The 121,896-nt window shown below is 52.4% G+C and overlaps 2 protein-coding genes across 13 annotated transcripts; both read left to right on the plus strand.

The window, feature by feature from the left end:
• Positions 1-30,843: 30,843 nt before the first annotated feature.
• OPN4 (opsin 4) lies at positions 30,844-40,885 on the plus strand (the record flags this gene model as incomplete). 2 transcript variants are annotated; one of them, XM_081158158.1, is made up of 10 exons in its annotated part: positions 30,844-30,987; positions 32,146-32,313; positions 33,584-33,734; positions 34,087-34,290; positions 34,937-35,108; positions 35,448-35,612; positions 36,468-36,575; positions 37,493-37,673; positions 38,769-38,912; positions 40,779-40,885. In XM_081158158.1, 10 exons carry the CDS (start codon positions 30,844-30,846, stop codon positions 40,815-40,817), a joined length of 1,476 nt encoding a protein of 491 aa, XP_081014284.1. In that variant the 3' UTR covers positions 40,818-40,885. The 2 variants fall into 2 exon arrangements, with proteins under 2 accessions (XP_081014284.1, XP_081014285.1); XM_081158159.1 differs by having other exon boundaries at positions 32,146-32,291; positions 33,601-33,734.
• Positions 40,886-43,594: 2,709 nt separating this feature from the next.
• On the plus strand, positions 43,595-107,836 carry LDB3 (LIM domain binding 3). 11 transcript variants are annotated; one of them, XM_081158496.1, is made up of 17 exons: positions 43,820-43,898; positions 43,995-44,110; positions 53,332-53,483; positions 54,004-54,079; positions 55,394-55,474; positions 59,303-59,325; positions 60,382-60,585; positions 62,648-62,662; positions 65,317-65,486; positions 65,932-65,968; positions 77,677-77,859; positions 82,052-82,200; positions 88,674-89,235; positions 90,322-90,502; positions 91,029-91,149; positions 99,641-99,756; positions 104,542-107,836. In XM_081158496.1, the coding sequence occupies exons 2-17, from the start codon at positions 44,018-44,020 to the stop codon at positions 104,629-104,631; spliced, it is 2,253 nt and encodes a 750-aa protein (XP_081014622.1). In that variant the 5' UTR covers positions 43,820-43,898; positions 43,995-44,017; the 3' UTR covers positions 104,632-107,836. The 11 variants fall into 11 exon arrangements, with proteins under 11 accessions (XP_081014632.1, XP_081014624.1, XP_081014626.1 ...); XM_081158499.1 differs by lacking the exon at positions 62,648-62,662; XM_081158501.1 differs by lacking the exon at positions 55,394-55,474.
• Positions 107,837-121,896: the final 14,060 nt, after the last annotated feature.

The raw sequence follows: 121,896 nt of genomic DNA on the forward strand, positions 1-121,896 counted from the left end.
CTACAACAAAGCCATTGGTCACAAAGGCCAAGAACTTCTCTCAGACAGTATGATGCTCTTACCACATCCTTGCTTTAGTGCAGCCATGGTGGGTGGTTCCTTCAAGTTACCAGAATCCCATTTATGTGCTGAGGTTTCTCTCTGCTTTTCTACCTTAGAGCTTACAGTCAGTGGAGAATCTGCTGGTGGGCTCATTCTCCCAGCCCATGACCTCACAGTTTGATAGCTTTTTTTGTTTTCATTGTCTCTTCCTGATATCATCTCTTAAGCACTTTCTCAGATCCTAATCTTACAGGAACCCAAAGTAAGAGTATTGTTCTATTTGGTTTAACCCATCTGTTGGTTAATTACTTAGATGTGTATTTTTTAACTTCTAACACATATAAAAATTTTATTTATATTTTTGTTATTGAGCATTCAGTTTTCTGATCAAAGAACATAGTCTATTATTTCAATCCTTCAAAATCTGTCAATGTTTGTTTTATGGCCCAGCATGTAGTCAATTTTTATAAAAGTTTCTTGTGTCCTTGAAAAGAATTTTGCAACTATTTTTTTTTTTTTAAATATGATTTTATTGATTTCAGAGAGAGGAAGGGAGAGGGAGAGCTGGGGATCAAGTCCACAATCCAGGCATGTGCCTTGACCAGGAATCGAACCATGATCTCCTGGACCACAGGTCGATGCTCAACTGCTGAGCCACGCTGGCCAGGCAGAATTTTGCAACCATTGAGTGCAATGTTTTATTTATACATGTTTGTGTTATTCAAATCTATATCTTTACCAATTTTTTCTGATCATCAATTAGAGAGATATGTATTTAAATCTGCCACTGAGTTTGTGAATTTATGTATTTTTTTCCTTACAGTTCTCTTAATTTTGCTTTATACATTTTAAGGCTGTTTCTATTAGGTACATGTAAACTTATCTTTTCTGTTTTGATTATCTATTGTTATATAACAAATCACCCCCAAAGTTAGTGGCTTATAACAATATGACATATATTTTGCTCAGAAAACTACAATTTGGGCAGGACTCAGTGGGGACAGTTGATCTCTGCTCCACTTGGTATCAGCTGGGGTGACTCAAAGGCTGAGGGCTGGAATCATCTGAAGGTTCATTTACTCACATGTCTGGTTGTTGATTCTGGTTGTGGGCTAGAATCGTAGCTGAGGCTGTTGGCTACAACACCTACATATGGCTCTTTTTGTAGCCTAGGCTTTCTCAAACCATGCTGGCTCAGTTCCAAGGATGTTCATCCCAAGAGAGAGCCAAGAAGAAGCTTATTATTGCCTTTTATGACCTAGCCTCCAAAGCCAAGCAGTGCTTCTTCCAGTACATTCTGTTCAAGGCAGTCACAAAGGCCTGCCTAGGTTCAAGGGCAGGGAAGATAGGCTCTAATTCTTAATTCTTAATACAGGAGTGGAAAAGTTCTGGAAAAGCATGTGGGATCAGAAATATTTCTTTGGCTATTTTTGGAAAAATACAATCTCCCACACATGGCTATCTCAGTTTTCTTTTGATTGATATTAGTGTGGAATATCTTTGTCCACTCTTTTACTTTCAAGTTTCTGTTTCCTTATTTTTCCTCCTTATGTTTTAGATGTGTCTCATAAAAACAGGATATATTTGGGTTTTTCTTTTTTATTCATTTTTGGCTATCTTTGTCTTCTAGCTAGTACATATAGGCCATTTACATTTAATGTAATTATTGATGTATTTGGGTTTAACTCTACCATCTAATCATATGATTTCTATTTGTTCTGTCTTCTTAGTATTCCTTATTTAAAAAAAAAAAATCTTTATTGATTTCAGAGGGACAAAAGGAGAGGGAGAGAAAGAATTGAAACATCAATGATGAAAGAGAGTCATTATCAGCTGCCTCCTGCAGGCCCCCAAGTAGGGATGGAGCCCACAACCAGGGCATGTGCCCTAACCACATGCCCTGAGGAATCGAACTGCAACCTTCTGGATCCTAGGTTGATGTTCAACCGCTGAACCACGCCCGGCTGGGCCTAGCATTTCTTTTTTAAACCTTTTCTTTCCTCCTTTTAGGTTGAGTTCTTACTGATTTAGTAGGACATCTGTGCTCATCTTGGACACTACGGTGCGTGTGACTCGCGATGGCCTAATGTCAGCTGGGGCTTCATCTTCCTCCGAGGGATGCAAGGTCATCACTCTCTTAACTCCACTTACCACCCCACATATATTTTGTGCTATTATTATCATATGTTTTATTATCATGCATTTTAGTTCTACGTATTTTTTAACCCCACAAGATAGTATTGTTGTTTTACATAGTCAATGTTCATTAGAATTATCCAGATATTTACCATCTCATTGTCTCTAATCCCTTCTGGAATCACTTTCCTTCTGTTTGAAGAGCTCTGCTTAGCTTTTCCTTCAGTGTGGTCTTCCTTTTATAAAAATTTTTTTAATATATTTTTATTGATTTCAAAGAGAGGAAGGAAGAGGGAGAGAGAGATAGAAACATCAATGATGAGAGAGAGTCATTGATCGGCTGCCTCCTGCATGCCCCCTACTGAGGATCAAGCACAAAACCCAGGCATGTGTCCTGACCAGGAATCAAACCGTGATCTCCTGGTTCATGGCTCCACGCTCAACCACTGACGCATGCTGGCCAGGCCAGTGTGGTCTTCTGAAAGCATGTCCTAAACGGGCTGTTCCTTCAGGGTAGTCCTGGAACGAGAAGATACATGAGTGGAGCCACCATCACTAACTTGCAGACACCAACATGCAATGTGAATGAGAAATGTGTATTATTGTAAATCACTGAGATTAGGAGTTGTTACCATAGAAAAGTTAACTAATACATTATTTCTTCAAAGATGCAACAGCACCTCTTAACTGACCTCCACATAACTGACCTCCACATTGATACGCATTCTCCTCCCTCCTCAAGAACATCAGCAGTGCCAGTGGAACACTGAGTGCTCAAAGCTGGAGGCCACTTTCCGGCATGACTCACTTCTGCTTGATGAGCTGACCAACTACAGGTCCTGATCCAAATCAAGACAGATGAGAGGGCTGTGATATAAACTATTTGGAGTTTCTGAGGTGGCTGGCTGCAACTCAGAGTCCCACGGTTATTAAGGGAGAAAGCTCTGGAATGAAGCTGCCAAAGACCAAATCCCAGCTCTACTGTTCAGTAAACATGTGACCTCAGTTCAGCTGCTAACACAGACACCAATATTGAGAGTTATTGTTTTCAAAGGCTCTTTCAGAGAAGAGGGAATAATAATATAGTCCTTAAAAGTGTCAGTTTTATTGCCCAATGTAAGCTCAATAAAATCAACAAAAAAGTTTTAAAAAGTGTCTCATATTTTAGGATATTCTCTGAGTTTGAAAGACAAAGTTTTGCAAATATTTGTTTTGTTTGTTTTATTTTAAAATGTTTTTATTGATTTTAGAGAGAAGAAGGGAGAGGGAGAAAGAAAGAGACACATCTATGTGAGAGACGAACACGGGATTGAGCCTGCAACCTGAGCATGTGCCCTGACTGGAATCGAACCAGCAAACTGTTGGTGCATGGAATGATGCAAAACCAACTGAGACACACTAGCTGGGCTATTTGTTTCATTTTTAATATGGAGGCAGTCATATGAAAAGTAGAGAGAATCATATAATCATATAATAATCCCACAACTACACATCACTCAGCTTGACCAATGATCAGCTGTGGCCAGTCTTGTCTCCTCTGTATTATTCCCTCCAATACACACTCACTGTCTCCTCCCCAACCCCTACTGCTGGACTATTTTAAAGTAAATTATATTTATTTATTTATTTATTTATTTATTTATTATTTTTTAAAATTTATCTTTATTGTTGAAAGTATTACAGGTGTCCCATTTTTTCCCCCCAATTGACCCCATCCACCTCGCTCCCACTCCCTCCCCAGGCCTTCACCCCATTATTGTCTGTCCATGGGTTATGCATATATGCATATAACTTCTTTGGTTAAACTCTTCCCCTCCTCCACTTCCCTTCCCTCTTCCCTCTGAAATATGATCGTCTATTGCATGCTGCAATATCTCTGGGTCTATTTAGTTTGTCAGATTCTTTTGTTCATTAGCTTCCTCTTAAAGAAGACCCTTCAACATTTCATGCAATACTGGTTTGGCGATGATGAACTCCTTTAGCTTTTCCTTGTCTAAGAAGCTCTTTATCTGACCTTCAGTTCTAAATGATAGCTTTGCTGGGTACAATAATCTTGGTTGTAGGTTCTTGCTTTTCATCACTTGGAATATTTCTTGCCACTCCCTTCTGGCCTGCAAGGTTTCTGTTGAGAAATCAGCTGACTGTCTTATGGGTGCTCCCTTGTAGGTAACTAACTGCTTTTCTCTTGCTGCTTTTAAGGTTCTCTCTCTGTCTTTAACCTTTGGCATTTTAATTGTGATATTTCTTGGTGTGGGCCTTTTTGGGTTCCTCTTGTTTGGGACTCTCTGTGCTTCCTGGACTTGTAAGTCTATTTCTTTCCCCAGGTAGGGGAAGTTTTCTGTCATTATTTTTTCAAATAGGTTTTCAACTTCTTGCTCTTTCTTCCCCTTCTGACTCCCAACAATGTGAATGTTGGGCCGCTTGAAGTTGTCCCAGAGACTCCTTACACTATCTTTATATTTCTGGATTTTTCTTTCTTTTTGCTCTTCTGGTTGGGTGTTTTTTGTTTCCTCATATTCCAAATTGCTGATGTGATTCTCAGCATCCTCTACTCTACTGTTGATTCCCTGTAAATTATTCTTCATTTCAGTTCATGTAGCCTTCATTTCTGATAGGTATTTTATTAGGTCATCGATGGTCTCACTTGTTTTTGTAATAGTCTAACTAAGATCCTTGAATTTACAACCAAAATTCTGAACTCTGTATCTAGTAGCTTGCTTAGGTCTGTTTTACTTAGCTCCTTTTCTGGAGATTTCTTCTGTTCTTTCCTTTGTGACGTGTTTCTTTGCCTCCACATTTTGGCTGCTTCCAGGTGTTTGTTTCTATGTATTAGGTAGAGCTGCTATGTCTCCTGGAATTTATAGAGTGGCTTTGTGTAGTAGGTGTCCTGTAGAGCCCAGTGGCTCAGCCTCCCCAGTCACCTGAGCTGGGCCTTCTAGGTGCTCCCCTGCGTGGGCTGTGTGTACTGTCCTGTTGTAGTTGAGCCTTGGTTGCTGTTGGCGTCCCTGGGAGGAACTGACCCCCAGGCCAATTGGCTGTGAGGACCAGCTGCAACTACAGCCAAAGAGCTGCTGTACTGAAGACACCCCTATGGAGCAGGATTTACTTCAGTGGGGCTTTGGTGTTCACCAAGTGTGCCCCTTGAGTGTGTCACTCATGTATGTGGTAGGGTTGTAATCCAGTGTGGTCAAGTCTGATCACCAGGTGCACTGTCTCTGGGGCCTCCCGGGAGGTGCAAAGTCAGCCTGTGCCAGTGCCTTGCCCAGGGCCACCCAGCATGAGCTACACAGCAAACCATAGTTGGCTGCTACTTGTGCTGGGCTTGGTGGCGTCCAGGAGAGGCCAAGCCATGAACCAATGCAGGCTGCCGCTAGTGCCAGGCCTGGGGCCACTTATCAAGCCGTATGGGGCAGCTGCTGCTTGTTTGAGAGATTTTAGGAAAGTCCTAAGCATGAGGCTCCAGAGGCCACTTGCACAGAAAAGCCCCTGGAACTGGCCTGGATGAGCTGCAGGTGGGGGGGGCGCGGCCTCCGGGAATCACGGGGCGGGGCCAAAGGCGTGAGTCAGGTGCTGGCGACTCAAACATGGCGCCTGCCTGCCGGCTGTGCGGGGAGGACTCGCCAAAGGAGCAAAGGCCTCCGCCAGCCCTTCTGCCTGGGAGGAAGCCGCCCTCCGCCTCTTGCCCGGATCTCAGGCAGGTTAGTTCCTCCCCGAGTGTCCCGGGTCCTTTCAGGCTGCTCCCGGCGCTGGGCTCAGAGGGAGCGTCCGAGTGAGTCGGTGCCGGGCCCTTTAGAGGAGCTGCTGGGGCTCCCGCAGCCTCCGCGACCCTCAGCCACAGTCCCCGCTGGGTTCACAGCCCGGAGCTGTGGGGACGTCTCTTCCCGGCCCTGGAGCCCTGGGCTGGGGCCTGCTGTGGGGCTGGGACCCCTCCCTCCTCCGGGAAACTTCCATTGCCGAGATTCCCTCCAGGGTTTAAACCGCGGCACCGGGTGTGGGCCCGCGGCCGCGTCTCCAGGATCCAGCCCCGATCTGCCCGTGTCTCCGCCCCTCCTACCGTCTCGGTACTTCTTCAGCTCCCTGGTTGTGGGGCTTCTGTTCAGCCAGGTCTCAGGAGGCTCTGGGTGACGGTGGTTCTGTGTTTTAGTTTCACTTTTGATGTGGTTGCGGGAGGTGGCGGGGGCAGCTGTTACCTACACTGCCAGCTTGTTTCCCCTGTTAAAGCAAATTCTAAACGCTATATATCTGTAAGAAAAGGACTCTTTTAACACAAACACCATACCATTATCTTATTTTATTTTATTATTCTTTTCAATTGGCCTTGGATAAACCTCATTGGCTACGATATTACATTCTGCAAAGCTACCAATATCTCATTTTAAAAATAAACAATCATTAAAAAAGAGCATCTAATATCCGGTCAGAGGTCAAATTTCCTTGATTGTCTCCAAATATTGGTTTGAGTCACACACACATTGCATTCTGTTGACATGACACATTTCTTTTAACCTATGAAATCCTTTTTTCTAGCTTAAGCAGTGCTTTTAGATTCTTTGTAACCTAATCTGCTGTGACCATGTCACAAGTCAGTCACATGGTCATTAGCTTTTGCCACCCTTTGGTAGACAGTACTTGGGTATTCCCTCTGTGTCACACGAGCCTCACACCTCCAGAGTGGCCAAGTGTGTCCCCATTTCCACCTACAAGAAGTGTAGCATCTGAAAAGTTATTTCCTTGAGACCTTTTTAATGGTAGGCAGGGAATTGAAATTTTCAGGGCTTTTTGGTTGTGTTGTTGTCAAAGAAATGAGTTTTTTAAAAAAATCTTGTTGGATGACTCAACAGGAAGCTCCAGGGGTGATCAAGACACTTGGGGTTGTTTCACAAAATGTAGAATGGAAAAAAAGAAACATTTATAGATTGAAATATTGCTTTATAAAATATGTAGTTTAAAATATGAGCAACTAAATAAAATAGATGAACACAGACGTAACTATTTCTTCTACATCTCAAAAGATTTATATATTCACAATGGACAAAAGTTGGAAAAAATGAGATATTTTGATAAGGCATTGTCATCCATTGGTTATATAAAGTGCTTTTCTAGTTACAGAAGGATAGGCTCATTTACTGAGAAGACTCTGCCTCCTCTTGTCCTTCTAGATTTTTTTTCTTGACCTTGTGAAGTCACTCCTACTTGCCCTTGACTAGGTCTCTCACTTCCTCCACACAGAAAAACTCTGTATATGCTCTGGATTTGGTCCTTGGTGATTGGCCATCCCTGGGTACCACCAGCGGCCTCCTTTCATCCAAGTCAATGCTGGCTTCTCACTAACAGACTTCCTGGGGCTGTACACACCCTAATGCTAGGTGGGGGCACTTGCTCCAGTGCACGAGACAAGGCAAGCACCCACTTCCACAACCTCAAACCTTAGGAGTCAAGGAGTTAGCTTCCTTTTCATTTTCTCCCTTGGCCAGGAGGGCGCTCCAGGAGCTTCCGCCTGGTGTTTTCTACTGCAGTTCTTAGGGTAGACTTTCTCTCTAAGTCAGGGGGCAGCTGCATGACAGGCCATCTGCTCCATCTATACGTGAAACTGGGGATTGACCCTGATGATTGCTGCTTCATAGAGTGTTGCTTACTTTGGTTAAAACTTAGTTATCACCTGAGGCGCTTCCCCCCCCCCCCCACCTGATGCTCTTAAGGTCCTGATTGTGGACCAAGTTGGTAGTCTGAGTATTAAGAGATTGGTTTTATCTCAGAGCCTGGGTCAATTGCAATTGACAATTTAGGAGTTCCCCCTTTACCTGGCAAAATCACCACAAGTTCCTAGGTGGAAGACTAGCAGAAATGTTCCCAGTGAGCACTTGTGCTGTTAAGTCATGGGCCTTAAGTCTGGAAATGGGCTTACGAGGTGCTACAACTCTATTAAAGTTGGGCCTCTATTCACCAGACCAAAATATATTTGATTATATAAATTCATATGCAGTTGGATTATGCTCTTGACCTTCAGGGAACCTGGCTGTTTCCTGGACACTTGTGGTTGGGTAGGGAACTACATGACGATCAGTTTTGAGCGGAGGATGTGTGTCCCATCCGAGCGGAACATCTAATTGCCAATATGTCACTCTCTACAACACCACCTCTACTTTCAGTCTGGCACGACTGCTCCATCAGCCTAAATCCTAGAGTGAGAAGGTGTGAAGTGCAGGCACTCCAGCAACTGGCAACACACATACAGCATAAGCAAGAAATAAACTTTATTTTATGTCATTAAGATTTTGACAGAATCTAGCATATCTTGATTGATATAGAAATTGATGTTGAGAGATAGACTGTGTCTTAATAAAAACCTGAGTTTTGTGACATTGACTTAAGGGTCATAGGACAAGAAAAGTGATTTACGCTGGTACATTTGTCAAAACCTAAGTTACTTGTAACTTAGAAGGTAGATCATAAACCTAGTAAGCTTGCAGCTCCAGGAGAAGAGACTAGAAAACAAAGTGTTAAAGGCATGTGTTTGTCAAGGTGACATGTGTTGGTCAAGGTTGGTTGCATATGACAAGATACTCTAAGCAAGAGGAGTGCTCAGGAAATAGTGGACTAATTCATTACAAGCAGGAACGGAGGGAGTAGGAAGAGCACAGACGTTCAAGAAGTTGCAGGGCTGGGAGTGGCAAGTGCTTCTCATCCTCAACAGGGAAGCTATAAAACCAAGAAGCCTTTAAACAGAAACACAATTGGAACTAGGCCTTTAGGCAAGGAACAAATCAGAAGTATTCCTGTCACATCCATCACGAAAATCTGAACGGATTTAGGTGTCACCAGTAAATCCTTTCAATTGGATGAAACTGCTCAGAAAGAAGGAATAAAGGTGTTTCTCTCTGATTTAGTTTTCTAGGCCTACCTTGACAAAGTACCATAGACGGGGCGGTTTAAACAGCAAACATTAATTTTCTCTCAGTTCTAGAGGCTACAAGTCCAAGATCAAGGTTTCGGTGGCGGTGGTTTCATTCTGAGGCCTCTCTCCTTGGCGTTTGGATGGACTTGTTGTGGAACCGGACACGGTCACCTTATGGAAAGACCAAGTGGCACTCGGGGGCTTGGGGTTCAGGAGGTTTATTTTACACCGGGGGGCCCAGAGGAGTCCAAGTCCTAAGTCTGAGCCCCGAGCTCCATTGGGCAAGGAGTTGTACACCATCCATGCTTCCGCCCACGTGGCAGCTCTACCTTGCTTAGGGCGGGAAAAGGCCCTTTCTGTTTCAGCGAGCGTGGGAACATAGCAGGATGGCAGCAGGGGAAGGGGGGGGTCGGCCATTTCAGACCCAGCTTTCCCTTATCAGACTCTCTCCTCCCTGTGTCTTCACGTGGTCTTTCCTCGCCTGTGTTTGTCTCAATCTCCTCTTATTATAAGGACACCAGCCCTGTTGGATTGCAGTCCACCCCAACGACCTCATTTAACCTTAATCACCTCTTTCAAGACCCTTTCTCCAAATAGGGTCACATTCTGAGGTCCTGGGGATTAAAACTGGAACATATGGACTTGGTGGAAGGACACAATTCAGTTCATAACACTCTCCCACCACACTGGATGGGTTCAAGGTACCTAGAATTAAGTAGATAGAGGGATGAAGGTGGGAAGAAAGAACTGTGAGTATGCTATTGCAAATAAAGTTGACTGGAATAGATTAGGAAAATGCTAGTGAAATGCCCCTCTTTATCTCATATTGCTCCTTGCCTTAAAGTACAATTTGTCGATGATAGTATAGCCATATAGGATTCCAGCTGTAGTGTACTCTCTTTTTAAATTACACTTTACATTCAATACTATTTTGTATTAGTTTCAGGTTCATGACATATCGGTTTTTTACGTGCAAGCAACAGACACTTGTGTTGCTTTATTACCCAACCTGATCATCTCTACCTTTGAATGTTTTCCCCAGTTTCACTGAGATATAACTGAAATATAACATTGTATTAGTTTAAGGTGTACAGAATAGTGGTTCGATGTATGTATATATTGCACAATGATCACCACAATAAGTTTAGTTAACATCTATCACTTCACAGTCATAAATGTTTCTTCTTGCAATGACAGCTTTTAAGATTCACTCTCCTATCAGCTTTCAAATATATAATACAATATTGTTAATGATAGCCACCATCTCCAGAACTTATTAACCTAATAACTGGAAGTTTGTGTCTTTTGACCACCTTCACTCATTTTCACCACCTCCCATTCTCTGTCTGCTTTTTAATTTACTTTAGTAATTTTTATTTATATGGTTGGATTTAATTATTTCATCTTGCTATTTTTTTAAAAAAATCCTCACCTGAGGATATGTTTTTTATTGATTTTTACAGAGAGAGAGATTGATGTGAGAGAGAAACATTGATTAGTTGCCTTCCAAACCAACTCCTCACCCACACCCCCGACAGGGGATCAAACCTGAAACCTAGGTATGTACCCTGACCAGGATTCAAACAGGTCATCTTTTGATGTAGGGGATGACACTCCAACCAACTGAGCCACCTGGCCAGGGCCTGTTTGTTTTTCATTTGTCCTATTTATTCTTTGTCTCACCTCTCTTGGTTTCTTTTGGGTCAATTGAGCATTTTTTTAGTATTGTATTTCATCTCAATTATTGGCATTTTACCTAGAGCTTTTTGCACTACATTTTTAATAGTTTCTCTAAAGGTTATAATATACAACCTTGATTTATCAAGTTAGTGAAATTCTGTTCCTTTTTTTCTGATATACTTTCTCTTTCTTCAGTTTGGATATTTTTATTGCCTGTCTTCATGTTCATTGATCCTCTCTTCTTCAGTGTCCAATTTACTTTTAGTCTCCTTCAATAAATTTTTGATTTCAGATATTGTTTATGTTTAGTTTTAGAATTTGCACTTGGTTTATTTTTTAGAATTTTCATATCTCTCCTGAAATTTCCATCTCCTCATTTTTTTTTAAAAAAAATATCTTTATTGATTTCAGAGAGAGGAAAGGAGAGGGGGAGAGAGAGATAGAAACATCAATCATGAGAGAGTCACTGATCGGCTGCCTCCTGCAGGCCCTCAAGTGGGGATCGAGCCCGCAACCCAGGCATGTGCCCTGACCGGGAATCGAACTGTGATCTCCTGGATCCTAGGCCGACACTCAACCGCTGAGCCACACCTGGCCGGGCTTGGGTGAGGATTTTTTTAAAAAAGAATTATCTTTACCAAAAAAATCAGATTCTAAATTCTGTTATCTTCCACTTATGAATGTCAGTTTTTGTTCTTGGAAGAAGTTAAATCGTAGGCAGATAGTTTGACTTTATGAAGCCTTTGTTTTAGACTTTTTGGAGCAGGTCTGTTTCAATTTTGCCCTTAGTCCTAGGGTATAGTCCTTAGTCCCAGGAAGTGGCTTTTCTGGAGTTTCAATTGGACAGCCAGAGTGTTTTCCAAGCTCTTCTAATTTGATGGGTTTGAACTCCAAACTCTTGTTTCTCCAGCATTAGAGAGCTGTTGAAATTTCCATTCAGCTCTTGCTTTCCTCTGGATTCCTTGAAGTCTTTCTTATACACATACAGTTTAGGAGTCAATCTGCCAAGGATTTGAGAGGAGTTTAAACATGGATTTTGGGGTTTCCCCTTGGTTGCTCCCTTTTTTCTGGGATTCACCCCCCCCCCCCCAATTTCAGCTGCTCTGAAGCCCTGACCTCTGATTCCTCAGCCCAATATGTTAGCCTCTTTCTGAGATCTGTTCCCATCCCCACTCCACCTACAGCTACTCTACCCCAGTCCTACTCTGCAGAGTCTGAGGAGTGACCTCAGGGAGAAAAGCTACGTAAACGGGATCTCGCCCCATGTTCTTCCCGTCTTTCAAGGACCATATCCCCTTTAATTCTCAAATGCCTTCAAACAGTTGCTTTTAAAAATATTTTGTCCAGAATTTATAATTGTTATTAGGAGGACAGTTAGTTTAACACAAGTCATGATTACTAGAAACAAAAACTACTGAAGAGCTTTAAGCCTGCTCATTGTTTTATGTTTTTTAAAAAAAACCCACATTTTTATTGATTTTTAGAGAGAGAGGGAGAGAGAGATAGAAACATTGATGAGAGAGAAACATCAACATCGATTGGCTGCCTCCTGAACACCCCCTGCTGGGGATGGAACCTGCAACTCGGGCATGTGCCCTGACCCAGAATTGAACTGGTGACCTCTTGGTACATGAGTTGACACTCAACCACTGAGCCATACCAGCTGGGCTGCTCATTGTTTTTTTAGTGTGCATTTCTTTTTTTATGATGAGGCTTAGTGTTTTTTGTATCCTTATTGGCCATTTGTATTTTTATATTTTTTTGGTAAGATTTTTTATTGTTTATTAGAGAGAGAAGAAGGGAGAGGGAGAGAGAGAGAGAAACACTGATGTAAGAGCAAAACACTACCAGGGATTGATTCAAAACCCCAGCATGTGCCCTAACCAGGAATCAAACCAGCAACCTTTTAGTGCATGGGGTGATGCCCAACCAACTGAGCCACACAGGCCATGACTCTGTTTCTTTTGTGAACTGGCTGCTTTGTGTCTTTTGTCCAGATACCAGATACCTATTGGGATCTTCATTTGTTTTCATTAAAATTAAACATTAGCTTTCTTGTCTGTTATACCTGTCATCAATCCTTTTCTCTGGGCTTTTAATTTGCCTGTTTACTGCATTTTTCAATAGATAAAATTTACATTTTTGAGTAGACAAATTTGTCAGTATTTTTCTATGTGGCTTTGTTTCTCCTGAAATGCTTGGGAAACGTCTGTAAGATTATGAAAATATGTTGCTATAGTTTCTTGTTTAGTTGGTTTGTTTTGTTTTGTATTGCTTTTGCTGTTTTATTATGACTGATTTCTAAAAACTATTATGGGAAGCTGCAGAAGGAAATCTCCTAAGATGCTGGAATGTTCTATAACTTGATCTGGGAGTTGTGTATTAATATGGAGAAGGCGATTTTTTGATTTGTACACTTAAGGTTAGTGTGCTTTTCAATATAATTGTATATTGTCTTTCAATAAAAATTTATTGTGTTAAAAAATAAAAACTATTAAATTTTTGCTGTGAAAGTGATATCTCCTTTTTAAAAATGGATCAAAATCACCTATTTAAATGTTTAACAGCATCATTTATTGAATAACCTATCCTTTACCCAGAGTATAAAAGTGTGTGGCCTGTCGCATACAAACGAGTGGGTGTGCAGTCTGTTTCTGGTCTCTGTTCTGTTGATCTGTTTGTTCATCTCTCTGTCAGTCCCACATTGTTTTATTACAGTAATTTTATGGTGTATACTTTTTTTATATTTGGCAAGACATGGGCCTCTCCTTGTTCTTTTTTCTCAAAAATTTCTCCACTCTTTACATGTATTTCTTCCTGTAGATGTCATTTTACAATCAATTCCTTGGGTTATAAAAGCTATGTTTGAGTATTTCTCCAGCATTCAATGTATGGGCTTTCTGGAGGAGTATCAGAGCTATGGCAGGTTTGGATTTTAGGTTGGGGGGGGGGGATGGACCAGGGCAAGACTCCAGGGTGTTCTCCTGATACTGAGGCTGGCTTCCGGCACTTGCCAGTGCCTTGTGCGCTCTCTGCTCCCTGGGGGCTACTTGGGCAGGAGGGTTCTGCAGGCAGGGGCTTCGGGCAGTATAAGGGCTTATTCATGCCAAGCCAGGATCTCTGAGCTCCGGGTGCTGTGGATATCAGCCCTGCCAACTGGCACCCACTTGAAAGGGGCAGGGGCAAAAGCCATGGTCCCCTGAGCCCAGGCCAGTCCCAACGCAGGTCCCAAGGCCTGGGGCACCCAGAGCTCCAGCTGCAGAGACACTGGAAGGCAGAGGGTTGTCAACATGTGTACTGATCTGCTGGGCCAGCCTACAGAGCTGTGGGCTGCAGGAGGGTAGGTGGGAGTGTGGCTGGCTTTTGCGTACTGGCTAGCTTACCCCACAGGCAATGGCCAATGTCAAAGATGTGCCAGCATGACCTTGGGGTTCAACTCTTCCGGTGCCTGCTGGGCCTGGGGTGGGGGAAAGTACCACACACAAGTGCATGCGGGGTGGAGAGGCCCCTAGGGAGGCCACTCAGTAAACACAGCAATGGGGAGATGCGAGTTGCTGGGTCAGTTCTTTCCCCTTCCTTCCCCAAGGCAGACTTCTTGGCATCATGATGGCCATGTCACCCCTCTGGAGACATCTTACATGGCCGAGTAACCACAGCTTATTGCCACGCTGTGGCCAGCACTGTCAGGCCCTCCCTGGTGCTTCCCTGCCTCTCTGCCTACCTCACCCCTGCTTCCCTGGGACTTAGTCCCCCCCAAAGTGTTAACACCTCAGCTTTTGCCTCAGACTGTTTTCTAGGGAATCCAGATGAAGACAAAACTCATCCTTCACAGTTTGTTTTACAAAGTCGCCCTGTGACATCAGTTCTGCCCAATGCAGTCTCTTAGCACCTCTGTCTGTTGCCAGGCACAAGGGGAGACCTCGGGATGCAGAGTGAGCTCAGGGCATCAGGCCATTGCCCCCAGATCCCTCAGGGATGCAGAGGCACTAAGGAAGGACAATGTCCCACTAAGTAGAGAGCAAGAAAGGCAAGTTCTAGAAGCCTCAGGACTTTACGTCCATTGCTGGTGTGGGAGATAGAAACTCTCCCCCACCTTCAAGTTTCTCTTAGCTGGTCTAATAACCAAATAGACATGAGCCAGATTAGTGAGAGAAAATGACTAAATTTATTTATATACACATATGTATGGGAACCCCACATACACGAGAGTCAGAGACAGGAAGGGAGATTGAGGCATATGTGACATTTTGAGCTAGGGGTGAGGTGAGACACCTTGGGCTTCAGAAGATCACCGCAGGGAGAGCACATGCTCAGTAACTAGTTTGCCCTCCTTTTGACAGGTCAAAAGTCACTCCTGCTGATAACTCTTATCATGTGCCAGTCCCTTGATTTAAATCCTTCTAGATAGTTGGGGGGAGGGTGGCAGAAATTTATCTTGAGCCCACAGGGTCTGCACACTGCTGAGGCAACACCTTGGGTGGCTGGTTCTGAACCCGGAGCGCGGAGAAAGGGAGCAGTGGCTACATTCACAAGAAATGCTTCAGGCCAGATAATCTCCTTCCTGAATCTCCTAGAGTGAATGGCAGCAGATGTCATATGAGAAGCTATTGGCCAAAGGCTCTTCTAGCAGCTTGTGGGTCAGCTGGTGGGTGAGACAGGAACTCTGGTGAGCTAGAGGGAAGACGACTAACTTGGAATGTTAAACCTCTGCAGGGGAGGGTGGAGCAGAAGCTGGGAGTCTCCCTAGAACGACTGTTGACCTTCCTTCTCATTGTGGAATTCTGTGCCTCGCTGAGCATCACTCAACTTTTGGAGAATTTCATTCCAAATACTTGCTAAATGCAGTAGGCATTTTTGGTGCTCTGCCCAGGTCCTGTAGCACCCATTCATCAGGACTGTGCACCCAGCTTCTTCTCAGGCCTGGAACCTGAGAGTTCCTTACACCTTCGGCTCTGGTGATGTTTATGTTCCTCCATGGTAGCCTGTAGCCACTGATCACTGTGAGCGAAGAAAAGCTCAGCTCCCTGCTTTGAGTCTGGATCAACTCCCGTGGGTAATTTACACCCCAGAGTCCCCAGCAGCATAAGGCAGAGGCTGGGACTTTGCCTGACATTGTTACTGGACATAATCTGGGCCCAGAGCAAGTCTGCCCCAGGTCCATGGCTTGTGCATGCGTTATGGACTTTGTGCAGGAAAGACTTCACCATACGAGTCCAGGTGATTTTGAGAGTATGTTTATTAAAGCTGGGGACAGTGACACAAAGGAAGAAGGCAAGAAGCAACAGGAGAGACAAAGTCAGAGAAAAGGGGGCCTTGGAGACAGGTTCAGGGGGTTAGCCCTGTCGAGCTGCCACTGCCCACTGCTCCCCTGGTTGCAAGTCTCATGGAGTCCCTTAGAGTTTAGGAGAAAAACAGCAAAGATACAAGGCATGGGGTGCTTCTGCGAGGTCGTGCAGCAGCTCCTTTGTCTTGAGAATTTTTATCTCTCTGGCTGAAAGAATCCTAGGGGAGGTCTCAGGGGAGGGTCTTAACAGGATATTCATTAGCTTTTCAAGTGTGCCCTTCAATATCTTGATTCATCAAAACGTGCATATAGAGGGGTCAGGGGTTATTTTCTGATTAGTTTCATTAAACATTAAAAAAAAATTTTTTTTTTTATTGATTTCAGAGAGAAGAGGGAGAGGGACATAGAGAGAAACATCAATAATGAGAGTCATTAATCGGCTGCCTCCTGCACGCCACTCACTGGGGATTGAGCCTGAAATCAGGGCATGTGCCCTGACCAGGAATTGAACCGTGACCTCCTGGTTCATAGGTTGGTGCTCAACCACTGAGGCACGCCGGCTGGGCTGATTAGTTTCATTTTTAAAGAACATCATCAAGAAGTCATTGAAGAGGGACCGAGACTATCTGGAATGTGTAAAGCATTTGCCTCTGAGTGTCCTGAGTTAGGGAAGCTAAAACCTGTGATGCATTAGCTGACTAAGTTGCTCAAGTCGTTCAGCCTCATTTAATTATTTTGTCTCAGTTTCTCCTATTCCACGTGTCACAGAATTTCCCTAGCTTCGTACTGTCCCGCCTCATGCCACCTTTGGCTGCCTTTCCTCTTTCCCACTCTGCCCTCCCCACTCTGAGGCCTGGCTGGCCCTTCCACCCTGACATTTCAGTGTTCTTAAACTTGAAGTCTCAGGAACTCTGAATCAACAGTGGCAAGAGTGTCACCTAGGTGGGCCCTCGAGAGCTGGCCAGGAGTGCCCCTGCTCCTGGGGCTCTCTGCAGGTGCACAGGTGGGCAGCTGGAGGGGTGGGGTGAGGCCTGCCCAGCACCAGCCACAGTCCCTCCCCTAGTAAAGCTGCAGCGGCATCGGCAGAAAGCCCTAGGGAGCCTTTCCTGGGCCTCGCCCTGGTCAGCCCCTCCCAAACCCAGCACCCGCCAGAGCCAGCTCTGAGGACAGCACCAGGGCAGAGGGGGAGGCAGAAGGGTGGGGAGCGGGGCAGATCCTCAGTGGGACCAGTTCTTACTTCTGTGGCCCTCAGTGAGGCACATGCGTGTTTACTTCTCAGTGTGCCTGGGCCTGGCTCTGGAGAGAGGCTCTGTCATTCTGATGCCAGTTTCCTTTTTCAAGCCTTGCCCTGTTCCTGGCTCCTGCAGATGTCTCTGTTTTTGTCCTCAGCAGGTGCTGGGCCAGGATGGAGCCTTGTCCCCATTGTAGGGCTCAGAGGTGCCCAAGCCCTCACACCCAGCCCCACCAGATTCTAGCCTCTCCAGGAGGTTGAAAACAAAATAGCCTGGGATCCCCAGACTTGGCTTCTTTCTCACTGGGAAACATCGCTCTGTGTAACAAGTCTAAAGATGAGAAATCCGAATCCAGGGAACTCCAGCTCAGGCTGGGCTGCTGGGGAGGGAGAGGGCTATGAAACGTGTTGTGTTTGTCAACTAGGTCTGGGGTTTGGGGATTGGGGAGTGGTGAGGTGCTTAAAAAACTTCGAGGTTTTTAGGCTCAGGATTCTTTAAAATCAAATAATGTTTTTGTTTTAAGTCTCAAATTAAGGCAGTTTGTTCTAATTTGTGCTTTCCCATTTGGTGCAGTCTAGTCCAAGTGCTGCTGCACAGTGGCTGCCCTGTACGGAGGAGCCACACTGTGGAGGGGCAGCCAGGGGGTGGCAGAGGTCCAGACCCCTGAGCGGACCCACATCCCAGAGCCCATGTTGGACACTTCGGGTAAATAAGCCTCTAGGACCAAGTTGATGCTCAAAGATGATTATGAGAGACTTTCACATCATGGTTAATCAGATCTTCTGCAGATATTCTCTCTCCCAGTAACTAACAAAATGAGCTAGAAAATAAAGAGTAAGAACCCCAGCTTATTTGGCCCTTGGACTGAAGGGTCCCAGGTTCAATTCCAGCCAAGGGCATGTACCTGAGTTGCAGGCTCAATCTCCTACCGGGGCGCGTGCGGGAGGCAACCAATCAATGCGTCTCTCTCACATCGATGTTTCTCTCTCTCTCTCTGCCCCCCCTTCCACCCTCTCTGAAAAGCAATGGAAAAAATATCCTTGGTGAGGATTAAAAGAAAAAGAACCCAGTCTATTGATGAATTAATTAACCATTTTTAGGAGAGAGCAGAATACAGATGTCCTAACAGAGATTGGCAGTGCCTCGGCCCAGCACTCCTGTGCCTTCTTGTCCACACCCCACCCCATCCTCTCAGCCGCCAGGGAAGGGAAACATAAAACACACAGCCTAGTATTGTATCTCAGGGCAAAAGCAAAACTGGGGCTTCCGGGTAAAGATGGCAGATGGAGCACATCTAATTTTGCTCTCTCCAAAACTTCCATTGAAATCATAGTAAATGAATATTATAAAGGCATAAACTCCCAAAGATGGGGAGAACGGCAGTGGAAACAAAGAAAAACCTGGAATCTAGAAGGAGGTGGATGGGTGGAAGCTGACTCAGTAGCCCCGAGAAAGTCAAGTCCTAAACTGGCAGTGGAACAAGCCCAGGACCTGCCACGGGCTTCACTAGGCGCTGCACAGGCCGCAGGGAGGCCCACAAAGAGGACGGCAGGACGCCGCCTGGAGCCCGCGGCACCCCTCTGCACGCCGTCTCCCGGCATAGGCTGGAGGCTCTCCTCTGGGGCGGGTAAGTCAGGGTCTCTGCCCTGGGGCAGCAGGCAGAGGTGAGCCTGGGGGCTGAGCTGACCAGGAGGCTAAGGGAATGCTGAGGTGCCTCTTTCCCTCACAGCCCTCTTCACTCAGCCCATCTGGGAAAACTGATTCAGGGTCCTCCCAACAAGTAGCCTAGCCAGATATGCCTGTGAAGAAGTGGGGGTGGGGGTTCACCCAGCCTCTGGCTCCAGGGCAGGAAAAACACCAGTGCACGTCCTGAAAACACTGGGGCCGGCCAAGGAGGGGAGTTCTGCAGGGCCAGCAGGCTCCTCCGAGGCGGCCGAGGGCTGCCAGGCAGCTCTGTGATGTTCTTTCTAGGACGGCGGAGGGGGCAGCCTCTTGACTTCTGCTTTGAGTTTTAACCAACAACAGGAAAATCTCTTTCCATATCTTTCTAAAGAAGATTCAATAGTGTAAGCCTTTTATTTATAAATATGAAGACAACTAGCAGAAGAAATACTGAAGAGTTGAACACTGTGGACTCTAGGAAGTGGAACTGCAAGGAGGAGGAATGGGACGGGACACTATTTTTCATAATAAACTTTTCTGTATAATTTCATTTTTAAAGGATGTGCTGGTATCAATTAGATCACAAAAATAAAAACTACAAAACAAACCCAGAATCCTCTTGCCTGGGCCCACTCTCCGGGCTTTGTGGGGCGGGGGAGTGCTCGCTCTTCAGTCCCATCTCGGGTACTCACCCTGCTGCTGCTGCAGACACAGCTCAGAGCCCCAGGGGGGGCAGGGACTGCAGAAGCAGCTGCTCCACACTGGCGTGAGGTTGTAGGCTTCCTGGTCCTCGGCCCTAGGGGAGAAGCTGTGAGGTTTCTGCTCTCGGAATTAGGATTCCGAGAAGCTTTTAGATGATCGAGGAAAGGCCAAGGCTCCTAGTACAGACCACAGCCTCTCAAAGTGAAAAGAGCTGAGGGGCCGGCCAGCTAGGGGGTCCACTGTTTGGGGCACCAGTCCAGGCCTCCATTCCCTTTGAAGTGGCAGGGGCGGGGAAGGGGGGAGCCCAGGAACTGGCAGTCAGCCCTTCACCGGGCTCCCAGGTCTTGGTCTCTGTCCAGCCCTGCCGGAGGCCCAGCAGCTTCCTGGGCCTGGCCTGCAGCAGAGGCCGCCCCTGTCTTCCCGGCAAGGGCTGTGGGAGCCTGCTCACCTATCTTGGGGCAGCTCCCACACTCTGAGGTCCCCTGGTCTCTGAGGAGACTCTCCACCCTCACAGTGTTGGTCAGCTCAGTTGGCTGCAAGGAATCACAGTTTATCTGAGGAAACGTGAAGGCAGGACTGGCATCCAGGTGCTGGGGCTCCGGGGCTCTGGGTTGGGATGCAGGGCGGGGCCTCAAGGCCAGACAGTTCTTGTCAGACCCGCTGGCTCCACCGAGAGGGTGGGGGTGGGGGTGGGACACACCCAGGCAAAGCTGAACCACCAGGCTCAAGAGCAGCCCCTGCCGACACAGGGAGGCTCCCTCCTCCTGGTCTCTGAACACCCCCTGCCTCACCTTCTGCTCCCAGCTCCGACCTTTCTGTCAGGGATCCCTTTGGGTTCTGGTGGAGCATATAGAGTATTGTTAATGCATAAGAGAAAACAGAGTATTACAAAGGAAACAGATTACAGTGCAGTAGTGCTACTAAAATATTAGGTAATAAATCTGTGATGGAGTAACACCATGATGTGTCATTAATGAATCGGCCACAAGATCTGGTAGCAGGGCCGAAATTCTGAAGTATAAGGAACAAAACCAATGCTGTGCCACCATCTGCAACAACTCTACCCTCCTATAAAAGGAGCAGTGATTTCTTTTGGCGATGAAGTCACAGGTAAGACTACTGTGGAGTTTTGTCTGAGTTTACAAGGAAAGGAAATATTAAATTTCAGCTAGAGGTTAGTGTAAACAACAAGGTCACTCACCTGAGTTCATGGATGCCCTGAATTCTACCTGCAGACTCCAGGCTAAGAACCCTGCTCCCTCTGCCTGGCCCCATACCTCATAGCTTCTGCTTGAATAGCCCCTGCCACCGGGCTCCTCTCTTGTGTCCCTCTGCCCTCTGCCCATAATCAACAAGTATCCAAACTCCCCATCACCACCTTTCCTCCCCACTTTTCAGGGGCTCAGATAGGCCTGTTTGGGACCTGAATTAAGCCCTGAGCAGCTACAGGTCAGAGAAGGCAGGAGAGTTTGCTCCCAGGTCCAGGCTGCAAAGCAGCAGCAACATGCAGAGCAGACAGTCTGGAGCCAAGGGGACCTAAAGTGAGTGGGAGGGGCTCACCTTTGAGTCCAGGTGTGTACGTGGACAGCAGTGCCATAAAGATGCAGGGTGGATGCCTAATTTTGTTACCCAGCATTTAAAAAATCCCAGCGCCTAGGTTATACCCCAGGCCAACTACGTGCAGTCTCTGGGGGTGGGCTTTAGGTATCATAATTTGTTAAACTCCCCTGCGATTCCAATGTTCCTTGGGGGCGTGATGTGAAAGCGTGGGACAGAGTGGTGGGCAAGAAGAGGGAGAGAGGAGAGAGGTGCCAGAGGGCTCACAGAGGTACATCTGTGTGCAGACTAGGAGCTCAGCCCAGAGCCTCAACTGGCCTGAGCGGGGAAGGGAAGACAGAGAACGTTGGAGTCCCTGAAGTTCTCTGCTAAGTTTGAGAGCTCACTTTGGAGGATGCCAGCCATCACCTGTCCCCGATTCTGGCTGCCTGAATCTGCCATCAGCTCCTGGAGTTAGGCAGTCTTCCAAGAGCATAGAATGAGCACTTTCCCTACCAACCCGCTGCCCTGCAACTACCCCCCCCCACCATGTCTCCTGAAGGCAGGAAAGCTGGGGGGCTGGCTGTGCTCTCTGGGAAAGGGGCTGTGACCCCTGCACCTGTCCTGCCTCCCTCTGCCCTCCCGCCTGAGAGGGCTTAGGGAGGAGCCCCCTTCTGCCACAAAGTGGGCCTGAGCCTGAGCCTGAGCCTGAGCCTGAGCCTGAGCCTGAGCCTGAGGAAAGTGCCTTGGCTCCAGAGGGAGGAGGAAAGCCCCGTTGTCCATCTCAAGGCCTCAGCAACCGGGTAGGAGAGAAGCCTGCTGTGTTCAGGCATCATGCGGGGTGATTCTTGTCTCTTGTCAAATTAAAGCATTGCATCCAAAGACTTTGGCTTTGCTATCTCTATTCTATAGATAAGGAAGGAGGGAGGCTCAGAGGGCAAGGCGGAGTCGCCCAAGGTTGCACAGCTCTGCAAGGTGGTGCAGGCCTGGCTGAACCCAGTGTCGGGGGGATGGTGCAGGCATTTGTGCTGTACAAATACTACAGCTCCCTGTGAGGCCAGGATGGCCCCTCTCCTGCTTCAGCAGCCCCTGCAGGCTTGAGCACCTTACACATTTTCCCTTGAATGAAGCAGGTGTTAATACCCTCCTTCTACCAAGGAAAGGAGGAAACTGAATCCCAGAGATGCATGGCTTCTGTCACTCCCAGATTCTTACGGCAGATGGGGAAAGCTGGAGTGCCAGCCGAGGCCCCTTGACCTGCTAGGCTACCATAAGGAATCATACAATATTTACAGCTTTGGGATCCTGCCTGCAAGGCTGACACACCTGCAGTCACATCAAGAGACAAAGCAATTCAGATGCAGGGCTTTCATCCAGAAAGCATCCCGTGCCACTCCTGCAGCCTGCGGGGGTCAGGGGGCAGACCCAGACACACTGCTGCCAGCATCCCTCTTCCTCACTAAGAACATCTGTGTCCCTGCAGATTTCCATCCTGCTGCTTGTCCCATACCTGGCCTCTCTGAGTACTCAGAAACTGCTCTAGACCGAGATAAAGCAAGGTGGGTCCCATCTTCCCTCCCTTCTCCCTTAGAAAACTTTGTAGGGAACTGCTCAGGAATGTGGCTGTGATCAACTAAAGCATTTTGAGCAAGCAAGTTGCTTCTTCTGCGCTTCGAGCATGCTACCGAAACGTAACAAAAGCACATAATTCTTGAGGTAGATGGAGCCTCTCTGTGCCCCAATTACAGGGCTCTGTGTGCCAACTAGGAAATGTAGAAAGTCTAAGGATACATTTTGTGAGTTTTTAAAAACTGAGATATAGGCCCTGGCAGGGTAGCTCATTTGGTTAGAGCGTTGACCCCATACGCCAAGGTTTTGGATTCAATCCTCAGTCAGGCACATACAAGAATCAACCAATGGCCATGGCCAGTGCAGCTCAGCTGGAGCAGCGTCCTGAACACCAAGAGATGGTGGGTTTCATTCTTGCTCAGGGCACATACCCAGGTTGTGGGTTTGATCCCCTGTCAGGGCACATGCGTGGAGGCAGCTGATCCCTGTTTCTCTCACATGATGTTTCTTTCTCTCTCTCCCTTTCTCTCTAAAATCAATTTTAAAACATCAGCCAATGAATGCACAAATAAGTGGAACAACAAATCAATGTTTCTCTTTCTCCCTCCCTTCCTCTCCCTCTAAAAAATAAAATAAAAATTGAGATATAATTCTCAGTGTGGACAAGAAGGGGCCACATACTAAAACCTGACATGCAGGGGAAGCCTGCATGGGGACTTACAAACTCAGAGACCTAAAGTAACAACAAAGGATGGCCTGAAATTAAAACTTTCTAACTAAAAGCAGTTCATGCCTGTAGTCATGTCCTAGGCTGGTATTTTTCCCTAACAAAGGTTAATTTTCACCTTAACGAAGCCTGAGGTTGTCTTTCTGCACCTGAGGTAACATACCTGATTAAGAGGCCTTTGCAAAACAGAGTAATTTCCCCTTTTTCCAGGCCCTCAATGCACCTGGGCAGAGACCACGAATCCTCTTATTGTTATTGTCATCCTGTTAACTGTTGACTGTTAACTAGCTATACCCACCTATGCAAAAGAAGTGTGTGTCTATCATTTTACTTCCTACCCAATCCCAGAGGTTTCCCCTCTTTGCTTTCTCCCGCCTCCCTAATCTATCACTAACAGACTTCATGTAACCCACTTATGTCTCCCCCTTTGACTGTAATCTATAAAGCGAGGTGCAAAACTGCCGTTCTCCAGAGCATTATCTCAACCTGTTGAGCTTCCCAGAAACTGGCTCAAACAAACTCACAAAAATTCTTCACAGGTTTGAATGTTTCTTACGTTAACAACATATTATATTACTTTCAGGTGTACAACATAATAATTTGATCTTTGTATATATTGGAAAATGATCACCACAGTAAATCTAGTTATCATCCATCACCATACATAGTTACAAAATGTTTTTCTTGTGGCGAGAACTTTTAAGATTTACTCTCTTAGCATCTTTCAAATATACAATGCAGTATTATTAACTAAAGTCACCATGCTGTGCATTAAAGCCCAGGACTTATTTTATAGCCGGAAGTTTGTATCTTTTTATCCCCTTCATCCATTTTGTCCACCCTGAATTTCATTTTTTTTTTTTTAATATATCTTTATTGATTTCAGAGAAAGGAGAGGAGAGGGAGAGAGAGAGATAGAAACATCAGTGATGAGAGAGTCATTGATCGGGTGCAGCCCGCAACCCAGGCATGTGCCCTGACCGGGAATCGAACCCTGATCTCCTGGATCCTAGGTCGACACTTAACCACTGAGCCACGCCCGGCTGGGCTGAATTTCATTTTTTAAATCCAGTAGTAAGGTCTTGCTTTTGAAGGGCTGCTATGTGTGTGAAATACAGGGCTGCCCATTTGATGGTTGTTTTTACACCCACGTGTCCCTCTAGGGTGTATAATCAGTTTTCAAGTTAAAAGCTTGTTCTTTTGGCCTCACTCGTGTTCTCCTTGACTTTCTGTTCCCTAATTCCTCCCCCATACCTGCTAACTGGCCCTAACCACCTTGACAGAAGCCTTCAGCTAAGGGAAGAGGTGTGTTCTGGGGGAGACTGTTGTTTCCCTCCTGATTACAGAGCAGGCTCACCCAGGGCAGCTGCTGTGACTGATGCCAGCCAAGGCATGGCATGCTGCTGCAGTTTGATGAATGCATGGCACTTGGATGGGTATGAAGTTGGAGACCCCAGACTGGACTCACTGAGAAAACACATGGGTCAGGCAGGAGTGACATAGAGATGGCTCTAAAATGCTGTGACAGGAATGTGGGCACTAGGAGGTGCCAAGCCCAGGAGCACCACTGGGGCTCCTGCGGGGACAGGAAACAGTTCCACAGTGCTATGTAGACGTGGCCCATGGCTCTCCCCTGCCTGCCCCACTGCCAGCATAGGCTGTGCTGGACCATTCAGTGGTAGCACCTTGCAGTGGGGAGTAAGGGTGAGAGAAGCCACAGAGAGGTGGGCCACAGGGGCCAAAGGAGCCTTGGATGCCGCTGGGAACATTAGCAGGGCCACTGGGCCACTTGGTTGACTTCCAAAGAGCAGGTGTGCAATGGTGGGGGGCATGGATAGCACTTCTAGGCCCAGGGCAGATAAGAGGGCAGCAGAAACGCTAGGGTTTTCTGAGTTTCTGCACTTAATGGCCTTCCCTCAGGCCATGGGAAGGGGCCGCCCTGTCCGGACAGGGTTTGCCCAAAAGTGAGCAAGTTGCTGGTGAGGAAGCTCCGGGTGAGCTCCTTGTCAGGTGCTTACAGGAATATGCTTGTTGAGACACTTAATATTCCCTGGGCAACAGCTCCTAAGAGCTTTCCAGGAGTCTCCAGGTAACCATATATCCCTTGCCAGCCCCAGGAGAGGAAACTGATCCCCAGCAGTGGCAGGATGGCAATGGCAAGGGAGTGGCCGGCATCGCAGTGCTGCCTGCTGGGCCAGGCTGGGGGCAGAGACATGCCTCCAGGACCCTGGGCGATGCAGCTGGGCTGGCGAGAATACAGAACCGCAGGGGCAGGGGCTGGGCCTTTGGGCTTTTACAACAGCTTGTCTCACAAGGGCTCTCAGGACTCTACCAAGGACAGGACTCTGGGGCTCAGAAAGCCTGTGGGTGAAGTCAGCAGGGCCTGGGGACAGTGCTCAGGACGCTGGCTGACTTGTCCAGCAGCAAGTGGAGTTCCCTGTGTGCTAAGGGCCACTGCTGAGCAGCTAAACTCCTGCTGGATCTAACATGAAATGTCAGGAACCAGCCTGACAGACGAACAGACCTGAGGTCGAGCGCTGGGAATGAAAGAGACAAACAGTTACGGGATCGGGAGGCTGCCCTCCGATGAGGTGCAGCCCCCAATGGCTCCAACGCCTTTATTATAGAGTGAGTAACAAACAACCGGTAAGGAAGCGAGGGTGATACAGAGGAGTTCTTCCCAGGCCGCACAGACACACTTTCAGCCTCGACACCCTGCCTCCTGCACCAGCTCAGACCTTTGTAACCATCTTCATTTCGGCTCCCACAGGAACCTGCGGGGAGGGTTGGCCCTGGCCCCAGGCCCTCAGGCTACGTGGACCATGGCCAGCGCGCAGCGGGCTCTCCGTACCCAGGGTCATTGTGGGGAGGGTCGAGCCCCTCACTCCAGACCCTCAGGTGGCGTGGACTATGACCAGACGCATCACCGGCTCCCAGCAATGAAACATCCCACTACTGCCCTCCCTCAGCTGTGCAGATGCCAGGCCTCGGTGCACCTCAGGGCAGCGCATTTCCCACCGGCACTGCCTTGAGGGGGTGGCCTGGAAAGCTTTTCTCACCTCCAGCTGTGCCAGTGAGGTGTGAAGAGCGGAGGCCCCAGGCACCAGGAAAGCACACTCACCCTCTCAGACCTCCCTGCGTCACAGTGGGCACCCACGGTGGTGGGTGGGCGTGGTGCTGGTGGCTGTGGCAGTGGGTGGGAGCAGCGGCGGGGGAGGAGTGAGTGGGATCTCCCGCTGACTCCCAGGACAGGTGGGCAGAAGGAGGGCTCAGGCTGGCCCAGGGGAAACACAGAGACTGGCCAGTCAGAGAGCTGCCACCATGGCCCACCCAGGGCTCAGCCATCCCTCCTTGAGCACCCCCGCGTGGGGTGAGGAAATCAGGATCAAAAGCACCCCCAGGTGAACTGGGAGGGCTGTCCTGCTGGCTGGTGGAGGGGCACCCACACTGCCTACTGACTACAGTGGCAGGTGGGGGTGGGGTGGAGGGATGACATGTGTCTGCTCCATCACCCTTCTCTGCCCTGCCCTGTCCCAAAGAGTCACATCTCTCAAGACCCTCTGCCTCTGGCTTCCAGGCACGTGTGGCCACGGGGAGGCACCTGTGGAAGACAGGAGACCAGAGGGAAGAGGAGTTGGAATCCACGCCGCCTCTGCCAGCAGCCATGTCCCGCCGAGGCTCCAGCTCCCCTCACGAGCACCGCCCTCCCCTGGAGTGCCAGCAGCCCCCCCTGCTGTTGTGTGTTCACCGTGGCCTGGCAATGCATCCTGCTGCTACTAATCTCCGGCTGCCTCAGTGTCCCCTCAGGCCAGCTTCCACCACCTGACACCAGCCCCTAAATCCTCTGTCCCCCTGAGCGTTTGACTGGGTCTGGAGCATTTCTAACAAGCCCCAGGTGGCATGAATGCATCTGTCCCAGTACCACACTCTGGGAAGCAAGGACCAGGAAGATTTTTATTTCCCTGAAACAACAAGTCACAGAGGTCAAACAAGTAGATCTGTTTATGGCCCAGAGAGGGAGACAGACACAACCAGATGGCAGTCACTATCAATGACACCCTTGGTGAAGGCTCCAGAGGATGGTCAGGAGGCTGTGTGAACAGCTAGGTCTTCAGGACAACCTCCTTGCACCTGGTAGAGGTGGTATTTGAGCTGAGGCCCAGAGAAGGGCTGGGGAAGGTTTCGCAGCAGTGCGTGAGTGGAGGCTAGTGACACAGGGACAGTGTGGACTCTGTTCTGAGAGGAAGCCAGCCTGGCTAGAGCACAGTGAGGACTCCCAGTGATTGGGCCCAAAGCTCAGGTCCCCCAGGTACCAAACTGGCTCCTCATCCCAGCAAGAGGGGCTGCAGCTGAACTGACTTCCCAAGTGCAGGCATCCAGGTGCCGGCAGCTGGTGTTTGCAGACTCCTCTCTGCTCAGCTGGCAGCCACACCCAGACTGCCTGGCGCCGGAGTTTGGCTGCTCTTGCATTAGAAAGGGGCAGGAGCAGGGGCAGGTCACTGCGCTGGCCCACAGCCCCCTGGCGAGCCGGCAGCCTGGCCCACGCACACAGACGCCCAGGGCACAGCATGCCTCTGCTCACTGACCTTTGATGTTTCAGTTTCCCCAACAAAACCCAGTTCTTAACCCCATACACTAGTGACATTGCAGTATTTTCCTCCATCTGCTTCGCCACATTAGGGCTTTCCTGTCTTAAGAGCAGTGGAAGCGGCCTAAGGGTTAAGTGGGGGATTAGTGTTTCCAAACAGCTCTGAGGGGCCCTAAGGAGGGGGGAGGGGAGAGCTCGGAGAGAGGAGCTGTGAGTGGCAGCTTGTTATCAGCTCAGGGTCCCTGGGGCCAAGGATGGAGCCAGGGGCTGGCTCTGGCCCAAGTCAGCCTGCCCTCAGCCACCGGTGCAGGGAGAGGAAGGTGAGGACACCAGGCCTGTGTCTGAGGGAGTGAGCACCAGTTCGTGGGGGGGACTCTGAAGATTTGAGGACCCCTGACCTGGGATTCTTGGATGGAGTGGGGCTCATAGGACTGTTCTTTTTTTTTCTTTTTTCTTTTTTAATTTTTGTAAGAGTTTATTTGAGCCAAACTGACAACATGAGGGAAGCAAGATCTCAAATGCTTCCTTTCATGGGACTGTTGCTGGGGAGTCAGGAGGAGGGGCAGAGTGGACAGCAGAAGTGGAATTCAGGGGAGAACATAGCTGGGAACCTGGGAAGACAGGGGTCAACTACTCTGAGGAGAACAAAGTAAAGCCAGGGACTCCCTGGCCTCACGGCTGCAGCCTCCGGCATGGGCAGCTTGGGCAGTGGTGGCCCCAGACGAGACGATAGCTCACTCCATCCCTGGAGGCCGAGGCTGTCCATGCAGGCCTCCCTGCGTAGCCTCCACGTCAGGCCCCGTAGGTGTGGGGTCAGCGGTGAGGATCGGGGGGCTCCTGGTGGGCCCTCCCCAGAGCGGCCGCAGCACCAAGGAGGTGGACAAGATGGTGTGGATCAGGCAGCATCGGCCCTGAGGGTGGCTGTGTGTCGTCGCGGAGAAGAGACCCTGTGACAGATGCAGGCTCCCCACGGTCCAGGCTGAGGGTTCCGTTCTTTGACCTTTAGGCGCTGCTTTAAGGCCTGTGGCACTCGGGGCTCGCAGTCCCCGCTCCCCACCCCCGGGCTGTCCACCTGCCCAGCACGTCAGCCTGGTGTGAGCAGCTTCACCTGCATCCTCTCCTGAGAGTCAGGCTGGAAAGCGGGGTGGGTGTGAGACGGGACTTGGTGTTGGTTCAGAATCACTCCTGGCTGAGATTAGTAGTTCAGGGCTCATGTTTGAAAGCCAGCAGTCGCAATCCACACTGGGCTTAAAGGAGGGAAAGCAAGGGGAACCTCTGTGAGTCCAAGACCTGCCCAGAAGGGAAAGCATGTCTGAGCCGAAACCTGCACTGTGGGTCAGCTACCCCAAGCCCAAATCTGCGGCTCTGGGAAAACTGAAGACTGAGGGGACCCCTGTAAGAGGAGATGGCATATCTCTCTACTCCACGGCTCCACAGAGCTTGGCACTGTACCTTAGGACATGGCTCCCAAGTAGAACGTTTCTGGAAGCAGCAGACACCCGGAAATTGTGCGCAGTTCCCCCCTCTCCAGCTCTGGGGGTCCACTCCTGCTGCCTCCTCCAAGAGGGGGCAAAATGCAGACCTGGAGTCCCCTTCACTTTGGACATTCACTTACTTGGGGCCAGGACTACAGGCCTGGGTGAACTCCCAGGTCTCTACCAACTTTGCCTTTTTGTTTGTTTTTTAACATTTGTACTTCAATAAAAAAGTCCATTATCAAAAAACAATAAGCAGAAATGCTTCATGGTCATCTTACCCTGACAGTCAGGTCTCTTTCTCTCTCTATATCCTGGCCCATTCTCGTAGCTCCTTCATCTGTGAAATGGGTGACCAGTCTTGGTTCCGTGCGGGTGGTTGTGAAGATGTGATGGGCTCATGTGGGCTGGATGTGAGGGTAGGGCACCCCGTGCGGAGGGCGAGGCTGGGCTCACAGGTTCACTTGCCCACTGGACGGCCCTGGGGCTTGGGGGCGGCAGAGGCTATTCTTTTTGTTGTTGTTTATCCTCACCTGAGGATATTTTTTGCATTGATTTTTTCAGAGAGAGTGGAAGGGAGGGTTAGAGAGAGAGAGAAACATCGATGTGAGAGAGACAAATGGATTCGTTGCCTCTTGCACCCGCCCTGACCAGGGCCAGGGATCAAGCCTGCAACCAAGGTACGTGCCCTTGACCTAGAATCGAACCTGGGACCCTTCAGTCCTCGGGCCGACGCGTCAACCCCTGAGCCAGCCACCAGGGCCAAAGGCTCTTCTCCATGAACTCAGGGAAGAAAGGAGGCTGGCCAGAGGGGATGACGAAGGCTCTGCCCAATGCCCAGGAGCCTGTGCCTGGCAATCTGCCCTGAAGCACATGCACACGCACACGCATGCATGGACATGCGCGGACACACATGGACACGTTGACACGTGCACACACACACACACGCTCACACACATTTACACACAGTGACACTGACACACACGCACTTGCTGTCATCGTCAGGGACCCGCGTCTGAGGGGCATTTTTGCCCAGCAACTGCGCATGTGCACTCCCAGCTCTGCTACTTAAAGGGGGGACAGACCCTGTGACTGTGCGTCATTATAACTGTGACACTCTCTTCTCCTTTGCGCTTCGCTGGACACAGCCACTGCCAGCCCTGAGCTGGGTCCACGCTGGTTGCAGAAGCGGGTGGCTGGCAGACTGGGCAGGGTTGCTGGGGGAAACACTGGGAGGCTGGGCACAGCTAACATCCTGAGCGCCCCATGCTCTTGACTTCTCTGTGGGCTCAAGAAAAGACTGTCTCACCTCAGGATGAACCCTCCTTCAGGGCCAAGAGCACCACTGGACCCCACCCAGGAACCTGGCTGCATGGGCACCCCAGTCTCATCCAGCAGGTGGGACAGCTCTGGGAGCAGCACCTCCAGCCCGGACCCACCTCTGCCCCTCAGTCCCACGGTAAGCCTGGGGTGAGCGCCTGTAGGCGCACAGCCTTCCCTCCTCTAATCTGATCCCCTCCTGGGGACACTCAGGGGCTTAGATAGGGAGATCGAAGAGGCCTGTGCCTTGCTGTGAGACCTTGGGCATGTTGCTGAACACCTCTGAGCCTGCCCTACACGGAGAGGCCTCCAGAGGAGGCTGTGGCAACAATTTTCCTCCAGGAGAGCGTCTGAGGAATAGAAAGGCTAAGCCTGAAGGACAAGGGCTGGAAGGTCCCAGGCCTGCCCTTGGCGGCTTCCCCTCCTTCCTGAAGATGGCTGGACGCCCCATGGAGCCTTCCAGAGAAGCAGGCACACTCTGGGCTTCAGGATTTGTCCAGCCTGGAATGAGGAGTTCGGTGTGCTCTGCTGCCTCCATCATTCTAGCCCCAGGGCCATACCCACCAACCCCACCTTAACTGGGGGGGCTCAGGTCCCTGGGATGCTGACCTGGGTCCTGGGCAGGATGGGATGGCTCCTGTGGTATAGGGGCCTGGGCAGGGTAGGGACTAACCCTGTCCCGGAAGGAAGGAATGTGTCTTTAAATATCTGTACTGGCCTCATAGTGTCATGATCTACCTGCAGTGACCCTGGGAGGCCTAAGCTTTCTTTCTAAAGGGAAAGTCTTCCCCTCCGTCTTGTCCGTCTTACCCAGTTGTGCTCTGGGGGAACACAGCCTTTTCTCTGAGGCTTAGGAGAGGGTGGCATTCCAGAGGAGAGGGGCTCTGCCCCACTCCACCATCGCTGACTGTCTTGAGCACTTGGAACAGGTCCCATATAGAGGAGAGAAACCACCTAAGAGTTGGCTCTGCCTTCTCCCCAAGGAAAGGTAGAGTCATCCTAGCCATGCCCCATTCGCGAGGCATGTGTCAGTCTGTCTTTCCAGCCTCCCCCAGGTGATCTGAGCCAGCTCCTGGAAGCTTTATGCCTCTGTGCAGTGGTATAGGAGCTTGGGCTCGACCTTAGGGAGACCTGCATTCCCTTTCAGCTCAGCTACTTGCTAGCTGTGTGGGTGAAGGACTCTAGCACTGTGAGCTTCAGTTTCCCTCTCTGCCCTTCTGGGAACCCTAATCCTTTCTCTCAGGGCTATTTGAAGGTGACAGGATAACTTGATGCCCTAGTTTCTCTCTTTCCACAGGCAGCTGGGGCTCAGGCTGCTGCCTGGGTCTCCTTCCCCACCGTCAATGTTCCGGACTATGCCCACTACACTCTGGGCACAGTGATCCTGCTGGTGGGCCTCACGGGGATGCTGGGCAATCTGACAGTCATCTATACCTTCTGCAGGTGCCTGGTTGGTGAGGCTGGGGTCTGGGCGGAGGGTAGCAGCCATGCAGAAAGGGGGCAGACCACAAGACAGCACTGCTGTGCTAACTCTGCAGGGCACTGTTGAACCTGGGCAGTGAGGCCAGGGCTAAACCCTCAATCGTCTCAGGCCCAGGCCTCAATCTTTAAGCTCAGGAAAGGGGCCCCAAGTAGTCCAGGAAAGTAGTCCAGGCAGTTCAAGTGGCACTGGCCAATTGGGCCCCAGGCACACTCTCTGCATAGGGTGATTGTCCCTAGGACACTCGGTCCCTGCCCATTCTGCCCTGCTGTCAGCTCACCTCCACCATCACTTTCCCCAGTGGGCATCCTCTTTCTGCCTCAAAGAGCAGCTCTGGCACCAGGGCCCTTCCTTCCACACCTGCCCTATTTGCAGGCTGAATGGCTGAGCCAGACAGGTAGAGAAGGGAAGCCCAAGCCCTATGACTGCTTAGCTAAAATGACTGGGGGCAAGTCATTTCTCCTCTGTAAGCCCACATATCTTGTCTGCAAAATGGAGTTGTGCTTTTCTCCACAGAGCCAATGTAATGATTAAGTTTGTATATGTGCGGGGCCCAGCAAGTCTGTTGGAATCCTGGCTGTGCCACTTGCTGACTGATTTTTGTGACCTGGAGTGAACCACATCACAAGTGGGAGCCTCAGTGTTCTCACCTGGAAAATGGGGGTGGGGAGACAAGGTCTGTGAAAGGACCTGCCTATGGAGCAAGGCATCAACGCCATTGCCCTTGGCCACCCGAGGGTGTGGAACGCAGACACAGCCACGCTGAGCAGGGCCCAGACCCTGAGGCAGGAAGAAGGGGGTTGAGGCGGGTGCCTGAGGAAGAGGCCCAGTTTGGGCACGCGGGAAGTGGAGTCTTGTGGGAGACACTCGGAGAACTTGGTCTGGAGGGCTCAGAGAGGTGCGGAGTGTGTGCAAGGAGAGCTTGGGGGTCATGCACAGGAAGTGCAGAGGGTGAGCAATAGTGGATGACACCACACACCAACTTCTGCTGGCTGAGCAGCCGCTCCGGGAGAGGCGCTCCTTGGCTCCGCTCCTTGCTGAGTGAGCCCTCAGAGGACAGGGTCTGTCTTCCCAGCCCGCACTGCCGGGCACCAGTGCTGTTTGGCTGATACTTGCTGGGCAGTAGGGTGGCCCAGAGGCTGGTGTCTGTGTGAGTGTACATGTGTGTGAGTGCACATGTGTGTGTGTGCATGTGCGTGTGCATGTGTGAACCAGTAGTGGAAGGAAGCTACCCAGCAGAAGCACCTTCTGACAGTTTCTGACCCCTCACAGGAGCAGAGGCCTCAGGACACCAGCCAACATGTTCATTATCAACCTTGCCATCAGCGACTTCCTCATGTCCTTCACCCAGGCCCCGGTCGTCTTCGCCAGCAGCATCTATAAGCGGTGGCTCTTTGGGGAGGCAGGTAGACATTCGGGCTCCTTTTGCTGGTGGGGGAGGAAGTTTGTGGTGGGGTTCCCACTGTGCAGGGTGGCCCAGGAGAGGAGGTGATCTTCTCTTCCTTGGCAGAGAGTGGGTTGCTGCCTTCATCCCATGAGTTAGCAACATGGCAGACTCAGGTTCAAGTCCTGAGGCCTCCGCCAGCCTCTGCCAGCTGCAGCAAGTAGGCAGGTGGAGAGGGGTTCAGCTGCACTGCTTGAGAGGTGAGGGAAGGAGCCAAGCAGATGCTGTCCCCAGACCCTAATCTCCCCTGGAGTTCTGATGGGCTTCCTCCCCTGGGGTTCTGATGGACTGAGGTCAGGAAGCTGTGTCCACAGGCTGTGAGTTCTATGCCTTCTGTGGGGCTCTCTTTGGCATCACCTCCATGATTACCCTGACGGCCATCGCCCTGGACCGATACCTGGTGATCACGCGCCCACTGACCACCATTGGGGTGGTGTCCAAGAGGCGGGCGGCGCTTGTCCTGCTGGGCGTCTGGCTCTACGCCCTGGCCTGGAGTCTCCCACCCTTCTTTGGCTGGAGTAAGTGGGCTATGGGAATTGGGCGAGAGGAAGATAACCTGGGAGGGGCATATTCCATGGCAGGTGGGTAGAGTTGGGTTGGCCAGCTGGCAGGAAGGAGCCAGGGAACTGCCTGAGACTCAAGGCAAATGGACATTCAGGGGCATGACTAACAGCAGGGAAAACTGAGGCTGCATCTTCAGCTATCAGAGGATGACCTGGGCTCCCATCCCTCAGCACAGAGGGGAAGACCACGTGGCTCCCGGGTGGTAGGAGGTGACAGGTACACCTGATGCTGAGTTTGCAGTGAGTCAGACAGGCGGGGGTGAGGTGTGAGGTCTGGCAGGCAGGAGGGCTAGCAGTAAAGGCACCGGCCCTTCTGGGGCAGAGCCAGAAAGCTGGCTGAAGCCCGAGGGAGTGTACCCTGGGGCCCTGGTGAGGGCTCTGCTCCACACTGGCAGGAATGGGCGGCAGTGGGCTTTACCAGCTGTCTCCCAGAATAGGCTTGGGAAGCTCCCCTGCATGTGCCCGGCTTCCTCATTACTCGGGCTGCTGTGGCTGTGGCCAGGGATCCGGGACTCCAGGCCCACATCCAAAGCCCCTGCTCGATGAGCTGCCCAGGCAGCACTGCCCCCACGCTGAGAAGCTGCCTGCCTCTGACCTCCAGGTGCCTACGTGCCCGAGGGGCTGCTGACCTCCTGCTCCTGGGACTACATGAGCTTCACGCCGTCGGTCCGAGCCTACACCATGCTGCTCTTCTGCTTTGTGTTCTTCCTGCCCCTGCTTGTCATCATCTACTGCTACGTCTTCATCTTCAGAGCCATTCGGGAGACAGGCCAGTAAGAGCTGGGCGAGGAGGAGGGGCTAGACGGGAGGGGCCCCTTGCCAGAGGCTGATGTCTGCACCCATCCCTGGGGCACCCCCAGCTTCAGATGGGCCCCTGTGCTTATGGGGTAGGTGCCCAGAGAAGTCTCAGGAGACGGGCTCTTCTCAAGGGGGGCTTCAAGGTGTGTCAGTGGGTCTGGGGGGCAGAGGAGACACCCCAGGCAGAGCTCAAGGAGGCAGCTTAGCTGGGTGTGATGGAGAACTTCCCAGGTGTTAGGGCTACCTGCACTGGCCATGACCCTGGCGCCCACTGCAATCCAACAGGGTCAGACCCAGATCTGCACCCTTCCTAGGGCTCTCCAGACTTTCGGAGCCTGTGAGGGCCGCAGCGAATTACCCCGGCAGCGGCAGCGGCTGCAGAGCGAGTGGAAAATGGCCAAGATCGTGCTGCTGGTCATCCTTCTCTTCGTGCTCTCCTGGGCCCCCTACTCCACGGTGGCCCTGATGGCCTTTGCTGGGTGAGCAATGCCGAGGGGCTTGGGGCGTGAAGGGGTGGGGCGGGCTCAGGGGGCTCAGGGCCGCCTCCTCCGCCCTGGCCCCCGCCTCCGCCCGCTGTGCCTTGCCCCTGAGCCTGGCCTCACGGCCGCCTTGCCCCTGCCTGGCTGCCTGCCTGTTCTTGGAAGCACTGGGACACATGCTGAGGAGCGCCAGGCCACCCCGGATTGGCCTGAGTTCCTGTGAGGGCTACGGTCCCGCTAGACCTTTTGGGAATACACGGCTCTCTCTGAGGTCCCAGCTCCCTCTTCACCTGGGCGCACAGCCAGAGGGAGTCCGGTCACCTCCTGCCCTTCATGGTGAGAGTCTGGGGACTTTGACTTTGGCAGCAGCATGGATGCAGCCAGACTTCAGAAGCACTTTTGAGGCAGAGAGAGCTACCAAGCCTTGGCAGTGTTTGGTGTGAGGTCTTCTTCTTGCCCAGAAATGATTTCCTCTGGGGCCTCCTGTGAAGTCACTCTCAGAGCCAGGGCAGCTGTGGGAAGAGCTGAGCAGAGTACCCGGGTCTTTGAGGGTAAAGAAGGTTTATTGCTTGCAGCACAGGCTCCAAGGGACAGTGAACCCCCCCAACCTGGCCCATCTGCCTCCTAGACCCCTTCTCAACTGCTCTCCGGGTTCCCACTCACCTCAGATCAGAATTCTCCCTGGCATTGCAGTCCCTCCCATGGGACTGACTTGGACCAGCTGGTTTGGGCCAGGCTGGGCTGTGCCCCTGGCAGGGCCTGGCCTAAAGGAAGGAGAGTCCCAAAGAGGGCAAATGGGCTGTGGAGTCTCTGGGGGCACCAGCTGGCAGGGTGACCACAGCTTCTCTGTCCTAGGTATGCACACGTCCTGACACCCTACATGAACTCCGTGCCGGCCGTCATTGCCAAAGCCTCTGCTGTCCACAACCCCATCATTTACGCCATCACCCACCCCAAGTACAGGTGCAGCCCTGCTCCAGACCCCAGCCTCAGGGCCCCAGGCCACCCTCGTGGGCATGGAGGGCCTGGGCCTGACAATGGGGCAGAGGTTACTGTCTTTCCTGTCTCTTGTGTATGCATTGGGTGGGGGCCTCTAGCAGCTGGGACCAGCCGGTGACAGTGGGTGGGGTCTAGAGCCGAAGTGACCCTTCTGCTGCTCTACCTTCCCAGGAGGCTCAGCTTGGAGGGACATCAGGGCTCCCTGGGCAGTGTCCAATCCTTTTTGGAGCCAAGGCCAGAGGCCAGGACTGCTGATCAGCAGCACTGCCCCTAGAGGGAGAAGTCCCCAGGCAGCAATATCCTGGAGAGACCACAGCAGGGAGAGCAGGGTACTGGGGGTGGTCTGGCCCAGAGCTCTCTCTGCTGATAGAATCCCAGTATGCTGGCCTCTTCTACAAGAGGGCCTTCAGTGCTTCCTTTTGCCTGGTGGTGTCAGTAACTCACCACCCTGCTGGGGCCAGCAGCAGGCTTTAGCCTACTCAGCTCAGAGGTCCCATTCCCAGAGATGTGACTGAAGCCAGACACTTGAGGGCTGGAACTAAGCACCTGGCTGAGTCTGCTACCCTAAGGCTCTTCCTCCATGCCCATGGCCCCAGCATCTGTCTGTCCATCCCTAATCCTGTGAATCTGTCGGTCTCCTTCAACTCAGCATCTGTCTGTCCTTCATCATCACTTTTCATGACTTCGTTTCTTCCTGTCCATTCCCATTACCTCAATATCTCTCTGTCTGTCCTTATAGGCCCAATGTCTGAACCTCCCCATTTCCCCAGTGGTTCTCTGCCCACTCCCACTGGCCTTGTATCAGTTTGTCCATCCATCCCCATCTACTTGTGTCTGTCTGTCCATCCCTTCTGCCTTAACCAGATGTGCCATCCTTGCAGAATGGCCATAGCCCAGCACCTGCCCTGCCTAGGCGTGCTGCTGGGTATATCAGGGCAGCGTGCTGGCTCATACACCAGCTACCGTTCAACCCACCGCTCCACACTGAGCAGCCAGGCCTCGGATCTCAGCTGGATCTCTAGACGGAAGCGCCAGGCGTCTCTGGGCTCTGAAAGTGAGATGGTAAGGATGCTGGGCCCTCAATGACTGGCCATCCCTTCCTCAACCAGGCAGCCTCAGGCCTCTGGGCAGGGCTGCCTCTGAGATTCAAAAACCTCAGGACCCTGGGAGGCTGACAGGAAGAGCCCCTCTCAACCTCCTCCACAGCCTTTTCATGCATCATCCTGCCAGATAGGTAGGGGCACTGGGGCCAGAGAGGCAACTGGCTGGCCCAAGGTCACCCAGCAGCAAGGCCAGGACAGAACATGGGTCTTCCAACTCCAGGCCATCCCTTAGAGGCACAGATCGAAAAGACTAGCAATTCTGGTCCCAGATGAGCCTCCAGAGAGAGAGCGACAGGAGCTAGCTCAGGGGCCCCTGTTCTCAGCATTAAGCCCCATCTTCCTAGGAGCCTGAAGAGCCCACAGGGTAGAGAGGAAGGAGCACTGGCCCTGGATTCAAGCCTCAGCTCTATCATGTCCGACTGTGTGAGCATGGGTCACCCTCTCTGGCCCTCTGTGTCCTCCTCTAAAACAGTCGCCTCTACATGCAAGACTGTGGACACAGACCCCATAGCTGTTGTCAGTGCCGGGAGTTGTCAGCCTGCCAACCCCTCCTTGGACCTGGAGCTATGATGCTCCCTGATGTCCCCAGAGAGCTCCCTGCACCATGGGCTTCTGTCTCCAGCCACACGTGGGCTCCTCCATGTTGTGCCTACAGGGTCCAGTATGGGCCTCACCAGTAGCCCCCACTCACCCCCTCCTCCTGACCCCGCCCCCAGAGTCTCAGTGAGGGGCTGAGGGAGGAGCTGTCAGAGGTCCCTTCCAGGATCCACTGCAGTGAAAGACGTCAAGGAGTGAATCTAATTTGTTCACAGAAGTCTAGACCCTCATGAAGATACAACATCCCACATGCTTTAGAAGGTGTGCATGTGCATGCGCACACACATCCAGGCACGCTCGCACACACACACACACCCTGGCATGCCCACTCAGCAACCCTACAAACAGTGCCGTGGGCCTCACCCAAGTGAATATTGTGGGGAAGATGGAGAATGGCCTGGTGGGAGACTGCACACTGTCTTGTTCTCACCTCACAGTGACTCTCCCACCCTCCCAGGGCTGGACAGACATGGAGGCAGCAGCTACATGGGGGGCTGCCCAGCAAGCGAGTGGCCGGTCCCCCTGCAGTCAGGGCCTGGAGGATGTGGAAGCCAAGGTCCCTCCCAAGCCCCAGGGACATGAAGCAGAGGATCCCAGGAAGGTGATTGGAGTCTTTGGGCAAAGAGCCCAGAGAGTGGCCAGGAAAGGGGGGCTTGTTCTCATGGGCAGGCCCAATGCCCTCTGAGAATCACCCCGTCTCCATCCCTCCCTGGCTTTTCCTTGCCCACCAGGAGGGCCCTGGGTCTGACTGCCAGATGCTTAGAGCAGCCTGAGTGTGGTCTGAGACGACCTGAGAATGTCTGTGTGACTGTGACCCACTGCACTAGGTAGGAGGTGGTGTGGCCGTGCTGTGACATATGCATGTGCACTAGTGTGCGTGACCATGTGCTAGGCACGTGCTCTCTGTCACTGTGACACCACAGGGAGTGGAGCTGAGTGTTCCCTAAGGTGTCTGCTCTAAGCTGTGCGTGTGACCAAGTGTGGTAGTGTGCACCTCTGTGTGACTGGAGGCTGCACATACCTGGGTGGGGTGCTGCGAGCAGTGGATGTGCTCCCTACAAATGCCCTGAGATTAGGACGCCACCCAGAACACTTGTGGCTATTTAAAGAAAGCCAGCTGTCAGCCCAAGTGCCTCTGGGGCCGAGTGTCGATGGCGATTAGAGAAGGCCTTGTTCTGGAACATGGGAAATGCCACGCACAGGCCCTGAGGCTGCCCCTCCCCTCACTGACAGCAACCCCCACCGATATAACACCCCCAGCTCCTGGGCTCTCTTGGGCTTCCCTAGCAAGGCCAAGACCACAGGCACTTTTCTGTCTTCCTTCTCCAAGGCTGCTCCCTTGCATGTCCCAGAAAGGGCGAGTCCTGGGCTGCTCCCTACACTTGGAGCCTCTGCCTCCTCCAGCTTCGGTGTCTCAGGGAGCACCGCTCCCCGATGCTCCAGCCCCAGGAGGACTCACTCCCCAGCCCTGAGCCGGGCACTGTGCACGACCACAGAAGCCAGAACAGAGGCATGGCTGTGCTCCCAAGGCTGGTGGGGCAACGAAAAAAAGCGCAAAGCCTGTCCTGGGGGGCACACTGGGCTGGGGGAGGGTGCTGGGCCGAGAGGGATGGCTCATCAACAGTCAGCTATCCTGATAAGACTGCCATTGAGGTGTCAGTACATAGGGTGCTGAAGGCAGAGGCAAGTCCCCCAGGGCTCCCCATGGAAAGAGGGGGTGGAGTGGGGATTGCCAGGCAGAGTGGGGGTGGGTCTAGGCTGAGGAACAACCCGTGAGATGCAGAGGGGCCCAGGGGAACTCAGTGTCCTGGAACAGAATATTGCTCTGTGACCTCCAAAGCAGCCAAAGGGACCCTGGGAGCTGGTGGTGGGGATGTGGGAGAAAGGAGAGGGGCAGGAGGTGGTAGGAGCCTTGGGAAGTCCCACTTAAGTGCTGGCCATTCAAGTGCTGGCCAGAGGGGTCTCTGGGCATGGTGCTGGGGGAGGGAGCCTTTGGAGGACTGTGCAGCGTAGCCGGGCCCCTCTGCCGTGGCTGGGGAAGGACAGGTTGAATGCAGTGAGCTGCAGGCAGAAGACCAGAGGAAGCCGATGCTGTAGGACAGGCAAGAAATGAGGTGTTGAAGGCAGCAGGGGACAGAAGATGCCACAGCACAGGCATGTGGAAGGGGGATGGAGGGAAGTGGAGAAACGGACAGTGGAGTGAAGAGACCCCAGGAGCCCAAAAGCCTGGGGGACACCCTGCAGGCAGCCTTAGATGCTCTGTCTGTCTCTCAGGCCACATTGCCCACAGTGTCAGAGAAGGGCCATTCCCAACCCAGGACACAGCTGGGCCCTTCATGCACCCCCCTCACTGCGGGGGCCACTGGGAGACTCCTCCATGCACCCCCCTCACTGCGGGGGCCACCAGGAGACTGCTCCTATGGGGACATTTCTGGAACTAAACAGATGTGTGCTGTTTGTTTTTCAGACCAAGGGGCTGCTCCCTAGCCTGGACGCCAGGATGTAGGGCACAGTTGGCTCTCCTTTTCTTCTGGGACACATCCAGCCCCCCTGTGGCTCCTAGCATACACAGACCCAGGATTACCCCATGAACCTGTGGGCTTTGGAGTGGCTCTGTCACCCACAGTGTCCTGGATTCACATCCTAAAACACAAAACTCTTGCTACGCAGCAGCCCAGGCTCAGCTTGAGGAGCTGAGCCCAGGTCCGCCTGCTCCCAGATTAGGCCCCCTCCTCTCCTCCAGTGCTGTGTGCTGTGACTGTCCCAGTGACAACAATGGCGAGGGCTCCAGGGGGCACACCAGCCCTCTGTGAGCCAACTCGCCTTGGGCTGGGCATGTCACAGGCAGGAGAAAGCCAGCACTGCGCCCCCCCCCCCCCCCCCCCCCCCCCGTCACAACCGAGCACAGACCTCCATGCTGGAAACTCACTCACCCCTGCCTTCTCCCCACGGTGCACTGTCCGCTGGGCTCCCCTCTTCTGTGTGCACATTCATTGGCAGGCACGCTCCGCATGTATATATTTGCATGCACACTAAGCACAGTTGTACACACACTGTGCCTGTGATTTCTTTCAAATCAGTGGTCTAACTTTTTCCCAGAGCTGTGTGGCTCAGACAGGGTATCAGAAAATAAAAAGCAAGAAGGTCTCAGACAAGCTTGGTCTCTCTCTGTGGATGCCGCAGCAGGAGAGAAACTGCAGGCCTGCCCTCTGATGCCCACAGCAGTTTCTCTTCCTCCCTTTCCTCTCTTCCCCACCTTGTGACTCTCTTTTCTGAAGCTCCCATCTCAAACTGTGGGGGGCAGAGTGGAGGAGGGACAAAGACCAGGCTTGCCCTCATCCCACTACCCAGTGAGCTGCTGTTACCAGAAGCAGCTCCCACCCAGCCTGTGGGCACCAGCTGCTCGCTGGCTCTTAGGTCTCCCAGGGGAGGCAGATGGGGGGTGGCTGGCCTTCACCTTTAAGCGCATCTTTCCTATACCCCCCCCCCCTTTCCCTGAGACAGCATCAAGCATCAGGCAGGTGCCCAGGTCCAGAGAAAGAGCCTGCGTCTCCAGGTACAGCCTAGCCTGGGGCTCCTCTCCTCCCCTTCCTTCCTCGTTCACACTGTTCACGCTGCTGGATCCTTTCCAGCTTGGAAGAACAGGTATCGATAGGGCTGGAGTTGGGGATGGATGGGATGGGGCCTGGGGGAAGGCAGGGAATGGTATGGAGGAGGGATGGGGTGTTACGAGATGCTGGCCTCCGGGGCCAGGCCCCAGCAGGGAGGCTAGGCTGTGCTACATGACACAGGACAGAGGAGGGGGTAATGTGAAGAAAAGAACAAAGGTCCCTCCTTGACTTCTTCCACTTGACAGTTTTGCGATCTTAGGCAAGTTACCAAACGCTTCTGTGATGTAGGGACTACTTTTACCCTGCACGTTGTATGTATCAGGCCCAAGGCATGAGGCAGGATTGCTGACCGCTGGGAAATTACTCACACCCAGGTCTGCACTTAGTCCTCTGGGCCCAGCTCAGGTCAGAGCCCCATGGGAGGGCCAGAGAGCAGCTAACCCAGTTGCCTTCCCCAAGCCTCAGTTTCCCCAACCAGGAGCCAGGAGCCAGGAGCCAGGCTGAGCTTTGTCTATCTCCAGACAACCCAGGGCCTAAGGTCTCTTCTGGGGTAAGGCTTCTGAAGGTATCCTGGCCCAAGACCATACTGGCAGGAGTCCTGAGGGTCCTGGGCCCCCTCCCAGAACACGCTGTTTCAGGGTTTTGGGCTGAACACACTGAGCACACTGCCCCTCCCTGTTCCTCTGTCCCCATGTCCCAGCAGCTGAGCAAATGGCATCTTCTCTCCTCCCTGCCCCCTGCCATTCCAGCGCAAAGGGCACAGGAGCCTGGCGGGCTGGCTGGCAGCTGGAGTTTTCCATACTGCTGTCAGGTTTTCCAGAGCACAGATGAGCCAGGAGAGCCAGGAATAGGCCCTGGGCCCCCAGAGGGTCTGCAGGGTGTGAGCCTGGCCCAGACCGGCTTTCAGACCCTGAGTCTGGGCATTGGGAGGCACCTGTGGCCACTGGGAGCCCATTATCTGGCATGAGTCTCGTGGGAATTAGCCCAGGTTCCAATGTGGCCTGAGTCCACTCCCTGTGTGACCTTGGGAAAGTCACTTAACCTCTCGGAACCTTGGTACCTGCTGAGGCGGCAGCCTCTCACCATCTGGGGGATGATGTCGTGAGGGGCCTGGAGCTGGGCTCAGCCGTGCCCAGAGCTGCTGCTATTATGATGATCCTTTTTGTTGTTGTTGATCCTCAGCGAACGGTATTTTTTCCATTGATTTTTTTTAGAGAAAGTGGAAGGGGGCGAGGGAGAAAGAGGGAAAGAGAGACACACATTGATGTGACAGACACACATTGATCAGCTGCCTCCTGAATGGGCCCTGATGGGGCCAGTGATTGAACCTGCAACTGAGGCACATGTCCTTGACGGGGAAGAGAACCCTCCGCCCTTTGCTGTGTGGGCTGACCCCTAACCACTGAGCCACGCCAGCCAGAGCATGATGATCATTTTCACGGCTGCACAATCTTGGGCCAGCTACTGGTCTCCTGAGTTGAAGCTCTGTCCAGGCCAGCTGGAAGCTCAGCTTGTTCCTAAGGACCATTAGGGCTCCACACTGGATAAGGTACATTTCCTTAAGGGCAGCAATAACCCAAGTCCCAAAGTCCCTGCCCAAGGGAGCTCAGCTATGGTCTTCTGGGCAAGGGGGTGGGTGCAGCTGGGGAGTGAGTGTGCATCCTGGCTCTTCAGAGGGCAGAGGGAGCAAGGAGAGGAGAGCAGGAGGGCCAGAGCATTATCACTGACCCGGCCAGTCCCCAGTCCTGCCCCGGGGGTGCTGGGTGCTGGACACCCCTCCCCAGGGGCTATATTAGCTGTGTGAGTCACGGTGGACCGCCTGGGAGGCCTGGGCGGGCGGGCACAGTGTAGGGTTACAGTCCATTTATGGGCGAAGCAGAGGGCAGATATCAGTGTCGATGGCATTTGTTCCCAGCTATTCTTAGGAGCCTCTCAGGAGTGCCACACAGCCCGGCCGACAGCAAGGGACAGAGCAGGCAAGGCTGGGGGCCGGGGGCAGAGGCAGAGGCCTGGGCTGGGGACACAGGGTGTGTGAGGGCCCTCTCACTCCACTCCTCTCTTCTTGTCCACAGAGGCCGCCCCTGTCAGCACCAGCATGTCTTACAGCGTGACCCTGACTGGGCCTGGGCCCTGGGGCTTCCGTCTGCAGGGGGGCAAGGACTTCAACATGCCCCTCACTATCTCCCGGGTGAGTGCAATGCCTGTGGCCTGGTGCCATAGGGGTTTGCATGTCAGAGGAGGGTGTGTATGTCCATCTGTCTGTTTCCTCAAGGCTCTTGAAAAGCAGAGCACACCCCATCCCCATTTGGAGGCTGGGATTGGACCCAACTGGTTGTTGCCGGCCACAGGCCCCTGGTCTCGGCCATAGCTGTTTGCCCAGCCGAACTGGCCGGCCTGTGAAATGTGAAATGTCATTGGAAGTGGTGGGTGTTTAAAGTTGAGAAGGAAATGTCAAGTTTTCAGGGCTGGTGGCAAGGGAACAGAGTGTAGAGCTTTCTCAGCCCTTCCTCGGCACAGTGGGCTCAGGGTGTCCCCAAGCCTGGAGGATCTCCTTGGAAGTAGGCAACTGTTTTGGGGAGAGAGCACTCCTAGCACTGAGAGGGCAGGTAACAGGAGGGTGGATAGGTAGATGGACCGACTGCTGACATGGGCTGTCAGGGCTCAGAGCTGGATTCGGCCCGTTACTGGGCTCCAGCACCTGCTCCGTCCCAGATCCAAGATAATAGTCCCTTCTCCTGCCTTCCTGGGCCTGCCAGGGACCTTACACTGGCTGGCTTCATGCTGCTGGGCCTTCCTCCCTCACTTGCCTGAGCCCCAGCCAATTCACCGGGGCTGCTTTACCTGCCAGGCTCACAGCTTATTCCCATGCTTGCCTGGGAAAATGACCATGCCCTGCGGTGTCTGCGACCAGGGAGCAGCACTGTCCGATGGGATGTCACAGAATACCGGAGACTGAGTAACACTACTGACTGCTGGGGACACTGAAACCCAGAGGGCAGAGACGCTAGATCTGCTGAGAGAACTTTGTTTTAACCACTGCCATGGCCTGGAACCCACACCAGGGCCTAGAACACGGTAGGTGCTCAGGCAGCATTTGTCAAGTAAAGGGACTATCTGACAAATCGGGCAGAGCTGGGGCTGAAGGGCCGAGGCCCGGGGGACTGCGAGGTGTGTGAGAGCATAAGCCAGCCCTGCCTGACAGGCCAAGGCTGAGGCAGCCCCGGCAGTGCTGCTGTGCGCTCGAGGGGCAGGCTGAGGCCCAGGCTGTCACTGGGGGGTGATGGGTGGGCAGGAACATCTTGGTTGCTGCCCGGAGAAGATCGTTTTTTCTCTGGGTAGCAGAGACTTGCCCGGGGGCTGGACGGGGGCAGGGAAGCACTGAAGTGAATATCCAGAAAAGGCCTGAAAGTTGCTTGGCAGAGGTGGCAGGAAGCCAGTACCCACACTGGAGGTGCAGTCCTGGCTGTGGAACCTGATGTGGGCACTTGGAGGGACCCCAAGGAGAAGCCCCACTGGGGTGCTATGGTAACAGCCACAGAGGCTGCATTTCTCTAGATGGGGTGCTGGCCTGGCTCCAGCGCAGAGAGGAGGCTGCAGCCCTCTGTCTTCCTGGAGAGCTGGCCACTCCAACCTGAGCCTGCACCCTCCAGACCCACGGGCCTGGGGATCACAGGCTGCTGTACTAAAAGGGCAGAGACTTGCACACCCTACCTCATTATATGATGACACACGGGCATCTGAGCCCAAGTGGAAACCCCCAGGACCCTGCACACTCCCCACCCCCCTGGTTGCAGTTCTATGTGAGGTGGCTGTCCACTCTCACTCTCACAGGTCCACTGGCCACCCACACCCGGTACTGAGCCCAGCTCTGCCCCCGCTCCACAATCCTCAAGGCCTCCCTCTGGTGCTCCCTGTCCCATTCCTGTGGGTGGAAATTATCCTGACACCCAGGATAGCCAATGACCTCACCCAGGACCTATGTGCCACCCGGCCTGGCCAGCCCAGGGCTTAATTGAAGCACAGAGACCTTAAGCTAGATAGCAGGAAGAGTGTCCTCACTGGAGGGAGGGGGTATACTGGGAAGTACTGGAGCCAATGACTAGGGGGATTTTTAAAAATAGAACCTGCAGCTCAGGCAAGGCATCAGGGAGTGGGCACATGGCCTCTTTGCTTCCTACAGGGACGCACCCCAATCACTGCAGCCATGGAGCAAGCTGGGCACTGGGGACTCCCCAGGGCTTGAAGTCTCTTGGTGAACTGCTCTGGTGGCCGCTGATAGCCTAGAGTGGGCAGACTGTGGCGTCCCAGGCTCCATGTTGCAGGCCAGGCCTGAGACCCTGAGCCCTGACCCCACAACCAGGGCTGTGGCTTCTCCAGGCCCTGTGATACCAGGAATTTCTCTCCCAAAGGGATGCAGGACCAGAGACCCTACTCCCACTCCAGCCGTGGTTCACTTCTCACAGGGGCAGTAGGTGCCTGGCAACTAGCAGCACATTGCAGAGAGAGGATTCGCAGAGGCAGGGCTGCCCATTCTCAGCAGGGTCTGGCACCACCCCTCCCCTGAGATCACCTGCACTGCAATCCAGAGGAGTGGTCAGCCAGGCAGGGCTTCAGAGCCAGGCAAACAGGCTTGAGTTTGCACAGGAGCTCCCGTGGCAGTCCCTAGCCCCCTAGCCTACCCCTTCACCCCTCTGACTAGGGGCCAGTAGAGAAGTATTGGGTGGGGCCTGTCACCTGTCAGAGTCAGGAGCCGGCTGCAGCTCCTCCTATAAAAGGTAGCCGCCAGCCACCTGCAAGCTGAGTGATAACTCTGTCTCCACCCCATCCTGCCCACAGGCCCCACAGCAGCTCCCTTGGGGCAGCAGCCCCTCAAGGCCTCCTTTCCACGGGTCTCAGCCTGAGGACGCACAGAGAGGGTGTTCAGGAGGGAGACTCAGAGGGTGGAGGGGAAATGCCTTTATTTATCCTGGACAGGTGCGGCGGGGCCTGCAACGTGAGCCGCCCGCTCCTCCACCCCCCCCCAGCCAGTTCTCCAGGACCTGGGGAGGGGGAGGAGCAGCGACAAAGGCCCACCCCACCCCAGGCCTTGCAGCCGCTGCGCGTCAGGGGCCCTCAGCTTTACCGAAGCGGCGTGCGCTTTTGTTAGGCTCTGCTGCTCACAGCTGTGTCACCTCAGAAAAGTCAGCTCACCCGCTCAGCCTCAGTTTTCCCATCTGTAAAATAAAGCTAGTGCCTCTGGGAGAGGCTGTTTAACCTGCACTTGTGAAAGTCCTGGTACCTGCTGCTTCTCAGGGATTGGTTGTGAGGATGGGTGGGGGCTTAGCCTGGGGGGCGGGGGCTGTCTCTGCTTCACTCACCAGCGGGAAGGCTGGCGGGGGACCAGCCCTGAGGACCAGTTCCTTCAAGTTTTCAGTTCCGGTATTTGTCAGACTCTCCCAGCTAAAACGGGGACCCAGAGGACAGAGAGTCCCCAGGGAGGGGAAAGCCAAGACTATTCTGGGGCAACTGTGTCTGCAATTCCTGGAATTCAGGGGCTGCTGGAGATATTTCTTGGGCAGCACCTCAAAGTGCTGACAGGTCATGCTGTTTATAGCCACTAAGGTCAGCCAGCCTCTGGAGGGCTCCTGGGGGGCTGCCAGGCCGCCACTCCCAACACAGAACGAATGGGAGAGCAAGCTGACAGGCCCACAGCTGGGAACGTGTTCTTAGAGGTCTCCCAGCCAGGCCCTCCCCTGGCAGGCGTCCCTTCCCTGCTGTTCAGAGCTGTCCCTGACCCTGGGATGGCCCTGAAGGAAGTGGGCATGAGGCTGGCTGGGTCCCAGGGACAGAACCTCTAAGGCCCTGGGCGAAGACACAGGACAGGGGCCGCTTCCTGGGGTGCCCCCAGGCTCCTAGGATGAAAGGTGTGTGGGACACCAGGATGGAGGAGGCTCCTGAGTAAGGTCCCCTGGGCCCTGCTGGACAGCCCTTCAGCCTGGGAGATGTCTCCCCAGTTCCCTGAGGCTCTGTCCCTCTACAGTCCCCTCTCATCCAGGGTGGTCTACCATTGAAAAGGCCCCTTGGAACCGGCTCCACCTTTACCCAGGAACCATCTTAAGAGGCATGAAGGGACTTTGCCATGTCCCAGTGCTCCCTAGGGCCCACCAGGAGTGATGTTCCCACAGGAGCATTCTACAGGTGACATCCAGGACATGGCCAGAACTGTGGTCCTGGACAAGAGGAGGAGAGACTTGGAAGGCCAGGGAATGGTATGGGTGTGGTCAGTTGGAAAGGAAACCAGTGACCCCTGGCTTTGGGCACAGGGAGGTCATTGTTGTGTGTGCAGTGGTAGGGGCCAGAGCCAGAGTGCTGGGTGTGGGAGGGATGGGAGACAGCAGAGGTGAGACCTGCTGGGCACTTCTCGAAGAAGCCAGAGGTGAAGAAGGGGAGGGGACATAACAGGAGCCGCTGGAGCAGGTACAGCCAGGGAAGGAGAGTCTCTTTTTTTAAGACTTTTCTTAGAGCAGTTTTAGGTTCACAGCAATGTTGAGGGGAAGATACAGAGATTTTCAATATGCTCCCTGCCCCTCTGTATGCGCAGCCTCCCCCACTATCAAATCCCCGTCAGATGGTGCATCTGTTAAACTGATGGACCTACACTCACACATCATTGTCACTCAGAGCCCAGAGCTGACATTAGGGTCGCTTTTTTTTTTTTTTTTTTAAGAGGGGTTTTATTTTATTTTATATTTTTATTTTTTAAAGGAAGAGAGAGGGAGAGAGAGAGAGAGAACCACCAATGATGTGAGAGTCATTGATCAGCTGCCTCTTGCTGGGGACCGAGCCCACAACTGATCAAGCCAGCAACCAGTGCATGTGCCCTGACTGGGAACTGAACCTCAATCTCCTGGATCCTAGGTCGATGCTCAACCGCTGAGCACACCAGCCAGGCAGGCTCACTCTTGTTGTACATTCTGTGGGTTTGGACAAACGTATAATGACATGTATCCACCATTATAATATCACAGTGTTTCCCCTGCCCTAGCAATGCTCTGTGCAAGGAGAGCCTTTTTGAGCACAGATAAGACTCTGCCTTGCTTATTGGCCAGGGTGGGGTTGGAAGTGGGGCCACAGAGAGACAGAAGTTTCCAGTGAGAGGGTGGGGATGGAGCAAAGCCCCGGGGGAGTCCAGATGGGACTCCAGCAGAGCTTGGCAGGGCAGTAATTTAATCGCACAATGGTAAATGCACTTAGGGCTCCACGGGAAATCCCCTGGGGTGGTCCGCCTGGAAGGGTGGGGAGGAGATGCTGGAAGTTACACCATCCACAGCATCCACTAACTGCCCTTGTCCCCCATCACCCACCCGCCTTACTTGGACAAATCTAGAGGGGAAGGCGGTCATCTGGTTTTGAGCACTGGGAGAGATGGCTGGGAACTTCTGTAGGGAGCCCAGCTGCCCTCCCGGCTGCCAGCCCCCTGGGAACTGGGGAAACAGGAACCAATGGCATGAATGCACCTGAGCCCTGGCCTGCATCTTGCTGCCCCAGGACCTGGACAGAACTTCTCGGGATCCCCTCCAGCTGATGCTGAGGCCCCTCTGGGGACAGCATGCTGGCTCATGCACCCTACCCTGCCAGCTCTGGGTCTTGTTTCCCTTGGAGCCAGAACTGTAGCCTCCCAGCCTCAGCCCCTCTGGCATCTCCAAGGGGAAGGAGCTGGGGCAGCACCTGTGCCTCCTCAGTGGGGAGCTTCCTTGAAACTTTCTCAGCACTGTGCCCTCCTTTCACAATATCCTCTTTAATAGTGTGATACTCGCAGCAATCGTGGGAGAAAGGTGTTTCTTTCCACACAGACAGAGCATGGAGGCTGGCACGGCAACCTCAGGTCTGCCTCCAACCAAAGTCCATGCTCTTCCCTTTGCTTCCTCCCCGACAGGCACCTGCAGGTGGCCGGGCCACAGCTGCTCCCTGGCACCTATTATCCCTGTGCCCCTCTGGGGTGCCTTAAGACCATGGCTCAGCCAGGTAAAAGGACTCCTGGTGGCAATGTTGGACCCCAGATACTTTGAGCCCATCCTAGGGAACCTTTGAGATGAGACCTTGGGCTTAGAGCTCTGCCCAGGGCTGGTTTTCCAGCCGACAAGTGGCTGGTGACTAGAGAAGGCTGAGAGTGAAGTGGGAATGAAACAACTACTACAGAGTCCTTCAAATGCCTAAAAGGGGAAAGACTAAAGAAAAAACCTCCAAGGATTTAGCTGCTTTAGGCCTTTCCTTGAATGAGGAAAGCAGACATGGATAGAGTCCGGCAAGAGATCCATGGGTGCGTTATGCTTGGACCGCACCCTTCACACGCAGGGCTTGTGCAGGGCCAACCTCTCCTATAGTGGGGGGGAGAGGATATGGTGACCCCTGGGCCCAGTTGCAGATCCCTGCCTCCATCCTGCCGCCTCTAAGGAAAGCTGGACAGAGCTAGAAGAGCACCTCCCTGCAAGACGACGGCAGCCCAGGGTTCTTGGATCCTGCTCAGGGTGGCCAAAGGCCAAGCCAGCTGTGCCCTGATGGGCATTCACAGGTGCAGGGATAGAGGCACCAGGGCAGGCAGGCAGGAGCCAGCTCTGTGTTTCCCTCAGAGAAGTCTGGCAACTGACCAGACCTCAGTGAGGCTGAACTCTACCCTGGGAGCAAGGATCACCCCAGTGGGTACCTGAGGACAAGGGGGAGCAAGGCAGGGCCAGGCAAGGGGAAGGTAGGAGACACAGCAGGCAAGTGTGGTGTGAGCTAGCCTGTGCCTAGAGGCAGCTCCAAATGCAGGACGTTCCAGATTCCCCAACCCCTAACCCCCTGCCCCCCTGCCGGAGCTGACCTGGCCCAGCTTCTTTTGGGTGTCGTCCAGTGTCCTTGACTACACTGACATCCATGATATCTGGACATGACTCTGGTCTTGCCTGGCAATTATCACTTCTGTGAGCAGCAGGCCTGCCATGCTGTGTGAGGTTTGTGCTGATAGTCCCCACCGCTCACCTGGGAGCTCCCTGCTGCAGGGGACGGCCCCTTCTCTGTAGTTCATTAGAAGCATCTGGGGAGCCCTGATGTGGGGGAGCCCTGGTGTGGGAAACCTTGGTGTGGGGAGCCCTGGTGTGGGGGAGCACTGGCGTGGGGGCTCTGGTGTGGGAGTCGGCTGGGGGAGCCCTGTGGGCAGCCCCCCAGGAGGGCTGCGGCACCCTCCGCATCCGGAATGGAAGCACACTGGGTCTGCTCCTTCCTCTGAGGTGCTTCGAAACGAAGCTGATTGCTGGATGGAGGGGGATGGCCACGGGCGCAGCTCGTGGATGGAATGTCGCCGTAGAACCCCGGTGGTGGGTATTTGGGTGTTCAGTGTAAAATTCTTTCCACTTTGTGTACATCTGACGATGTCTATAATAAAACGCTGGGGAGAGCACAAGCAGGAAGGGAAAGGCAGGTGTAGGGAAAGGATAGGCCCGGAGGCAGCCCACTTGCCCTCAGGAGCCCCTTCTTAGCCTACAAAGTGTTTTGTCTTTCTTAGTTGTTGCTTTTCACCCACTGCTGAACCCCTTAAATCGAAGAAAACAATATTCTCCTGTCGTTAGTAGAGGGTCCCTGTGGCCTTGGAACTGGGGAGAAGGGTGATGCACGTTTTGAGAAGGCTGAGTAGTTAGTCCTCAGACGCCTGGTGGGAGCTGGGGGAGAGGCTGGACTCTGCAAACAGGCGATGTGTGGCTACCTGGCAAACAAGGTTTCTCTCCTGCCCTCATCTGTTTCAGCAGATTCAGGGAGTGGGGAGGCTGCTCTGGGCGACACTCTTATTGTTCTCACTGGTCATCACACTCGGTTCCCAGGCCACCCTGTAGAGCACATCTGGGAACAGGTTGGAGGTTGGTGACAGCAAGGGCTCTGGTTTAGAGGGGAGTTTCCAGGGCCTGGCCAAAGGCCCTCTCAGGCTTGACACCCAAGGCAAGGGACTGTCCCCAGGTCCTCTCTAGGCTCCTTCTAGGATGGTTCTGAGACCTTGGCCAGATCTTATGCCAGTATCAGGAGCTGGCCTTGTCCCTGGGGTACAGCCAGGAAGGTGACTCGATGTGTCCAGAGAAGCCTGGAAGACTGGCTGGTGGGCAGCTGGGGAGGAAAAGCCAAGGGCTTTCTGCAGAGGCTCCTCTTCCCTGTGGGGCTTTGAAGGGCAGGGCCTGCATGGCCTTCCACACTATGTTGTGTGGGTCAGCTCACAGTCATCCTACCATTGCCCGGCATTCTACACGGCGTCACAGGGTAGAGCAGAGTCAGAGACATTTAGTGAGATATCTTCAGAGATGGGGCTTCATCACATTCCGTGGGATGTCATAGGAGCAGGCCGTCAGGCTACTTTAGGTGATGTCACCAGGAATTCCAGAATTCTGCATTTCATGTGATACCATTGCTGGCGGGGTCTCCACAGCATCCAGGACGCAATTACCAGGAGCCAGGCTTGCAGAACCTGGCATTGCGCATGACATTGGGAGTGGAATCTGAGCCATCATGGCATCCCAAGCTCCTGGGGGTGTGGCCTTCCTGACATAGCATGGGGTGTTCAGAGTGGAGCGTGCCTGGCATTCTGCGTGATCACACTGGGGGAGGGGCCCCAGCCTCTAACGTTCTGTGATGTCATTAGGGTGCAGGATTTGGGAACTAGGCCCTACATGTGCACTTCCCCTCCTGGAAGGATGGAACCAACCTCAGAGCATGGTCCAGCCTTGCTCACTTCGGCAGGGTTGACAGCACCCAGCCGGCTGCTGCACCCTTGCCATGGTAGTACTAGGCACTCACACTAGAATGCTTTGTGAGGGGCATTTGTCCTACCTGCTGATCTGGCAGCATCTCTGTGGTGGTGCTGAGTCTTAGTTCCTGCCTATCACCTCCTTCCTGGGGCCTGGAAAGTGCTTCATGAATTTTCAGGGTACAAATGTTACAGTGAGCAAACTGGTGAAACCCACAGCACCCAAAGCTCCACGGCTTAGCCCAGCGAGTTCATGTCCCACTCAAGCAGCATCCGACGCAGTGCTCTTTGGTCGTTCTCCAAGTTGCGACTCCAGGATCCAGGCCCCTCCTGTTAGTGGCTCGGCTGTCCTCCCCTGGGTCCTCGCCTCCAGGCAGCCCACAAGAAGAGAGGTGAAGGATGGCAAGGACGGCTGCTCAGGACAGCCCGGGAGGGGCGTGCGCCGCCTCATCCCACTCCACCAGCCTGAGCTAGCCTTACCGCCACACAGATACAGGGCACTAGGAAAGGTGGTGGCTGTGTGCCAGCGGGAGGGGTGTGGCTCGGTGAGCAGCCAGTGCTCACCACGGTGAGAGACAAAAGGGCAGGCCTCTTCCCTGAGGACTGGCCCATCCTCAGCCCCACCCTCCTTATGCTCATCCCCCCTTCTGCACTCCTCTCAGATCACACCGGGCAGCAAGGCAGCCCAGTCCCAGCTCAGCCAGGGTGACCTCGTGGTAGCCATTGACGGCGTCAACACAGACACCATGACCCACCTGGAGGCCCAGAACAAGATCAAGTCGGCCAGCTACAACCTGAGCCTCACACTGCAGAAGTAGGTGGCAGCTCCAGAGCAGGGGGGAAGCAGGGTGTGGCATCAGGTGCCTGCTATTCAGTGGCAGATGTGTGGGCTCAGCCCTGTGCTACCAGGCCTCGCAGGGCAATGAGGACAGCCCTGGACCAGAGAAAGGATCAGGCCCTAGTCACTGTCAAGCACCGGCCACATCTGTGCTCCCCTAGACAGACCAGACTGGGAGGGTGGGTCGGGGGCTGCCTGTGTGTGGGCCGTCAGGCCTAGAAGCCAGGCTCTTCCCTGCTTTCTCTCTGCCCAGGCAGCCTCCCATTTCCTTGCAGAGGCCAGTGGCTGCAAAGTGCCCAAGGGTCATGACTTCTCCATCCTGGTTAGACCCAGTGATTTCCTGGAGACACCCAGCCTACTTGGTGGGTGTGGGCCTCGGGCTCTCTGACAGGCTCCCCAGCACTGCGTTGCTCTCCCCTGGCCAGTCTTGCCCAGTCGGGAGCTCCTGGCCCCAGACATGACTTTCTTCACTTGGTCTCATTTCTGGTTTCTCCAGGTCGAAGCGACCCATTCCCATCTCCACGGCAGCACCCCCGATCCAGTCTCCACTGCCAGTGATCCCCCACCAGAAGGTAGGTGCTGACTGTGGGAGCAGACTCCACTCTCAGACTCAGTCCTGGGTGCAGCCCCATGGCGAGGGGTCAGCCCTGGCCCACCGCTGCCTGCTGTCACTGACCCTGGGAAGTAGGCAGGCCTTGGGGAGAGGTGTTCTGAGTGAGGAGTGTCCGCCGGGTGCCACCTGCCAGAATCTCGTGGCTGGACTGACACGATAGCCGCTTAGGCAGCAGTGTTCTCCGAAGGGGGAGCATCCTCTCAGCTGAGTGGGACAGTGTCCAGAAGGTCCTGACCCTCATCTTCCTGCAGCACAGAGGGGAGGGGACAGTGGCATGAGAGCTGGAGGTCCTAGCTTCAGACGGTCACCCCAGGAGATGCTCCTAGGCATAGAGGGGCCTGCTGGCCCTTGGGGTTTCTCCTAGGCTTTCGTCCTCGGATTTCATTCTTCCTCCCAGCTGCATACCCATAGCCCAATCAGAAATGTTGGTGGGGACCAAGGCAGGCACAGGAGAGAAGGTGGAGCCCTGGCACAGACTTCGCCGCATGCCCCAGGCTCCCTCCCAGCTTCCTCTAAGCAGCTCAACCCTGTGAGTCCAAGGCATGGGAGGCCCACCCCACCACTCCTGCAAGGGCCTGCTCCCCACCCCTCCCTGCACAACCTTGTACTGACCCCCGTCTCCTCGGTGAGGCAGAGTGGGCACGGGTCAGGGAGACGGGAGAACAGGGGCTGATGAAGCTGGAGTGGGTGACAGGCTGGGGAGCCAGGCAGAAGGCTACTCAGGGGGAGTTGCAGAGGTGAACCAAAGGAACCAAATGTCAGCCCACTACTTCCTCAGTTGCCCCTTCTGCACCTCCACTCTGCCTATCCACTACCAGCTGGGGTCCCCCTCATTGGCCATGGGGGCATTTTTGCGGGGTCAGTAGAACAGGAGGCTGGGCTGCACCCACCAGGGGCCCTTACTCAGGGGAAGGGGAAGCAGATGTGGAGTAGAGTTGGGTCCCCCCGGTCCCTGATGCCCACAGGGCCTCGTTCCAGCCCTTTCCTCTAGCCCTGTAGGCAGGCTGGCTTGGCTTGGCTCTCCGGGAGGCTTTGCCTTTTGTCCAGGTGGGTGCCAGCCCTGGAACCAGGAGCTTTGTGCCTCCCCTGCTCTTCGGGACGCACCCTTCTCTTCCGGGGCCCTGCCTGGCCCTCTTGAGCGCAGTGCAGCAGGCGCAGGCTGTGGGCCCTCACACTAACACCTCTGTTTCAGGTCCACACAGAAGCACCGGGATGCGTGTGGCCTCTAACTGCTCTCTCCTCTCTCCCCTGCATGGCGGCTACCCTGTGCCAGGACCCTGCTCTGGACACGAACAGCAGCCTGGTGGCGCCCAGCCCCAACCCCGAGGCGAGGGCCGGCCCGGGCACCCCAGAGGTCAGGCAGACCTTTAGCTCCTCCTTCTCCCAGACCTCCGCCTTCTCCTCCCACGTGGAGGCCTCTGACCCCGGCCCTCCACAGGGCAGCCCAGGGGCCAAGACCAACCCGGAGGGAGCCCTGGACTCACTCAGCCCGAAAGTGCCACTGGGCTCGAGCCAGCCAAGGCAGTATAACAACCCCATTGGCCTGTACTCGGCAGAGACCCTGAGGGAGATGGCTCAGATGTATCAGATGAGCCTCCGAGGGAAGGCCTCAGGTGCTGGACTCCCAGGAGGGTAGGTAATGGGCGCACAGCTCTCCGCTGGTGGTCTGGGGCCACCTGGGTCCTCGGTGCTCAGTAGAGGCCTGGCCAACCCCAACCCCAGGAAGCAGGGCGGGCTGAGAGCCGTGAAGCAACTCTCCTGCTGACATTTGCCATGAGCCAGGCGATGGCATCGCTGCCCCGCACAGCTACCCTGGGATGGCATGTCAGATTTCGCAGAGGGGAAAACTGAGGCTTGGAGAAGTTAAGTTGAGGTCCAGCTGTCCAGCTATTAAGTGGCTGAGTTGGGCCTGAATGCGAGAGACTTTGATTCTCAAAACTGTCACACCAGGCCACTCCCAGGACAGGACAAAGCCTGCTGCCTCTAAGAGCTCTGGGGCAAGGGGACAGGCTTGTCCTCGCCCTCTGGAAGCCCTGAGGCAGGAGCAGGAAGAACTGGAGGGGCGGAAAGCCCATTCTCTAAGCCTAGATTGGTCTGGGAAGGTTGCCTGGAGGGCGAAGCACCTCAGCTGGGCTCAGGGACTGGCACCGGAGTGAAGGGAGTGGCTTGCAGGACATACCCTGCCGGGGTGGGGCAGCAAGGAGCAGGACCCCAGGGAGAAAGGGGCTGTGCAGAACAGCGGCCCGCCCTGCCTGCTGAGGTCCAGCTGGTGGGGCTCTGCGAACACGAGTGAAAACACCTATAGCCAGTAGGTCACGGAGGGGCTGAGGGGCAGGAGGCCCAAGCAGAGCCGCATTTGTGTTTCTAAGTCCTTTCTGCTTGTTACCTCATTTAGCTCCTCCCACAGTCCATGGAATTGGCCTGACTATCTCTAGTGACTGTGTGCTAGAGGCAGAGCAGTCTGCGCGAGGCAGTGTGCCCAGCGGTTAGGAGGACATAGACGTGAAACTGTCTGTCTCAGGGTCACTGGGAGGACTGGAGGAGGCAGCACGTGCACAGTGGGGAGCTCTGTTCTGCACACTCAGTGTGCGCTGCCTGTCGTCACTGCCTGGGGGCACGCAGCTGGCACACCAGTGAGCCAGAATTGCAGCCCAGGTCAGTCTGACCCAAGCCCATGCCCTTCTTTTGCCTGGGCCCCAGAAGGTAACAGTCCCACCAGTTCACTGATTCCCTGGAAACCCCACCTCCCCTAGGTCCTAGCTCTTTCTCAGATCTTGAGTGAAGCTGGCCTCGGTTACCCCATAGTCTCAGCTCCCTGGCTTTTTCTCTGGGCTACAGTGACACAGTCATATACCCCTGGCTCTTTCCAGCGAGGAGAAAACTCAGGGAGTAGCAGAATAGAAATGGCCTCCTTCTCTGCTTTGGTTGGGCTGGTAACTCTTCTTGGTCCCCTAGGACCTCCTATGAGGCCCACCTGCAGTGAGAATATTCTCTCCCCTTGCTGAGCTCTCCATCTGGTCTGGGCACCTTCTAACCTGTGCTTTAACTAACACATCTCTCTCAGCAACTTCAGAGGTGGACATCATTCCCTCCATTATATAGCTGGGAAAATAGAAGCCCAGAGAGAGTGAGTAATTTGCCCAAGGTCACAGATAGGACTGGCACCCGGGTCTGCCTGACTTCTCCCTGCTTGGAGACAGGGACCCACCGACCTGCCGCTGGAAGTCAAGGGCCAGCCTCGCCCCTACTTCTCATGTCTCCCAAGGTGCCCTCCTATTGGCACAGGGACTTTGCAGAACCTGACAGGTGTTACAGTATAACTCAACACTCAGAGCAATGGAGTCCAACGCTTTCCTCCAAGGAAGATGGGCTAAGGGAGGGAACACTCCACCCAAAGGAAGGCTGGCCTGCTGTCTCTGGGCAGTGCCACAGGAAGGGTGAGGCCTCTGAGCTGGGGCAGCCTGAGCAGCGCTGCTGGGCGGAGGCTCGGCCTTCACTAAGTGTCTAACTGCTTGAAGTCCATCCACTGGACACGTAATCCAGGCCGAGGGCTCTCCCCTCAGTGTTCCGTTTAGTCTGCACAACCCGTCTGTGCAGTAGGTACCGCCATCTCGATTTCATGAATGAGGAGAGGCTGAGACAGGTAGGTACCTTGCCCAGAGTCACAGCTCAAGGAAGAGGCAGGGTCAGGATTTGAACTCTGTCCAGTCTGACTTTAAAAGAAAGCTCCTTTCCCTGCTCTCTGAGCAGCTTGCAGTGTTTCCTTGGCAGCTTCTACCCTGGGAGGCATGGAGAAGGACAAGTGGGGTGCGGGACAGTGGGCCTGAGCACCCCTTCTCCTTGTTCTCTCTGAGGCTGGGACTGAAGGGCAGTGTCCGCCAGGCCACCCTGGGCAGGTCTTATAGCTTTGGGTCTTCCTCTCCAAGACCCCAGTGCTGCCTCCTCTCAGCTATGTCTGCTGCGGCATTCCAGCCTCCCCACAGCAGGTGGGAGCTAAGCAGGGGGCAGGAATCAATGCCAAAGAAGGAGCTGGCTGCCCAGGCAGAGCAGAGGCAGCCCCAGAGGTCAACACTACCCTTTGCAGGGGGCACGGCTGGTCAAGGCAAGAGCTGACCCTGCAGCTGTCAGCACTGGCCAAAAATGGAGAAGGAATGGGAGATCTGTGCTGGCCCTTTCTGAATATAGCTCCACTGGCAGCTATTTTGAGACTGGGAAGACAGAGGAAATTTTATCAGCTCTGAGACAGGGGCCTGGGGCTGAGCAGGGCCACTGTGAGGCTTCCTGGGGCTCAGGGGCCCCTGGCTTTGGCCTGGATCCCCAGGGCCTTGGCCAAAGGATGAGAAGGGCCAGGCCCCCCCAGTCAGAGCCCACAGTGGTCAGATCTGAGAAGCTGCCAGAGGTTGGGGCAAGGACAGTTCCATACCGCCTCCCCGCTCAGGCTATAGACACTGCCAGGATCTGCTGGGGCAAGGAATTTGTGCTTAAAGAGATGTAATGCAGGCAATGCCTCCCCCAAGGAGAGGGTGCTGTTCCAGAGGCTCACTCAGAGAAGAGTGCTGGTGGGGGCCCTCTTGTATCCAAGATGGGCTTCGCTGGCTGGGTGCTTCCCTTCAGTAAGCCTTGGACCCCCACTTCTGAGCCTCCTTACTCCTCTGTCTGCCTTGTCGCTCTCGTCCAGCCGAGCTGCACTGGAGACTGACAGACCCCTACCCCGGTGCCCCGGGAGGAGTGGCCACAGCTGCCTGCCCCTGCTCTGAGAGGGAGGGCAGGTCCCCTGGGCTATGAGTGACCCCACCTCACATATACCCCAGCACCACTGCAACTCCTGCTCAGGGCGCAGGACTCCCAGAGCTCCCTGTTAAACCAGGGTATAAGTCCAGAGCTGCTGTCAGGCCTGGGCCGTTGGCAGCAGCAGCTGACCTGCTTCTCTCCCAGTCTGCAGCCACGTGCATGAGTGTCCTTAAAGTTGGACCAGGACACCCTTCTTCCTAGCAAAGCTTTGGGTACCTGGGACCTACTGAGGGAAACGCTGCTGTAGGCATCTCTGACCCAACCGAGCTCTTCCCTCCTCTGCACTGTCCTCACCCAGGGCCAGTCTGGGCCGGCCCTGCCTCCACAGTGGCTCCTGGCAGGAGCCTCACTCTGATAGCCCTGTCTTCTCTGCTCTCTCTCTCCTCCCCAGGTGATAGCCAACTCTCCAGCCAAGTTAGTATCGGAGGACAGCATGTGTGTGCTCTTGCGTGCATATCCCAGCATGCGTCCGTGCCTGGCGCTCTGACAGCGTGTGCCGGGGTCAGCATGTGTACGCGTGTGTGCATGCGTGAGAGGGGTGCATCTGTCCCTGTGAGCCTGCACGTGTGGGAAGCTGCGCGTATGGAGTGCAGGCGTTGGGGAAGGGTGCGAGGGCTCCGTCTGGTACCCGGCCGTTCGTTTGTTCTCAATCTCCAGTTGCCTAAGGCCCCAGGCTGCTCTGGGAGGCGGTGGGTGGAGTGCCGCACTGACGCTGGGTTCTTTGTGAGCCTGAAGACATCTTTGTCCTGGTGGACCCCACAGAAGGGCTGCCCCTGACCTTGTCTTTGCCTGGGGAGCACAACTGCCTGAGGGAAAGCCCTGATGGGTAGAGACTGGTGGGCCACACAGCAAGTACGACATGCGGGGCGAGCCAGCCCTGCTCTGAGGAAGAAGCCTGTGCCCTGAAGCATCCAGAGGAGCAGAGACCCTGGCCACTGAGGGGTGGCGGCAGGAGGAGTCCCTCCGCAGAGGAACAGAGCTCACACTCTCCACAGTTGCCCCGTGGGGCTGTTTTTCGCCTTTTTGGCCGTCCTGGACTCCGCTTGGGCTGCCGCTGCCTGATCCCCGAGACCCAGCTCCTGTGCCCTGCTCCCAACTCCCACTCCCCAGCCCGGTTTTGTCTCTGCTTCCCCGCTGGTGTGGTGAGAGAGCTTCCGACGCCTGGCGCCCCCTGCTGACCCTGGGCTGTAGCTCAGGCTGAGCCGGGGGACCTCCAGGGATCTGGGAAAGCCCAGATGGGCAAGAAAATCCTTCTGCAGAGGGTTTTGGGGAGGGTGCCAAGGTTTTTCCTGACCACACCCACCCACAGTCTGCGTACTTGGGCCAACTTGCTGGGATCAGACTTTGGAGGTCTCTCTGGACAGCCTCCACCGCCAGCCCTTACCTGGGCCTCCCATGTAACACCACCTGTTGCCTTTTTCTCCCTCCACCTCCCTCCCACCCCCCTCTGCTCCCCCTGCTTCCCCCCAGTGCTGACTACCAGGAGCGCTTCAACCCCAACGCCCTGAAGGACTCAGCCCTGTCCACCCACAAGCCCATCGAGGTGAAGGGGCTGGGCGGCAAGGCCACCATCATCCACGCGCAGTACAACACGCCCATCAGCATGTACTCCCAGGACGCCATCATGGATGCCATTGCTGGGCAGGCCCAGGCCCAGGGCAGTGACTTCAGTGGGTAAGCGCCGCCCCTCCTCCGCAGTTGCCACGCTCACCACCTCAGCCACTGGCTGGGCCGCGCCCGCCCCACCAAGGTGGAGGGCCCAGGTTGCTGGGCACCATCAGAGACTTTAGGCTTCAGGACCAGCTTTCCTCCCTGCCTTGGGACTCCCAGGGCACAGCCCCTGGAGGGGAGGCAGCCTCGGCCCAGGCAGCCCAGAGCACAGTGCTCTCTCTCCAGAATTAATCTCCGGGTCAGCTTTGGGAGAAGGGTGGAGAAGTGCAGAAAGTATGGTTCCTCCAGGTGCTTGTCACAGCCTCTGCATTTCCCTGGCCCCGCCCCGGGGGACTGGTTTAGAAAGAGACTTTCGGAATCTTGTTAACCAGAGCTGCATTCTTACTCTGGATACCCCAGGCTTCTCGTAACGGAGCCTTTCTCTGGAGGGAAGTTGCTGCGTTCTTCCAAAGATGAGAGCGGTTCAACTATGTGACTGGGCTTCTTGCGTAGGAAGGGCCTCTGGGCAAACCATCCAGGTGCTGTGGCAGCCTCCCCGCTGCGAGCTGGGGAGCACCAGGACTGGGCACCTGCCTCCTCCTATGTGCCCCGGGGCAGCCTGGCCTCAGGGCAGTGGGACTGAGGAATCCTGGGCTCCTGGAATTTGCCTGTTATCAATGGTTGAGGAACTTGAAGGCTAAATAGGGGAAGAGTTGGTTGAAAATCATTTGTAGATGAAGCTGCTAATAGTGAAAACATTAATGGGGGTCCCTTACTGTTTGCTTTTCTCTCAGTCTCCCTTAGTTTCTCTTTCTCTGTATCTCTCTGTCTTTCTCTGTGTCTCTCTCTGTGTGTGCCTCTGTCTCTTTCACTTTTTATTCTCTGTCTCTGTCTTTCTCTTGTCTCACTCTTCCTTTCACGTGTCTCCCACATGCACGCGCACGCTATCTCTGACTGTTTTCTACCTGGGAGTAGCATTAGCATTGACTTTCAGAACTGACTGATTATCTCTTTGGCCAACACCTTATCCCTAAGTCAGTATCCCCAGCAACTCAAGGCAAAAAAATCTTAAAGTGATGTCGTACTTTTTTCTGAAACTAAGAAAAACAGGTGTGTAAGAGGAATAAAGGGGTCAAAAGTCCCAGGAAACTCCAATAGTGTTTGACCCTCCCAGAACCCAGCCATAAAGTCAGTGCAGGTTAAAAGGGGAAGGCTCCAGAAGCCAAAGGAAGATCGCATGGACTCCTGGTCCCAAGAGAGCCTGGCCTCTTAGGCAGGCAGTGCTGCCTTTGGGCCACCAGGGGAGGGAGGCTGCTTGCCCTGGAGCTGTGGGGCTCAACTGGCCAGGCTCAGGCAGAACTCTAGGCAGTGCTGATTTAATTCCATTGTTCGAAGCAGAAACTGTGATGGTGCAAGTTTAAAAACACAGCCATTATCTCATGTGTACCCAGAAAAACAAAACTGCCCAGCTAAGCTGAAGAGATAACAGGGATTTCCTGTTAACATTTGTTTTCCACAAAAGGTGGCAGGTGTGTCCTTGAGGTGCTCCTAAAGGTGGTCACATCACTAAAGGGAAGTTCAGTGAAGATGAAGGAAGAAGGCCCTTCAGAAGGACGACCTTCTGCACCACGGGGAAAGAATGCTGTGATTGCTTTACCACTAGGGCACCCGTGATTTTCTTTTTTAACCTGATGTACCTAGTCTTCTGGAAGGAATAGTCTTCTGGATCTTATCTAGTCTTCTGGAAGGACCTTCCCATCTCCCTCTCGCCGGCCCTCCCTTCCCCTTCCCTGTGTGCCTGGGAAGCAACATGCTCTCCCCGTCCTTCTAACAGCCCTGCTGGGCTGGTGCTGCCGTGGTGACGGGAAGAGCTGCCCCTCTGCTGGAAGCCGCTCTGTTTCTGCTGTTATTTCTGAGACTCCTTCCTCACTGACAGTTTTCTTTTTGTCTCTCTTTCTTCCTCCTCTATCCACCCCACTCCCATAACTCTTTTCTGATCCTAACCCTGCTCCCTCGTGTGTGCGCCACCCCTCTGCCATCCCTTGATGGACACACGCTCACTGCTGGGCTTCCCTCTGCTTGGCAGGGTGTCGCCACTGGCGTAAGTAAGACCCCACAGTGTCTGTTCCATTGTCTGTCTGGTTGTGGGATAGTGTGTGGGTTCAGAGGGGCGTGTCTGAGGACAGTGCCTCAGTCTGTGTTCTTCCCCATACCCACCTCACAGCCACAGGACACGCCCTGCACCCTGTACAGGCTTGTCTTTGGGGATTTGCTTCAAAGAATGTCACTATGGACACAGATGAGAGTAAAAACATTCATGCTGGCCCCCAAGGCTGAGGGTCTCTGCGTTCTCTTTGCCATACTTTGTGGGGTTCACCCAGCCTTTTCTGTCTGCACTGAGACATCGTAGACCTGAACTCAGCATCCACACTGGGCCATTACTCAGGGCAGAGGGTGATAAGGGGGCCACTTAGAGGCCACTCCCCAGAATCCTCATGGAACATGGACCTAAAGGAGCCAGCGCTTGCCAAGACCACTCAAGGGAAACAAAAGAGTCATATTTAAGGGCAGTGTAATGGGGTAAATACCCCAGGTGACCTTGATTTGCGGTGATTATAGAGTGTTTTAGTGGCAAGAAGATCATGCTGGGAGGAGCTCCAGAGAACAGCCTCCGACCCAGGGTCCCCAGGATGGGGGCCTGTTCCACTCTCTCTGTGTATATATTCTCCCTGAGCCCCAGAGTTGTAAAAAGGCTCAGCAGTTCCTTCACTGGACTCCCAATCTCTGTTGCAGCAGCACCAGTCTCTGCTCTTTGCAGTGTAGGAAATGAGCCAACAATGTCAAACCCAGGGGATTTGTGCCTGGCAGCCTCTGGCACCCTAGGAGCCCTGGAAGGACAGGGTAGCACCTGAAGGGCAAGCTCCAGGCAAATGGCAGCAGACACTTCTGTCTGCTTTCTGGACCACAGAGCTCAATGTAGGCAGGCTTAAGACAGGGCCTGGGCTTGGGGCTGTACCTTCCCTGGCCCGCGGCCAGTCCACACTTCCTCTGAGCAGAACAAGGCATCCTGATTGTGCCTTCCTATTGCCCATCTCACCCAAAGACGGTAGGCCCAGCCTCTGCTTTGAGAAGCCTTGGGGCACCTCCCTCTGCTGGAAATGGCATTCTCAGCAAGATCCCACCCACTTCTCTGTTCCTGGACAGCCCCAGGCTCCCCCCTGCCTGGACCCCTGAGAATTCACAGGTCTTCCCCAGGGGATCTCAACTACAGGCTGTTACCTGTAGCTCCTGGGCCAGGGCACAGCCTTTGGGGAAGTAGGGGCAGCTCCACCCAGTCTTAGTCACCTTTTGTCACCTGTCTTTACCTTTGCTGTAGCCCACCCTGAGCCAGCTACAGGGCACGGATCCTGAGATACTTCTCCTGGGAGACTAGGCCTGTGTTGGATAGCTCCTTGCAGAGAGGGTAGAAGACATGGGTACTGGGGAAGCCCCTCCCAGCCAGCTGGCCCTTGGGGGTGCAGGTAGAGGCAGCCATAGAGGCAGGCAGGGGATGCAGGGCAGGGCAAGTGTCTGGGCTGGGCTATTTTTAGGAATAAAGCATCTGGGGAGTACAAGGCTCAGTGGGCAGAAGTGGCCTTCCTAAGCCCTTGTCATTACAGAGGGTCTGATGGGCCTGGGGGCCTGGAAGCCTGGGTTCTAACTCTATTGGGCCCCTATGTGCTGTAAGCGGGAGCTAGTCTTTCTCTGGATCTCAGTTTCGGCATCAGTAAGTACCTGGTTGGCTCCTGGCTGGCTCCTGGCTGGGAAGGCAGGCTGTTATTACTGTGAATTCCACCTGAGTCCATGACAGGTGGGCTGGGCAGCCTGCCTCCTCTAGCCCTTACTGGCCAGGGTGAGTGGGCACCCATAAAGTTTTCGATATATCCTGCCCTGCAGTCTGGTCCAGGCTGGGAGGCACTGAACCCAAGCAGCTCTGGGGGCTCTTTTGGCTCTGATATAGGATTAATTTATTCAACTACGTTTTGAGCACCTACTATGTGCCAGACCCTGGGAGTGTAAGGGAAGGGAAGGTTACCAGGTTCCCCTCAATAGACTGAGGCAGAAGATTAGCGGCCCTCCTGCAGCTCCACTCCCAGCTCCCCCAGGCCAGATCCCCCTGTCTGCAGGTGATTCCCCAACCACATGGCCTGTTGCTGCTTCTCACCCCCACTCACCCCCTCCCTGCTGTGCCTGCCTGTTTGTAGCTGAGCTGGAGCCTTCAGTCTTTGGCTGAGGCATTCCCAGCATTGGTGGCTTCCTGTTTGGATCCAAAGGTGTGAGGAGGAAGCCTTTGGGTCCCCGAATGGCTTGTCTTCACTTAGCCCCAAACTCAGGGCCTGGCAGGGAGGTGGGAATTACTTCAAGAAGATGTCTTTTGCCTCCAATCTTCTTGAAGGAGATTTGGCCCCTGAGGTGGGGATGTCTTCAGGTCTGTGTCTGCAGCTTGCATGGGGAGGGTGTTGGCCAGAGGGATCTGAGCCTCCTGACCCTCCATGAGAGGAATTACCGTCTAAATGTGACCGCCCTGAGCACTGAGGACCCAGCCGACCCTTGTCCCAGGCTCTCAGATGGCCGCGGGTAAAGGGCATGGTGGGTTCAGACAAGTAGGGGCTACCAGGGGGTGCAAAGGGTGCCGGGACGCAGTGCGGAGGGACCGTAAGGGGTGGGGAGCAGGGCTCCAGCCTCGCCTCGCCCACGCCTCCTTCTGAATTGCAGGAGCCTTCCTGTTAAAGACCTCGCTGTGGACAGCGCCTCTCCCGTGTATCAGGCTGTGATTAAGAACCAGAACAAGCCTGAAGATGAGGCTGAGGAGTGGGCCCGCCGCTCCTCCAACCTTCAGTCTCGCTCCTTCCGCATCCTGGCCCAGATGACAGGGACAGAATACAGTGAGTGAGGGCTGAGGGTGTGGGGCAGAAAGGGGGATGCTGAGGGGCCACAGGGGTCCTGGGTCCTACTCCACAGCCCACAGAACCAGGGATCAAGCCCCCTGACCCGTCGAAGGTGAGCTGGCTTGGATAAATGAGTAGCGGCCTGTGGAGCCCCTTCTTCTCAGCTCCCAGCCAAATAGTGGGCAGCAGATCTGCATGGTGTTTCCAGGAGGAATCACTGCTCAGAGCAGGGACAGGAGAACTGTGCAAGCCACACCGGTTCCTCTCCTCCCTCTCTCCTCCTGCCCTCTGCCCAGCACACAGCATTTCCCTTCCTAGTTTGCAGGCTAGGGAGCGGTTGCTGTCCAGTCACTGGTAGCGACTCAGTGCCCACAGAGCCCTAGTGGCTTTTCTTCCTCGTGCTCCCTGTGATTCTTCCTGACCAGCAACCTTCTCCCCACAGTGCAAGACCCCGATGAAGAAGCCCTGCGAAGGTCCAGGTGAGTGCTGGCCCAGGCTCTGCCGCCTGCCCCTCAGCCCCCGCTCCCCGGCAGCCCCAGGTTGACATAACTCATGGAAGGAACCTCTCAAGTTCATGTACTTGGAAACTCCTGGCCCCTAAGGGGCTTTAGCAGATGCTGGAGTGGGGCATTTGTCCCAGGTCAGTGAGGTGGGTGCAGGAGATGAGTCTCTATCCCCCGGGTCCAGGCTATAAGGGTGAGGACTCTGGGCTCTCCTGGCTCTGTCTGTGGGCAGGGGGCAGGGCTGCTTTGGCCTTTGCTGGGCTGTTGAGAACGAGAGCATCTTTCCCTGTGAGGGCGCCGGCCAGCTGCCTTGCCTGCGCACCCTGTGAGTCTGGAGGCTAGGCTCTGGGAGCAGGTACCAGGAGGGCTGTGCTGAGCACGGGCCCCGATCCCTGGATTCACCTGGCCAGATGTTGAGTTATTAGTTCCATAAATTGCTCAAAGGACAGCTGCTGCAGGGAGGACAAGCCCTGGGCATGAGGAGGGGCTTGTGCAGGACTAGTGTCTCAAGGTCAAGGTATGGTTTCTGAAACACCAGCAGGCCTGAGGCCACAGCCACTAACCTGCCCCCCGTGGCCTGTCTGTCAGGTGCTCATGGACCACGGCATGGGGGCACGCTGTCCGGAGACCCACTGGAACCCACTAGGGCCTTCCATGCTGTGGCACGGAGCCCAGGGTGGCTGTGCTGTACTGTACTTTGGAGGCAACTGTCTCCTGCATGTTCTTCCTGGGAGAGTCCCAGTGCATCCGTGGTGGCCTCTGTGGGAGGCTGGGCTCACTCTGGGCCAAGCTTTCTTGCTAACCTGTGTGTCATGGCCACAGGACGGTGTGGAGAGTAGAACTCTGGGGTCAGCTAGAGTTGACGTGGATTTTCTTTTTGAACCAATCCAAATTGCTCCCACTCTTTGGCTGGGGCTTCCAAGCCTAAAGGTGGTCCTTGCAGGCCTGCTAACAACAGCAGGCAGCTCCAATAACAGTTCTTAACCTGTCAGTGCCTGCACTGTGTCTATGTGCGCCTGAAATGAGATGATGTTTGATTTAGCTCAAAAGTTGGCATCTAGCTATATTTTTTAAATTTTTATTTATTGGTTTGAGAGAGAGAGAGAGAAATGTTGTTCCAGGTATTTAAATGCATTCAACTGTTGATTCTTGTATGTGCCCTAACTGGAGATCGAACCCACAACCTTAGTGTATCAGTACGATGCTTGAACCAACTGAGCCACCTCACCAGGGCCGGTCTCTAGCTATTCTAAGTGTGACTGAGCTGTCAGCTCACCCTGTATTATGTCCACTGCTCCTGTGTGCTCTTTCCCTTTGTTCCACCTCCCCTTTGAAGCCACCCACATAGATGCTCCAGAGAACACTGCAGCCTCACCCAAGACTTGACAGGAGCTTTATAGCTCCCTCTCTCCCCGCCCCCAACCACCACACACAGCAAACAAACAGCTTCAAAGTCCCCAGTTCCTTTCAACAAGAAGCCAGCAGGGGGTTGCTCTCCCTCCCATAAGACAAACCTGCCTTCCTGGCCCCTGCCACCCTCTCTGGTGCACTTCTTGTCACTTTGTGTTAATCTGGCAGGTGACTCTAAGCTTGCTCCTTAGGAAGCAGGAAGGTACAGGTGGACGTAGGGTGGTTCCCCAGGCCTCCCCGTTGGCCTCCCTCCCTGGCTTTCAGAAGCACCCCTTGGGCCTGTCCTGCCTGCTCCTGTAGATAAGTGGGGGGTTAGTCCCTCCCCCCGGCCAAAGCCCCCACTAGCTTGCTTGGCCTCCAGCAGAAGGCAAGGGACCAGAATCTTGGGAACAGTGCTGCAGCTCCCAGCTACTGTAGGGTTTTGTTGTAGGGAAATCTGGAAGGAAGGCCAAAGAGGATGCTCCAGCCTGCTGTCTCCCTCAGTCTCAGGCCCCCACCCAAGAAAGCAGCTTCCCCACAGGCACTGTGCCACCACCGGTCCCTCCCTCTGGGATCTGTGGCTGTGCAGTGAAGGCTCTGCGGCGCCCAGCAAGGATTCTGACTGGGACTAGAGGGGCATAAGCCTTCTGCTCCAATGTCTTTTCTTGACTTTAATTTCTGGAGGGTTGTCCTCATAGCCTCCCCCAAAATGCCCATCCTCCCCGTGGCCACAGGAGGGGGGCCTGAGGACCTGGGGGCTCGAGGTGCAGTGGCTACAGCAGTCCAGCTCTGTCTGTGACGAAAGCCCAGCCTAGTGACTGTGGCTACTGGTCGCAGGTGGGGTCCTGGGCTCACCCCAGTGGTCATCTGAGCAGAAGCGAGCATGCTTGTCCCAGCCTGGGTCCAGGCTGGTGAGGGGTCTTGCTCCCAAGGGGGCTGAGCCCCACTTCCATCTGTCCCTACTCCCAAGTCAGAAGTTGCACCCCTAGTCCCTGCTGACCCATCTGTTGGCTGAAGGCAGCCACAGCCTTGTCTCTCTCCTCCCAGTCCAGCTGTGCTCACAGCCAGGCTGCCTCCCCAGGGCCTTCACTCGGAGTCCCTTACTCTAGCAGGCCCGAGTGCCAGGCGCTGGGGGCCTGGCAGCCTCCCCAGGCTTTATGTGTGCAGGGGCGCTCCACCTCCTGGTGCTGTGTGGTGGCAGTGCTGGCAGGAGTGCCTGGGCGTGGAGTCAGGGTTCTGAACCAGGCAGCACTGGCCGCTCAAGGGCAAGTGTGAGTCTGCATGCCAGAGGACCCTGCAAACTCTCCCTTCACCTGTCTCCCCTAGGCCTCCGGGGCCTGCCTCCCACAGAATCCCAGAGCAGCTCACAACCCTGCCCCCTACTCCCTTCTCCTCTGGGTCCTGCCTTCCTCTCCTCTGATGCTCTGATAGTGTTGTTGGTACCTGGTGGCAGGTAGCTTCCCCCTGAGGCTCCAGTGCTCACCTGCTAGCCAGCTCAAGGCAGAGTCTAATCCCCAGGGACCCTATCTTTACAGCTGAGGCAGGGTGGGCCCCTGAACAGCCCAGCTATCAGCCGTGGATCTGGCTCCTACCCCAGGAAAGACCCAGCACCTTAGCAAACTGCCCAGGTGGGCTTAAACACTCGCCTCCCGCGGGCTTTCGCACGGGCCTGCTCTGGTGGGTGCAGGCAATGCAGAGGCTCCAGCTCCTCAGAAACAGCAGAGCACAAATAGAGCCTCCATCCAAAAGCTGAGCCTCTCTCTCAGAGAAGCCGCCCAGCTTTCCTCTGACTTGGGAAGGCATGCCTGGGCCCTGACGGCTTGGAAGGCCAGGCCCATGCAAGGCAGCCTTGACAGGGCTTCTTTCCGGGCAGGGCTTGAATCTGTGAGGAATCAGAGGACCCCGGGGTGTAGCCCAGGGATCCCCTGGCCGTCACCCTGTGGCGCAACTATCTGCAAGTACAGTCTCTGTGTTTACCTCAGGCTCACCTAGATAAAGAACTTTCATCTCTCCGAGTCCCCAAGAGTTAAGGAACAAGGTTGATTTTAGTGACGAGTTCACAGAGGAGTTGAAGGTGAGGGTTGCCTTGCACACCCCTCCACAAACAACATAACTCTCCCCCAAAGCCCTTCTCCATTGGGCCACCATCCAAGGTTCTTTTTCCTCTCCTTACCTGCCCGCCTTCCAACAGAGCAGGGACTCACTGGCTCTCCTCTCCCCCCTGCAATGTCCTCTCCCTCCCTGCGCACATTCAGCTCTGTCCCCCAGGCCCACTTTCATGGTGCCACATGGCTCAGGGCCCTCCCTCAAAGGGAACCCTCACGAGAAGCAGTGGGCAGCCATTGGTAACACAAATTACCTGCATTTTGTGGATGTATTTGTCCTTGGTGTTCTGCCAGCTTAGCAAGTTTGAAAACCACAACTGGAGAGGCCAGGACAGCCCTAGGTGACCTCTGAGCAGCACTACTGGTGCCCCAGGACCTCTCCCTTTCTTTCTCTCTTCCCCTCTCTCTTCTTCCTTCTTTTCACCCTTCTCTCTGGCTGGCCATGAATTTTCAAACAGCTCCAAGCAGAACAGGCTCACTGGACTTCACGCGCTCCAGAACTGTCCCTGTCACTGGCAAAGGCTGCAGGCCTGTCTGGACAGCGTGTGGCTGCATGTGTGTCCTGGGTGGGCTCTCTGGGACGGGCTCCAGGGTTGTGTGGTCCTGGCCTCGGGCCTCTGTCCATGCTGTCCTCAGCCTTCTCCTGACCTCGGCACTTGGGGAGTGGTTCTGATGCTGAGTTTGCGTGTGGCTTTGGCATTCATGATGTCTCTGGGCCTTGGCTTCCTCTTGGTATTCAGGAAGTTTGGACACTGCTAGTGGTTTTCAAATATGCTAACAGTGGGCCCCTTTTGTCAAACAGAATTTTACAGAGACCCAATATTCAGGGCTCAAGGTATGGGGGGGTCCACCAGGTAATGCAGATGCTGGAAGTGGACCAGGTGTAAATGTGGGGACATGGGACTGTTACCGTGGAGAAACGTAAAACGAGCACTGCCTGTTCTCTGACTTTTAAAGACTTAAAGCTGACCTTCCTACGTTTTACATGTTGGCAGTTCACTTACAGAAGCATTTATTCTGAGATGATTGCAGACTGGCGTGCAGTTGTAAAAAATAACAGAGTGCGCCCTTACCCCAGTGGTGATGTCCTGTAGGCCAAAGCACAGTGTCACAGCCAGATGGGGACACTGTCCGTCAAATGCAGAATATTCTACCACCGAGTGTTCCCGCTGTTGCCCTTTTATAGCCACTCTGGCCTCCCTACCGTGCCCTCTCCCTAACCTGTGGCATGGCAACCACTAACAGTGATCTTTTCTCCATTTCTGTAATTTTGTCACTTCAAGAGTGTTGTATAAGTAGGATCACAAAGCCTCCACTTTGTGAGACTGGACTTTTCAGTAGCCTAATTCACTGGGGATACACCCAACCTGCTGAGCATACCAATGGTTCATGCGTGTCTTTTTGTTGCTGAGTAATATTCCATGGTCTGGATGGAGCAATTAATTTTTAAAATGAGTTTAAACACTGTCCCGGTTAAATACATGGCCTTGGTGGCTGGACGTGGCCCCTGGGCCACCATGCGCGCCTCTGGTCCGAAGGATGTGAGGGGCCCTTCAGCCTGGGGGCAGGCAAGATTCTGGCATCCGGGCCACTAGCCTGTCCCAGGCACAGCCTCCCTCCATTTCGTTGTTTCTGGCTGCTCCTTACCTGTTTCGTCTTGTGGCCTCAGCTGAGAGGCTATGGGTTGAGCCCCAGAGACCCTGCTGGTGGGCAGTGGCAGGAAGTCCCAACCCTCTCAGTGTGTGCCAGTGGTTTGTAGGTGTGCATGGGTGTGCCTGGCCGTGCTCAGCCAAGAAGGGCAGGGGCAGTCAGTGGTATTTGAAGGCTTCTCTCTGGGGTCAGAAAAGGGTTGGCAGACACTGGGGCGGCACAGTGAGGTGGCAGGTCTGCTCACCAAGCCTCGTCACAGGGACAGGTGTTTCTCCTTCTTTATGCCCAGCTAGGTGACGGGGACCATGAGAGGCGCCCCTGTCTATATGGTTGAGCCCCAGGATTCCACAGCCAAAGCAGCCCTGCCCAGCCCCAACCACACGGGCAGGGAGAACCCAGAGGTGCCCTTGCCATGCCTGTCTTCAGGCCCTCTAGCCAGGCCCTTCTCCATGCTGCCCACTCACTCAAGTCAGGGGCTTCAGTCCCTCCACCCTGGTCCTTGGGACTCTGGTCTTTACCCAAATCAGGCCTCACCATCTGGAAAGTTCCCCATGGAGGGCAGCGCCTCTCCAAGCCAAATCCCCCGCCACTATGACCTCTGCCCCAGCTATCAGGCGGGGGAGTGGCGGGCATGTCCCCTAACCCCATTCTTTCCTTCCCTGTTCTCTCTTCTCTCTGTTCCTCTGTCTCCGGGTCTGTGTCTGTCTGTCTGTCTCTCTCTCTCTCTCTTTCTCTCTCTTTCTCTGCCACAGGGAAAGGTTTGAAACGGAACGTAACAGCCCACGTTTTGCCAAATTGCGCAACTGGCACCATGGCCTTTCAGCCCAAATCCTTAACGTTAAAAGCTAAAAGACGGCCTGGAGTCCCCACACCTGTCCCTCCCTACCACAGACCTGGCATGTGAGCCCCATGGTGATGCTTGACTCTGTGGAGCTGTGCTGGGGCACCATTCACCCCCACACTCAATGCAACCCTCACCCCCCAAACAGCCCAAGCCTCTGCGCCCCTGCCCAGGGCCTTAGTTGTAGTTCAGAGAGGATGGGATGGGGTTTGCTGGTCTAACATCCCAGAACCAAGGGAAACAAAGTGCCACTGGTTAATTTCCTACCAACCTCAGCTCCTGGGAGAGGCAGCCCTGCCTAGCGCCCTTTGGAAAGAGTTGCCCAAAGATCAGGGTCCTGGGAAGAGGCGGACTCCCTGCCCCCACTCGCTTCCCTTGCTGCCCTCGGTTCCTGGCAGCCCAGAACAGGGCTCTTTGAGGAGGAGATGGAAGCCCCAGGGTAGAGGAGGCAGAGGCCCTCCTGCCCGTGGCGAGGTTGGGTGTGTGCTCCTCTCTGCGCTATGCGTGCTAGCTCCCTAGTCCTCTCTCCTGTACATAGAAGCTGCTCGTTCTGAAATAAAGAGGATTCGAAGTGAACCAAACCGGCTTCAGTCATGCTGTGCCTGTGTGCAAACCATCCAAGGGAACATGTCTGAGACAGGGAGAGGACAGGCGCCCCGGGAGAGGGGTAGGCGCTCTGCCCTCCACTGATTTCCCACCCTGAGGGCCCTGTCTGGGCTGCAAGGTCAGGCTGGAGAATGGTGGGTGGGTGGGAATCTGTGCTGAGCTAGGTGGGCAGCCTTAGTCTCCCACAGGGCAGTGCCTACCGGGCAAGGACACCCCCTGCCTCTCCTGCCACACCCAGCTGCAACCAGCAGGTTGAGCCATCCATCCCTCCCCATCAGAAAGCAGGCTGAGAGCCCTGCTCCCAGGAGGGTGCTGCTCCTGCTCAGCCCTGCTCCAGGTGGCGGAGAAGGGGCTCAGGAAGGCGGCCTGCCCTCAGGAGCAGTCACAGGGGAGCTGCTGAGAGTCCTCGGTGGGCCAGGGCCATGGCTCAGGAGAGAAGAGGTGGAAGATATGCCTGGCCGAGTCTTGCTCAGGGGTCAAGAAGGTGGGGAGGACCTCAGCTGGGTCTCGCTTCTGGCCCCCACCCACCCACCTGTGGCCGTGTCCTAGTCCTGAGCATTTAGGAAAAGCCAGGCTGGCAGGCTCTTTTCCTCCCCACCCTCCTGTCTATCCATCAGCCTGGCTCCTGAAGCAGAAACCATTGGTTGAGAACATGACACCGAGGGCACTTAGTAAATAAAATTGATGCTGAGGCCCAGCCCTCAGGACTCCCCTGTGCCCCTGTGACTAGGCTGGGCCAGAGCCTTGCTCCCACTCCTGCTGCCTGGGCACAGGTTTTCTTTCTGCCTCCAGGGATCTGGTCAATCCTGTCTGGAAGGGCTGCCCAGGGAGACTGCTCTATCCTGCCAGCCTGTTCTATTGGGCCTCCTAGTCCTTCCTGTTTCTAGCAGTCTGACCCCAGGGCCAGGCAGGGCAAGCTTGCTGAGGGATCAACAGAGGAGATGGGCTATGTGCTCCTGCCTGCATCGAGGCTTCCTGGAGCACACCCATATTTAGCTGAGCTTTTATTGAGGAAGGACTTCGAAGGCCCAAGGGTAGGTTGTGGGGCTGGGGGCTGCCAGAGAGAGGTCCTAGGCAGTGAAGGTCCTGAGGCAGACAAAGGACCTGAGCCAATCAGTCAGAACTAATGGCCTCAAAATTCCCTGTCCCTGATCCCCAGGCTGTGGAGGCCCTCTCGAAGCTCTGGAAGTCACCCAATGACGCCAGGCCCCTGAAAGCAGCTCTCTGGAATAAACAAGAAAGATGTCCTCATTCAGCAGCCACGTCTGTGGGCATTAGTTACGGCACCATGCCTGGCTGCTGTGGGTGCCAAAGAAACCAGAAAGTGCCAATGTGGCCGTGGCTGCCCAGGAGGCAAGGCTGCTCACCTGAGGTCCAGAGACAGGGTGTGCCCCTCCGGCTAGAGGATCAGAGTAGGCTTCCTGGAAGAAGCGTCTGTGTCTGGTCCTCAAGAGCAGTTAGGACCTGGGCAGGTGCAGTTAGGGAAGGCTGGCCAGGTACTCATAGCAGAGGAAGCAGTGGTGCTGATGAGGAGAAGGGTGTCCCAGGCCCTGAGTTAACCAATTTGGCTGGAGGGGAGGGAGTACAGAGGACAGTTTGGTCCATAGGGCCCGGAGGTGGGATTCCAGGCTGTGGGACTTTGACTGTATTCTGGGACTAGTGAAGGGCACAGGGCAGCCTGTGAGCATCGCTGTGTGCTCTTCTCCAGGTGCCATTTGCATAGACTACAGTGTCCACGGTCCCTGCAGTTGTGCGGAGCCGCAGCCCTGCTATGAGTGATGTGGTCAGGGCTGCCCTGAGCAACAGTCCTCAGGCTGCAGGGTGAAGTACACTAGTGGATGGCAGCGTGAACAATTTAAAGACCAACCACCTGACCGGTGTTCTGTCGCCATCCAGTCAATAGAGGTGTTCATGTTCTATTCTCTTAACTAATACAAATAGCACCATCACCCCGATAGAGCACTCACCCCCAGCACCATCAATCACACCTCCACCATCACCAACAGTTCCAACCTGAGCCCAATAACCACAAAGCCCAAGACCTAGCACTACCACCAATCTGCACATAATGTCCTTTCCATACATAACATCATTGGCATCAATAAGAGCATCAACCAAAGGCCACCACAACAGAGCAGGGCACAGGGCTGGCATGCTCCACCCTGATGCCAACTGGACTGAGGGCCAAGGTGGGCTGAAACAGGCATGGTAGCCAGGCTGTTTCTCCCTTGACCCCATGGGCCATGAGCAGTTGAATATAGTTGGTTTGGTTTGTTTTTTGCTTAGATATTTAAAGTGAATTATGATTGAGGCAGGAGGCAGCTATAGAATCCTAAATCCGGCTGGGATGACATGGGCACTGCCTTTACACTGAAGCCAGGGCCAAGTAATCTCTCTGCTTGCTCTCTGAGACACCTTCCTTGGGGTTTTGGGGCCAGTAGTGAAGCTTCTGGCAGGAACTAGCCCAGACAAGACCCTTCGGCGTGTTCTCTGATGCTCCGCCTACCTCCTAGATCCCGGCTGCTTGGCGTCTGCACACAGTGGTCCTTGATAGGGCGGCCTCGGTAAGAGCCCCAAGCAGCAGGCTCAACGTGTCTTTTGTCCTGACCCGGTGGTAGATCATGAATTTTCCTGGGGCCACTTCACCCCCAGAATCCAAGGTTCATTTGGAGCTATGCCTGGGGGGAGTACCAGGTAAGCTGGTCTGACTAGAAACTGGAGCAAAGGAGACAAAGTCGGCTTTCTATTTGTCCTGCACAGTACTGTCCCCAGCTCAGACATCTGCATCACTCTGGTCCTGAGCCGTGGTCTCAGTTCCCAGAAGTCCACTGAAAGCATGTAGCAGGGTCAGGGAGAAACGGACAAAGGAGGCTGGGCTTCCTATGCCAGCCTGGGCTTTCCCAGGCCATGCTGGCCCATGCTGTGTGGAGGGTCTGGCAGCCAGCTCAGCACTATGGCTTCACAGAAGCAGCTGCCAGAGCCAGGCTCATTCATGGAGGGTGGGTGAGTGGCTTCAGGGAAGGGCCACAGCTGGGCACTGCCACAGGCCTGAGAGCTGGGCTGTCCAAGGCCTCCTCTCTGAGCTACTAAGTAGAGGAAGAGCTGGTCAGGACATGGCCACTGCCCTTGTCTGTCATGAGTGCTTCTTACACAATCACAGAGAAGAATGGTGGTCCCTCCACCCCATCGAGCAGTCACCCTGCGACCTCGCCACACCTCCAGCGCTCTTCTCAGCCCTCTCACACACTCCACGGCATTTTCTGCTGTGCCCCTCGCTGGGTGGAGGAGAGCAATTTGGTGGCACTTTGGTAAACAGCTCATGGCCCTCCAGCAGTCCTGTCTGGGACAGACCTCTGGGCATCTTGCTACTCAAAGTGTGGTCCTCGGACCAGCAGCATCAGCATCACCTGGGGGCTTGCTAGAAATGTGGATGCTCAGCCCCGCCCAGACCTATTGAATCAGAAGCTGCACTTGAACAAGATCCCAGGCGATTCATCTGCTGCGTATGAAAATCTGAGAAGTGCTGTTGCACCTGCTGGATGAGGTTTTGGCAGAGTCTCAGTCTCTCTGGAAGATCCTACCTGTAAAATGAGGATCTTGATACTAATCGCCCGGCAAAGTTGGAAGGCTCAATGGAGTAATCCTTACCTAGCTGTTAGCACAAGGCCTGGCATATGGTAAGAACTCACAGAGGGAAGATTATTAATCTAGTTCTTTTAAATAAGAATAGTGCCTTTTGTTGGGAAAAGATTCTACTTGCCTGACTCTAAGAAGTTCCTTTCTTCCTCCATGGGGGCCACTTGAGGTACTGGGCGAGGCTTAAAAGCCAAATGCCCCTCCATCAGGTCCTGCTCTCACTGCCGGTGCGTTCTAGGAGTGTGAGCAATTGGATTCTCTGTCTCCATCCCTCCTCTACTGAATAGAGTTGCTAACATCCGCAACAGAGGGTGGTTGTGAGGAGCTACAGACATGTGCCTGGCAATAGCACCAGGTAGATAAATAGATTCCACGGCGCAGGACAGCCACTCCCACCTGCAGGAGCTGCAGCACCTGTTGCTGCTGTCGCAAGTACAAATCTTAACCTAGTGACCCAGATGAGCAAAGGATGGGCATTTTTTTGCTTTCCTAGAATTTAATCTGTATTCTCGGCCCAGTTTCACAGGCTCTGATGCTCCTCTCTTTTCTTGGAGTGGTTCTGGGGAAGGAGTGCTTACTGAACAGCCAGGCAGGTGGGTGGGGCATCTGGGCATCTGGTCCACCTGTGCTGGCATCTGTGGGGATATCCCTGTCCTGTCTGGTCAGATTGGTCTACACTGGCACAGCAGTCACCTTTCCTGTTCCCAGTTACAGGGTCTTTCAGATGTGCAGGCACTTGGGGCCATGCCCATGTTGCTCCTGGGAATGTGGGAAATTCTCTATGGCTGCCAGGGCACCTGAGAGCCTGGGAGCCTTTGGTCTGTCTTGGATCTATCTGCCCCTTCACCATGGGCAAAGGAGACCCTGGGGTCCTGTCACCTCTCTAGGGTTTACCCAAGAAAGGGGCACAGCTGCCTCTATTCTCAAATCTCCCATGTCATGTAGCCCCTTTCTGGCCCAGATAACCTTGATCTGCCGGCTTGCAGCTTTCATCCATCTTCCACATGTGTTGTCAGTACCATGAGTACTTCATACCACTCTAGAGCCTAAGCTGGACTCTCAAATATCTGACCTCTGCTCTTCTCATTGCATCAGAAGTAATGTGTACGTCTGACTAAATGGACAAGGGAGAGGAAAAAGGAAAGCAGGATGAGGGCTGACGATTCAGTATACTTTTGCATTACACTGCGTTTCTGTGATACATGCTCAGAAAAATTAGGAAGTACAAAGATGGGGGTTCTGACCAGGCTTGAGAATAATTTTGTGGTTACTGTGATCTCCTTGCGGTCTGAGCCCTTCCCTCTTGGGGTCCTAGGGGGCTGTTTCTCTGAAGCTGGGGACGGCCTGCTGGAAGGTCCTGACCAGTACGGGTGCCTCCCCCAGCTTGCCTCTGCGGCAGCCACCGCCATGCGGAGGCCCCCCTTGACCTGCTATCTTTCTTGGTCCCACCTCATCAGCACCCCTATTGAGCATGCTCCAGTGTCCACCAGCCAGGCCACCACCCCGCCGCCGCCCGCTTCTGCCCAGCCGCCCATTGCTGCCTCTCCCAGTGCAGCCTCGCCACCCCTGGCCGCAGCTGCCGCCCATGCCGCCACCGCCTCCGCCGCGGCCCCTGCTTCCAGCCGTGCGCACAGCCCAAGGTAACTGCCCACAGGCAACGGCCCCGGCCGTGGGGAAGGGAGGCAGGAAAGGCCTGGCCGGGCCATCTGTTTGCAGTGTGTCTGGCCCTCAGACAGGCCCGTCCCGGTGGCTAGGAGCCCAGGACCCAGGGAAGCCAAGGGCAGCACTGCTTGCCTCGGAGCGAAGGGGGTGCGCAGCGTGCTGAAGGCAGGAACGTGCGCCGCCCAACCTCCCTGCTGGGGAGAGGGAAAATCCACACACAGACACACAGACACACAGACACACAGACACACAGACACACACACACACAGACACACACAGACACACAGACACACACACAGACACAGACACAGACACACACACACACAGACACACACACACACAGACACACACACACACAGACACACACACACACAGACACACACACAGACACACACACACAGACACACAGACACACACAGACACACAGACACACACAGACACACAGACACAGACACACACACACACACAGACACACACACACACAGACACACAGACACACACACACACAGACACACACACACACAGACACACACACAGACACAGACACAGACACACACACACAGACACAGACACACACACACAGACACACACACACACAGACACACACACAGACACAGACACAGACACACACACACACACAGACACACACACACAGACACACACACACACAGACACACACACACACAGACACACACACAGACACACACACACACAGACACACAGACACACACAGACACACAGACACACACAGACACACAGACACAGACACACACACACACACAGACACACACACACACAGACACACAGACACACACACACACAGACACACACACACACAGACACACACACACACACAGACACACACACACACACAGACACACAGACACACACACAGACACACACACAGACACACACACACAGACACACACACACACAGACACACACAGACACACACACAGACACACACACACAGACACACACACACACAGACAGACACACACACACAGACACACACACACAGACACACACACACAGACACAGACACACAGACAGACACACAGACAGACACACAGACACAGACACACAGACACACAGACACACACACACACACAGACACACACACACTCACACACACACACACACAGTGAGGCGGCTAAGGGAGACTGCGAAGTGTTTCTGGAACTGGGATTAGGCAGAATGGAAGTTGTCACCCGGGCTGGGGAGCTGAGGAAGGCTCTGTGGAGGGAGGAGCTCTGCCCTGCTCGCGAAGGCAGGCCAGGTATTCAACAATGGCCTGCCCGTGCCCCTTAGCCTATGCTCTCTCCATGCTGACTGCAGAGGCACCTGCTCTGGGCGACCCAAAGCTCTGCTCCACCACGTACTGTCTGTAATCTTCAGAAAGGGACTGAACTTCTCTGACATCAGTTTCCTCGTCTGCTAGACATCAGTTTCCTCGTCTGCTAAGATGTTTAGTGCAACGTCGATTTTACAGGGTTGGGGCAGAAAGAGTGTACATAAACCACCTAGCACTTAAAATGGTCTCAAGTATTGCAACTTACTGCTTTCCAACCTGCCTTCTTGGACACCCAGCAAAGGTGGGGGCTGGGGTGTGAGAGGGCATGGGGAAGTGCAGGGAGGTGGGGGCAGGCTGGCAGGCGGGCTGGCACAGCCAGGGGGTATAGCAACCCACGCAGACCCAGCTGGTATGGGTTGCATGGAGCTGTCAACTTGGTGCTAGGGTCTCAGCAGCTCTCTCAGTCTCCCATGCTCCTCTCACTCCAGGTTTTGTGGAAAGGACATGCCTCTCTGAGCCTGGGTGCCGAGGTGCCTGATGCAGCCTGAGAAGGACGGAGGGTGGGAAAGTGGCCCACAGGCTTGTGGGCTGTACCCCTACCCCTGGGGCTGTACAATGACCCAGAGAGTGCGGAGCCCAGCCTTTCCCCAGCCCAACTCAAACCTCAAGGGTGAGCTCACCTGGGCCTCCAGGGGTTGCTATAACCCAGCTTCCTGAGGGCTCAGCAAGTACTTGCCCTCTGCACACCAGAAATGCTTCAGGTATGGGCACAAAGAAATTAGAGGAGGGTAAGAAATGCCCCTGTTGCTGAGTGGGAAGATGCCTCCCCAGTTTGGATCAGGAGCTCTAGGTGCTGCGGCCCTGCTCAAGGGCAGGCTTCAGCACGTTCCAGGACTCTGTGTCCCAGGGCTCTCTGGACTCCCTCAATAGGGCAAACCTTCCTTCACTTGTCTTGCAGAGACAGATGACGCCTGGGTGGAGGTTGAGAGGGACCCGGAGTGCTCCCAGCATTGGGCTGGAGCAGAGGGGGTCAGGAGACCACACTCTGGGCCCAGCTACCTTCCCTTCTTCTTCTTCTTCTTTTTTTTTTAATATATCTTTATTGATTTCAGAGAGAGGAAAGGAGAGGGAGAAACAGAGATAGAAACATCAATGATGAGAGAGTCATTGATCGAGCCCACAACCTGGGCACGTGCCCTGACCAGGAATCGAACCCCGATCGCCTGGATCCTAGGTCGATGCTCAACCGCTGAGCCACGCCCGGCCGGGCTACCTTCCCTTCTTGCACAGGGCTGGATGGAGATAGAGGGAGTGAGTGGGAGGCAAATGGCCACCCAAACTTTCACTGGAGCATGGCCTCAGAACTCTTGCTGGATACCTTAAGGCTTGGCTTTCTCCCCCAACAGCAACCCCTGACACAGAACCATAGCTCCTGGGATGCTGTGTGAGCATCCTCCACTGGTGAGAAAGTCTGGCTAAGACCCACTGACTTGGCCTTCTCCCACCACAGTGGAGGCAGGGCACCCCATGGGAACTGCCTCCTCCTCTTCCATTGAGGCCCCTGCTCCACTGGTCTTAACAGGTTGGTCAGAGAAGGGCAGGGAGACAATGGCTTTACTCAACCAGAAACATGGCCATGTGGCAGGGCAAGTCTGCACACCCCCAGGTCTAGGATGACAGCTGTCTGGGGCTGGTTCTGCCTCTGCACTGTCTGGGGCAGAACTGCTCAGGAGCTCTGCAGTGGGTTCTTAGCTCAGGGCCACCACCTTTCAGAGCACGAGAAAGGAAGGGAGTCCCTTAGCCTATGACTCTGCCCAGCATGATGCACAGGCCCTGGTCCCATTCAGAACAGGTGGGAGGAAGGCATGAAGCAGTGGACTGGTGAGGGGCTCATTTCCAGGAGCTCACTTCTCTAGCACCCCATTTCCACTGGGTGTGGTTACGTGGTCCCTGTTGGTATCTGGAAGATGTAGGGAGAGACAAGGAACATATTCTGTAAGGTGTTCATCAGTTTTAAATGAAAAAAGAAAGAGGGGCAGGGTGCACAGGCAAATGAAATTCGGAAGCACTGGGCCAGACAAAGTAAAATGAGCTGCTTAACTCCAGGAATCCTGGAGCCTTTGGCTCCCCAAGAAGAGAGGCCAAATGCAGCATTTCCTGAGGGCAATAAACTGGGACACTTTTTCCCATCTCTTTGGTCCCATGATCCCTGGGTCACAAGTAGAAAAAGGCTGCTCCAAGCCTCTGGGCGGCTAACCCAGCGGGGTGAGGGCAAGAATTCTGTATGAAAGAGAAGTGCATTTGGGGGTGAGGGGGTCTCCTAGCTTCCCATGAGCCCTCCCTGGAGCACTCTTGCCCAGAAACCTGAGACTTCACTGCTCCCCCCAGCAACAATAGAAAGGGGGAGGTGGAGGAGGCCAGGTGGTCTAAGGCTGTGAAGTGCCCCCAAGGTCAGAAGGTTGAGGGAAAAGGGCAGTTCTAACTACCCCCATCTCCCTCCTCTCTCCTGCCTGGGTGCCCTCCAGCCCCAGACCTCCGCTGGTGGCCCCTCCCCACGGGGTGTGCCTCCTCCTGTCCAGCTGGTGGCTTTCCTCCCTCTCTCCAAGGTGACACCAACAATGAGCTATATCTCTCGAGGTGTCTCAGCTGCTTTAACTATACTCACCAAGACTCAGCACCCAAGGAGCAGCTTCCTTCCCTCTAGGACCTCACGGTCTTCCCTTCACAGCCTTTGGCAGCTGTCCAGGACCATCTCTGTCAGGTTTCCTCTTTACAGAGGCTCCTGAGGACTGGAGAGCCCACCTGCTGTGGCTGCAAGCGCCAAGGCCTGGGCGGGGCTGTCCTTCTGGTTGCTAACTCTTCCCCCTTGGTTCCAGGCCCCAGGCCTCTGCTCACAGTACCGCCAAGGCGACGTCTCCAGCACCCTCTGCCCATACATACACCGAAGCCCCAGCTGCGCCCGCGCCCGCGCCCAAGCCTCGGGTTGTCACCACTGCCAGCATTCGGCCTTCTGTCTACCAGCCAGGTGAGAGGAGAGTGTGAGGGGAGACCGTCAGACTGGGTGCAGACTCCAGGGGTCAGCTCCAAGGCCACACGCCCACAAGGAGGGCGGCCAGTGAGGCCCGGCTACTGAGGTTCAGCCCTCCTTCCCCCAGTTGTGGGCCAGAATCCTATGGAGCCTGCCTCTGGCTCTGGGGAGACGGGGGCCAGTGTCAGGCAAGGATGGCGCCCCCAGCTCTTAGGAAGAGGATGCCCCTGCTGGGGATTTTCAGGCTGGTGGTGAGGGAACAGGGCTTAGGGGGAGGAGCTTGTTCCTCCAGGAGTCTGTGTGGTCAAGCCAGAGGATGGGCAGCTATACCGAAGATGAAGACGCCAGGGGCTTTGGACAGCCCTACTGCGTCAGGATGTGACCCTGGGCCAGCTGCCCACCCTGCCTAGCCTGGTTTTCTCAGCTGAGGCAGGATCACTGGAGTCATGGACCGCACAGGCTGGCAGTGGCTGAGCTCACTGGCCCTCTGTTCCATCACTCTGGTTCCCATTGTTTTCACTGCCTAGGACCCCCTTGCAGGGATCAGGGCTCAGCTCCACGATCCCTCTTTCCTAGCCAAAGTTGGGCTGCTCCCCAGATCCCCAGAGCAGTTCTCAGGCTGGCCTGTTCCTGCTCAGTGAACGTAAGGGCTCTTCAGTAGGTCTTTTCCCAGGCTGGGGGACGGTCCCGTGTGCCCTGGTCTATGGATGTGCGCACAGGAGGGTTCCTGGCACCCAGGCCCTGCGTGAGGATGTCACCATTTATCCCTTCCTTCCCACTGGACTCTGACTCTGAGTTCTAGGAGGGCAGGGCTAGGGCAGGTTGTCTCCGCCGTATCACCAGAGACTTATGTCTGGCACAGAGGAGCTACTGAGCAAAGGAAGTGAACAGGCACAGATGAGTGAGTGAACGAATGCCAGTGAGCATCACAAGGTCCCCCACTTGCGCAGGGAGTGGGGCCTGGTGAGCATCACAAGGTCCCCCTCTTGCGCAGGGAGTGGGGCCTGGGGAGGGACTAGGCTGCGAGCTGCACGCTCTGGCGGCCCAACTCTAGAGATACTGGGTCACGGGGTTCCCGGAGTGATCGCCTGGGTCGGAGACGACAGCAAGCGGCCGCACGTCTTATTTAGAGCATTGTACTTTCAGCATATTTATTCTGGCGGCCACCTGGAATCCACGGGAAGCATTAACAATCTCCCACCCGCGGTAGTCCTACAAACTCTTTCCCCCTGAATTCCTGCACACATGCCGTTTTCACACGGGGAAGTTCACGTCTTGCGTGGGGAAGGACGAGGCGGGGAGCGCTAAGGGGCCGGGGCGGTCTCTGGGTGTCCCGCCCGAAAGGGCGTCGGCCGCGGGGGCGGCGCGGGGTGCGGAGGAGCGGAGTCCGCACCCCAGACAGGGCGCGGGGGCGCTCGCCGGGCGGGGGGGCTGCGTGGGGCGCGACCGCTGCAGGCCCGGAGCCCCACCCGCGTCCACAGAACTCGCGCGCCGGCCGCAGGGCCTGGCCCACGCCGAGCCCGCGGCCGCCCTGCCTCCCGGGGCGAAACACTCCCGGGCCGGCCCGGCTCCTGCTCGGAAATGGCCGCGGTCGTGCGCACACCTCGCGTCCTGGGCACGAGAGGACGCGCGGCGCGTGCGGGGCGGGGGCGCCCTGTGCCCGCGGGCGGGGGCGCGGGGCGCGGGGGTTGAAGGCGGCCGGCGGCGGGGTCTCCGACGGTGTCGGGGGGGGAGGGGCGACGGGGCGCAGCGGGCGGGGCAGGGCTTCGGGGCGCGGCAGCCGGAGGGCAAGGCCCTGCCCCGGCGCCCACAGGCGGGCCCGTCCCGGCCGGCAGGGGGCGCCTTCCAGGGCGAGGCGGCCGCCGGCTCCGCTCGCAGGCCCGCGGGCTCGGGGCTCGGGGCTCGGGGCTCGGGTCTCGGGGCTCGGGGGCGGCCCCCTTTCCCCCTCCGCCGGGGTGGCCGGGCCTCCGCGCTCCCCGCCCGCAGGCGTCCGCTCGTCCCGCCGCGAGGGAGGGGGGCTGCCGGGGCGCCCCCCCCCCCCCCCCCCCCCCCCGGCCGCGGCTCCCGCGGGCTCCTCGGGCCGAGGCGAGTGCGCAGCCCCGACCTCGTCGCTGGCGCCGGGGCTGGGCGGCCGCCCCCGGAGCTCCTGGGCCGGAGCCACGCGGGCCCGTGGGCGGGCGCTCGCGGGGAGCCGCCCGACCTGCCGCGTTTAATTACACACCCGGCCCGCGGGGCGGGGCCTGTAGGACTTGCCCGCGGGGCTGAGGCCCGCCTTCGGGCTGGGACGCCGGCCCCGTCCCGCGGGCGGAGCAGCAGCCGGGGCGCCGGGCGGGCGTCGAGTCCTCCCGGGCCGGGGGCGCGGGGCTGCGGGCTGCGCCGCACGGAGGCGAAGTCCCCGGCTCCGCGGGGCGAGCCCCGCGCGGGGAGGCGGCCACGCCTGCGCCCCGACTCTGGCCTGACGTCGGCTGCCGGGACCTCCGTGTTGCGCGGCTTGGGAAAGGGCGGATGGAGGCGGCGGAAGGCCCGGAGGAGGGAGGGGCGCCTCCCGGGCAGAAACCCGGCCAGGGCCCGGCGGGAGGGGCGCCTCCCGGGCAGAAACCCGGCCAGGGCCCGGCGGGAGGGGCGCCTCCCGGGCAGAAACCCGGCCAGGGCCCGGCGGGAGGGGCGCCTCCCGGGGCAGAAACCCGGCCAGGGCCGGCGGGAGGGGCGCTTCCCGGGCAGAAACCCGGCCAGGGCCGGCGGGAGGGGCGCCTCCCGGGCAGAAACCCGGCCAGGGCCGGCGGGAGGGGCGCTTCCCGGGCAGAAACCCGGCCAGGGCCCGGCGGGAGGGGCGCCTCCCGGGCAGAAACCTGGCCAGGGCCCGGCGCGAGGGCCGTCCTGCCGCCCGGGGCGGTGAGGCCCAGGCGGCGCCCGCGCTCCGCTCGCCCGCGGCTGGTTGCGCAGCGGCTCAGAGGCGGGCGCTGCGCCCCGCAGGCCTCAGTTCCGTCCGTGCAATGGGCTGGAAACCAGGAGCCGCCTCCCTGGCCGCAGCGAGCCCTGAGACGCGGGCACAGAGGCGGGCTCGGCGCGCCCGCTCTGGTTAGCACAGAGCACCCAATAAAACTCTCTTTCTAGTGGGCAAATTTTAAAGAAAGGTAAAAGGAAGCAGGTAAGATTAATTTCACATTTGATTTAACTCAGTATATTCACAATATCATTTCAATATATAACCGATATAAAATGATTAATAAGATATTTTGCATTCTTTTCTTATATTAACTCTCAAACTCTGGCATGTATTTCACCCAGATCACACTTCTCGCTTCAGACAAGCTCATTTCAAGCTCTTAACAGCTGCACAGGACAGCACAGGGTTAGGACTTTTGTTTTAATCCCTTTTAGCAGAGATTCCTCCACTTACAAAAATGGGGAAACAAAATCTTGCATAGGACCCCGTTATATATAACAGAGGAGCTAAGCTGCTCTGAAGTTCTGCTAGATCGTCTTCCTCCACACTCCCTCCCTGACACATTCCCCCATCACCCTTGCCCCCAGCGCTTTGAGACTCTGGGCACTTGGGAGCTATGTACAGTGACAACACCTTGAATTTGGACTTCACAAATTTACAAAGTGCATGAAGTATGCCAGGAATTCCACTCCTGGTGGGTAGACTCAGTCTCAGGTTATCTGACTTCAGGGTGTAACATCTCCCACTCCAGCCCTCCACATGCCACAGTCTACCTGGGCTAGGCTCCCGCAGGTGACCACGGGACTGTGAGATGAGCTAACAATTCATGCTGATACTGAGACCCAGGAGTCACTAATCCTCACCATCGTCACTAACATGTAGAGACACACATACTACTTAACCCTCATAACAACACTGTAATGTACTAAGAATTACTATTGCCATTCTTAGACAAGGAAATTCAGGCCCAGAGATGTTAAGGAATTTGCCCAAGGACACACAGCCAGGATATAGTAGAGCTGTGCTCCTAAAGGCCTTGCTATGTGCCAGAGGACAGGACCTCCTCCAGTTGATATTTACTCCTCAATTACATGGTACACCGAGGTTTTATGGAAATTGGACTTGTGTTCTTTTTATTATTTTATTTATCTTTATTGTTGAGAGTATTACAGGTGTTCCCCTTTTTCCCCCCATTGATCCCCTCCTCTGCAGTCCTGTCCCCTTTCCAGGCCTTCACCCCACTATTGTCTGCATCCATGGGTTATGAATATATGCATATATGTTTTTTAGTTAATCTCTTCCCAACCCCCATCCCCTTCCCCCTGAGAATCATCAGTCTGATTCATGCCTCCATGTCTCTGGCTCTATTTTGTTTGTCAGTTTATTTTTTTCATTAGATTCCACATATAAGTGAAATCATGTGATACTTGTCTTTCTCTGTCTGGCTTATTTCACTTAGCAGAATACCCTCCAGGTTCCTCCATGCTGTCTCATAGGGTAAGAGATCCTTCTTTTATACAGCTGCATAGTATTCCACTGTATAAATGTACCGCAGCTTTTTGTTGTTGTTAATCCTCACCGGAGGATATTTTTTCCATTGATTTTATAGAGAGAGTGGAAGGAAGGGAAGAGACAGAGAGAAACATCAATGTGAGAGAGACACATCAGTTGGTTGCCTCCCACACTCACCCCAACCAAGGCCAGGGATCAAGCCTGCAACTGAGGTACGTGCCCTTGACCAGAATCGAACCTTTCAGTCCTCGGGCCAACACTCTAACCACTGAGCCAAACTGGCCAGGGCACCACAGCTTTTTTATCCACTCATCTACTGATGGGCACTTGGGCTGTTTCCACATCTTAGCTATTGAATAGACTTGTGTTCTTTACACAGGCAGCTTGGGGTGACAGAAGGAATGGTGTTGGAGACTCACTTTGCCATTTACACGCTCTGTGAGCCTCAGTGACCTCAACTGTAAACAGAACTAACAAGGACTATCTGTATGTGCCTAGTCAGCCCCTCAGTAAGCGAGAAGATTCCTTGTGGATGAAGCTAGCATTGCTACAGAATGGCTCCAGGATGGCTCCGGGGCAGGGCCGTGGGAGTTACACCCATCAGCTTTCCATAGCACAGGTCTGGTCCCTCCCCACCCCCAGTGCAGGGGTTTTCCTGACACCCAGCTTCAAACAGCCAGTCATCTGGGAGTAGAAGGTACAGAATTGGAGCAGCAGGCCACAAGGTGGTCCAGGGGAACCTGTGGGAGAGACCAGAGACCAGGTCAAGGCCTTTAGCCTTGAGAAAGGCCTTACTTTCTAGGCTGGAGCCTGGCTGGGGTGCCTCAGGACCCTCAGCACAGTCCACACCCTCACCCCAGGCCAGGCTCAGGAATGGGGAGGAGGCTGCCCTGACATGTTCCCAGGGTAGGAGAAGGCACCTCTTTCCATAAGAGCAAACTGAGTTGAGGTAAGGCATCTGGAACCTTCCTCACTGGAAGCAGAGGCTGGCTGGCTGGCTGGTTGGCTGGTGTTGCACCACCTGATTCTGCCCCAGCTGCTTCCATGGTGGAGGCAACAGAGCACTAAGATACTGGGGCTTTGAGGGCTCAGCCTCAGAGGGCTCTGGGTGAGCAGCTGCAATGCTCCTCTGTGCTGTCACCCTGAAAAGGCCTGAGCTCTCAGTGGACTGGAGGAGGGTTCCCGAGGGGCAACAGTGCATTCTACTTGTAAACTCACTGCCTTCTTGGGTAACCTCTCCTATCCCTCAGACCCATTCTTACTTTCTGCCAAAATGACGTGGGAGAGCACAGGTGCCCCACAGGCAGCTAGACCTGGGCTGCGTCACCTTAGTATCTCTGTCCCGGGCTCCCTCTGAGTGACTCCTTCAAGACCCCCCACCCTAATCAAACCAAGATGGAATTTCCCCCCAATACAAATCAAGCCAAGATGTTTTTCTGGAAAACAATTGTAGCTAGTCCTGAAACCCTACTGCTCTGTCATCTGCTTTGTCCCAAAGACTGGACTAGGTCCAGGTTCAGCAAATGCATGCAACGGAGGCATTTCAGATGTCGAATCTCAGATCAGAGTGCACCTTCCAGCCAAGGCCAAGCTGACCCACTCCCACCCTCTTCCTGGCCCAGAGGACCCAAATAGGAACCTGGCCCAGCACCTGTCTCCCCGCCCCCCCCCCCCCCCCCCCCCCCCCCCCCCCCCGCTTTCTGCAGGCCTTAGGCAGCCAGGGCCCCACAGGCCCCAGCTCTGCAGCTAAGATATTTATAGCTAAGTCCCTTTCCCAGGCCCAGCTCAGCTCCCAGCTCCTGGGGGCTCTGCTCTCATGCTCCTTAGCCCCCTTGGCTCCTGCTGCAAATTCAAATCTGGGGCATGAAAAAGCTCATGCCTGGGTCTCTGGTAAAAATTGGAATTGTCCTGCTCTAATATTCAAGTTGCCTTTCTCTGGCCAGGGGAGAGGGTGGGAAGTTAGGGGAAATGAATTCCTGACACATTTTCTTTGGATCTTTTTTGCTTGCAGTGCCTGCAAATACCTACAGCCCATCCCCGGGGGCCAATTACAGTCCCACTCCCTACATGCCCTCCCCTGCCCCTGCCTACACCCCCTCGCCTGCCCCCACCTATACCCCCTCCCCTGCCCCTGCCAATACCCCCTCACCTGCCCCTACCTACTCCCCCTCCCCAGCACCAGCCTATACCCCCTCGCCTGCCCCTACCTACTCCCCCTCCCCAGCACCAGCCTATACCCCCTCGCCTGCCCCTACCTACTCTCCCTCCCCAGCATCAGCCTATACCCCCTCGCCTGCCCCAAGCTATAACCCTGCATCCTCAGCGGCCTACAGCGGGGGCCCTGCTGAATCTGCCAGCCGCCCTCCTTGGGCGACAGATGACAGCTTCTCTCAGAAGTTTTCCCCTGGCAAGAGCAGCACCTCCATCAGCAAGCAGACCCTGCCTGGAGGGACCCCTGCCTACACTCCAGGTTCCCAGGTGTCCCCCCTTGCCAGGGGCACCTTCCAGAGGGCAGAGCGCTTCCCAGCCAGCAGCCGGACTCCACTCTGTGGCCACTGCAACAATGTCATCCGGTAGGACCCAGCTGTGGCCCTGTGCTGGGGTGCTGGAAGGGTGGGGTGCAGGTGGCTTGCCCACTGCCTGAACCCTGTGGTGGGGCGGGGGAATGGGAGGGCAGGTTTAGGGAGAAGGCCATGTGCGTGTGGGCAGCCTCAGGTCCCTCCGGGTCAGCATCAGGTCTGGCCTTCTCTGGGCTTAGGCTTCCATCCTTGTGCGACTCCAGGTCCCTGAGGAGTTGGGAGGAGACCATGAAGTAAGTGGGTGAAACTCCCAGGATGGTGCCTGGTGCGGGGACCCCTGTTGGGCTAAGGCCAGGTTCTGGGAATGGCAGGCCTTGTGGTCAGCAGGCGTGTTGGGCATGCTGGAAGCGGCTGACAGCGCTGGGTTTGACCCAGCTTTCCTTTAGGGGGGCCTCTGGGCCTCCACGGCAGGCCTGTGCTGCTCTGGGCTTTTGTGGGCACCAAAGCATCTACCACTGTAATGAAACAAGTCATTTCAAGCTCAGAAGCCAGGGTGGTGGGTGGTACTTGTTTGAAAATAGTGTGTTTACAGTATTTGTGTGTGTGTTTTCGGGGTGGTGGGGGGTTGGTGGCTTACATATATATGAAAAATACATTTTTATTTAAAAATAAAGTAACATATTCTCAGAGGAGAATTAGAAAATTCAGAAAGAAAAATGGAAATATAAAACACTTCCTCACCATTCCACTCTTCTAACTACTAATGTGGAGCTAGACTCCCCAGGTTTGTGTCCTGGGTCCACCATACTAGCCCTTATGGCCTTGAACAGCTTAGCCTCTTGTGCCTCAGTTTCTTTATCTGAAAATGGGTATCAATCCTACTTCATAGGATTGCTGTGAGAATTAACTAATAAATACAAGTTTCTTCTTGACTAGCACAGGGTAAGTGCTTAATAAATGCCAGACATCAGCACCATCATCACTGCTCTTCTTATTGTAATTATCAGTAGTCAACAGAATGGCTACTCCGTGATGTTTACCCGCCCCAAAATAACACACACAAAGCATTCTTGGGGTCTCAAACTATCTGGTCTCAAGTTTTGGGGGCTGCCTTAGTAGGTGCTGTTCTCTGCTTCCCAGGGGCCCCTTTCTGGTAGCCATGGGCCGCTCCTGGCACCCAGAGGAGTTCAACTGTGCTTACTGCAAGTCCTCCCTGGCAGACGTGTGCTTTGTGGAGGAGCAGAACAACGTCTACTGCGAGCGCTGTTATGAGCAGTTCTTTGCCCCAATCTGTGCCAAGTGCAACACCAAAATCATGGGGGTAAGTGGGCAGCATCCTTCTCCTCAGGCCTTGTCTTTTCCCCAACCAGTCTCTTCCCATCCCCTAAGAAGGCCAAGAAGTTGCTACTAACAGAGAGAGGGCAGCTCCATTTCTGTTCTGGAAGGAAGTTGGTTTGCCACCAATGAACTAGGGAGCAAGTGAACTTGCAGGGAGAGGATTACATGCCGGGGCTACACAGCGTGAAGTGGTGCTGGAGCTTCTGCAAAGCAAGCCTTGACCTTGCCATGCACCCGCACGTAGCCTTGACCCTGGACACCCCTTTGGGGAAACAGCAGTAACAAGCAGTACCTCCCTCCCAGGTTTGACAGGAATGTTAAGCATCACAGTTACATAAGCACACGCAGAACCTGGCACCCAGCACGCGCTACGTGAGTAGGGACCCCTCCTTTGGGGGCCTTTCCTTGGCGCACCCGAGGCCTCTTCCTGGGCCCTCCTGCCCTGCTCCCAGATGGGATGCTGCCCCCACCCTGGACCTGCCTGTCCTGAATTGAGCTCTTTCCCTCAGGAAGTGATGCACGCCCTGAAACAGACCTGGCACACCACTTGCTTCATCTGTGCAGCCTGCAAGAAGCCCTTCGGGAACAGCCTCTTCCACATGGAAGATGGGGAGCCCTACTGTGAGAAAGGTAGTGCTGCTGTGCTGGAGAGGCGCCCCACCACCCATTCCCTCACCCCATCTGGGAGAAGGGGCAGGCACAGGGAGCTCCCACCTCGATCCAGTCACATGGACCCATCAGGAGGCTCCAAGGGGTAGAATCATGCCAGTGTTACACCAAGGAAGCTTACTGACCGATGTCCCCTGCCCATTGGGTTGCAGCTTTCCTTTGCTGAGGTGGGAGGTTGAAGGGGTTGGGGGGCAAAGGGCCTTGTTTTTTACACATTCAGCCTCTCTGCTCCCTTCCCTGCACCAACTATGTGGATCACAAGTTGACATCTTGGAGCAGCTTGGGAAGCCCATCAGGTGGTTTTGATTTTGAGACCGCAAAGTCCAGTGTGAAAAGGCTGTGGATCTGGACTTTATGCTGGACACTCAGTCACTCAGTCAGTCAGTCAGGCACTCGGTCAGTTAGTCACTCACTCACTCAGTCAGTCACTCAGTCACTCAGTCAGTTAGTCACTCAGTCAGTCAGTCACTCAGTCAGTCAGTCACTCAGTCAGTCACTCAGTCAGTCACTCACTCACTCAGTCAGTCACTCAGTCAGTCAGTCAGTCACTCAGTCAGTCAGTCACTCAGTCAGTCAGTCACTCACTCAGTCAGTCACTCACTCAGTCACTCAGTCAGTCAGTCAGTCAGTCACTCAGTCAGTCACTCAGTCAGTCAGTCAGTCACTCAGTCACTCAGTCAGTCACTCATTCACTCAGTCAGTCACTTAGTCAGTCACTCAGTCAGTCAGTCAGTCAGTCAGTCACTCAGTCACTCAGTCAGTCAGTCACTCAGTCAGTCAGTCACTCAGTCAGTCAGTCAGTCAGTCAGTCACTCAGTCAGTCAGTCACTCATTCACTCAGTCAGTCACTCAGTCACTCAGTCAGTCAGTCACTCAGTCAGTCACTCAGTCAGTCAGTCAGTCAGTCAGTCACTCAGTCAGTCAGTCACTCAGTCAGTCACTCAGTCAGTCACTCAGTCAGTCACTCATTCACTCAGTCAGTCACTCAGTCAGTCACTCAGTCAGTCAGTCACTCAGTCAGTCACTCATTCACTCAGTCAGTCACTCAGTCAGTCACTCAGTCAGTCACTCATTCACTCAGTCAGTCACTCAGTCAGTCACTCAGTCAGTCAGTCACTCAGTCAGTCACTCAGTCAGTCAGTCACTCAGTCAGTCAGTCAGTCAGTCACTCAGTCAGTCAGTCACTCAGTCAGTCAGTCAGTCAGTCAGTCAGTCAGTCACTCAGTCAGTCACTCAGTCAGTCAGTCAGTCACTCAGTCACTCACTCAGTCAGTCACTCATTCACTCAGTCATTCAGTCAGTCACTCAGTCAGTCACTCACTTACTCAGTCAGTCAGTCAGTCAGTCACTCACTCAGTCACTCAGTCAGTCACTCAGTCAGTCAGTCAGTCAGTCAGTCAGTCACTCAGTCAGTCACTCAGTCAGTCAGTCAGTCACTCAGTCACTCACTCAGTCAGTCACTCATTCACTCAGTCATTCAGTCAGTCACTCAGTCAGTCACTCACTTACTCAGTCAGTCAGTCAGTCAGTCACTCAGTCAGTCACTCAGTCAGTCAGTCACTCACTCAGTCACTCAGTCAGTCACTCAGTCAGTCACTCAGTCAGTCACTCAGTCAGTCAGTCAGTCACTCAGTCAGTCACTCACTCAGTCACTCAGTCAGTCACTCATTCACTCAGTCAGTCACTCAGTCAGTCAGTCAGTCAGTCAGTCAGTCACTCAGTCAGTCAGTCAGTCACTCAGTCAGTCACTCACTCAGTCACTCACTCAGTCAGTCAATCATTCACTCAGTCAGTCACTCAGTCAGTCAGTCAGTCAGTCACTCAGTCAGTCACTCAGTCAGTCACTCAGTCAGTCAGTCAGTCAGTCAGTCACTCAGTCAGTCACTCAGTCAGTCAGTCAGTCAGTCAGTCACTCAGTCAGTCAGTCACTCAGTCAGTCAGTCACTCAGTCACTCAGTCACTCAGTCACTCAGTCACTCACTCAGTCAGTCACTCAGTCAGTCAGTCACTCAGTCAGTCAGTCAGTCAGTCACTCAGTCACTCAGTCACTCAGTCACTCAGTCACTCACTCAGTCAGTCACTCAGTCAGTCACTCAGTCAGTCACTCAGTCAGTCACTCAGTCAGTCAGTCAGTCAGTCAGTCACTCAGTCAGTCAGTCAGTCACTCAGTCACTCAGTCAGTCACTCAGTCAGTCAGTCAGTCAGTCAGTCAGTCACTCAGTCAGTCACTCAGTCAGTCACTCAGTCAGTCAGTCAGTCAGTCAGTCACTCAGTCAGTCAGTCACTCAGTCAGTCAGTCAGTCAGTCACTCAGTCACTCAGTCACTCAGTCACTCAGTCACTCAGTCACTCACTCAGTCAGTCACTCAGTCAGTCAGTCACTCAGTCAGTCAGTCAGTCAGTCACTCAGTCACTCAGTCACTCAGTCACTCAGTCACTCAGTCACTCACTCAGTCAGTCACTCAGTCAGTCAGTCAGTCACTCAGTCAGTCACTCAGTCAGTCACTCAGTCAGTCAGTCAGTCAGTCACTCAGTCAGTCAGTCAGTCAGTCACTCACTCAGTCAGTCACTCAGTCAGTCAGTCAGTCAGTCAGTCACTCACTCAGTCACTCACTCAGTCAGTCACTCAGTCAGTCACTCAGTCAGTCACTCAGTCAGTCAGTCACTCAGTCAGTCAGTCAGTCAGTCACTCAGTCACTCAGTCAGTCAGTCACTCAGTCAGTCAGTCAGTCACTCAGTCACTCAGTCAGTCAGTCAGTCACTCAGTCACTCACTCAGTCACTCATTCACTCAGTCATTCAGTCAGTCACTCAGTCAGTCACTCACTTACTCAGTCAGTCAGTCAGTCACTCAGTCAGTCACTCAGTCAGTCACTCAGTCAGTCAGTCACTCACTCAGTCACTCAGTCAGTCAGTCAGTCAGTCACTCAGTCAGTCACTCAGTCAGTCAGTCAGTCACTCAGTCACTCAGTCAGTCACTCACTCAGTCACTCAGTCAGTCACTCAGTCAGTCACTCAGTCAGTCACTCAGTCACTCAGTCAGTCAGTCACTCAGTCAGTCAGTCAGTCAGTCACTCAGTCACTCAGTCAGTCAGTCACTCAGTCAGTCAGTCAGTCACTCAGTCAGTCACTCAGTCAGTCAGTCAGTCACTCAGTCACTCACTCAGTCAGTCACTCATTCACTCAGTCATTCAGTCAGTCACTCAGTCAGTCACTCACTTACTCAGTCAGTCAGTCAGTCAGTCAGTCACTCAGTCAGTCAGTCACTCAGTCAGTCAGTCACTCACTCAGTCACTCAGTCAGTCACTCAGTCAGTCAGTCAGTCACTCAGTCAGTCACTCAGTCAGTCAGTCAGTCACTCAGTCAGTCACTCAGTCAGTCACTCAGTCAGTCAGTCAGTCACTCAGTCACTCACTCAGTCAGTCACTCAGTCAGTCAGTCACTCAGTCAGTCAGTCACTCACTCAGTCAGTCACTCAGTCAGTCACTCAGTCAGTCACTCAGTCAGTCAGTCAGTCAGTCAGTCAGTCACTCAGTCACTCACTCAGTCAGTCAGTCAGTCAGTCAGTCACTCAGTCAGTCACTCAGTCAGTCAGTCACTCAGTCAGTCAGTCACTCAGTCAGTCACTCAGTCAGTCACTCAGTCAGTCAGTCAGTCAGTCACTCAGTCAGTCACTCAGTCAGTCAGTCAGTCACTCAGTCACTCACTCAGTCAGTCACTCATTCACTCAGTCAGTCACTCAGTCACTCAGTCAGTCAGTCAGTCAGTCAGTCACTCAGTCAGTCACTCACTCAGTCACTCACTCAGTCACTCACTCAATCAGTCACTCATTCACTCAGTCAGTCAGTCAGTCAGTCAGTCAGTCACTCAGTCAGTCACTCAGTCAGTCAGTCAGTCACTCAGTCACTCACTCAGTCAGTCACTCATTCACTCAGTCAGTCACTCAGTCAGTCAGTCAGTCACTCAGTCAGTCACTCAGTCAGTCAGTCAGTCACTCAGTCAGTCACTCAGTCAGTCACTCACTCAGTCACTCACTCAGTCACTCACTCAGTCAGTCACTCATTCACTCAGTCAGTCACTCAGTCAGTCACTCAGTCACTCAGTCAGTCAGTCACTCAGTCAGTCAGTCAGTCAGTCAGTCAGTCAGTCAGTCAGTCAGTCACTCAGTCACTCAGTCACTCAGTCAGTCAGTCACTCACTCAGTCAGTCACTCAGTCAGTCAGTCAGTCACTCAGTCACTCAGTCACTCAGTCAGTCAGTCACTCACTCAGTCAGTCACTCAGTCAGTCACTCAGTCAGTCAGTCACTCAGTCACTCACACCTGCCTCTTTCAGTAAAGGATGTGAGGCAGGCTCCAGGAGGCAGCATACACACCAGGAAGGTTAAGACAATGAAATAGAAAATCAGTACTAAGTAGAAGAAGGAAAGCAAGCATGCTGATTTTGTAGATGAACAGAGCAGCAGTGACTGAGGAGCACATTTGAGGGGAAAGAGGAACACAAGTTAGTTCACTTTAGCAGGAGGAAAGAGAAAATGTTTCATTTCTCACGGAGAAGCAAAATGAAATGGAAACCCCCCTCCACCGTAAGTTATAAAAACAATTTCCTGGGTTCTTATATTCTGGTAAATTCTCTTTCCAGCTCTGAAGTTAACTGAATGACTTAGTAACTCTGTGCCTCAGTGTCCATATCTAAAAGGGAGAAGATAACCCCTCTCTTTTCCTTTCTTATGAACATACGGCGATTATTGGTAATTAAGAAAGTGTTGTTGTTCCAATGTGAATTGCTATTTTAATCAACTAAAAGCATTAGATCTTTAATAATTTGTGATGAGCCATAGTTTATGTCTCAAGTTTTCGAAAGAATGATGGATTTCCACCATCACCGCTGCCCCTCTCCATAGTGAGCCCCTCAGGAGGACTGATGGACATGTGGGGTGCTGTCACTTTTTGACTATTGTGAGCAGAACTGCTCTGAACACGGATGTGCTTTCAGTTCTTTTGGGTCTATGCCTAGAGGGAGACCTGCTGGGTCATATGGTAGTTCTATTTTTTACTTTTGGAAGAAACATCCTGTTTTCCATAGCAGTTGCCCCATTTTACATCCCACCAATAGTGCACAAGTTCTAATTTCTCTGCATTTTTCCCACTCTTGTTATTTTCTGATTTTTTTTGCTAGCAACCATCCTAATGAGTGTGATGTGGTATCTCATTGTGGTACTTTGTCATCATTTTTATTAACAACTTGGAAGAAGGCACAGAGTGATAGGATCCAGATACAGAAAGATTTCAGTTGGCTGAGATGATGAGCTGACATTTTCATACAGGACATCTTGCTCAGGAGGAAGACAGGTGCGAGGGTCAGCCCCCCTGCTCCCCGCCCCCCTGCTCCCTGCCCCCCCCCCAGATTGGTCAGCACCTGAGCACTGCCCGGGCCTGGCAGGGCATCACAGCCACCTGGGGGAACTTTAAAGAGATAGAGAAGATAGATTGTTAAACCTCCAGAAGCAGAATTTCATGGGGTACCCCCCAGGTGATTTTTATATGCAGTTAGGTTTGGGAATCCATGCGTAGTCCCAGGGCCAGCAACTTGAAGGTCGCCAGGGAGCCTGTTAGAAATGCAGATCTTCCAGCCCCACCCCAGATCTGTTGCATCAGAAACTCTGAGGGGGACAGCAATCTGTGTTTTAATAATAAACCCTCCAGGTGAGTCTAACATTTGAGAACCACTGTTCTGGCAAAGCACTAAGCCCTTTTTCAACACAGACCTTTTACAATAGCAATAAAACCCATTAAATATAGGGTATGAATTCAACTTAGGGCAGACGAGAGTTAGTTGAAGAAAATTGTAACGACCTAATTGGAGACATAAAGGAAGGAAGAAATAAATGAGGAACTAGATTATGCTTCCGGTGAGAAAGGCCATGTGCAAACTAATTCAATGTGGACTGTGTTCTCCTTTTGTAGAATAGGTGAGGAAAACATCAGCTTTTAAAAAATGTATTAGGTTCAGGTCTGTGCTACCAAATTTTAAAGCAAAGTGGCAATTCTCCAAGTCAATAGAGAATTAAGTTTAAAACAGATCAGTCAATCTATAGGAGAGACTAGACATTCTAGAAATAAAATCAAGCCATTTTAAGAGCTTAATCTGTGAAAAACCATAGGCTTCACAACAGGAGAAGGAATTACTATTTAATAATGTTTTTTGGAACCATTTATCTAGCAAATGTGTACCAGTTCCTGTGCAAGATGCTAAATATAGAGGAGGGGCCTCTGCCTTCAAACACCTCAAGTAGACCCACCACCTTATGATGTGTCAGTACATAAGTGGACAGCGAAGAGATGAATGGATGGATGAATGAATGGGAGGGGAAGCCCAGGAGAAGCCCTCTAGAAGGCCATCTCATATCTCCTGGTGAGGATGGAGATGACGACTTCCCAGAAGGAAGGTTGGCCCAAAGGACTGCAGAGGTTCAAGTAGACAAAGTGAGGAGGGTTTTCCAAGCCCCGGTCCTGGTTCACACGGAGGCATGGAGGTGGGGAGAGCCCAGGGCATCTGGAGATTGACTGGGAGCAAGAAGAGAGAAGTCAGGAGTTGGGTATAGGGCCCTGTTTCTCATCCCATACTGATAACTTCCTGCAGAGCACAGTGAACCACAAGCCTGCTGTGGCTTCCTAAAGGGAGCAGAATAGCATTTTCTTAGCTCTGGTGCGGTGATAGATTTCTGCCTACTGAAGAAATTAAGTATTTGGTCAGAAACAAGGTTCACAGACTGCGATATATGTAAAAGCATTTACATGTCAAACTATAATTAAACCCGAAAAGGGAAACCATACATCGGAAAAATATGCAAGAGATGTAACTTATCCAAGCCCTATGGCAAGTAGATCACGAGACAGCATGAAGTCCTGGAAAGAGGATCACAAATTTGGAGTCCGTCAGGCTCCTCACTACGAGCGAGGGGGAGCCTCTACCTCCGGTTTCCTTGTCTTTAAAATGGGAATCATACTTGTTTGCAGAGCTGCTGTGAAGATTAAACAGGACACATAGAAAAGCACTAGTAGTGGGTTGACACATGGCACACGAATCAGTTCCCTTCCTTTCTTCCATCATTCATAGACATTCAAAATAAGAGCCAACTTTCTGAGGATTTGTGCCAAGTACTTCACGTACAGTATCTTATTTATTCTGTATAACAACTCCATGAGTTGGGTACTATAGTTATTCCCATTACATAGATGAGAAAGTTGAGGCATCGAGAAGCCAGGCAGCCTGCCTCAGTTTTGAACAATTCTTTAATAGAGCTGGGATTTGAACCCAGCTCTTTCTTTCTTTAGAACCCAAACTCATAACCCCCATGGCACTCTGCCTGTCAGCATGTGGCCCAAGACAGTGAGCAGGCTCCTGTCCACAGGAGATTTGAGCAGGAAACCACGGCCAGGGGAAGCCACCTGCGGCAGAGCTGTGGAGACAAGTACGCTGCTGAGGAAATGAAGGCTTTGTAAAGTCACCGAGCTCTTCTAGAGAACCTGGAAGGGCCTGCAGCAAGTGCAGGAGAACTGCTGTCCCTGGGACCCAGGGGACAGCTCCTGTGGTGGAGCGCACAGGACCTGGCCCATGACTCAGCCTGTGACTCTGGCGAGGCCCTTCCCCTCTTTGATCCTCAGTTTCCTCAGCCACGAAATAAAATGAAACAAAACAGAAAAACAATGATAGTCCAATCTTCGAGGGATGTTGCAAAGGTTAATTTCATTCATTGATTTACTGATTCCTTGATTCATCCATTCACTCATTCATTCAACACACATGTGTGCCAGGCACTGTGCTGGGAGTACAAAGACCTTGACATTGAGACACTAGTAAGTAATATCATCTCTGTGAGAGTGCTTGGTAAACTCTAACGCATTATAAAATAACATTTGCTATTATTATCTCTTTGGCTGGGGGACACGTCCCAACAAAGTAGCTCAATTATTGTCTCCAGTAGTGAAACTTTGTTATTAAAACAAATGCCAATAACAGAAGAATGACCAAGCAAAGAGCAGTCCATAACTATTAAAAATGTTAACGGCTCTCGTTCTTCCAAAATAAGCATAGTTGCTGAGAAATACGGTTTTTTCTCTTTTTTTGTGATTGGTCTGTTTGGGCTATAAGAGGTGACAGAGACAGGGGAGATTATCCTGCAGAAAGTTAATGAGAGTTTGAGAAAGTGTTTACAAGTCAAACAGGCAAAGGGTGGTGACTGAGCCTGAACCTGCACAATACCAGCTCTTATCAGGAAAGGGGGAAAAATGTGACTGAGTACTTTGTCTGCAAGATGACAAGTAACCAATTGGGTTTCACCCACTCCGCTGGCCCAGTGCTCTGGGGGGCTGTCCTGGCATTGGGTCGATAGGGCCAGGACGCGCCTCCTGGCCTGCCTGGATGCTGTGCCTCACCCTGCCTTTCATTTCAGACTACATCAATCTGTTCAGCACCAAGTGTCACGGCTGCGATTTCCCTGTGGAGGCTGGTGACAAGTTTATCGAAGCTCTGGGACACACCTGGCATGACACCTGCTTCATTTGTGCAGTATGTTTTTAGCCTGGGGTTCTGACTTTCTGAGAAGGGGCAGGAGGGACCAAGTGGGCCAGATGACCAACACTATCCTTTTAAACTCTGGCATTCTAATATTCCGATTGTTTTTAAAAGCTGGCAAACACCATGATGCCTTGATATGCCACAGTTGAACAAAGTTTTATTACTAATAATTTTTATTGAGTGGTATGGCTTTATTACTCTCCATTTCATTAAGGACAGCAGAGTCCCAGGACCCGCCTTGCTAGCATCATTCTTAGTAGGTGGGAGCAGGAAATGATGCTCGGATTTGAAGAGAGGTAGATGGCTTCCTATGGTTATAAGTTGTTTTAGGTACGATGAAATGATTCAAGGGTTTCCCCTAAATTTTCACCAGGAACACAAGATTGGAGCTATTGACTAATCCTATGAAAAGCTGAGATAAAGTTTCTTTTGCTACAACCTTTAGAAAGTAGGACTGAATGTCATTTCATTTTCCTAAATGGTCTTGTTCTTGATATGTAGTTGCCAGGAGATAAGCCCTAGATTAACTACTGACCATGTGCAATTTATTTCTGCTAAACAACCAGGTCATTTTTACCATGAGAGATTGGCATTTCCCTTCCGAGGGCTTTGGGTTGGGGAGGGGACACGGCAGTGAGCCTGCTGACATTTAGATACTGCGTTAGAGTTAGGAAGCAGCCATCCCTGTAAGCCCCATGATGACAGTCTGTCATCGACTACACGTAATTTGGGAAAATTAATGTCCTACTGCTACTATTCTCTCTTCTTCTTTTTCTTTTTACCAGAGCTGATCAGGGTCAATTTTGGGAATGTATGAAAGATCTGTATAGTTTAAACTTGAAGAATTTTGTAGACTTATGACATAGGATAACCGAAGTCATAAAGTTGACTGCAATACATTTCAGGTTTTACAATTTCTTTCTATACTGCCCCCCCCCCATTGGTGGGTGCACTGAATTCACTCTGTAGTTGTCTGCTAGGTCTGCCATCACGAAGTACCATAACAAATGGCTTAGCCAGCAGAAGTGTGTCCTGTCACAGTTCTGGGGGTTAGAGGTCCAAATTCAAGGTGTCAGCAGGGCCATGCTCTCGCCCCTCGCTCCCGGTGTTTGCCTGCAGTCCTCAGTATTTCTTGGCTTCTAACTGCATAACCTCAGTCTCCGACTCCATCACCACATGACTTTGCCCTCTGTGTGTCTGTCATCACATGGCATTCTCCTCTGTGTTTGTCTGTCTCTGTGTGCCTCTCCTCTTATAAAGACACAGGTCATATTGGATTAAGGGCCCACCTCACTCCAGTATGACCTCTTCTTTACCCACGTCTTAATGACCTCTGCAAAGACCCTGTTTCCAAATGAGATCACTGTTGGATCCCTACGCTTGGTGAGCTGGAAGTACTGGGGGTTGGGACTTCAACATATGAATTTGTGGGGGCACACAATTCAGTCCATAACACTGATTTTCCAGGTCTTTGAACAGATTCTCTAGTTGCCTTTTATAGTCCTTTAAATACATCAGGGCCTCCACTCCAAAGAGGGACAGAGCCACAGCTCAGCAAGGCACAGAACATGGCTCTCTGACCCTTACATTCAAGCCATGGCTTGTCTGATCCTAAGATGCTGCCTGCAAGTCTGATTACCCAACTTCTAGAAGAATCGAAGAGACTTGGAGAAGGTCCAGGGAAACAGTGGCACAGAAGGCCTGTTCTCCCAAGGCAGGCTGATGAGAGGTCTGTGTCGCATGGAGAGGGAATCATGGCAAAGGTGAGCATGGGTCTGCTCCCTCAAGCCTACTGTGTTTGGCTGAGAATCATGATAGCACAAGTCCCAGAGGGAGACCAGAAGAAGCAGTAAAGCTTAGGGTTGTTGAGGCTGAGATTGCAAACAAGTTCTAGTCAAGTATGAGAGACCCATAGCACTGCCCAAAGGATCCACCCAAAGAAGCCAGGCAGGCCCATCCTTTGGAGAATCATTACGCCCTCCCCCAAATTAGCCCTGTGTGGCAGTCACTGTCCTGTTAGGATATATCCAAGTGAAACATAGTTTTAATTTTTGGAAAACAATACAATCTTAGAAAACTTTGAGGGCTTCTTTTGGTTCTCTTTTTATCACTTTATATTTTCAAGTCACTTTTTACGAGCGTATATTTTTTCCTATAACTTAAAACAACACTAGTAAGAAAGGAAGGTCAGGATTAGCTCTTCCAGCTGACAGGCTGTTTTCCCAGCAGCCATATCTCAGGAGAGCACATCCTTTTCAAATTACCAAGTTCTGGGAGCACAACTCCACTCAAGGAATTGTGAATCTTGAAAGGAAAACAAAGCTAATGTACAAGCAACTAAAGAACAGAACAAGAGAGCACCTCTAAAGTCCAAGCACATAAAATGAAGGCTTAGAAAGGCAGTGTGGGTTAGGGTGAGGGTTCAACTCCTGGCTGCCTTCGGAGCTTGAGTTCCAGGAAAAGGGTTTGGATCCTACCTTACTGGGGGAAAGATATCTTACTGGCCCCTTTTTTCCTCCAAGTTTAGTTGGTTTCTAGCCCTTCCTCCACCTGCATGGATGGGTGTCAGGAAGGGACGCTGGCATAAGTTCTGTGAGCAGTCCTAAGGGCTGCTGCCCCTGGCCCATTTCACGGCCTTCTACTCTGTAGTCAGCACTGTCCATGGTCACCACTCCTTCCCAGCCAGGCCCTGATGCTCCTAAACCACGGAGCTGGAGAGGTGGACATCTGTGCCATGCCCCTGTGCTGAGTAGGCTGGGGGCCGCCTCCACCAGGAAGCCACCTTGCATCCTGCCTGCAGTCTCCTGGCCCAAGACACTGAGCACAACCTCTCTAAGACAGTTCCTGTCATCAGTCTCACCTTATTAGTGAGCCACATTTGAGGCTCTGGGCCCTTCCTCACTCTTTGGTCTTCAGTCCTCTCAGTACCCTGTCCAGCCTGACTCATCCCAGAGTTCTCACAAGCAATCAGCACTGTCACAGCTGCCTTTCTGTCTCCCATGAAACCTATCCCCAGTTGTATTTTGAGTGCCACCTTCTTGGACTTGGCTCCAAGTTGTCATCATCAGCTTGAGGCCACCATAAGAGCCTGGTTACACTAAACTGATTGTATCTACCTGGGATGTTTTCAGACACTTTCAGGTCGCTGTCTCCCAGAGCCCACTGGCAGGTATGTGTGACCCCAAGTATAACATCCTCAACTGGCCATCAGGGCTTTGCACATGCGACCACCATGATGCCACTTTTCTCTCCAACTCTGTTGGAGTGGACACATGCTCACTGACCCAAGATCATCTCAATAGGTTGCTCTCTCCATCTTTGTGTCTCCCCATACATGGGAACTCCTTCATCCAGTGTTAGTGTCCTGGAGGTGGCCCCCAATTCTACTCCCTGTTAGGGGTCCTCATGGCCCTCTCTGAGGCTGGGGCCAATCCCAGCCTCTCTGACACATTGGCATTATTGCCCACGCAGGGCCAGCCTATATATTGGTAGTCTAAAAAACTTGGTGGGCTACTTCTACACAAGTTTGTGAATCCAGAACAATTTCAAATAAACAGCACCTCTCTGCTGTGGCCTGTGGGGAAAACGAGCTTAGAATTGGAATCTTGCAGATCTAGACATGGGTTCCCAGCTCTACTGCTTACTAGGTCTGTGACTTAAACAAGACACTTGGATGCTCCGAGCCTCAGTTTTTCCATTATGAAAGGGGGAAAGTCGTACCTATCCCATAAAGTTTTTGTGAGGATTAAATGAGATCATGTACATAGAGTGTCTGGCATCCTGCTTGACCCACAGACCTCACCAAGAACTACTTAGCTCCCTTCTTCCAGTGACGTCTCCATCTTCAAACTGTACTCATATGTTGCCATCTTGGGAAAATATCATTTTGCCTTTTTTCATATAATATTTCCCTGCATTCACTTTTCCATATTCGATTTATCTTTTTCATGGTGGCATTCCATTGGAAAAATGTACCGTAAATATTTATTTAATCATCTCCCTATTGAGAGAAATATTAGTGGTTTTCAGTTTTTAGTTGAGCACACGTTGCTTTCTTGTCTGTGCAATAGTTTTTGCAAGATACACTTATCCAGAGCGGGGCCACTGGGGTGCAGGGCAGGCACATCTCCAGGGCGCCTCTGCACGGCCACAGCCCCTGCAGGAGACCGAGCATTCCCGTGTGCCGAGCAGCGCACAGTAGGCCTGATCCCCTTGGCACTGCTGACTTCTGATTACCTTTTTTCACTTTCTGGCTATAGTTATATAAGGTTAAAGGTGACAAGCTATTGAGGGTTTTTTGCTTCGTTTGATTTTTTATTTTACTAAATTAATAATTCTCTAGTGGTATTATGGAGGTTTTCTTTTTCCTTTAATTATGAGTGAGGGTAATTTTCTGATGTGTTTGTTAGTTTACTAACGGTATTTCTTTAGATGTTAATCATCTTGTCGATACCGACTTAGGAACTTGTATGGGTTTCTTGTTAACTTTTGGATAGTTTCAGTTGGTCTTCATCATGTATATTTCTCTGTTCCATTAATTTAATTTAATTTGAGTTTTGTTCCACGCTCCTCTTTGGAAGTCTTCAGTTTTATAGTTTAACTCGTCTAGCTGGCTTCCGTTGCCAACTTTTCCGTGGGAGAGGGGCTGCTGCCTGCTGCCCATCTGCACGCGGCCGTGAGGGCGCTTTCCCTGAAGGGGTGGCGGAGCCCGCTCGCGCGCCCCTGCGCCCGGCCTGCGGCCCGGCGCGCCGTCACCCTGGTCTGTCTTCTCTCCAGGTCTGCCATGTGAATCTGGAGGGGCAGCCGTTCTACTCCAAGAAGGACAAACCCCTGTGCAAGAAGCACGCACACGCCATCAACGTGTAGGGAGCCTGGCGTCTGCTGCGTACCGGCGGGAGCTGCCCCTGCCTCTGGCGACCGAGGCTTCAAGAAGGCTGGTGTTTCTTTTCGGAGGAAAGGGGGAAGACTGGAAGCAACTGAGCTCTTCTGAAGTATAGTTTTAGTCCTTTCTTCTGTACACAGATTGTGTATTTGCATAGTTCAGACTAGAATCCAAATGAAGATCCCTAAACCAAGCTAGTAACTAATCCAAGACTGGAATTGTACTTCAGATCTTTAGGAGAGAGCTCCAAGAACTCAAAAGTGAGAAACAAAAAGTAACTTTCCCAAAGTGATACACTTCCCGAGGCCTTGAGAGCGGGGGCAGAGCGGGCAGTTGCTGAGAACTGGCAGCATTCTGTGGAGTTTAGAGCCCTCCTGGCAAACAGAATAAAGTGCCAAACAGTTCGCGCTGCTGGGTATTTTTAGAGCCAGAGCTGAGAGATTGTTAGCTCAGACCGACTGGGCTTTCCTCACCAAAAAAGGAAGTGTTGTTCCGTGACGGGTGTCATGGAGCTGTCCCTCAGCATCAGACTTCAGACCGAACAAACTTGACCCTTCTAAGGGGAGCCAGACATGCAGACGATGTCTTCTGGGAGCCGAGGGGCAACGGGCCAGCTGCAGGAAGGCTCTGGCTCACGCTGCTGAGGGCTCCGCTCTCCCAGTCGGCAACACCGATGTCCAGAAGGGCTGGCTCCTGTTTGAATTGAGACAGGAAAGTGAAATGGGGTTTTTCCAGTTTTGTTTTGCTGTGTGTGGAGATTTAAAAACGGCTCTGGGTTCTGTCTGGCCTTTGTTTTGCTTTGTGAGGTTCTTGAGCGTGAATGCCCAGTCACGTACAAGTCTTTCACTCCCGGTCCTATGCTCTCTTATGATGTTTTCCTTGGCAGCCCTGCCCCCAGCAGGCTGGGGCCTGTGGAAGAGAGAGACAGTGCCTGAAACAGGGTAGCAAATGGGCTGAGAACATGCCCAACCCTGGGTGGGGAAGAGGAGCCTCACACTCTGCCAGCCTCAGAACGCAGGGGTGGACAAGGCCACCCCTGAATCAGCACCCTCTCCCCGTGCTCCTGCAGACGGATCAGCACCCTCTCCCCCTGCTCCTGCAGACGGATCAGCACCCTCTCCCCCTGCTCCTGCAGACGGATCAGCACCCTCTCCCCCTGCTCCTGCAGACGGATCAGCACCCTCTCCCCCTGCTCCTGCAGACGGATCAGCACCCTCTCCCCCTGCTCCTGCAGACGGATCAGCACCCTCTCCCCGTGCCCCTGCAGACGCATCAGCACCCTCTCCCCGTGCCCCTGCAGACGCATCAGCACCCTCTCCCCCTGCTCCTGCAGACGGATCAGCACCCTCTCCCCCTGCTCCTGCAGACGGAGCAGCACCCTCTCCCCGTGCTCCTGCAGACGGAGCAGCACCCTCTCCCCCTGCTCCTGCAGACGGATCAGCACCCTCTCCCCGTGCTCCTGCAGACGGATCAGCACCCTCTCCCCGTGCCCCTGCAGACGGATCAGCACCCTCTCCCCGTGCTCCTGCAGACGGATCAGCACCCTCTCCCCGTGCTCCTGCAGACGGATCAGCACCCTCTCCCCGTGCCCCTGCAGACGCACCTCACTGGTTATGCACCACTGTGCTGACTGCTGGAAGGAAAAGATGGACTGATCCATACTCGTTTGCCATTTTGGCCAATATTTTGAAAATGTATGAGCTGGGTTGATGAAGCAATTATTTAAGTATTTATTAAAATAGACTTGGACCTTTAAACTTCTTTAAAATATTAGTAATAGTTTGCGTTAAGTAGGCATTTGAAGCTGTTTGGGGATAAAGAGAGAAGCTGTAGTTCCTGAGGTTGGAAATGGTCCCTGGCCTCTCCCTTTTAGGAAACACTGTTATGCTCATTGGATGTGCACTGAAGTGAGCAGTTTGGGTGGATGTTTCCCACTTGAGCACAATACTCAGGCACTCTCCCAACGCACTCCTCCTCCTCTGCTCACTCCTGTTTTGGGTTTTCTATTTGCACACCTGAAGTCTTTTCTGAGAAGCATCAGAACATGTTTTTTTCTGGGCACTGAGCTTCCAGGGACTGCCTTTTACCTGAACATGTCCCTTCTCCCCAAGGGAGAGAGAGCAGGTAGATGTGTCCCTAGCAGGAAGCCTGGGTTTCATTCCAAGGGTAAAACCACCAGTGTCTCCCAGGGAGCACCAGGAGGGACATAAGGTGCTCCTGCCACGGGGCCCTTATTTAGCTTGGTGCTGTGAGAAAGGGAGTAGGAAGCCCTAGGCAGAGTAAACTCTGTGGGGAGTGCCTGCAGGTTTTTCAGGAGCTGCAAACAAGTACCTTGGAGCATTCTGTTATTTTTGGAAAGTTCAAATGTACAGGGACAAGAAGTTGCAGACATACAGAAAGGCTCTAGGCAGGCTTTCTCTAAAACAAAACAAAACAAAACAATTAAAATTATCAGGGACTGGTCTTGAGGAAAGGAAAGAGTTTCCTAGAGTTAAGTTTCCAAAAATATCTTTTAAAAGGGTTTACACACTCACTCACACATACATGTGATCATTAAAAGGAAAAGTGAAATATCTTAAAGGAGAGCTTCTTAGTCATTTATTGAGTCAGTTTTTCTACATCTCAGAGCTGGTGTAGATTCTGAGGGACTCTTTTGTTTACCAAAACACAAAGCAAACATAAAAAGTTTTTTAAGGTAGCAAGGAAAGGAGGTAGTTTTGAATATGGTTTCCTCCATGTTTGAAAGTTTGGTGTAGTGTCAGGGTTAAGGTTGTATCTATTTCTAGTTAACACCTTGGATGGCCTACAACACCAAACACAATTTTTAATAGTTCATGCTGGGGAGTATGCTTTGGATCTGCGTTTCCTGTCTCCTTATTGTTGACATTTATTTAACATTTGTAAGCACTGACTTTTTGCAGCGGAGTGACTTATACTTGCAGTGTTGGTGTTAGGAACCTAGCTTTGCCCTTTTTTTTTTTTTTTTTTTTTTTAGGAATCTCAGTTTTCTAATGTTAACTTTTCAACCCGCATACTTTTGCTGTGAGATTTCTTTTTTAATTTTAAGATTTCAGAAGTGGAAAATGTGTGTTAGAGGTGTGCACAAAAATAGTTGGCATGTTTTTCTTTTTTCTGCCCATGTGAATTCTACTTTTTAGCAAAATAAAACTCCAAAAAAGACTGCAAATACAGTTTTCTGTGTACAGTGTTTTTATGAGACACCAAAAGAAGGTTTTTTTTCCCTATTTGGCACAAATAAAAGTTCGAGACAAAACAGAATTCCCTGTGGAGGAAAAACAATACAAGTCAGTTGCAGTGCTGGCCTCTGTGTGGCCAGAGGCAGTTCCTACGTGAAGAACACACTGCGCCAGCCAAGTGCCAGGTAAGTGGTATGCAGAAGGCTAGGCGTGGCCTTTCTTTTGGAAAAGTTTATTTATTTAGCTACTTGGTGATTAAATATTTCATATTTGTTTTTATTTTGCTCCAAATGGCTTCATATCTAGAAAAGTTGCTATATTTTTTCCATATCTTTAGTTTTTAAATAAGCTCAGAGGAAAATCCTCTTATGACATTAAAAAAACAAAATGAAGACCCTTCCAAGGACACTGTGCTTAATAAACCAGTTCTTTTTCAAGGTATCCTGGTTCTAGGCATTACTTGAAAAGAAAGGCACATTTTTCATAATTTGATCTTGAGCATCGGAATCAGATTTTGAAAGAGCGATGCAACTGCAAGTAGAAAGATCTCATTATTTCAGTCCTTTTTAAAGCTATCGGTGAGGGAGGAATGGAAATTTGGCAGGGTCTGAGAGAGCACGTGGGCAGCCTCCAGACGAGGGCTTAGGCGCAGAAAGGGCAGTGGCCCCCCAGCAGGCGCCCCAGCCAGAGAGCCGCGTGGGCTCCGACTCGGCGGAGCAGGGCCCGCTGCCGTCAGGGAGGATCCGCACTGCCTGTGACGCCGGGCGGGTCCCACTAACCTGCCTGTTACCTGAAAGTGAAGGTGACAGCACCTGCCTCACCGTGATAGTTTGAGAACCAAATGCAACAACTTTTGGAAGAAAATTGCAGTACAAATATTCGTTATTATTATCACCGATAGAGTGGGTCAGAACCCAAGGCCGCCACTCCTGCTTCTCCACAGGGTAACACTGGCATTCAGCTGGGTCAGACTCATTCATAAAAGAGACATGGCACAAAGGATGGGCTTTGGATCAAGTGTCAGGAAATAGCTACATGTGCTATTCGCTCTAGAGATTCACAGTACAGGTGCGTGAGCTGGGTGAGCATTCAGCCCCGCAGCAAAGAAACGCTTTAACTAGTTCAGCACAGAATATGGAACTCCAATTGGAAAACACTGCCTATAGTTTGAGTTTAGGCTTTCCTGAACTCTAGCTTTCCCTGAACAATCACAATGTCAAATAATCTTTCTTGATGTTCCACTTACACGCTTAAACCTCTTCTACAACTTGTGCTTTATTTTTAGAGCAGTTTTAGGTTCACAGCAAGATTGAGCAGTAGGCATAAAGACTTCCCATGTGTCCCCTGACCCCACTCGTGTAGCCTCTCTTGTTAACACTCCCACCCGGTCAGTACATATACTACAATCGATGTACCTGCATTGAGACGTCACTGTCACCCAGAGCCCATAGTTTACACTGGGGCTCACACCTGGTGCCGCACACTCTATGGGTTTGAAAAAATGTATTATGACGTGTCCACCATTGTAGTATCGTAAGATTTGCCCTAAGAATCCTCTCTGTTCCACTTATTCATCCCTACCTCCCTCTTAACCCTGACAACCACTCATCTTTTCACTGTCTCCATAGTTTGGCCTTTTCTAGCGTGTCATATAGCAGGAATCATACAGTGTGTAGCCTTTTCAGATTGGCTCCTGTCACTTAACAATATGCATTTAACTTTTCTCCATGTCTTTTCATGGTGCGAGAGCTCATTTCTTTTTGGTTGCTGGGTAATATTCCAGCGCAGCAGTTCATCCTTTCATGCCATAGACATTCACAAGTGGTTAGGCTTTGTTGCAGGGATGGAGGATGACCATCCAGACCAGCCTCCTGCTCTCATAGAGCTCACACTTTAAAGGGAAGAGATGAGCAATAAGCATGTAATACATAATAAATACCATTTGAGACAATGAGCGCTATGGAAAAATAAACTGATGTGTTGGGGGCTGGAGTAGCTACTTTTGTTTGAGTGATCAGGGAAGACCTTGTTGGGGAGGTGACATTTGGGCTGAGGTCTGAATGATAAGAAGAAACCAACCATGCCTAAGTCTGAGGTAGAGTGTTCCAGACAGGGGGGAAATATATGTGATGGCTTTAAGGGAACACGTTTGGCACAGCAAAGGCACAGGGCCTGAGAGCAGAGGCAAGGAGCGGGCGGAGCAGGGAGATGGCGAGCACAGGGTGCTGGCAGGCTATTGTAGGACACGCCAGGTGAGGCCTTCGCACGCCTGCCCATGGCAGAGAGAGAAGATTTGACTACAGGAACCTCACTTTTGATGGAAGAATGGATTTTACTTTTCCTATGAGACTTTCACTTGAGAAAATGTTAAAGCTGTTTATCAAGTAGTTCTGATAAAGTGTCCATGGCGCAAGTTGGAAAGCTGAGCTCTGTGGGCCCAGAATTGTTTCCCAAACCTGGGAAACAGGAGCCTGTGCTTGAACACACACCCGCACAACACTGCACACACACACTGTTCACTGCATTAGAAGCACACTATACATACTGTTTAGAGATTTGTTTTCTTTTAAAAACAATTTATTTGGGGGGAATCACTCTGTAAGTTATATAAATGTCTGACTGTTTTAGGCAGTTAGACAGACATGAGCAGAGAAAGGGCAACAGGACAGGTACAGAGGTCACCAGGGTGGAAAGCCCTGGGTGCCTAGCAAGGGGCAAAACTGGGAGGACAAGGAACTTGCTCCCAGGGTGACCTTTCTTCCCAGGCACATCATGCAGCTCAGACCCTCCTGACCTTTCATATCGCTGGTCAAGTGGTGGTTTGGACCTTCCCCTGACCTTTCACATCACTGGCCATGTGGTTTGGACCCTCCCCTGACCTTTCATATCGCTGGTCATAGGTTTAGACCCCCTGACCTTTTCCTCCCTAAAGATAACATCTAGGCCTCGGTTGTATTTCAGCTCCAGGCCCAGAAGAGCAGGAAAACCAGACAAGTGACACTCTGGCTGCCTCAGGACCAGATGCATTGACTAATGACCCTCTGCCCTGGCACCAACCAATCAGTGGAGACCATGACCCTGAAAGACCACACCTGGAAAGCTGATGAATATTCATCCTATTGAGACACTCCCAGGGATCCCCTAAGATTCCCACCAGCAAGAGAGATAAATACCCTCAGCACAAAGGACCCAGCTGGAGCTCTCTCCAGGGGAGCATGCCTGTGCCATTCCTTTCCCCTTCTCCATCCCCTAAGCCAAGGCACAGTATCCCCTAAACTCTAAGGGGCCCCAGGAGACTTGCAACCAGGGGAGCAATGGGCAGCGGCAGCTCATCCGAGGCTAACCCCCAGTACCCTCTTCAAGGCCCCCTTGTCTCTGACTTCTCAGTGAGCCAGCGCAGCCCCGCCTGGGCTCTCCTGTTGCTTCTTCTGTGCCCTTCCTTGTCTCACTGTCCTAGGTGTGTTTTTGCTGCGGCCAATAAATTCTCGCTTGCTTTGCTTTTCTCGTGGTTGAAATCTTTCCTTCAAGAAGTTAAGAGCAGGGAGGGAAGATGGTGGCCCTTTGAGAAGCAGCAGAGGCCCCCGCTCCCAGCCACGGACTTGATTTCCTCCTAAAATCCTATGTAGCAAGCTTGGAAAAACCAGAGAAACATACCTGAGTGGACAGAGTGCGAGTGGGGAGCACTTGAAGAGACATCACGGAGTCCGGTAAGGGGGGGGTGTAGGAAGAGGGAGGCCCCCCTGAAGCCTGTGCTGGGCTCTGAGCCCTGAGGCTTGGAGGCTGCAAAGCCCTGCGGATGGCATCCAACAGTGGGGACCCCACAGCCAGAGCAGAGAGGGGAAGGAGCGCCCTGCGCACAGGGCAGAGGGACCCAGGGGAGCGGTGAGTCTGCAAGGAGAGGAGGGGACAGTGTCTTCTCAGAAACAAAGCCTCTAATGGCAGACGGCGCCTTCCTAGGGAAACAAAGCTTCTAGTGGCGCCTGCGACCATCTAATGCTCGGGGTGCCCACCATAGGGAAGGCTGTCCGAAGGTCTATGGCACCGAGTGGTAAGGGACCAGATGACTGCGCTGAGCGGCCACACATGGGGACCCTCTCCCTCCCTGTGGGGCACTGTGTTGAGCCCCAGAAAGCACTGAATCTGTGTGGTGTGGGGGAGGGGAGGAGCCCTCCTGCCCTGAGCTCCCGGTGCCCAGGGGTTGGGATCTGTGACCAGCCCTGAGGGGCGCCGTGATGACCCGTGGAGCTGCCCCAGCTTTGCTGAGATCAGTAGTGTGGGGAGCTTCGTGGAGCTGACTTTGGGTCCCCTCCCCCTGGGGGTCTTTGTGCTGGCGGTGGGACCTTGCAGGGCGGACTCTCTGCCTGCATGTTGCTTTGTGCATTTGCGAGTTTGATCTCAGAACAGGCTCCCACCTTCCCAGCGTGCACTGGGGGACAGACTGACTGAGGCTGGGAGTGGGGTCTGCACAGTGGACGGTCTGAGGGGCAGGCCTGGAGCGACCAGCCAACCAGAGCTGAGCAGGGAGGGGCGGAGCCCGCCGGCCTCTCCTGCAGCCGGGAGCCCCGCCCCCAACAGGAAAGGGGCGGGTCCCGCTCACTGAAGCCCCAGACACCCCACAGGGCACAGTCCTGAGGGGAAGGGAGAGCAACTAACAGGAGGACTGTATAAGAAGAGACTCTCAGGGACTGTTCTTTGGGAGCTGGAGGAAACGCTGAAAACCCCTGCTGGGGGCAGGGCAGGCAAAGGGCTCACCAGAATGTTTTTTAATCGAACCCACTGAGCCCAGGCTGCTGAAACGGCCCACACAGAAAAGGCAACAGACTGAAATCAATCTGAAGCTGCAGCAGGACAGAGCCTGGGGAACTAGAATCAGAGCACAGGGTAGGGACGGAGGAGCTGGCGGTGGAGCAGAGACTAACTCCCGCAGAGTGAGCGCCTGACAGCGACACCTCTAAGGGGAGTGATACCCTGGGCTACACTAGCCACCCTGCACCCTAAAGACTACAGAAGACTCTGGAGCAAGACCAGGCCACTACAAGGTTGCAAAATAGCTGACAAGAGGAGGTGGCCCACAGAGAGCCTCAGACCAACCATCTACCTAAGGACACCAGAGCCAAACCTGGATGGTGGGTGATACACAAGCACCTCCCAGGAGAACGGAAATCAGCCCACAAAACAGTGACCCGCAGACAACACAAGCTGCCCAGAAGAAACCCACCTGATTGACTGTCTTTTTTTCTTCTGTTTTTTTGTTTTGTTTTGTTTTTGTTTTTGTTTTGTGTGTGTGTGTGTTTGTTTTTTCTCGTTTCTCCTTAGGAAGAAGAGAAAGGGGAGAAAATTTATTTGTTTTTTCTTCTCTTTAAAATTTTAGAATGAATTAAAAAAATATATTTTTTAAACATTTTAACTAAACTTTTTTCTCTTTTTTATAACAGAATTTTGTCTTGCTTAGCTTGTTTTTAGTTTTGTCTTGGTTATTTGCTTTGTTTTGTTTTATCCTTGCTTCTACTTTCAAGACTTTCTTGATATCCCTGCTCAACAACTGGGACTTTATCATCTTATCCAAGTTTACTGCTTTCCTCTATAGTTTCCCCCAAATCTCTTACCGGACTCCCTCCCTGCCTGGGCTTCATCTCTCTCTCTCCTCTCTATCCATTGGCATAACTTTTTTTCTTTTCTTTTTTCTTTTTCTTCTTTTCTTTTGTTCTTTTCTTATCCTCCCTTCTGTCTTCCTGTATTTTTGTTTGATTGTTAGTTTTTCATATTCTCTTTATTGTATTTTTATTATCTCATTTTCAACTATTATCCTATTCCTATTCTCTCCCTTAATTTTGTGTTGGCCCTTCTTTCAGAATCTTTTCTCTGCTTCTGTTATCTCCCAGTAGCTTCTCTATTTTTTACATTTTAGACTATTATTATTTTCTAAATTTTCACCACTATTAACAACAATATACATCTCTCTCTCTAAGTGTTACTTTTCTTTCTTCCTCTCTTTCTTTTTTTTAAGCATTTTTTGTGTGTGTGTGTGTGTGTGTGTGTGTGTTCTCCCTTCACTCTCCCAGTTCTCTTTTCATGTGGGTTGTTTTTCATTGTGACTGTCAAGATATTTTGTAAGATACCTCTTGTTTCCTGGAAGTTTAGTTGTGTATTGTCCTGCCTTGCCAGCACCCGTACAACAGCTTACATGACGAGGTTGGGGCTGAAACACAGTTAGCCAACCTGAGAGAAGGGTCCTCCCAAGGACTGATCAATGACAATCTAGACCCAACCACAACAGGAGAACATAAAGAAACCACAAAAGGGACACCCACAAGAGGGACACGCCTAGAGCAAAGAGCTCAGAAGTATAAGGAAAACACACCTCTGAGCTCCACTGGACCCACAAGACAAAGTCCCATCACACAAGACTGGGAGACAGCAAATATCTAATATATAGATACAAACACTAAGACCTACCAAAATGGGGAGACAAAGAAACAACCCCCAAATTAAAGAAAAGGAAACATCACCAGAAGAAGTCTTTGATGAGATGGAGTTAAGCAAGTTATCAGAAACAGAGTTCAGAGTATTGATGATGAAGATGTTCAAGGAACTTAAAGAGAAAAACAAGGCAATAGAGGATAAGATCGAGGACTTTAGGGAAAACATGAAAAAAGAGATACATACCATAAACAAAACTCAGACAGAAATAAAGAATGCTGTATCTGATATCAAGAATGCACTGGAAGGAATTCAAAGCAGGCTCAATGAAGCAGAGGATAGAATAAGTGACTTAGAAGACAAGGTAGAAAAAATCACTCAATGAGAGCAGCAAAAAGAAAAACACTTAAAAAGCATGAGGACAGTCTAAGGGAGCTTTGGGACAACATGAAGAGAAACAACATTTGCATCATAGGAGTGCCAGAGGGGGAGGAAAGAGAGCGAGGGATAGAGAACTTGGTGGAGGAAATAATGATAGAAAACTTCCCTATGCTGGCAAGGGAGAAAGCCACACAAGTTCAGGAAGCACAGAGGGTTCCAAACAAGAGAGGCCCAAAGAGACCCACTCCAAGACACATCATAATTAAAATGGCAAATGTCAAGGACAAAGAGAAAATATTAAGGGCTGCAAGAGGGAGACAAGCAGTGACCTACAAGGGAACCCCCATAAGGCTGACAGCTGATCTCTCAACAGAGACTCTTCAGGCCAGAAGGGAGTGGCATGAAGTTCTGCAAGTAATGAAAAGCAAGAACATGCAACCAAGATTGCTTTATCCAGCAAGGCTATCATTTAAAATTGAAGGTGAAATAAAGAGCTTCCTAGACAAAAAAAAGTCTAAAGGAGTTCAGTACCAACAAACCAGCATTGCAAGAAATGCTGAAAGGACTGCTTTAAGAAAAAGAAGGAATAGTGAGAGAAAGGTACATCAGCATGAAGGGAAAAAATGGCATTAAATAAGTTGATATCAATAGTAACCTTAAATGTAAATGGAATAAATGGGCCAATCAAAAGACAAAGGGTAGCTGAATGGATAAGAAAACAGGACCCAAATATATGCTGTCTTCAAGAGACCCACCTGAGAGCAAAAGACTCACACAGGCTAAAAGTGAACGGATGGAGTAAAATATTCCATGCAAATGGAAAGGAAAAGAAAGCTGGAGTAGCAATTCTTATTTCTGACAAAACAGACTTCAAAATAAAGACCATAACGAGAGACAAAGATAGTCACTACATAATACTAAATGGATCAATCCAACAGGAAGAAATAACCCTTATAAACATTTATGCACCCAATATAGGAGCACCTACATATGTAAAAAATTTCTGGGGGGACTTTAACACATTGTGTGACAGCAACACAATCATAGTGGGGGACTTTAACACCCCACTGTCAGCACTGGACAGATCATCAAGACAAAAAATCAACAAGGAAACACAGACCTTAAATGACTCACTAGACCTAATGGATTTAATTGACATTTATGAACATTTCATCCCAAAGCAGCAGAATACACATTCTTCTCAAGTGCACATGGAACATTCTCAAAAACAGACCACATGTTAGGGCACAAAGCAAGTCTCTACAAATATAAGAAGACTGAAATCATATTAAGCATCGTGTCAGATCACAATGCCGTGAAACTAGAAATCAACCACTATAAAAAAAAACTCAAAAATATTCAAACACATGGAGGCTACATAGCATGTTATTAAACAGTGAATGGGTTACCAATGAGATCAAGGAAGGACCAAACACTTCATGGAAAGTAACGAAAATGAACAGACAACAACCCAAAATCTGTGGGACACGGCGAAATCAGTCCTGAGAGGAAAATTCATAGCATTACAGGCCTATCTCAAGAAACAAGAAAAAGATCTAATGAACCATCTAACACAACAACTAAAAGAACTAGAATGAGAACAGCAAGAAAAGCCCCGAGGAAGTAGAAGGAAGGAAATAATAAAAACCAGAGCAGAAATTAATGGCATAGAGACTAAAAAAAATAGAAAAAATCAATGAAACCAAGAGCTGGTTCTTTGAAAAGGTAACTAATATTGATGCACCTTTAGCCAGACTCACTAAGAAACAAAGAGAGAGGACCCAAATAAATAAAATCAGAAATGAAAGAGGTGATATAACAACTGACCCAACAGAAATACAAAGGATTGTAAGAAAATATAATGAGCAGCTATATGCCAATAAACTGGACAACATGAGTGAAATGGACAAATTTCTAGACTCATACAACCTTCTAAAGCTGAATCAAGAAGAGGCAGAAAACCTGAATAGGCCAATAACAACTAATGAAATGGAAGCAGTAATCAAAAAACTCCCAGCAAACAAAAGTCCTGGACCAGATGGATTTACAGGTCAGTTTTACCAGACATTAAAAAAGAAGAGTTAACACCTATTCTATTCAAACTATTCCAGAAAATTCAAGAGTAGGGAAAACTCCCGAACTCTTTTTATGAGGCCAGCATCATCCTACTCCCAAAACCAGATAAAGATACTACAAAGAAAGAAAATTACAAGCCAATATCCCTGATGAACATAGATGCTAAAATCCTTACTAAAATACTAGCAAACCGGATCCAGCAATACATTAAAAAGATCATACATCGTGACCAAGTGGGATTTATTCTGAGGATGCAAGGCTGGTACAACATTCGCAAATCAATAAACGTGGTACATCACATAAACAAAATGAAGGACAAAAATCATATGGTCATATCAATAGACGCAGAAAAAGCATTCGAGAAAATCCAGCACCCATTTCTGATAAAAACTCTCAGCAAAGTGGGAATAGAGGGATCATACCTCAACATAATAAAGGCCGTATATGACAGACCTACAGCCAACATCATACTCAATGGGCAAAAACTAAAACCATTTCCATTAAAAACCGGAACAAGACAGGGATGTCCACTTTCACCACTCTTATTCAACATAGAACTGGAAGTCCTTACCATAGCCATCAAACAGGAAGAAAACATAAAAGGATCCAAATTGGAAAGGAGGAAGTAAAACTGTCATTATGTGCAGATGACATGATATTGTACATAGAAAACCCTAGAGACTCCATCAAAGTACCACTAGATTTGATAAACGAATTTGGCCAGGTAGCTGGATACAAAATCAACATCTGGAAATCAATGGCATTCTTATACACCAACAATGAACTTTCAGAGAGAGAAACTAAAAAAGCAATACCATTTACCATTGCAACTAAAAAAATAAGATACCTAGGAATAAACTTAACCAAAGATGTAAAAGACCTATACTCGGAAAACAACGTGACACTGAAAAAAGAAATAGAGGAAGATTTAAAGAAGTGGAAGAATATACCATGCTCATGGATTTGAAGAATTAATATCATTAAAATGTCCATACTACCCAAAGCAATTTCTAGATTCAGTGCAATTCCTATTAAAATACCAACAGCATATTTCAGAGACCTAGAACAAACATTTTGAAAATTTATATGGAACCAAAAAAGACCTAAACTAGCTGCAGCCATTTTGAGAAAAAAGAACAGAGTGGGAGGGATCAGATTATCGGACTTCAAACTGTACTACAAAGCCATTGTAATCAAAACAACCTGGTATTGGTACAACAATAGGCATACAGATCAATGGAACAGAACAGAGACCCCAGAAATAGACCCACGCCATTATGGTCAGTTAATATTTGACAAAGGAGGCAAGACCGTCCAATGGAGTAAAGACAGTCTCTTCAATAAGTGGTGCTGGGAAAATTGGACAGATACATGCAAAAAAATGAAACTAGACCACCAACTTTCACCATACACAAAAATAAACTCAAAATGGATAAAAGACTTAAATGTAAGTCATGAAACCATAAAAATCCTGGAAGAAAACATAGGCAGTAAAGTCACAGACATCTCACGTAGTGGACTTTTCACTGATACATCTCCTAGGGCAAGAGAAACAAAAGAAAAAATAAACATATGGGACTACATCAAACTAAAAAGCTTCTGCACAGCAAAAGAAAACAGCCTCAAAATACAAAGGAACCACACAGTCTGGGAAAACATATTTGCCAAGGAGGTTTCTGATAAGGGGCTAATTTCCAAAGTGTACAAAGAACTCATAGCACTCAGCAAGAGGAAGACAAACAACCCAATTAAGAAATGGGCAAAGGATCTGAATAGACACTTCCCCAAGGAGGACACACAGATGGCCAAGAGACACATGAGAAAATGCTCAACATTGCTAATCATCAGAGATGCAAATTAAAACCACAATGAGGTGTCACTTCACACCTGTCAGAATGGCTCCATCAACAAATCAACAAACCGGATGTGCTGGCGAGGGTGTGGGGAAAGGGGAACCTAGTGCACTGCTGGTGGGAATGCAGACTGGTGCAACCACTATGGAAAACAGTGTGGAGGTTCCTCAAAAAAATTAAAAATGGAGCTGCCTTTTGACCTAAGAATCCTGAAACACTAATCAGAAAGAGTATATGCTCCCCAATGTTCATAGCAGCACAGTTTACAATAGCTAAGGTCTGGAAACAGCCCAAGTGCCCATCAGCAGATGAGTGGATAAAAAAGCTGTGGGACATTTACACCATGGAATACTACGCAGCTGTAAAGAAGAAGGATCTCATACCCTTTGGGACAGTATGGATGGACCTGGAGAGTATTGTGCTAAGTGAAATAAGACAGGCAGAGAAAGACAAACATCACATGATCTTGCTTATACATGGAATCTAAAGAGCTTAATAAACTGATGAACAAAATAGATTCAATAACATGGAAGCATAGATGAGACTGATGAATGTCAGAGGGATGGAGGAGGGCGGGTGGGTGGAGGGGGAGAGAGTAACCAAAGAATGTATATGCATCTATGCACAACCCAAGGACACGGACAATGGTGAGGAGAGGGACTGGGGAGGGGCATGGGATGGGGTGGAACGGGTCATTGGGGAGAAAAAGGGACATCTGTAATATTTTAAACGAAAATAAAATTTAAAAATTAAAAAAAAAAAAATAGAAAGTCTTCCACGAACACAAACACACCAAAAAAAAGAAGTTAAGAGCAGAGGTCTCACCAGTAATGTAACCACTGTGTTGTACACCTGAAACTAATATAATATTGAATGCCAACTGTAATTGAAAACATTTTTTTATTAAAAAATAAATAAAACTTTTAAACTATGAACTGCACTGTTTGATCCCACTTAAACCTCTGTGAACTACATGTTAGGGATCATCTGAGTAAAACTGATCATGAGTTAGTCTATACTGAGCTGTGGAGTTCACCTTGCTAGCAATTCTGTCAGGGCCACCGGCGCCTCTCCTGAGCCATCACAGGTACACGCTTCCATGCAGTGCTGCCCTCTGAGCATTAGGCCTGCAGGCCTGGATCTGGCTCTGGCCTTCACCTGGCATTGGGCAGCCATCTCCGCTTCCCAGGTTGGAGGAATGGCTGTGCCTATGTTCTTTCTGTCCTTCCTTCGGGTTCAGACCCTGTCCCTCCAGGAACACGGATTAGTTCAGGAAGTGGGTTTGTGAACAAAATCCGAACAATCCGAACCCTTCCCTGGGAGTTTGTCAAAACTGGAGCTCGGAGAGAGATTGTCTTCTTTCATCGGGGTGAAGCTGGGAGAATGTGGGCATGAGGGGTTCTGTCCCTCCTGGGCAGAGGAAGCCTGCCTGTAATGGAGGGAGTAAGCCAGCAGGCACCAAGGGCACGGCTGAGAAATGAGAGGGAGAGAATGTCCTGCCAGCCAAGGTCTTCTGGAGCTAGCCGTTCCTGAAGCTCCGTGCCAGCCTTGTCCTTGGTTTCCTGTATTTCCCCTTGCTCCTTGAGCTTTTTTAAATTGAGCTGCTGTCATGTGCAACCAAAACAATCTCAAATAATACGAAGATTCAATGCTGAATTCAGGGTGGTGGGAACTTTGAGTCTCCATAATGTCACCCATCTTACCCATGTCGGCCCATCTAAATATACGGAGTTCTTATTATTGTAAACATCGTTTTGAGACAAATCCCGCAGTCCTGCTGCTCTACACCTCTTCTGTGCAGGAATTCCGGGGCTGCCAGGGGTGGGGTGCGGTGGGGGTGGCCACCCTGCACCTCCTGCTTCCCCTCTGTGTTCTCTCTCGGTGAACTGAAGGCGCTCCCAGCACTGTAACTAGAAGCTGGACAGTCAGCTAAGTGCCTTGCTTCTCCCGTACTGCTTTCTGACATCCAGTTATCGCCACAGGCTGCCAAACTTACTTTCTGAATCTGTCTTGAATCTGTTTTCTTCTCTCCATCCTCAGGACTCCTTCGTGCCTTCAAACATCTCTCTCTGCGTTATCTTACCAGCTTTCTGACTTGTCTCCATGTTGCCCCTATGGACCCCTAACATCCTCACACTGTGGCTAGAGAAATCTCTTCCAGAATCAATCTGCCCCTATAATGGTTCTGCTTAACACTCAAAAATGGTTTCCTAGCATCCTTTGATGGAACCCAAGTTAACCAGCATACAAGACCCCCCTTTCCGGGCCCCCTGACCTCTCTAGCCTCTTAGCCCTCCATGGATCCACCTTCTCATAACATGACTTCCCCTGGCCTGTGTGGGCCACTGTCCCTCCTCAGCACTTCCCAGCACTCCTACCTTTTCATGTCATTTAATACTGATTGTGTGTCTTTCTTGCCTGTTAACACAGAAGCAGCTACAAGGGATGGTTCTGCGGAGCCTGTGGACGTGCTGGCCACTCTGAGTACCCTCTCACAGCAGGCCTGCCCTGGGTTCTGGGTTCTGGGTTCTGCCTTCCCATCTACAGTTAGGCCTCAGGCTGGAGAGGCTTAGAACTGAAATGACAAAAGAATACCATCATTGTCATCACTTAGCTGGCAGATGAATTCCTTTTTTCACAAATTCTATTAAAAATCTAAAATATTTTATTAAGTACATTTTCATAGACTACCTTTGCATTTGCAAATTAGTTACTCCCTTATCTAACTCTAGTTTAAAGTTATTTGATGCATAAAAGTAGGTATAAAGAGGCTATTTCAAAATAGTTTTTGGATTCAGGGGAGAAACCAGTTGATAGAGGTTTTATCCTTTACTTCTGATGAAGCACTTGGCAATTCTAGAGGGTCCCAGCATTCATGGAGGAAGAATGGGTGCGAGGAATGCAATGTACTCCACAGGGGAGATGGAATACGAGTAGCGAGTAGCGAGGGTGATTCTGTCTGCAGGTACTCATTGCAGGAGACCCCTGAGATGTCTCCTCCCACCCTCGTGGCTTTCTGGTGAACTACGGGTAGAGAGGCCCACGTGGAGAAAGCAGGCACTGACTGGAGAAGACCCTGAGCCAGCCTGGGATCCAGGGTTTGTGGGGCCATCTTTAAGAAAAAGGACATAAAATGTCAAACAAAATTAATTATGAAACAGGGCAGTCATTTAGAATGAGAAGAATCACAGCAACTTACTGGAGTCATGGATTTCTAGGTCTTTCTTCTGAAATTTCTTTAGGCAAACCACCAGAGGAGCTTACCTAGGAAAGCTCCCTGATTGCAGGCGACTCCCCACTCACCGCAGGACACTCCAGCAGC

The sequence above is a fragment of the Miniopterus schreibersii genome (assembly GCF_964146895.1).
Source record: "Miniopterus schreibersii genome assembly, chromosome: 14".
NCBI classification, from domain to species: Eukaryota; Metazoa; Chordata; class Mammalia; order Chiroptera; family Miniopteridae; genus Miniopterus; species Miniopterus schreibersii.

What these genes read in the sequence shown, in the direction of transcription:
- LDB3 (XM_081158496.1), top strand. Translation starts at nt 44,018, where the DNA reads ATGTCTTACAGCGTGACCCTGACTGGGCCTGGGCCCTGGGGCTTCCGT. An exon ending in GATGACAGGGACAGAATACA is followed by an intron (nt 65,487 to 65,931) that starts GTGAGTGAGGGC and finishes TTCTCCCCACAG; the next exon opens with TGCAAGACCCCGATGAAGAA. An exon ending in GAAGCCCTGCGAAGGTCCAG is followed by an intron (nt 65,969 to 77,676) that starts GTGAGTGCTGGC and finishes CCACCTCATCAG; the next exon opens with CACCCCTATTGAGCATGCTC.